We start from the raw sequence: 144,179 nt of genomic DNA on the forward strand, positions 1-144,179 counted from the left end.
CATATGCTGTTTCACATACTGACTAGTAAGCACTAGGTATGTAACATTACAATGGGCAGCAGCACCAATGAAGTTAACATGGACACTAGCTCACTGTTTAACAGCCATTCTTAGTAAATGTTCTGCAATCCACAGGCTCTTTCAGATTATCTTGAAAATTGCTGCTGTGCTTCACTGGGGTCTCGTTTAGGGCCGGGATAAAAATCTGAAGCCATTTGAAGCAAGGGCTTCCCCATCCCAAGTCACATGATTTCCAAATGTTGTGGCTCTGATACATTTTTAGTTACACCTGGGACATAAACTATCACTCTGATTCTCTCCAAACTATTATTAACTATAGAGGCCTCTTTCACCCCATACCTCTTTCCAGAAGCAATATACAAGTAGTTAATTGGAGTATAATGAGTGTGGTAATTGTTTGGTTCTTATAACTACTTGTGGTACAAATCTAAGGCTTTCATAGTCATTACAATTACAGTGAGGATCAGCTACTGTATGGTAGAAAGGACCAGTTTAAAAATATTTTAAAAGTTCTTCTACCCTAAAAGTGATAGCTCTATCCACAGGATCCGCACATGAGTGAAACATGTCACATTCTCCATCAATGGGTCTGAGAGTGATAAAAGAAAAAGGTAAGCTACTCTCAGGGTATGGTTGAGAGTGTAGGGTAATCTCTACACCGCAGAGTTTTTCTGGAAAAACAGCCATTTTTCTGGAAAAACTGCACTTACATCCACACTGCAATTGCATTATTTCAACAGAAAGTCAAAAGAGACTGTAGTCTAGACATAGCCTCAGTGTCAATATGATCAAAAAGGTTGATGAGCTTCAGAAAACAGACCCTTAGTAGAGAGGCTTATTCTATGGACTGGCATAAAGTTAACATTGACTAATGTGGCACCAGGATTCTGTTGTCACCCAGAACAGAAATGTACATTTAGCATAAAAATAAACACAGAAAAATCTCAACTTTCTAAAATAATCCATCTAATCTACACAAACGAAGACTTCTCATCTATCATTCCCACTCCACAAAGTGCTGTAGTTTTTATGAAAAAGAGTTGTGAAGAAAATGTCAAACATTAGAAAAATTAGTTATATGATCCTTTTAAAAGCAGTCTTCTTAATCCTTTAAATGATCTCACTCTCCCTCTGCAAACTTGCTATAGAAGAATCAACCAGTGCAAAACAATAAAATAAGTATTTAAAAATTATATTCTAACACAAAAGAATGGGTTGTGTAGACCTTTTTACCCCTTGCTAAAATGGAAATCCTGGCACAACTTTAATAGTGGTGGTATTATTGCCCCATCATAAAATGATTGCGCTACATTCAGGCCAAAGGTAGACTTAGTGGTACAATTTAGGGCATTTTGGTCAAGAAGTTCCTACAATGTAGCTTGCTCTCCAGTAAGACCTTCTCTTAGGCTGTGTCTACACTGGCATGAATTTCCGGAAATGCTTAAAACGGAATACTATTCTGTTTTCAGTTTTTCCGGAAAAGGAGCGTCTACATTGGCAGGCTGCTTTTCCGGAAAAGCCCTTTTTCCGGAAAAGCGTCCGTGGCCAATGTAGATGAGCTTTTCCGGAAAAGAGCCCCGATCGCCATTTTCGCGATCGGGGCTTTTTTCCGGAAAAGACTACTGGGCTGTCTACACTGGCCCTTTTCTGGAACAGTGTTCCGGAATAAGGACTTATGCCCGAGCGGGAGCAGAATAGTTTTTCTGGAATAGCGGCTGATTTTGTACAGTAGGGCATCGTTGCTATTCCAGAAATTAAAGGGCCAGTGTAGACATCTCGCAGCTTATTCCGGAAAAGCGGCTGATTTTCCGGAATAAGTGGCCCAGTGCAGACACAGCCTTAATGTTCCATGACTCTAAATCAACATGCACATTAAAGTTACCTTTAATACTGGTATTCAGAAAACAGAGACAAGATAATACCTTCTGGTGAATATTTGGAGTAATTTGATCAAGGATCCCCACAGATAAAGTTCCCCCATTGAGTAACTGATTCTAATAATAAGATTGGACTAAAATCCACATGCTTAGTGAGTCAGGATAGTGTGTATTTAAACACTGTATTTCCTGATTTTCACTGGTTAAAGAATGGGTGTATTTCATGCTCTACAAGAGCACAAGACACTGCTCATCCAGTTTAACTCTTAACTGTGTTAAAGACTTTGTCAGAGGTTACACATTGCATACATTCAAGAAAATTGAAAGTTGTCAGGCTTCCTTTCTCAAACTACTATTCCAGTCTAAATCTCTGCTCCAGTGTGGTAGATTTCTCACAGATTTCTCTCGCCCACTCTAAAATAAGCAATATCCTGTAAGTTTTCAATCAACAAGAATGCTTTTCATTGAGCAAAAACCTACAAACAAACCAAAAATTCTAATATTGTAATTGGAGAAGAGTCAAAACATAAATTCTGTGGGCAATATTCTCCTCAAAGGGTGCCATTTTGGGCATCTGAAAAAGTGGGGGAACAGCAGCCGTGTGCTCCGGGACACGGCTAGTTTTTCATCCCATTCCCGGGATGCTTAATAGAGTGAGGGAAAAGTGCTTGCATTCCTCACATTCTGCTCACACCTGGCTGGTGAACTCCCTTCACCAGGGAACAGGATGAAAAGCAAGTCACGTTCCAGAGCACGTCTGCTGCCCCCACCCCAGACACCCAAAATGGTGCCCTTGTTCTCCTCTCATACAGGCATCATGTATCTTGATTTAGGATTATTCCATTTCCAGAGACTGAGATAATCATTTGGATGTTTGCCCAATATTCCAATAAACGTTGACAGCCCCTTAATCTCCAGTACACAACAACACATAATTCTCCTCTTCGTGCTCTATAATAAATAACCTACCACAACATGATGAGTAGGGTCCTATCAAATTCATTGTCCATTTTGGTCAGTTTCACAAAGGATTTTTTAAACATGTACATTTTATTATTTAAACCTGAAATTTCACAGTGTTGTAATTCTAGGAAGGGGACTAACCCCAAAGTAGTTTTAGGGCAGTGTCTCAGTACTGCCTTCACAGCCAAGCAGTAGGAGAGGTGGCTGCTGGCTGGGCACCACACTCCGAAGGCAGACCTGCTACCAGCAGCAGCACAGAAGAAAGGCTGGCATGATATGATGTTGCCACCTTTATTTCTGCTCTGCTGCTTGCAGAACAGGGCCCTTAGTCAGCAGCCATCACTCTCCAGCTGCCTTGCTCTGGGTGCTTGGTCAACAGGAGCTGCTCTCTGGCTTCCCAGCTCTTCAAGCCAGTGAAGAATTAAGTTGTGATTCCCTCCTACTCCGGTTGGGACTCCCATGAAATCTTTACACTGTAGGGTAACAGCACACAAGACCAGATTTCATTGGGGTAGATTTTATGCTCTGTGATGCATTTTTCATGGCTGTGAATTTTGGGGTGCATTTACAATAAAACATACCGTGCCTTAGCACAGGGTTCCCCCAACAACACAGGGCCCCCAGGGCTGGGAAGTCCAGCACTGGGTCTGGCATTCCTGCCCATGCAGAGGCCAGCCTCTCTCTGGGGGGAGGGGAATCCCTCTGCAGAGAGGCTGTGTGGGGGAGAGAAGAGCAGGGAGGCTCATCTGCAGGCTGCAGGCTGCAGCCTCAGGACTGCTGGCAGGAGCCAGGAAGCAGTGCAAACATGGGCTAGAAGGTTCCAGAGGAGCCCGGGGCAGACACACAGCCAGCCAGAGAAAAGCAGCGCTTTGACGTAGGAAAGCGCCACTTTTCTCTGGCCATAGGCCAGGCGGCTGCCCAGTGCTCTTCTGAAGCCTTCCAGCCTGCGTTCATGCTGCTGGTCACCACCTGGGGAGTGGCAGCTGTGCATAGGATAGGGAGGGCAGCTGGCCGTAGCTGCCTATGGCAGGAATGGATGCAGCAGGGGATGGAGAGCGAACAAGCTGCACAGTGAGCAGGAAACAGCCATATTTTGAAGCAGGAATGCACCGCTTCTTTCTTGCAGCTGACTACATGGCTGCGCTGTACCCTCCTATTGAGTCCTCCAGCACTGCTAATGTTTAACTGCTGTTGGCTGTCACCAGCTGAGTGGCTGCTGCCCACGGGCAATAGGGAGAGCGGCTGGTAAATGGAAAGCCCGGGGCAAGGGGGCAGTCAGGTGGCTGATGGAACTGTATCCGCCTCACCTTCAAGTAGATAAGTGGAATAAGTTTCTTCAGAGCAAGTTAACTTATTTTTCCATTCACGTATCATCTAAACATTTTATTTTTGCATATTTTCCACATTTGCTTAATGCAAATACAAGCTTTCATCTGGACCAGAAGTTCTCAAAGTGTGCTCCAAGAGCTGCATTCTGGTGGACGAGGAAAGGTTTTGTTTTTAATAAGTTGCTCTTATCCAAAGCACTTTACAATAGTTAGCTAATGGTATGAACAATACTTGGAAAGATCAGTAAGTGGTCCACTGAGACCTTCAGCAATTTTCAAGTGGTCTGTGAAAAAAAGTTAGACTACAAAAACAATAAAGGTACCTCACGTTATTCTCATTTACTTCTTATTGCTTATAAGGGGAGGATGAAGAGAAAAAAAAGTGAAAAATGGAAGGGGTAGGAAGAGTGAACATTCTTTTTCTTTTCTGGGTCCCTGGGGGTCTCCCAAATATGAAGCTGAGCACAGGGCTCCACTAACTGTAAATTTGCCACTGTGTGAATATGGTAGGGCCCTGCTGATAGTGTATGTAGGGACAGAATAATGTCCGAGGTGAAACCCACAGTGCAGCTCTGATACCAATAATATATTTTACTATAATTGTATCACTCAGAATGAGAGGATATGTCCATCAGTGGCTATTAGCCCAGATGGCCAGGGGTGCAACCCCATGCTCTGGGTGTCCCTAACCTCTGATTACCAGAAGCTGGGTGTGCATGATGAGGGACAGACAGATTACTCAATGATTGCCTGTTCTGTTCATTCCCTCTAACACGCATGGTATTGGCCACTATCAGAAGATAGGATTCTGGGCACACCCATTCTGGCCATTCTTATAGGATGCCATTGTGCCCTATACATATGAATAGAGAGAGACGGTCCCTGCCCAGAAAAGCTTACAATATGAAGAGACAAAAAATAAAGAATGGAAGGGGAAACAAAGGCATAGAAAGGTGAGGTGACTTGCCTGCTATCACACTGAAGGGTCAGTGGCAGAGCCTGGGAGAAAAAAATACACATCTCTACAATTGACCAGATCACAATGTTGCACCTTCTATTTTGCCTCTTCATATTCACTGACCTTAGATAAACTGCATTCTAATATTTTTCAATGACAACCAGTTGTCTATTCTAAATAGGGAAATCGATGTTTTTCTTTGCATTGTATTTTTTTAAATCAGATGTATTGTGCACATAGATAAGATACATCAGGTATGTTCAAAGTGTACTTATCACTTTCCTAAAAAGAACAGCATCCCACCATATGTTTAAAATACACTAAATTAAAGGTTGTAAAAAGTTGTCAGTTTTGTAATACTGTCACACATTTAAAAAAAGGTGTGCAGACATACAACATATGTGATATATGGAAAACATACACTGTTTCCTTATGGGTACCTCTACCCTTGACTATCTTCAAAAAGCTAACTTAGATGACTTAAATGTAATAGATTGGGGTCAGGTAGCCTTTGGAACTGGAGCAGACAAACTGATTGTCCTTTAAAGTGGCTGAAATTACAACTGTTGGACGGGAGTTCAGGAAACTTGATGTCCTACTTATTCATCTAATGGTGAAACTGCACGATAGAAAAGAGGAGTCTAGTCTGCAGGGATCCCAGGCTTGTATAGGAAGAGGCAAAATTAGCATTAATGTATGTTTGAAGCTGCTTATGCTCCTTTAATTGCACACACAAACAAGGTAACAAAGATAAGATATGACTTTAACCACATTCATGATTATGCTAGACACACAAATAACTATGAGTTCCCTTTGTCAGCTCAGCTGCTGGTCTCTGACACAACGACTAGATCAGAGGTGAGCAATAAGCAGCCTACAGAACAGATGCGGTTCACCAGGGTTAGCCCATTATGGACCACCAGTGCTTTCTATACCTGCATGTCTATAGGTTTGGCTGCTTACAGCGCCCATTGGCTGAGGTTTGCTGTTCCCAGCCAAGGGAAGCTGCAACAAGCAGTAGCCTAGCTAGTGACACTTCCTGCAGCTCCCATTGGGTGGGAATGGTGAACTGCGGCCAATGGGATGTGCAAGTGGCCATGACCCTGGACACACAGATAAATAGAGCACTTTGAAGAAGGTGCAGACTCAGTAATAAACTTACACTAGTTAGACTTCTGACCAATGCAAGGTGGTCTAGTTCTGGGGTGTCTGCTGGGAGCTTGAGGGATTTGTTGGTGCCTTTTTCTGTGTGATTAGAGAGTGGCTAACTAGCTGGGTGTCCTGCTCCACATGCTGATTTACTCAGTGATAACCCTAGAGGGGTTTGCTGCTTGTCACTAGCAAAGCACTGAGAAAGATAGCACTGGTTGGAAAGTTAAGGGAGAACTCCAGTTCCTGATTGTACCTTAGAGATCCTACCATTCCCCCTTCAAATCCTCCTCTCTTCCCCCTCCCTGACACCTGGTACATGCTAATCCCTCTTCAAATGCTTCCTCTCTCTCACATCTGGCAATGTTTTCCCGGAATCTCATCCCCCTTCACCAGAATCTGCACCCTTCCTGCTAACCATATCATTCCTTCAGCCCTGTGAATTCTCAAATAATCATATTCTACAGTGTGAGATCACATGCTAGGATGGCCTCTTTATCCTTCTCTTGCTGATTCCACCCCTCCTTTCCTCTCTTTGTCAGGGCTCTAGCCAATTTGTTCAAGGGGAGTATCAATAAAAATCCAGGACAACCTTTCTTTATTCCATTTTCATATTCTGTTCTCCTCGCACCATCTCACGTTTCTCTTATCATTGACTCAGAGCTGTGTCTTACTCTGCTCCTCCAACTACTACACTTATCCTTTGACCATCTCAACAAACCCTTCACTCCACTCCCTCAACTGATAACTGTACCCATATAGTAAATCTTTCCCTCTCCTTTGGCTCCTTCCTATATAAATATGAATCAATTTCTCCCATCTTGTCCCTTCCCATATTTAATAACCATCCACTTTCCCTCCCAACTCCAAGTTCATCTATATGGCCATCCTCCTTCTCTGTATTAATCTCACTGCTTTAAACTCACTGCTAGGTCCCCTCCAGTCTCTCTCTATCCACAGAAATTATTATCAAATGAGGTTTTTGTATATATAAGTTTCAAGGCCCATATAGCATCCTCCTGTCCCTTTATGCTGTCTTTTATATAGCTGATCTCTCCCACATCCTTGCCCATATAACTTGTCTTTTCTTGACCATTGTGACCATCTTCATTGCTTCTCTTCTCACTCCTTTGACCATACTTTCATTTGTTTTCTTTGGTGACCCTTCTTCCACTGCATTCCCCTTCTTTGTTGGAGTTCTCCAGGGGAACATTTTTGGCCATCTCCTCTTTTTCCTTCATGATATCTTTGGGTGACCTATTCCACATGCAAGACTAATTATCAAATTGACCCCTGTAAGAGCTCTCAAAACTTGTGTTACCCCAAAACTGAGATAACCAAATCATTAGTCACTTTGAGAAACTTGGCCTGTGATTTCACTTGCTTTGTAAACACATTTCCATGTAGTCAATAATTAGGAAGCTTTAATTCTACTATATAAATTCTATAAGTTCACCATGAAAAGCTCTGTGCTCTCCTCCCATTTGGCTCAGGGATGTTGAGTGCATCACGATGATTTTTCATATTTATCTACCTGATTGAGTTCTACAATCAAATAGCAAGGCTAATCAGGGACAGGGGCCTCTGGGTCAAGGACAGATGGATCTTGGATTCCTTCATGGAGATACCTCTGGTTGAATTCAAGGTCTCAAATGCAGGTTTAATGTTGCAACAATGCTGAACACCCACCAGTCTCATTGAAGTCAGAGTTGTAGGTGATCAGTACATCTGAAAATAGGTCACAGGATGCTACTGATTGCAGAGAAATTTGTCTTCACTTTACCAACCTTGTTCTACATCATTCTCATAAAATTTATATTAAATATTTCATGCAGTTCAGTGTTTCCATGGCACCCTCCTTAACCTTGAAAAAAGTCTAAAACAAAAATCTAGGATTTAACTAAATTATGCAAGTAACCGTGAATGGGCACAAGTAATTTCCCAGACCCTTGCATCACTTTGATGACACTGCATTTTGGAAAAGACACAGTGGAATAATTTCTGCCTTTACTTACATAACTATAAAGGTGGAGTAACTCCACTAATTTTAACTTTTATTTCAATGGAGTTATTCTGGTTTTATAGCAGTATAAGTAAAAGCAGAATCTTTCCCAGTTATGTAAAGAGTAACGCTATATATGAGTAGAATAAGATTTTAAAACCTTTTCAGGCTAACCCATGAATAGATGTCCAAGAATTCCTTTATTTACTGCACACATTAAGTTTAGGAGCCTGCAGTTCTTCTCAGTTTTGGGGTGCATCACTTCAGAAATCTCTACGTTTATAAGATTTATATTTATTTTGCTTCCAACTCTGGTAGTGACGGGACTTTTTAATTATAATTAACTAGAAGACTTACCTGGCATTGATTGGGTCTTTCAGGACAGGGAGCTGGCAGAGTGGTGGGTGCTGGAGTCAGGGCAGGGGCTTGGGGATGTGGCCAGCTCAGGGCAGGGGCCTGGAGAGTTTGTGTGGGGAGTGAGAGAATCAGGTTGGGGAGTGAGGAGAGGCTCAGGGCAGGTGAAGGGGAATGAAGGGCAGCAAGTTGGTGGAGGCTTAGGGCAGGGCAAGTGGTGGCTGGCATCTCTCTGGGTCCCTCTCAGGGCACTGGCTTCTTCCCGGAGCTGATCTGGAGTGGCGGGGACCAGGTAGGCCCAGGCTGGCTGGGGGTGGGGAAGGCATGCAAGCCTCCTGTCAGCTTCTCCCCAGGACCAGGACAGTGGGGGCTGTGCAGCAGCCAGCAGCTGCTCCCCGACGCAGGCCGGAGAGGTAAAGGTTGTGCTATTGGCCAGCAGCTTCTTGCTGGGATGCTTTCTGCCCCCATGTGGTCATGAAGGAAGGTTACCACACCCCTCCCTTTGTTTTCTATGAAACAATCCCATGCCATGCACATTCCATTATCCATTATGAACAATCCAACTCTGACCTTGCTTTAAGTTATGATAAGAGGAATCTGCATATTGAATTTGATGGTCCTTACTCTTACCATATAGGAGGAGTTCTTGAACAGACTCACAGATGGATGGACAGATGCATTTTTCTAAAATATATAGTAAAATTTGTCATTGGGAATTTTCCATATCTATGGCAAAAATATTGACCTGTCAATTGACCTGTGTTAATGCCTATGATTAATTCAGGACAGGATTAATACGCTATTTTTAAACACATTAATAGCAGGCATTAATGCTGCACTGCCTCTTCGAAGTACCGCTCCAGCCCTTCAAAGGGGCAGCGCAAGTGGAGCCGGGGATCAGCTGGAGTCCCCAGCTAGTGCCTGGCTCCACTGTTACAAAGCCCCTTTGAAGTGCGGAGCAGCACTTCAAAGGGGCTTTGCAACATGGAGCCAGGGATCACCTGGGCACTCCAGCTGATCCTCGGCTCCGCTTGCGCTGCCCCTTTGAAGTGCCGTTTTGGTGCTTTAAAAGGGCAGCACATTAGGAGCCGGCAATCAGGTGGAGATTCCAGCTGATCCTGGGCTCCATGCAGTGCTGCCCTGTTGAAATGCCACAGCGGCGTTTCAAAGAGGAAGCACATGTGATTAATTGCAATTAAATTTTTAAATTGCTTGACAGCCCTAAAATATATATATATATATATATATTTGAAATCATTTTTGGAGGAAAGTTAGAAGATGCTTCCTATAGATTAAAGGAGGGGAATGGATATTTTGTAGGTGGCTAGCTGGCTTTTTGCTGAATTACTCATTTGACACTGCTAAGACTGAAATTATATAGTTAATGTTCATTAGGGTACCTACACACTTGGACAGGTGTCTTTTAGTTTATTTTTAAAAATCAAAATACATTAATTTGTCAATAATATTTTGAAAGCTTTACTTCAAACAAGAAGATTCATATTACCCATTACTCAATGATATCACCCCATAGTTATTATATAATAAGGGGAAATATAATCAAAGAGTTGTGTATGTGCTTTTTGAACGGAGCCTTGATTAAAACCCAATTGCTGAATGAACAGTACCAATTTACTTCACTGGGATAACTCACTGTCTAATTATATGCATGATTGTTTGTAGAATCTGCACCATATCATCACTGTTCTTACTGTCCATTTAATTGTATAGATAAAGAAAAAAAAACTTTCTAAAAATCCTTTCCTACTGAAGCTTTTGTGTCTATTCCTTTGCTTTTATTGATCATTAGGACTTAGATTTAAAGGATCGGGTAGGGAAGAAATGGATTCTCTTTTTTTCTAAAGGAGGAAGGATATCAAACATTTCTGAGAGCAATCTGGCTGCCTGAAAAGAATGTTTCAGTTTAAGAGATAATTAGAGTGCATTATAAACTAATTGGCTTGGCCTTGGCATTAAAATTAAATTAAATTAAACATACTCTGTCCTTGATAGAGTGAGATTTTGTTTGTGCATGTGCCTGCTTTGGAAAGTTTGGTGGTTTATGGATCTGGACGTAGTATATTATGATCATAAGGAGCAGAATTCCTCCTTATGATTTAAAGGAATGTGTTTAAGGACATTATTTGGACACTGTACTTTCTATAAAAGAATTAACTTACAATGCTTCTCTTTTTCCATTTCTTCTTTCACTCCAGTTTTTTCTTTTCCTCCTCTATTCAATTGTGTCCTTTTCTTAATAGATATTACTAGATACCATATGCCTCTTTTTTCCCTTTCATTTTCTTAACATCCATTTCTGTATCCTCTCCAATTCTCACTTTTCAGTTTCATTTTTTCATCTTTTCAATATTCCTTTCTTGTTCAATCAATCACCAGACTCTCCTTCTTCCTAGCCATGACCCTCAATCCTTCTCTTTCTCCCCATCTTTCAAATATCCTTTCTCCTCTATTCTAGTGTACATAGAATCTTATACCTCTTTCTTCATATTTGGTCATGTCTGTCCAACCAATCTCCTTCTTTGATCTTTTCCATTTTCTGCATGCAGGCTCCACCATGTTTCTTTCATTCTGTTTCCCACTCATGCCAGGCTTTCCTCTCTCCTCCTCCAGTCCTCTGGGCTGTGTCTAGACTGGCCAGTTTTTCCCGGAAAATCAGCCGCTTTTCCAGAAAAACTTGCCAGCTGTCTACACTGGCTGCTTGAATTTCCACAAAAGCACCGAATTCCTACTGTAAGAGATCAGTGCTTTTTGCGGAAATACTATGCTGCTCCAGTTCGGGCAAAAGTCCCTTTTGTGCAAAACATTCACGCAAAAGGGCCAGTGTAGACAGCTGAGATTTGTTTTGCGCAAAAAAGCCCCGATTGCAAAAATGGCGATCGGGGCTTTTTTGCACAAAAGCGTGTCTAGATTGGCCCCGGATGCTTTTCCACAAACAGTGCTTTTGAGGAAAAGCATCCGTGCCAATCTAGACGCTCTTTTCTGAAAATGCTTTTAACGGAAAACTTTTCTGTTAAAGGAATTTGCGAAAAATCATGCCAGTCTAGACGTAGCCCTGAGGTATATGTATGTCTAGACTGCATTGCTATTTCAGGATACCAGAAGAATCACGAAATAGCAACACCGCATCTTTACTTATGCCTGCTTTTTCCCAAAATAGCAGACACGCTATTCCGGGATCCCTGTAACCTTCATTCCATGGGAATTAAGGGATTTGTTGGAATAGTGCCATATTTTGAAATTTGGCACTGTCTACATAGCACCAAACTTCAAAATAAGCTCTTTCAATTTAGACTCTGAATAAGCTACGCAATTTGCGTAGTGCAAATTACATACCTTATTTCGACAGAAGGGTGCTGTATAGGGCTGTGTCCAGACTCAAGGGTTTTTCCGAAAAAAGTAGCCTTTTTTCGAAAAAACTTCACTTGTGTCTAGACTACAGCCGCGTTCTTTCGAAATTAAATCGAAAGAATGCGGCTTTTCTTTCGACGGCGGTAAACCTAATTTCACGAGGAAGAACGCCTTTTTTTGAAAGTGCTCTTTCGAAAAAAGGCGTTCTTGAATGCAAACAGGGCATTTTCGAAAGAGAGCATCCAGACTGCCCGGGTGCTTTCTTTCAAAAAAGCGGCTTGCTTTTTCGAAAGTACTGGTTGCAGTCTAGACGCTCTTTTTCGAAAGAGGCTTTTTCGAAAGATTCTTTCAAAAAAGCCTCTTTTGAAAGAGGCTTGCAGTCTAGACATAGCCCTAGATGTGCCCTTAGTCTCCCTGCAGTTCCTACTGTTCCATAGATCTGTTTCCATATTCTGATTTAGCAAGATATGCATCTATCTTTACTTAAGCTGGGACCATTCCTTCTTGTTGATTTAAGCAATCTCTTTAGATGGTAATCTCTAGGTATAATGTGATTTGTAGGACTCAGGAGCAGAAAAATATTCACTTGCTAGCAGGACAATTTATACATAGTTTAACAGAATATTATAATGGTCTGTTATGTTTGACCATCAATAAAATGTCTCTTCAATAGTCATTTACTTCTGTTTTGTCTTTGCTGGTCACTGTGGGATTCAGAGCAAAGATGAAAGAGGGGGAAATTCCAGAAAAACTCATAGCTGTTCTTAATTCAAAACTTATAGGCTGTGTCTACACTGGCATGAATTTCCGAGAATGCTTAAAACGGAATACTATTCCGTTTTCAGTTTTTCCGGAAAAGGAGCGTCTATATTGGCAGGCTGGTTTTCTGGAAAAGCCCTTTTTCCAGAAAAGCATCTGTGGCCAATGAAGACGCGCTTTTCCGGAAAAGAGCCCCGATTGCCATTTTTGCGATCGGGGCTTTTTTCCGGAAAAGACTACTGGGCTGTCTACACTGGCCCTTTTCCGGAACAGTGTTCCAGAATAAGGACTTTTACCCGAGCGGGAGCAGAATAGTTTTTCTGGAATAGCGGCTGATTTTGTACAGTAGAGCATCGTTGCTTTTCCGGAAATTCAAGGGCCAGTGTAGACAGCTCGCAGCTTATTCCGGAAAAGCGGCTGATTTTCCGGAATAAGTGGCCCAGTGTAGACACAGCCATATCGTGAACTATTTGGGCCAGGGATCATCTTTTTGTTCTATGTTTGTACCATACCTTAGACAATGTGTCCAACTACCACAGTACAAATAGTATCTAGGGCCAGGTCCATACTATATGGAAAGGTTGGCTTAAGATAATCAATTTCCAGCTACGTAAAAAATGTAGCTGAGTTGATATACCTTAAGCCAAGCTTTGGCGCTTTCCTCACAGTGGGAGGTTGGTGGGAGAAATATCCCTGTTAACTTCCCTTACTCCTCGTGACAATGAGTAATGGTGCCTATGGGGCCACTCTCAATGTTCGATTTAGTGGGTCTTTACTTGACTCATTTAAATCGAATGCTGGAAGATCGACTGCCTCAGCTTTGATCTTCCCACAAGTGGAGACGTGGCCCAGAAATGACAACATAAATAAAGAACAGAAGACGGTGAGATTCACAAAATGAGCCAAAAGGATGTAAGAAATAATATTGCTTTTATTAATAATATTAAGTAATTATAGACTTCATGCAAATGTCTCTCAGATGGTTACATCTATACTGCACCTCTCTTGCGCAAAAGCTTATGCAAATGAAGCACAGATTAGCATATTGCCATGCTTCATTTTCATAACTAATTAGAGGGCACTTTTGCGCAAGAGGCTTTTGCGTAAAAAGGAGCTGTGTAGAAAGCTCCTTTTCGTGCAAAAAATCCCTCTTGCACAAGAGCCGTTCTTCGTCATTTTTTCCAGACAGAATGGCTCTTGTACAACACGGTTTTTCTGCGCAAAACGGAGCCTGACCTCAATCTACATAGCTCCTTATTGTGCAGCAGCAGCCCCAATTCATTATGCAAATTAAGTGTGGCAATATGCTAATCCATGCTTCAATTGCATAAGCTTTTGCGCAAGAGAGGTGCAGTATAGACGTAGCCTGAGTGTGGAGGAAATGGATTCAAATCACAACTTGGGCCAGATAGAAACCAGCTGGAGTTCCCCGAAGAAGGATGAGCTATGTTCTTCAATTCAGTACATTTCTAGATGCAATGCTATTTCAGAAAGCTCTTTAATATTCAGCAGGATCTGGGAGGTGTGCAGGATACATAACTCCAAAAATGGGATAAATTGAGTACACTAATAAATAACGCATATAGTGCAAAATTGCATGCCCAAAATATCAAGTAGTTCTGCACATAAAAAGCAATTTACAAATAAAAAAATTCAGATTTATAAGGGTACATTGGAAAAGTTACTTTAAAAGGCAAAATTGTCCAGCATAATTTATTATGGAATTAATCCATTACATGTTTGCGTCAGGTCAGGCTGTTAACGGAAACCTGCATCTTATCGAAATCAGATTGAAAAGTACAAATCGAGAATCCCTAATGGCGCAGTAAGCACACTTCAAACAGCCAGCCATATGGACTGTGTTACAGCTTGGGGTTGGTTTCCCTTGAGCCATAAACTTAGGCAGGAGAGTGCAGAAGATTCTTTATTTGATAGTGTATCTTCAAGAAAAAAAGATGCATTAAATAAATAAATAACTTAGCTCATAAACCTAGGCTCCAGACCTCCTCCCAAGTACCCCTTTCCTTTCCGTCCTATAAAGTTTGCTTTAAAAGCAAGTTTAAGAGAGAACATACACATTTTCTGATTTTACAGTGTTTTAAAAGGAGAGTCTGTCCAATCAGATGTACAGCAGGTAATACCAGAGATGTTATATTATCAGTCAACACCTAACCATTATGCAGATGGGGCCAAATTGATTAGTTCTATAATTAATGGTCAGTAAAGCTTTATGGGCCATTCTATTTTTAACAATGTTTATGTAGCTTGTAAATCAAAATTTATACTTTATTTGGAACTCAATGTGCATAAACTACTGCACAAATAATTTCCATGCATAATTGTCTCTTAAGTATTATTTATTGTGTTTGAATTATGCTATCAACCAAAGACTGAGTGGGCTCATTCTTATGAGAGGAGGGGTGATTGTTTGAATAAAATATTGAGTTGAGACTCAAGAAATCTTAGTTTGGTTCCTGGCTCTGTCACAAACTTCCTGTGTGAATTTGGGCAAATCACTTAATCTGTACACACCTCCGAGTTCCATCTGTGAAATGAATATTCTACTTCCTTCCTCTAACTTTTTCTTTGACGTATCCATTTACATTGTGAGGTTTTCAGGGCACAGATTGTTTTTTAATGTGGAAACATAGCAAACAGGCCCACTACTATAGGGGTACAAATATCTCAATTGTCCCCAAATGATCTTCAATGGACCCCTCATTATTGTCAGAAAGGCCAGAATATGAATCATATGTATAATCTTGATCCTTTATATTAATTATAAATCACAGCAGCGTACTGATATTAAACTCTTAAAACTCAAGATTTTCCAATGATCTAACTAGCCACTGGCCTGCTGGAAGATTTTTTTTTTTAAAACAGCAACACTTAGGGACCTCAAAATACCCAGTTGCCCATCCTAATTTAAAAATCTCACTCCATAATTTTGCATGTCTGTGAAGAATTCTATGTTTGACTTCAGTACATATTTCCACACATTTTACACATAGATTACATATATTTACCTAAATGTAAGTATTTTTATTATGCACAGGGATTTACAAATGACTTGTTTTTGCACCAGCAATTTCCTCGCACAAATAACTGCAAGTATAACACTGTGCTCACAACCATTTGAGGATGTAGTTTAGGGCTTTTAGATGAAGATAAAAAACATTACAACAACAAAAACAAAATGGCAGATGCAAAAAGCTAAGGCTTTGGTAAGGTAATGCTGAAATCCAGTTGCAATAATATTTTTATCTTATTTTGTTTACTGCAGTCATAATTAGAAGCCCAGCTCAGAGGAGAGTATCATTGTGTCAGGAGCCGTTCAGACACATAGAAAAAGGAGAGTCCCCACCCCAAACACTCAGTATGAAGAGTGTTAGGGGAACAGAGAGGAAATGAGGGTATGTCTACACTAGCCCCCTAGTTCGATCTAGGGAGGCTAATGTGGGCATTCGAAGTTGCAAATGAAGCCTGGGATTTAAATATCCTGGGCTTCATTTGCATCTTCCCGGGTGCCACCATTTTTAAAAGTCCCTTAGTCCAAACTCCGTGCCCACGGCTACACGCAGCATGGAGTAGGTAGTTCGAATTAGGATCTCTAATTCTAACTACTGGTACACTTCGTTCCATTAGAGATCCTAATGCGAACTACCTATTCCGTGCCGCATGTAGCCATGGGCACAGAGTTCGGACTAAGGGACTTTTAAAAATGGCGGCGCCCGGGAAGATGCAAATGACGCCTGGGATATTTAAATCCCGGGCTTCATTTGCAACTTCGAATGCCTACATTAGCCTCCCTAGTTCGAACAAGGGGGCTAGTGTAGACATACCCTGATTTACCTAGGGTCACACAGGAGGTCACTGGCAGACCTAGCAATAGAACCTAGCCAGATTCCTACTCCAAAGCCCTATTCACTGGTGACACACTGTTTACTGATACAGGAATTGAATACATTTAATTATAGTCATACAGTATTGGACATGAATTGCTGATAACCACCTTATATTGCTAGTATTAACTTTTGCCACTTTTGCTACTTAGATGTGTCTTCCATCTCCAGGACCAAATACTGATCCAGTGTTTAATCCAAAATAAAAAAGGGTCTTACTTAATGAGGTACAAATCCGCAGTGGGCTGGCCTCCTGCTGTTCATCCTCATGCCTGTCTGCCCACAAACAGCTGCAGGAAAAACTCTTGTTCTGCTTGTTTGATTTGCATTGGTTGGAGCCTTGTCTCCCTCCATGGGAAAGCAGCCATCAGGTCATAGCTTGGTGCTTAGGAGCTCAGAACTGAAGGCAGGAAAACAGGGCAGAGCAAACAATGATTGAGTGCCTATATTACTCCAACATTTGCCAGTGAGCCAGGTTCACAGGTGTTCCAATTGAGCTGAACCAATCAGCTTAGCTCATCAGGAGAGCAATATCAATTTAAATTAAAAATTTACTTTGGTGACATAATGTATGAGTGAATGAGTAGAACCACAGATAGGTGTTGCCCAAAATCTCCCAACAGGGAAGCCAATCTTTCATTTCAGTAGACTCACATACTTACTCTTTTGCTGCATCAGGCTTATACCTTGGCAGCAGTTTTAACACAAACTTTTCATATTTGAATAAACTGACCTTGCTTTTCACTTTCACAGCTCCTTTCATCAGAGGAATTCAAAGCACATTCTGAGCTTCAGGTTGAACCTCTCTAATTCGGCACTCTCTGGTCAGGCATGAATTTAGTTAGTTAGATGTCCACTTATCATGGGTGTGGCCAAGTTTCCCACAGTCCCATAAGATTTGTTTACAGCCATCAGTCCTGGCTCTCAATGTTCTGTGCTGTTATTTAGCTCTAAATTTCCACGCAAATGTCTTCTAAGATCTTAGTAAGCAGTGGATGTGTTGGTAATGCTGTTATACAATATTGACCTCCCATTGTCTGACAAATTCTCTGGTTTGGCACCAGTCAGGTTCTGAAGATGCTGGACTAGAGAGGTTCAATTGGTAATTAAATTTGCCCAACACCAATGATAATCAGTTACAATCAATTACACCTATTTTACAGATGCACAAAGTGAGGAAGATAAATGATTGCCCAAGGTCACAGCATAGCAGGGACAGAGCTGAAAACAGAAACCACTGCTTCTAACTCCCCCTCCTGCATACTGTAGTAATATAGTCATGGAGCATCCATGCATCTGATGAAGTTATTTTTGCCCACAAAAGCTTATGCCCAAATAAATCTGTTAGGGTATGTCTACACTACCACCCTAGTTCGAACTAGGGTAGTAATGCAGGCAACTGGAGTTGCAAATGAAGCCCAGGATTTGAATTTCCCGGTCTTCATTTGCATAAAGCCGGGCACCGCCATTTTTAAATTTCCGCTAGTGCGGACTCCGTGCCACGCAGCTACACATGTAGCCACGTGGCACGGAGTCTGCACTAGCGGAAATTTAAAAATGGCGGCGCCCGGCTTTATGCAAATGAAGCCTGGGAAATTCAAATCCTGGGCTTCATTTGCAACTCCGGTTGCCTGCATTACCACCCTAGTTCGAATTAGGGTAGTAGTGTAGACATACCCTTAGTCTTTAAGGTGGCACAGGACTCCTCATTGCTTTTGCAGATACAGACTAACACAGCTACCCCTGAGACTTTATAAACTATACAAAACTTACAAAGCCTATATACATACATGCACAGTTACCATGGCAAATTTCTAAACTTGGAATAAAATCAGCACCAGTTAACGGTCACAACTATTGAAGGTTATTACTTATAGGATGCAGGAGTGGGGGTTAGAAGCAGTGGCTCTTCATTGTTTTTATAAACTCCATTATTTGGAACTTGCTCTGCCAGCGTGATTTCTTCATGTTTATTGTATATCTTGCTCTTTTTTCAACAGCTATCCATTTCATGATGCTGCCTTCACATATTCTCTCTGAGTGTAATACAGAACTCAAGGCTTGTCTACATTTACAGTGCTGCAGCAGCATAGCTACTCTGGTATAGCTGTGCTACTGAAGTCACCACCCATAGCGACAGGAGAGCTTCTTCCAGAAGCTAAGTACTGCATCTCCCTGAGAAGTGGTAGCTGTTTCAAAGGTAAAAGCCCTCCATCAACATAGCACTGTCTACACTAGAGGTTAGGTCAATATAGCTACATTGCTCACGGGTTTGGATTTTTCACATCCTTGACTGATGTAGTTATAGTGATATACATTTCTACTTAAAAAAAAGGGGGGGTCCAGTAGCACGTCAGGGTATGTCTACATTACCACTCTAGTTCGAACTAGGGTGGTTAATGTAGTCAATCGAAGTTGCAAATGAAGCCCGGGATTTAAATATCCTGGGCTTCATTTGCATCTTGCCGGGCGCCGCCATTTTTAAATCCCTGGTAGTTTGGACTCCGTGCCCGTGGCTATACGTGGCACGGAGTAGGTAGTTCATGGAATGAGATGTAATGGTAGTTAGAATTAGAAAGCCTAATTCGAACTGCCTACTCCGTGCCGCGTGTAGCCGCGGGCACGGAGTCCAAACTACCGGAGATTTAAAAATGGCGGTGCCCGGCAAGATGCAAATGAAGTCCGGGATATTTAAATCAATAAATAATATATAGATAGTATCAAGAGCTTTCGTAGTCACAACCCACTTCTTCAGAGCTCAGTGAAGTCAATGAAAGGACTCCCCATTGATATAAGTGGGCTTTTGAGTCCAATATTCTTAAAATGAAGTATTCAAATAGACATTTTAAATAATTTTGTTTTTAAAATATGAGACCTTTTGTTAAGGGAAGCCCGTTAATTGAACAGAAGAAAAGAGATGTTCCATTTAAAAATTGCAGGTATTTGAGGGGATGGAATGATGCTCCCAATTCCTTGATCTCCTGTTCCATAGCTGCAAACTGATGGGTCAAAAAGGTTCAGAAGGGAATATGATAAAAGGAAGATTGTTCCCAGCACAGTCGCTCTGTGGTTTGTAACCAAACTCTACATACATCCTACTAGATGTAGGAAAGTGATTACTTTTTTGCAAGCAAATAATTTTAGAAGAGAGATACCACCTGAGGCTTAGAGTTAGGACTGTTGATTAATTGCAGTTAATACATACGATTAACTAAAAAATTAATCACAATTAATCTCACTGTTAAATAGAATACCATTTGAAATTTCTTAAATATTTCAAATGTTTTTTCCAAATTTTCAATATGGATTTAAATTACAAGTCAGAATACATGGTATACAGTGTTCACTTGATATTTTACAAATATATACATTGTAAAAATAATAAAATAATATTTTTCAATTCATTTCATAAAAGTATTGTAGAGAAAACTCTTGTGAAAGTGTAATTTACAAATGTACCTTTTTTTTGGTTACTTAACTAGACTCAAAACCAAAACAATTTAAAACTTTAGAGCCAAGAAGTCCACTCAGTCCTACTTGCCTTAATGATTGAAAAAACAAGAGGTAAATTTGTTTACATTGACAGGAGTTACTGCTGCCTGCTTCTTATTTATATCACCAGAAAATGAAAATATGCATTCACATAGAACTTTTGTAGCTGGTGTTGCAAGGTATTTACTGCCAGATATGCTAAACAGCTGTATACTTCTTCATGCTTTGGTCACCATTCTAGAGAACATGCTTCTATGCTGGTTATGCTAATTAAAAATAATGCATTAATTAAATTTGTTGCTGAACTTCTTGGGGAAGAATTGTATGTCTTCTCTGTTTTACCCACATTCTACCATATATTTCAACTCTCGGATGATGATCCAGCACATGTTCTTTTTAAGAATGCTTTCACAGCTGATATGAAAAAATGCAAAGGTAATAATGTGGGATTTCTAAATATAGCTACCACACTTCATCCAAGGCTTAAGATATGAAATGTTGTCCAATATCTAAGATGGATGAGGTGTGGGCACATTTTCAGATGTCATAAAAGTGCAAAACTCTGACATGAAAACTACAGAACCCACACCATCAAAAAAGAAAAACCAACCTGCTGTTGGTGGCATCTGACTCAGAAGATGAAAATCAACGTGAATCAGTCTACACTACTTTGGATCATTATCAAGAAGAACCTACCATGCACATGGAAGCATGTCCTCTGGAATGGTAGTCGAAGCATGAAGGGACAAATGAATCTTTAGTGTATCTAGCACATAAATATCTTGATCCATCTGCTACAGTAGTACCATGTGAATGCCTGTTCTTATTTTTGGATGACATTTCAAAGAGGAAGCAGGTAGCTTAGAGAACTTACCACCATTCCTACCATAATTTTTAAATTTGTTAAATGGAATGGTAGTTTGTTATAAACATTTATCACCATTAACATGACAGGATCCTTTTGTAAACAGTTTACATATTTAGAGACCATATCATGGTAAATATAAATTCCATGCCAAAGACTTGAAAAAGCAGTACTTTAAAGTAAGTGGACTTTTTAAAGACTAACATTTTTTACATCCTATTATTATTTGTACTTCCAACTACAGGTCTCTCTTCCACTCCATTGAATTAAACCATCTTAATCCTCATTTATGCTATTGGCATTATGGAAGCATAGCTACGTCATTGTAGATATGCCATGAAACCACACAGTGTTCTGTTGGAACTCCATCTCCCAGAGTAACATGAAAAAAGTCAATAAAATGATTCTTCTGTTAACCTAGCTGGGTCTGCACTGGGTCTGAGATTAGTTTGGAATAATTAGAGTGCTCAGTAGTGTGGATTTTTCACACTTCTGAGCACCATAAGCTATGTCCATCTAAGTTTTAGTGTAAGGCCTTAGACACAATAGTCTAAATTCAGAGACAGTGTAAGGAGTCAACAGTTGCATGGACACAGTTTTCAAACATGAATGTCTAAAGTTCAGGCTATATTTAAGCACTAAGTAAGTTGCTTGATGTTTGGATGAGCTGATCCAAATGGTCCCTATCAGCTTCACTAGGGCTACATCTACACTGCTTCTTTTGCTGGCAGAGAGTATGCAAATGAAGCGCTCATTAGCAACTTGTCACGCTTCATTTGCAAGATGTTTTTGCACAAAAACAAGCAGTGTAGATGGGTTCGTTTTGCGCAAAAAAATCCCCTTTTGTACAAGATCCTTATATCTCCTTTTTTGAGGCATAAGAATCTTGCGCAAAATAGTATTTTTGTGCAAAAAAGACCCGTCTACGCTGCTTGTTTTTGCGCAAAAACCTGTTGCGCAAAAAGTCTCGGACGGAGAATATGCAAATGAAGTATGAGAAGTTGCTAATGAGCACTTCATTTGCATACTTTCTGCCTTCAAAAGAAGCAGTGTAGACGTAGCTTAGGAGTTTGACCACCTCTACATGGAATACCAAATAGTGATATCAAATGGAAATGATTTTTAGTCATTACTAGCCTGGATCAAATTCGGTCTAACCACCTGGAGCTTAATGACTTTTGTACCCCATTACCCATCCACAAACTTATCCAGTCTCTTCATGCTTTTGGCTTTATTGCTTTGGTTTTTCCATTCAAAATCATGTATCAGGCCTATTACTATAGCAGTGAGAGATTAGTGCCAAAGCTCTTCAACTCTATCAGCATGAATTCAAATATAATTAACAGTAAAGTGAAGTTAAAGTGTCACTGAGTTATAATGAGATGATGAGACATGAAATACCTACAGCATGGTAATGTATTTAAATTCCAAGAATCATTAGTAAATGAATGCACATGGAGTTTATAGAATCATTAACCCTGTATCTATGGATTTTTGGTCCCATTCCTTATTAGGTTGATTTAATACCTCAAGGACTTTTCAATAGTGCTATATTTATACAGTGATTTAGGATTTATCCTATTAAAACCCAGGAGATTATGTATCAAATTACTAGTATAGCAGTGACTTTGCTAATGAGATGATGTAGCGTTAATACCAGTGGGAGTATGCTACCAACAGTGTTAAATTTCTGAGTATGCTCAGTGTGAGTGAGGACATTTTCTGTACTATTTTGCCTACAGAAGAGACTGTGACTTTAGAGTTTTTAGGGGCTCATCTACATAGCAGGGCTAAAGCCTAAATTAGTTATGCAACTTGACCTATGTCAATTGATGTAGCTCAAGTCGAAATAGCTTATTTCAGTATTTGGTGCTGTCTACACAGCAGGAAGCCTGAGGAAGAACATTCTTCTTCTGACTTCCCTTACTGTCCAGGAAATGAGGGTTCCAGGAGTCGGAATAAGAAGTCCTCCAGCTTGACATTATTTTGACATTATGTCGAAATAACTGATTGTAGTATAGACATGTACTATGTTATTTAGGAATAACATTAGTTATTCCAAAATATCACTGCTGTGTAGATGCACCCTAAATGATGAGGGATTGAATACATGTACAGAAGCATGTAGAAATCTGAAGCAAACAGTGTGAGCTAAGCACCCAGGCAACTAGAAGAAAACTCTGTGTGTTCTTTCAAACCAGCCTGCATTCTTTGGGCTAAAGAGTTTGTTGAGGTCTATATCTTATCATGCTCGCTCAAACATCTTTCAGTATCTCAGGTATTAAAATATACATACTTATGTTTGGCGTTTTTAAAATTTTCTGACACACACAAAAACAGTTTGGAAACAAACACAAGAAGTTCCAATCTTTATTGTGTGCAAATCTCTATGGAAAAATGGTACTTGTATTATAAGCAAGAGTGCTAAGCTTTATTTTGGAAGCCAAAACCTTCAGAAGAATGATAGGTTTATTCTCCTCCCCCCTCTCACCTCCTAAGCCAAGCAAATGTATTTTCCAAAGACACCATCACAGCCTCTAGTTAGTGTCTTAGGAATGTTATGTTATTTCATTTCATTCCGGTGGGGATCAGGGATTTTCTCTCTTTATTTATGACTGTCATTTTTATGCATTAAGCTTGCAAACCCTCTCTGACTATCGAACCATTCATACAACCTGAAAGGGCTTCAGATAATTTACTGTTGCAAGACAGAATTTCTTCCACAATGATGTGAGAAATTACATGCTTGACTCCTCTTTTATGGCTTATGGGCCAAATCCTGCCCTCATTTACACCTATTTAGTAATAAATAACCTCCTCTGAGACCACTGATATGTTCTGATTTCTTAATGGATAAGAAAGCAGGGACTTTTTGCTATCACTTCCACCACTACTCTCCACTCCTCCCTGCTAGCGTAGGGGGGCTGAGAATCCAAGATCACCTCTAAGGTTGGTGTCAGATTAAATGCTACTGGTTTTCATGCTGCATTAGAAGCAGAAAAACAACATCCCTCCTCACCTTTCTGCCATTTTTATCAGGGAATTTGCTGGTGGAAACTCTGACCTGGGAGGTGCAGTTAGTTTTAGTAATAATGAAACGGGAAGAGTAATGTGTTGTGTGCAGTGTGTTCCAAAACTGTTGTCCAAACAAAGAATGTGATTTCTCTTTATTAACGTCTGCTAGCAAAATGCTCCCATCTCAGTTCTGCTCATCATTCCAGTACAGTTTAACACTCCTGATGCCCTGGAAGGCTTATCTCCCCAATAGAAAGAAAAGAAATAAGAATGGTGGGGGAATGGGACATGGAGGGAAAGTGGGAGAAGAGGGAGGAGAATGGGTAACAATGGTTATGGCAGAAAGGAATATGGGGGCCAAGCAGAACCCCCACCATATTGCTGAGAGAGAAAAGGGAGCACACAAGGCCCCTATCATGACTGGGAAAATGGGGAGAGGAAGGAGCACACAGTGCTGCTGGCAAAGGGGCAAGGGCCAGAGACATGGGGGCCTACAGAAATAAAGTGTGTGGCGCTCTAGTCACAGACTAGATCCCACCTTAACTGAGAAACTGTCTTGTGGATCATGCCCCACCCCAGTCACTATGTGGACACACCACCCATCCCATTCAACATCACCATCACCACCCCTGTGTTACTCTGTCAGCTACATAAATTGTTTTCACAGAAATTTAGTATTGCAAGTGTATATAATGCATGTTGAGTTCTCTCTAATGTAACAGGTGGAAAGCGAAAGGAGAGTTATTTATCTCTGCAGAGCCTTCCACGCAGAGAGGATAGCAGTTGGTCCACGCACTATAGATTTTAATAGCTGAAATACAAGACTGGATGGTAGTGAGGAAGACCTGGCTTTTATTCCCAAACAACCAGAAATCACTATGGCACCTCACTTCACTCTCTGAGTTAGATTAGATACCCTCTCCAGCAGGATCAGATTAACACAGGGGCTTTCGGGACTGCAGCCCCAGGGGGAGTTGCCGCAAAAATAAATCCTGGACAGGGTCACCAACCTGCTGATCACAATCAACAGGTCAATCTTCAGGGTGCTGAAAGTCCAAATATGCAGCAGTGCACTGGCAGATTGCCTGTGTGCCGTGGTAACAACTCTCTTGGGAGTAACCAGCTACTGGCACATCTCTGTGGCCCCTAGCAGGGGGGAAAGTGGTCTCCATGCACTGGCCTCACCCTCAATATCATCCCTACACCTCCCAGCCAATGGGAGTTGTGGAGGTGGCAGTTGGTGGCACAGGCAGTGCATGGAGAAATGCTGTCCTCCACCTCCATGGGTTCACAGAGATATGCCAGCAGCTGGCTGCTTGAGGAGTAGCATGGGACCATGGCATTCAGGCAGAGTGCTAGCGCCCTGCTGCCCTGCCAGTCAGGAGCATCCTATGGTATACAGCAGGGGTGGGCAATCATTTTTAAAAGGGGGCCACTTCAGAAATTTCTGAAATGGCCCCAGGCCACGCCAGAAAGGGAGGAGCCTCAGGCAGAAGGGCCTGATGGGTCTGACAAGTGCGCAAAGTCTCCTCGCTCTGCAAGAGCATGCAACGGCTGGAAACACGCACCAGCTGATTTGACTAGAGACACACACCAAGTGTTTTAGAACAGCTATCATGTCTCTCTAGCCCAGAGGAGGGCAAAGGGCCGGCCAAGCCGGTGGATCGGGCCCACGGTTGCCCCAAGCAAATCAGGGCCTGGGGCAGGGGAACATGCGAAGTCTCCTCACCCCCACGATGGCTAGAGAGAGACACGCCAGCTGTTTTAAAACAGCCAACATCTTTCTCTAGCTACTGCGTGCCAGGGAAAGGACGCAAGAGACATTGTGTGCTCCCTGCCCCAAAGACATGCGGTAGCTAGAGATAAAATCCATCTGTTTTAAATAGCCAGCATGTCTCTCTAGCTGTCGCATGCTCTTTCAAGGGCGAGGTGACTTTGCGTGCTCCCTCACCCTGAGGCCCTTATTGGCCTGGGGAGCAGCAGGACGGCCACAGGACAAATCTAACAGCTTGATGGGCCAGATCCGGCCTATGGAGGGCCCTTTACCCACCCCTGGTGTAAAAGGACCCACAAAATCTAATATCTCTGGGCCCACAGGAGAGTTAATCCAGGCCTGCTCTTCATTGTACAGTTATGGCTTCAAAGCCAGAAAGGGCACCTGTGATTATTTAATCTGACCTCATGTAGAACACCGGCCCTAGCATTCCCCTGAAATAATTCTCATTCTCACTAGAGCCTCTCTTTAAAAAGCCAGCTAATCTTCATTTAAAAATTGCTAGAGATGGAAAATCCAGTTGGATACTATTTATCTTCCTAGGTCACAGGAATGGTTTACAGATTAAAATTTCATTGCATTTCACTTCAACCTCTTAGGCACTAGATGACTGATAGGGGGTATTAATAATTAATATAATGTTTCATTTAAAAGACCAAAGTACACATAAAATGGTCCCTAAAGAAGGATACACTAAAAAAAAAAAAAAGTGATTGACAAGGAGAGATAACATTGATTTTTGGATTTTAGTACAGATACCATTTTGTCCTCTAGCTAAAGGAAACAAATGCAGACTCTGACAAATGGATCTCTATTAGAGACATAACCCTGTTTCTAGAGTTAATAATGCTTGTGAATTGTCTATATTGGAAACAGAGTTCCCACAAAACTGGAAAAAATTCTGATAATTACAACCACTAACTCAGTGACTTTACTCACTTTTGGAGTATTTCAGTCACCAAAGATGACCTCCAATGGTTAAAACCAAAAGTGAATAGTAGTCAGATGTATTTGGTTAGCTTTTCAACTCCGCTTTACCATATAGAGAGTTTGAATCCACAGTGAAAATGAAATAAAGCATCTGGGCAACATTCCTTCACAGCGCCAGCCTCTACTCAAACTTAATCCCTTAAGCACCATAGCTCACAGTGTTGAGATTTAAATATATTCACAAACTGTAATGGGAAGGCTTAATGCAGAGAGAATTTTAAAAAATCTATTAAACAAAACATTAGACTATCTTAACAAATATAACTTTCTGAAAAAATGCAATAAAATGTTTACTTGTTGCAAACAAACCATTTCTTGGTTTTTATTTTGTATTGAGAAGGTTCAGTGTACAAGATATACATTCGTCCCCATTTTAAATTAAACTGGACTAATGATTTGGCTTTCGTGTGAAGATGTGAAATCCAGGACTGAATATAATCGCATCAAGCCCCCAAGTCCTGCTGAGCAAGCGCATGTGTTTGAGAAGGACACTAAGCCTTGATTGAATGATGCCAAGACCGGGAGAGTCCATCACTTCCTCAAACAAGCTGTTCCAATGGTTGAGGACACAGCACCTATTCCAAAATAGCCATTTCGGAAGAGGCACTATTCCTCATAGAATGAGGTTTACAGAACTCGAAATAATCGCTCCGCCATTTCAAAATTATTTTGTAATAACTTTGTGAGCATCTACACAGCCAAACTGGTATTTCAAAATAGAGGCTATCATTCCAAAATAACTTTGCTGTGTGGACATACCCTTAGTGACTCAATATCGGGGTGTGCACAGCTCAGAAGCCAAACAACATGTAACCAGCTGAACTGGGCCTTTTATAAAAGAACAGGGACTGACTTCATTAGTTTTAGACAGCAGGCTTTTGACCTTCCTGTGAAGATTGGGGCAATTGGCAGTATCTCAGACAATCACATACAAGAGAGAAGCCTAATGTATTACTTATTATCTTTCACAGAAATTGGAAGAATTAAAATGCTGAGACCTCATTCCTGTTCTTGCTGCAGTCTTAGGAACAGGAAAGGGCAGGAATAGTTTCTTGAAGAACTCATGTGATCTCATTCTAATCGGGAGATCATCAGTTTGTGTCTTTTCACAGATTTCATTTAGCACAGGCCAAATATTTCCAAGAGAGTGACAACACCAGATACGCTACTAGACTTCAGAATACCATTATGAAGCCTATAATTAAGAGCCTGATATTTGTACAACACATAAAGGATGGAAAGCAAAGGTTCCATAGAGAACAAAAAAAGTCTAACTTTTTATCCATTTTTTTTCAGTTACTCCATTAAAGAAAAACAACAAAGATACGTATTATTAGACACAAGTTAGAAGTTTAAACGCAAAATACAAAATGCAACTTTATACAGGTTGCACAATGGGATGGCACAATTAAAAACTGAGATGTAAAGTAGTGTAAAGTACAGTGTAAAGTGGTGAGTTAGCTTACTCACTGTCCATGACAGTAAGTCTCTTGATGGAGTGAGGACAAAGAATCCAGGAAAATTATTGAGCTTCTGAATAATCCTCTACGTGATGGGAAGTGTGGCTGAAACCTTCTAAATAATAGATTTTAAGGAGCTGTGGGGAAGGCAATCCGCTATCCCGTGGATGCCAGGGCGTATGTTTGGAGGTCTCTTCTTGTCCCTCATACATCTTACAGCATGGCTCCTAAATTACTCATTTTCCCATTGGCTAACCACCCAATATCTGCATGCCTTCTCCTAATCCAAGTATGGTGCCAACACATTATTTGTATAGCAGTATGAGCTTTGCATACATGCCAGCCAGTCCTGGAAGGAAGCACAGCACATGATCTGTCTGCTTGTTGGTTCTCATCCTCTGTCTGTCTGCTTGTTGGTTCTCATCCTCTGTCTATACTAACACAGACTGCATATCTTAGTGCCTTCCATCTTTAAAACCCACCTGCAAAATCCAGCAAAGCCCTGTATCTAGAGAGTCACATATCAGGGGCACTTGTGGGTTCCATAGGGAATGGAAAGCATTTATCAACCCACATCTTTTCCATATCCCATATCAGGGCTCTACAGCTTATTGTTTCCCTGAGCACAGAGATGGCCAGACTTATTTCCTGAGTAAATTAACTGAAAATACTAGAAAAGGGGAAGGTCAGATTTAACAGGAGTTCCCTCAACAGCAAAGGCACTTACTGTGCTGGAGAAGCAGTTCTGCAGTTCAAGTATGTGGTTTTCAAATAAGAATGAAATAGGAACAGTAACAGTTATCAAAGCAGTTAAGTGCGAAAACAAAGGTTGCATTCTTTTTTCATTTCTTTTACTGTCTGACATATGATTTATGGCAACGTTTCATGTGTTTCATCTTGTAGAAACCAAAGTAATTTATTTTACTAGAAAGGGCTTTATCCAGTCAAAGCCCTGAATCCAACTCCAACAGCTCCTTTTGATTACAGTGTACCATTGCCCCCATAATGCATACCATATAACATGTTGAATGAAACGATCAGACTGTATCATCCAATATTTATTTTAAAACCACAAACATTTAGAATCAAAATGTGGATATGGATGTGAGAATTCATTCTTCACATATAGCTGATAGTAGCTGGCAAGTATATCTTACAGCAGCCAATCTCACACAACCTCTTGCATCTACACTGTAGCGCTAGTTAAAAATAAGATTTGCAATTTAACAGTGCCAAATTTCAAAATAGACCTCTATTGCAATAAGTCCCTTAATCCTAATGGGATGAGGTTTACTGGGACATCGGAATAAGATGTCCATTATTTCGACTGTATTTTGAAGTAATGGGTGTGCTGTGAAGACATAGAAAATGCTATTTCAGGATACTAGACATACCCTGAAATAGCGCCTGCTGTCTAGAAGTACCAGTATGGAATATCATTCCTTAAAAGGCGAAATGGAGAGATGTATTTTTGTAATAAATGATAGGGAAGTATGCATAACAGATCCACATGAAAAGAAAAAAAACTGCATCAGCTTCTAAATACCCACTGATCTAATGAAAAAAGTCTGTTCCTCAATGTTAATTTCTGAATTTATAAACTAGAACGCTGTCATTCGCTACTCTGGCAGAAAGATACATTGTGTGTGTGATTCTGTCAAGTGACTGAAGCTTTTAGTGAAGTGATCCATTACATTGGGCATCTCAAGAAGGCAAAGATTTTATAATCTTTAAAAGTGCTGAGTATCTTTGAAAATCAGGCCACTTATTTGGGTATCTAAAAGAATGTATTTAGAAATCCAGCATTAGGCTCTTACTTACAAAAAAAAATCTTTAGGTTTTAAATGAGAAATCTCTCAATAATCAGTTGTGGCTGAAAATATTACAATACTGGAAAACTTACCAAGCATTTGGGGGTGCACAGGCCTCCCACTGGAATTCCCTGGGCCCAGCCTGGGAGGGAGGAAAGGGGAGGCTTCTCAGGCTGGCTGGATGTGGAAGCAATGATGGGAAGGCTGTGCTGTTGTTTCTGTAGCCGATGTTGGGGCTGTGCTGTCCGGCCCTAGCTGTGTTCCTGGGGGAAAGGATGGGGTGGAGAGCAGTGGTGAGGTGCTGTGACGGAGGATTGAGGGGAGGAGTTAATATTCTTACACAACAATTTTGTTTCATGGAAATTAATACATTTATCAGGCATGATTATAACATGGTCCTTAAGTGGTATCAGTACATCTTTTAGACAGTTTTATATGCCAGGCTGAGTTGAAAATTCATTACTTTGGACAATTTGAAGTACAGGCATTTTGTCTGTATTCCTCCTCTCTTCCTTTTCTGATGTGAAAAACCAGGGTGCAAAGAAAACAAATAGTATTCGGATATCAATGCCGTGAAGGCTAGAACTTTAACAGGGTTCAAAAAAGAGCTAGATAGAATCATGGAGATTAGGACCATCAATGGCTATTAGCCAGGATGGGTAGGAAGGGGATCCCTAGCCTCTGTTTCGCTGGAGGTGGGTGAAAGGGGAGGGATCACATGAGGATTACGTGTTGTGATCTCTCCCTCTCGGGTATCTGATATTGGCCACTGTCAGCAGACAGGTTACTGAGCTAGATGGACCTTTGGTCTGACCCAGTATGGCTGTTCTTATGTTCTTAAGTATCAAGAAACACACCTTTCACCAGAATGAAAGCTTAGAAGCCAGTAGGGAAACATTTTTCTGGAAGACTTTTTGGAGCAATATTCCCATAAGAGATTTTGTTTGGTTATGCATCTGTGCCTTTAGTACAGGCAGTCCCTGGGTTACGTACAAGTTAGGGACTGTAGGTTTGTTCTTAAGTTGAATCTGTATGTAAGTCGGAACTGGCGTCAGTCGGAACTGGCGGAAATTGATCAGCTTCAATCGCGGCTGAATCTGGATGCCAGTTCTGACTTACATACAGATTCAACTTAAGAAACCCAGGCGTCCCCAAGTCAGCTGCTGCTGAAACTGATCAGCGGCTGATTCCAGGAAGCCTGGGGCAGGGCAACTCTGCCTCGGGCTTCCTGTAGTCAGCCGCTGGTCAGTTTCAGCAGCGGCTAACTTGGGGACGCCTGGGGCAGAGCAGCTGGGGTGCTGCTGGGTTGGTCCGGAGCGGCGCTGCGGGACCAACCTGGCAGCCCCCAGATGCTCTATCCCAGGAGTAGGCAAGAAAAGCCTGGTGTTCTGGGGGGGGGGGCACTAGCTGCACCCGCCCCAGCAGACCAGGGAGACAGGGGTGGCGGGACCACCCAAGTCCTCCACGGCTTTGCTCTGTCTCCCTGGTCTGCTGACCTGGGAGACCCGGAGCAAAGCCGCAGATCACGCGGGCAGCGGGACAGTCTAGGCGCCCGCAGCTGTCCCACTGCTGGCGTGCTCCGAGGCTTTGCTCCCTGTCTCCCTGCAGACCAGGGAGATGGAGAGCAAAGCCGCGGAGCACGCCCGCAGCGGGACAGCCCGGGCACGCTTGGGCTGTCCCACTGCGGGCGTGCTCCAAGGCTTTGCTCCTGTCCCCCTGGTCTGCTGGGGGGGTCCAGCAAAGCCGCTGGACCCCCCCAGCAGACCAGGGACACTCGAGCAAAGCCGCCGCCTGGGCGGCTTTGCTCCCGGGCAAACGAGCAAAGCCGCCCAGGCAGCGGCTTTGCTCGGGTGTCCCTGGTCTGCTGGGGGGGGGGGGGTCCAGCGGCTTTGCTGGACCCCCACAGCAGACCAGGGAGACCGGGAGAAGCTTTTCTCGCCCCGGAGGACACAGGTGGTGACCCGCCGCCTGTGAGCTCCGGGGCGAGAAAAGCCCCGTTCGTAAGTGCGGATCCGACATAATTCGGATCCGCATAAGTCGGGGACTGCCTGTATACCTAAAGGGCTGAAATCAACACATCACAGCAGGAATAGCACAAGTTAATGGTGCTGCTATGATATTGCTTCTTAACATGTGCAACCAACATATTTAGCCAACTTTTTTTTTAATTGCAAAGAATGATTGAATCCCTTCCACCTCAATCTAATAGCCATTTTCCTTAACAGTGAGCATTAATGACTTCCCTGCCTAATGAAAATTAATTGCTAGCCCGCCTTGACAATTACATTGTGATCGATCAAGTTTAGACGAGCTGCAGGGGTCATTTGCCGTAATTCTAATGCAATCCATTAAATCTGCAGCAGATGATAACCTTTAACTTGGTTGCATATTAGGGAATACTAATGGCAACTCTAGATGTCACTGTTTATACAAGAAGTGATACATCATATTGTCTCTTTCTCCTAACTCTCTTATGGTGTTGTTACTCTGCTGATACGGAGTTTCCTCTATACATTGGGCCACAATATCTTCATTGCCCTGCCACAGTGCTATTAAATCTCAATCATACAAAGCCTCCTGCTAAAGAGGTAAAAGTGTTCTGCCTATTGCAGAATTGGACCTTTAGTCTTTTAAGCAAATGGTGTCAAAGTGAGAGTCAAACATTCTCCAAGTTGATGCAAAGAGCAGCTTGATGAAACTATTTGTAAGACCAATAAAACTTGTGCCCTGCAAAACCCAGCAACTATGCTACATAATCTTGTGCACCATGAACTGACATTATATTTTATATATTAACAGATACACATATACTCATTACACTTCAGAAGAGTAATTTCAATTAATTACATAGTCAATTGATACAGCTAGGTCACTTCACATAGTTCAGGAGATTTCTGCTTTCTTTATTAAGTAGTCTGTCATCACCTTTGGCAATGCCGGAGGGTCACCAGTAGACAAACCCTTTTACTCTGACCTCATGTTGACAGTCAATGTAAACAGCAGACAGAGGAAGCAATTTATAGTGTGCAACAAGTTCTGTTTATCCTACAAACCCTAGCAACTCCAGTCCATTTATTGAGAACCACCAACAAGCACCTTAACTGTTCATGGACTATTTACATAGAGACAAATACAGTACATTTCTTTAATGAAATTCACCCCACAGGAAAAGGGGATGCAATGTGAACCGTGGGTTAATGGGGTTAGTGGCAAAAGAGAGGGGATGCACACAGAGAGGGGCAAATTCTGAATTAGTTAATGCTCCCTAGAAGCAACCCCAGTGGAAGTTACCCAGAAGAGCAGGGCTGATCTTACCATGAGGCAAACTGAGGTGTCCGCTTCAGGTGCCAGACCGGGGTGGGGTGGGGTGGGGAAGTGCCACTAGGACCCAGAGTGTAGAAAATTGTGTCTGTTGCTGGTGCATATGTATTCTCTCTGCTCTGATGCACAGTGATGGTGGAGTGCCATGAGAGGGGTAGAACTTGAAGGCAGAATTGAGACCTTTCAAAGTTTTGGCCTAAGTGAGGGGGTTTGGGGGTGTCATTTGAGCTCCCTGTCTCAGGTGCCAAAATGTTGTGGTCCGGCCCTGCAGAAGAGGTGCTGAATCAGGTTGGAATTCTCAAAGGACATAGGCACAGAAATGCTATTGGATTTCAGGAACTTGAAAATTCTAGCCTCAACTAGACTACCCTGCCAGCTACAGCAAAGAGTATAAATGTTGCCGATGTAGATGACAGGGGATTTCTACTGGGAAAGTGTGATTAGGAGTTAAGGTATTATTGGCCACATGGTCAAATGCTGTATAGGAGGAAGAGGGGCTGCTGCTTTGGTCAGATAATTTTCGTCTCTGTACTTGTCTCCAGAGCTTTGGATTAGTGCACTTCACTTGGAGTTTGTACAACATACAGGCAGTCTTACTCTAAATAAATATATTTAGTTTATATTACTAAGCCATCTGTGTATCTCCCCTACATATAGATATGATTTTCTACCTCCATCGTCAGAAACAATACCTTGATTATTTTGTTCTAATCAGGGGTTGTGTACTTGAGTGTGTGTGTGTGGTGTGTGTAACATTTATTGAGGGAGGAATTTAGTTTTGCCTTTAATTCTGAAAGCAGTGATTTACCATGATCATTCATCTGTCTTGTGAAAGGGAATTGCATAGTCTAAAAATGCATCTCCTGCTCTCACAAGTCACTTTGACTGGTCAATAGAATAATGATACTGTCGAAGCAGCTTCTACAATACCATAAGAACATCGCTGTCATAGAGCATCTTACACTGAGAAACCCCTTGTGGAACATTGGCAAGATGACCCAGCAGTAGCTGTGAGCATCTTACACTGCTAAGTCCCAGCTGAATCAGATGCAACCTTGCAAGGGTCCCACAATCTGAGCAGAGCCTCTTTTACAGTGAGGCAACTGTCAAGCCATCTGGAGTGCCGAATATCAGCTTCCAGCTCTTAAGAAGCATGGCACATACCCCACAGTGGTTGTGAGTTCTACATAAAGATTTCACTAAACACATATCAAGTGTGAACTCCTAACCATTGCATTACAACAGCCTAATCACACAGTCCCTTTGAGTACTGCAGTCTATCTTGCAACACAGGTCATCTTGCCTTTGTGATAGATGGTCTCCCTCTCCCTCCCCCACCCCAGATCAAATGCATCTTTGATTCAAGGAATGGAAAAATCAACCTTATGAGAAGACACTCAAAGAGCTTGGATTGTTTAGCACACCCAAAAGAAGCCTGAGCGGTGATATGATTGTTCTTTATAAATACAGGTAGAATACTTAAAATCTAGGACTTTCTGGTCTAGCAACATCTGTGGTGTTTGGAGTGGGGACTTCGGCAACAGCAGTGTTGGTGGGGACTCTGGCAGCAGCAGGGCATAGCTAACAGCCCAGCCGCAGAACAATGGGGCTGCAGGACAGCAGGGCCGGCAGCAACGGGATCCCAACTTCAGCTGCAGGGCCAGTGGCAGCCCCTCTGGAGATGTCAGTAGCTACGGGGACAGCAGCCAGAGCGGGCCAGTGGTTGGAAGTCCAGGTGGGGCAGCAGCTGTCAGTCAGTCTGAGAGTCTGGGGGGAGACGTCAACAACTGGGGCCATAAGCAGAGTCCAGTTGCGGGGGCCTGAATTGACCTCCCTGGGCCAGCAAAATTCCTTTGTTAAGGACCAGCTAGGTCCCAAGGTAGCCAGACTAGGGAGGTCCAAACTGTACATGAAAAAGATAAATACCAGGGAAGTTGAAGAAAGATTTGAGAACAAATGGATATAAATTGGCTACCAACAAATTGAGGCTTGAAATTAGATGAAGATTTCTAACCATGAGAGAAATGAAGTTCTGGAACACCTTCCAAAGGGAACTGTGGAGGCAAAAATAAATAAATCTGTCTTGAAGAATGAACTTGATATATTTAGACAGGGGATGTAATATTACCTACAATGGCATGGGGCCAATTTATGACTGCCAGAAGCAAATATCTCAAAACAGCTAATGATGGGACACTGGATGGGGAGGGCTCTGAATCACTAGAGAGAATTCTTCTATAGATACTTAGTTAGTAAGTCTTGCCCACATTCTCAGTATCTAGCTGACTGCCATATTTGGAGTTGGGTCAGGTTGGCAGAGACTAGAGAGATGTTTTGCCTTCCCCAGAAGCATAGGTCTCCTGCAGAATTAAACTTGTATAAACTGTGTATCCTTTTTAACTTGGAGCCTTTAAAATATAACTGTGAAGACTTCAGTAACTCAACCAGAGGTTGGGGTTGAAGTGGGTGATGTTCTGTGGCCTTCAACATTCAGTACATTAGAGTAGATGATTATGATGGCCCCTTCTGATGTTAAACTCTATCAATCCATGAGATCCTCTAACAGACAATACTTTATCCAATACTATACTAAATGATTCAAAGATATATTAACTAAGAATGAGAAGTATGCAGGCAGTTTTTTCCCCCTTCTCTCCTCTCCCCCATCCCATATTTATTCTTGGATCTAGACTTCCAACACTCCAGTCATCTGAAGAAGTGGGTGGTGCCCACAAAAGCTCATGATGCCTTCTACATGTTTTGTTAGTCTTTAAAGTGCTACTAGACTATTTGTTGTTGTTGAAGTTTTTGTTTGTTTTTAGAAATATTTACTAAATATACACTAAAGTACTTTTTTGGCATTTGTACTTAAGTAATTTATTTTTGTGATAAAAAACGTACTTGAGTAAAAGTTAAAGTAAGAAAATTGTGTACTTTTTATCTCCACTACCATTTCTGGAAGCACATAGTTATTCACTACTTTCATCTCCCCACTGACAGTTGGGCAAGACAGCATTCTGATTTGCTAAAGCACAGCCGCATGCGCAAAGCCTTTTAATTGCTCAATCGCTTTTTCATAGCCGCATCAACACCTTTTCATTCAAAAATAGCATCTATAGAGGGGTGGGGAACCCTGAGCCTGGCAGGCAAGAGCCAGCATGTGGGGGAAAAGCAGCATGGTGCTGCACACTGCCATTCATCCTCTTCCCACTGGCTGGGGGAAGGTAGTACTGGAAACTGCTCATGAGGGGTATTTGTTGTTTTTTTGGGTGGGGGGTGGCTGCCTCTCACTTGTGTGCCATCCCCCCCTCAATGATTTTTCTGTAGATCAGTAGCTCCCGACCCAAAAAAGATTCCTCCAATCTACAGTTTTCCAGGAGCATCTTCTTCATTAACAGCTTTTTGATACTTAAGATAGTGGAAAACAGTATGGTTCACCCCGGCGGTAATTTAAGGATCCTTTTGTACTGAAAGATGTTACAGGATCTTCAATGCGCCTTTGATATCTTCTTTGTTTACAACTTGCCATCAAATTTAAAGAAGTATGTAGAGATGTAAAATTCTTTTTTCTTGAGTTAAGCCTATAATGATAGCTTTATGTGGGCTGTTTAATGTACTTTGTTGGATCAAGTTTATTTAACTACATATGCAATGCCTCTTAGTTGCGGTGTTTCAACAGTCTGCTAACTCAGACTCGTTTGGTGCTTCATTTAAAAAATATTTATGTTTCATATTTAAATAGGTAGTTACACAGTTTGGAAAATGTTTTCTTTCTCTACTAGAAATCTGGAACAAAACAGGGCCAATATCGCAGATTTTAAAAGCTACAGCTTTTTGAAGCCCTTAGCATCATGTATCTTCCCCACTTACTGTTGTTAAATTAGCCATTAAATCTGTAAGGGTATGTCTACACTATGCTCCTAGTTCGAACTAGGAGGGTAATGTAGGCATACCGTACTTGCAAATGAAGCCCGGGATTTGAATTTCCCGGGCTTCATTTGCATAAACTGAGCGCCGCCATTTTTAAATCCCTGCTCGTTCGAACCCCGTGCCACGCGGCTACACGCGGCACGAACTAGGTAGTTCGGACTAGGCTTCCTAGTCCGAACTACCGTTACTCCTCGTGGAATGAGGAGTAACGGTAGTTCGGACTAGGAAGCCTAGTCCGAACTACCTAGTTCGTGTTGCGTGTAGCCGCGCGTCACGGGGTTCGAACGAGCAGGGATTTAAAAATGGCAGCGCCCAGTTTATGCAAATGAAGCCCGGGAAATTCAAATCCCGGGCTTCATTTGCAAGTGCGGTATGCCTACATTACCCCGCTAGTTCGAACTAGCGGGGTAGTGTAGACATACCCTCTGTACTTGGAAGATCCATGATTTCATCAACGTGAATAATCTCACCACTAATGTAGATCGTAATTTTTTCATGCCGTCCTGTTTTGTGCAGTTCTTTTCCATGTCCTTCCATGAATCTTCCATAAAGAATCCACACAATGTGCTGAAGGCCTTTCTCCTCTTGTTCTATATACATCTCGTGGATGCCAATAAAGTGTAAGTGCTGTCCATCTGTTGTCTCTCAGTCTTGCTACATGACCAGCCCATCTCTTTTTCTGATCATATGTAACTTGGATATCGTGGACACCGCTTCTTGTGCGCAAATCATCAATAGTAACGTGCCGTAGCACACTTATACCCACCATGTGTCTTTCCATTGCTCTTTGGGTGATCTGCAGCTATAATTCTTCTGTAAGCAAATCTGTGAATAGAAGTTATTAATTAAATTGTAACTGAAAATTGTATTGTATTTTCTTTGCAGAGAAAACACCCCAGTCAGCTGGAGAAATATGCAAGGTTTACTTCTACTGTGCAAAAGAGAAAGAGGGAGTCAGACCACACTTCTGATTCCACAAGCAAGCAGCTCAAGATTGAAACTGTGACAAGTCCCATTATGTGTATATCACAGGCCATAGTGGACAAGACAGTTCTGAAGTACATCATTTAAGGTCTTCAGCCATTTATTGTTGTACAGCTACCAGCATTTAAAGACCTCATTCACAATCTACAGCCTAACTCTACCAGCATATCAAGACCTACTCTTTCTACAAAGATCTTTGATGCTGCCAAAACCATGAAGAGAAATTTGATTGATGCCATGAGTGAAGTGCAATACTGCGGGATGGCCAGGCAACACAGCTTCATTGCTGTAACAGCTCACTGGATTGATTCCAAGAGTCTGGAGAGACGTTCTGCTGAACTAGCATGTAGACATCTAAAAAGTTCACACATCTTTGATGTTTTGGCTGGTGCCTTAAATGGCATTCATTCTGAATATCAAATGAGAGAAGATTGTTAGAACAACAACAAGACAATGGGTCAAATTTCCACAAAGCTTTTAAAATATCTGGCAGCAAAAACCACCAGACTACTGAAAGCAGCAGTCTGGAAACAGAGGAAAAAACTGATGATGATGGTGATGAAAACAAAGTTGAAGTTCACAAAATTGCAGACACCCTGAACACAGATAATGGCCTTGAGTACCACCTACCAAAACACTACCATTGTGCCTGCCACTTATCGAACCTGATTTCATCTTATATGTTGTACAGGCTGAATCAAATGACAGTTACGAAAACCTGGCCAGGTCCACTTTGGCCAAATGCCAGGCACTGCGGATTAAACTGGATGCTCAGGTATTGGAGCAGAAATGATGGAAGCAGAATGCAAGCTACAGTTCATTCAGCGAAACCAGACAAGATGGATCTATGTGGAGAGAAATCTGCACATACTGAATGAACAAGGAGATGGGTCTGTCAGAAATGTGTTTGCAGCACTCGAAATTAACATGTAAATAGCAGTTATTTGCTTTATACTTTGTTTAAAAAACCTGATCATGCCATATTTAACTCAATTAACAATGTTTATTAACTATTTTACAGTCTGAATCCAGCAGAGCTGGCCTTTTTGGCAGAAAACGCCATGGTCAAGGGCCCAGTGCAAAGGCACTAAATATTCTCCAAGTAGAGACCAGAGTGAAAACGGGATGGCTGCTACCTACACTATACCTAGGGGGAGAGGTAGATATTCTGGAGGGCAGGGAGAGGGTCCAAAGTGACCTAGACAGATTAGAGGATTGGGCCAAAAGAAATCTGATGAGATTCAACACGGACAAGTATAGAGTCCTGCACTTGGGATGGAAGAATCCCAAGCACTGCTACAGGCTGGGGACCAAATGGCTATGTAGCAGTTCTGCAGAAAAGGACCTGGGGATTACAGTGGATGAGAAGCTGAATATGAGTCAACAGTGTGTCCTTGTCGCCAAGGCGGCAAATGGCATATTAGGTTGCATTAGGAGGAGCACTGTCAGCAGATCTAGAGAAGTGATTATTCCCCTTTATTTGGCTCTGGTGAGGCCATATCTGGAGTATTGTGTACAGTTCTGGGCCCCCCACTATAGAAAGGATGTGGATGCATTGGAGAGGGTCCAGTGGAGGGCGACAAAAATGATTAGGGGGCTGGAGCACATGACCGATGAGGACAGACTAAGGGATTTGGGATTGTTTAGTCTGCAGAAGAGAAGAGTGAGGGGGGATTTGATAGCAGCTTTCAACTTTCTGAAGGGACGTTCCAAAGAGGATGGAGAGAGGCTGTTCACAGTAGTGACAGATGGTAGAACAAGGAGCAATGGGCTCAAGTTACAGTGGGGGAGGTCTAGGTAGGATATTGTTTTAGCTGCACCAGACTAACACGGCTACATTTCTACCACTATATTAGGAAAAACTATGACTAGGAGGGTGATAAAGTACTGGAATGGGTTACCTAGAAAGATGGTGGAATTTCCATCCCTAGAGCTTTTAAGTCTCGACTTGACAAGCCCTGGCTGGGTTGATTTAGTTGGGATTGTCCTGCCTTGGGCATGGGACTGGACTTGATGACCCCAGGTCTCTTCCATTTCTATGATTTTATGATACCAGATGGATTCAAAACTGCAAAGGCTCTAGATGTCCTCCAAATTCTGTAGGCCACTGATAGATGCACTTCAGCGTCGCATAGCAGTGTTTTGGTGAAATGTTTGAGGACCTGGAGTTGGTTGCAGCTGTAATCGTGCTGCCAAAGTTTAAGACTGCTTGGACCGAGGATGATACTGTTATTAGAAAATGTAACAGAATGTGTTAAAGTAATACAGCCTGTAAAAAAGGCTCTCCCATGCAGTATAGCTGCAATAGGCTGACTGAAAAAGCTTTGAGTTTGACTTGTTTTAGGTGAGAATGCTTTTTATCTACTAGCTATTTATGGAAAAAATAAAACATGTATGTTGAATTCATGTTTCATATGTTTAATTCTACACAGAAATGTTATGAGTGAAAGCAGGTTTATTCTTGGAGAGCCAACTAGATCTGAAAGCTCATTAGTTGGCAGCACTATTTTTCTGTAATTTAATTTATTTAGTTGCATAACTAACACCAGTTATGTTAGTTCTCATTAATTATTTTCTAGCACAGGTCTTGACTATGTAAGACAACAGATGGAGCCCCTACTATATCCACTTGAGTAGCAGAATGGCTCCTTCGATGAAGAAAACTTGTTTGCTTCAATCAAGTCCTCTTGCACAAATGAAACTGCAACGCAGCTTGATGGGTATTTAGCCTGCCTGGCAGATACCATGAATCTGCTGCAGTCCTTTCTTACAATCAGGGAGTTGTCCATCAGGGCCAAGGCACATCTCTTCACTGTTGCTGGACTCATATTTTGTCCCAGGAGAACAAGGCTTGACTTTGATAATTTTGAAAATTAAACTGCTTCTAAGGTTAAACAAATCATTTTGTAATTAATCATTTGGATGATAAAATGCATGCTGGTGAATTTGGCCAAATTACAGAAATTTATTTTGTCTCCTGTATTTAATTTGGTCACTCTTTAGCTTCATAAATGAAAGCTGAATTACATTTAAATTTTAGATTTGAAATTATATACAGAGAGAAAGAATGTATATAAATAAATAAAATGATTCTCTATGATAACTTGGGTGGTTAACCATAGATTTCCATAGGATGCCTACCTTTTACTTCTAGATACTTAAAAATAATTAAGAAATGATACTTTTGTACTTTTACTCAAATAGTTTTCCAGAAGGATACACTGACTTTTACTTATTTACATTTTTTTCCAAAGTAGCAGTACTTTTACTCTCACTGGAAATGAGAGTGATTTAATAGGTTAAAGCAGATACACACAAATGACTTGCAGTCTTAGGGCATGTCTATACTTCAATGGCATAGTTGCGCCAATGTAATATTTAAAGTACTTAAATGAAGGTACTCTAAGCTGATGGGAGAGAACGCTCCTCTTGGTGTAATTAATCCATGTCCCTGAGAAGCCTTAGCTATAATCAGCAGGAGACATCCTCCTACTGACAAAGTGCTGTCTACACAGGAGAGTATATCAGTATATATTTATATCACTATAGATCTGTAGTGTAGACAAGACCTTAGGTTTCAAAAGGAGGTAGAAACTTTTATAATAATAAGCAAGCTAATTAAGTCATTTAGGACTATCATGACCAAGCACTGCGAATCCCTTACTTATTCTCAGAAATCTTTCCTTCTCGGGCTACGTCTACACTGCGGCTTTTTTTCAGCAGAAGATAAGCAAATTAAGTGCTCATTAGCATATCTCACGCTCTAATTTGTGTGGGAAGGCAGAGCTGATCCCTGCACTCTTTGGGATTCCCCCTGTAGCTGTGAGCACTCTGTGCTGAGGAACATCAAGGCAGGGCAGCAATCTCTCCAGCCCTCCCCTAGAAGCAGCAGTCTGCCTGCTACTGTGTTCATAGTGGGGCAGAGCTGGAGCATTCCAATGATTTGTTCTCTTTGTTCCCCAAACAAAGCAGCTCACACAGCTGCCAGATACTTCCTAGAGCTTTGAAAGGGAAGGCGATCACAACACACTGAGCACAGCCATCAGGACAGGAACTATGGGATACTGGCAGAAGCCAGTTCCGTTGAGAAAACAAAGAGCAGACTCCACACTGGCTCTTTGTTGACAATAAAGGGAAGTCTGGAAGATTTGTGTCACTAAAACTGAATGTTTTTCCCTGACGTGTTGCATTGTAGTACAAATGCTCGCTGTTTTGTCACCAAAAAGCCATTTCTAGTGACATAAGGTGCCTGTGTAGACGAGTCCTCAGACATTTTGTGCATTTCTGCAGCTTCTGGTTCAGTGTGGAACACAATCTACCAAAATACCTTGAGGAACAACAATGCCATAGGATGTATGGCCTCACTAGATGCAGAAAGGATCAGAAATCCTACAGTAATAACAGCTCAAACTCAAGAGATTTTTCTTTTTCAGATAAATATATCCATTTTGATGTCTCTTTCACACTGGAGTGATTTCAATTACATTGTTTTTGTTTCAATGGAGTTACTCTAGTGTGTCAGAAGAGAATCAGACTCGGTGATTCTTGAGACTAGACTCTCAGCTGGGGTAAATCAGCACAGTTCCATTCTAGCTGCTGAATATTTTGGTTTACACCATTGGTCAGTTATTTTAACGCAAAATGAACCTCTAATTCTGACAGTGGGCCATCAGTTAAAAAGGATACACTGACAATCTAAAAAATAAGAAAATGATATTAGATCATTCAATGGTAAATGAAGAGCTGTATAACATACACACTACTTCTGCAGTATCTATTAAGGCAGCCGTGTTTTTTCAAGTGTTCCTTTTAGTTTCCTAATGCAGTGAAATATTTCAGCTCTTCCCAGACCTTTCCTAACAATAACAACTCTGCACAAATAAAAGGTCTTTCCACAGAATCTCTCAAAAATCTGCGCAACAGGTATTGTTTCCTTCATTTTACTAATGGAGAAATTGAAACTCAAAGGCCAGATTTTCAACTGGCATAAACCAACATAGCTCTATGGAACTCATTTACAGTAGTGGAGCGTCTGGTAATAGAGTTTAAGTGACTTACCTAATTACGCTCTAAAAGCCAGTGGTAAGTCAAGAACAGAATTCAGCTGCCCTGTCATAGGCTGTGTCTACACTGGGCCACTTATTCTGGAAAATCAGCTGCTTTTCCGGAATAAGCTGCAAGCTGTTTACATTGGCCCTTGAATTTCCGGAAAAGCAACAATGCTCTACTGTACAAAATCAGCCGCTATTCCGGAAAAACTATTCTGCTCCCGCTCGGGCATAAGTCCTTATTCCAGAACACTGTTCCGGAAAAGGGCCAATGTAGACAGCCCAGTAGTCTTTTCCGGAAAAAAGCCCCAATCGCGAAAATGGCGATCGGGGCTCTTTTCCGGAAAAGTGCATCTACATTGCCAACAGATGCTTTTCCGGAAAAAGGGCTTTTCTGGAAAAGCAGCCTGCCAATGTAGACGCTCCTTTTCCGGAAAAACTGAAAACGGAATAGTATTCCGTTTTAAGCATTTCCGGAAATTCATGCCAGTGTAGACACAGCCATACAGTTTAATGACCAAACAAACTGTACTTCTACCTTCCTTATTCATATTATGGATTTAAAAAAAAAATAGTTCATCACAGTTAAATAGATTGAGACCACAATCTAGCCGCTACAATGGGTCCAGTCACACCAGTATAAGTCTGCAATAACTCCATAGACCGTGAGCTTCAAGTCTGTGTGATGTTGATGTATTTCCACTCCATACGGCTGAATGCAGTGCCTTGCATGTTCAGGAGCTTCAGTGGTTAAGTTACTGTGAAGTTGCACCAGGGCCAGGCAATTCAAAGGGGACCAGGATCTGGGGTTCCCAGCTGCTGCCACTGTTAGGAAGGCAGCAGTGGGAGCCAGAGCCCCAGGCCCTTTCAATTACTACTGGAGCACTGCACCGTGCACTCCATGTGGCTCTGAGGGTTGGAAAGGAGAGCATGCCATGCTCTGGGGGGCACAGGACGTTGGTTACCTGCTCCTGCCCCTGATACCTGAAGCTCTGCCACTTCTATGAGTACAGAGCCACCTTCACACTTACACACACACACCTCACCCAGGGATCTGCAGAAGCTGTTGGCTCCCCTGACATCAAGGACAGAGAGAGAGGGATGAAGCAAACAGAGAGGATAATAAGGGGTTTTTTAAAAAAGAAAAATGTTAAGAATCTAAAGAATCCTTACAAGTATATTGGCCCTTCATTAGATTGAAACAGAATTATCAGTAATAATGCAGAGAAGACTGTATTGCACCATAAATTGTTCTGTTCCACATAGAGGAAAAAAATAAAACAGCGGAGGTACAAAGGTGCCAGGTTCCTCCTGGCTTTGGGAGGGATCAATTCCCGCTCTGTCCCAGGCCTCGCTGTCGCTCCACTCCTTTCCTCAAACTCCCCACCTTGCCATGCCTCTTCCCACTCAACTCTGCCCTCTCCCCCAAGCATGCCCTGTCCCGGGAAGGTGCTGGGAAGATGGGGGAGGAGTGAACTGACGGTGGGTGCTAATGATGACAGCCAGAGACAGGACATCAGATGAGGAGGGCTCTGAGGCTATGTCTATTCCTTTCAAGTCGGAATAAGGGATCTTCTGGAAAAGGGCTTATTTTCCGGAAAATCGCGTCTACACTGGCGCTTTTCTCCGGCAAAAACCCCGAGCTGGAAAAAAGCGGCAGCCCTGTAAAATGCAAATGCCACGGGGGATTATTTAAATCCCCTGCGGATTTGCAATTCCGAATTGTCTCATTAGCATCCCTTTTCCGGAAAGGGATGCCAATGTAGACACAGCCTATGTGTTTTGTCGGAAGAGGCAATGCAAATGAAGAGCCGATTAGCATTTTGTCAAGCTTCATTTGCATAATCTAGTCTGATCCGTTTTTGCTCAAGAGGGTTTTGCACAAAACCCATGCAGCGTGGATGTGTCCGTTTTGTGCCAAAACCCCTTTTTGCGCAAGATCATTATGCCTCTCTGGTAGAGGCCTCTTTGGGAGAGGCATAACGATCTTGCATTAAAAGGGGGTTTTGCACAAAATGGACACGTCCACACCATGTTTTTGCTCAAAACCCTCTTGCGCAAAAATAGATTGGAATAGATTATGCAAATGAAGCGTGACAAAATGCTAATCAGTAATTAATTTGCATTGTCTCTTTCAACAAAACACATATGCTACGTCTACATTGAGCTTTCTTGTACAAGAACATATGCAAATGAGGTGTGGTGATTAATATCGCTGTGCCTCATTTGCATACTTAATGAGCCACCATTTTTGCACAAGAAGGAGCAGTCTACACTTGTGCAAGAGCCATTCTGCCTGAAAATAAATGGAAGAATGGCTCTTGCACAAGAGGGGGGTTTTATACAAGAAGGAGCAGTGTAGACTGCTCCTTCTTGAGCAAAAGCCCCTTGCGCAAAATGGCGGGTCATTAAGTATGCAAATGAGATATGGTGATATTAATCACCACACCTCATTTGCATATGTTCTTGCACAAGAGAGCACAATGTAGACATAGCCAGTTACTACCATTAATTTTTTCACAGCTGTATGGCTGGAGGCTCTTGCACAGAAGCTCATGGTCTAGCTGATTACTGTATGTGGGTGCAGGAAGATATTTTTACTTGGGACAGAGTGTAAGAGACTCTGAGGGTTTTTTCATTGTCCTCTTTAGTGCAGGGACAGGACCACTTGCTAGTTTAAACTAGAGTAAAAGGCAGATTGAGCATAATTTGGTAACTTCAGTAACTCAGACAAAGTTTATGGTTCTAATTCAGGAAGAGTGTGTGAATTCTATGACTTGCAATATGCACAAGGTCAGACTAGATGTTCCCAATGTCCCTTCTGATCTTAAAGTCTGAATCACTCTTTCTATTCCACCAGTATCTCAATTGCTAAATAGAAGCTAAACAAGTTTTGACATTTTCAATTTAGCAAGTCCAAATAACTTTTAGCAAGAGTTTTAGAAGAGCTGGCAGATAATCTTGCTGGACCATTAATATTGATTTTCAAAATCTTGGCACCTGTGGAAGTACCAGAAAAACTAATACTGTGTAAATTTCTAAGATGATAAATTAGACGATCTGGTTAATTATAGGCCTCTTAGACTGGCATCTATACAAGAAAAAAACAAACAATGGAGCAACTGATACAGGACTAGGTTAAGAATTAAATGAGGGTAACAATTAACAAAAATCAACATGAGTTTATGGAAAATAGACCCGCTCAAAACTAATTTGATCTCTTTTGGTGAGTTTACAAATTTAGTTGATAAAGGGAAGAGTACAGACATAATGAATTTCTGTAAGACATTTGACTAGATAATCAAAATGTTGTACAGTAAGGCCTGTTTCAGAGTGGCATTTCATTCTAGCTTTTTAATCAAATATTTCAATTTAAGCCTCAACATATGTTCTGACATCTTAAACTAGAGGATACTTAAAATGAAACCTCTGAAATGTTATGGTTCTGAGGCATATTAGATGCTGTGGTATCTAATGTAAAGAGTCTAGTTCAATTCAATAAAGGTACAAAATAAATCACACCACTATCAAGTGTCACCCTGCTGATGTGGAAAAAAATTAAATATTGCAATAAGTTATTAAATTGTTAATGGCCACATTCTATTCTTGGGTTTGTGGTTTGGTGCATCCTGGGCACAATGTCAAACTGCATCAACAGTGACAGCCTCTGACAAGCTCAGGGGGTAAAAAGAAGGTTGAATGAATAAACTGTTCTGTAAATAGAGAGACACTGAAACCATTTAACAAGAACAGGGACAGGATTTCATTTAGAAAATTAACACCGATTTCGGAGATGGCAAAAAGCTGCAATTTTCTAAATCTCATCCTTGCCAGTCAGGAAAAGGTTATGTTCCTTGCTAATGAGAAACACGGAGTGCCCCCTCGCTGGAGGAAAGCTCAGGATATCAACTGCTTAAAAAGAGGGGGAGGGCAACATCAATATAGTTCTACACAGGGGTATTCCTTCATTTTTAATTCAGAAAATAAATTATATAAATTGCTGAGGTGGGAAACAAAAGAAAAAATAATGCTACACAGTGATCTTAACTTAGAAATAACCTTTGGTATGAGATTTGGGAAAAACAAACATTTTTAATTTTTTTTAACCTTTAAAAGAAAATCCATCATGAAACCTATTTGTTGAAGGCTTTAGTTGGAAAAAGAAAAAAAGTTTTTTTTTTTTAATTGAAAGAGACAACAAATGTTTCAACTTCAACTACTTTCAAGCCTTTTTTTTTTTTACTTTTCAATTCAAAACAGTGTTTCAAATTGGCGTTTGATAAATTAAAAAAAAAAAAACAGAGTGAAAAACCCTGAAATGGCTAATTCAAAGGAAAACTTGTTGGGAAAAGTCCTTGAGTTGACTGAAAAGAAGTCAAAAACTTGAAAAAAAGTTCTGAGTTGATGCAAAGTGACTTTGTGTGTGTTTGGGGGGGTGGGGATGTTAGTTTTCATTTCAACAAAAAAATGTAAAAAAAGATTGTGGTTCAGATCCAATAATTTAAGCTGTTGTTGTGGTTTTTTTTGGGAGGGGGGCAAACTGACAACAACAACAGAAAAATCCAGTGTTATGGGGTTGTTGTTTGGTGTAGGTTTTTTTTTTTTTCACCTAACCCTACAGGACAGGGGTGGGCAATATTTTTTTTTACAGTAGGGAGACTGGAGTCTGGGAGGGAGTTTGGGTGAAGGAGGCAGTTGTGACCTAGGGCAGGAGACTGGAGAGAAGGGATTTGGGATGTGACCTAGAGTAGGAGGGTATTGTCATCTGCTGTAGGAGACTAGGGTGCCAGATCTGGAAGGGGTATGGGTGTAAGATGGGGACAGAGGATTTGCGTATGTTGAGTCAGGGGGGCATAGGGTGGGGTGCCAGAATCAGGCTGTGGCCAGGAGACTTACCAGCCAGCATCCAAACTTGCCTGCCTACCTATAAAACTAAGGCTTGCAGAGCTTAAAACATTTCCCAGCCAGCCAGCCTGCCTAGACATATGCCTCACTGAATAACTGAGAGCAGAGGGAGCGTGATTCTTCTTGGCTGCCTGTTTCTCAAACTAGCAGCTCCCATTGGCTGGTTTCTGGCCAGAAACTGGCCAATGGGATTGTGCTGGGGGTGAGATGACTCCTGAAACTTCCTCTCCCTTCCAGTTTTAACACACAAATGGAGCCCTGCAGCAGCGTTTCTGCATGGGCTGCTGGGCAAGCAGGGGAGCGCCTGCCTGGGGCTCCCTGCTGCCTCCATAGGCCAGATCCAGTCCGCAGGCCGTATTTTGACCAGGCCTGCTATAGGATATATTTCATGTGTATCATCCTTTTTTCCCCCTATTCCTGCCTCCCAAAAATAGTCACTATTAAAACAATATATTAATTTCCCAATAGTTACCATGGTTATTTCCTAGTCTTTGTATAAGGAAAGGCTGTATGCTCTCATCTCACTAGGTGTTGTTAAATGCTGGGGTGAAGTTAATTGCAGCCAGTGCGCAGACTTCATTCTGCAGTTGTTTATCAGGCACAACTTTCTGTAACTATAGCTTCCAATATTTAAATCAATAAATGTTGCCAAGGACTAGGACTATATACTGGGCACCATGACGAACAGGTCCTATCTTTTTATAAATATAGACAGATAAGATGTGTTTTTTTGAAAGTGCTGCTTGTTTAACAGAAAGTGCCTTTTTTTCCATAAACAGTTAATATATTCCCATTGTTCGAAGGATTCTTCCTGTTATTCAACATCAATTTACAGCCTCCTAAAATATTCTTTTGTCCATACTGCAGACAAGGACTACAGTCAAATTAAAGAAAAAAAAATGCTGCCAAGGAGACAGAGAAGTTAGATTGATCCAAGCAAAACAATGGCGTTCAAAAGTTAGAATTATTTTTGTCATTCTAATTCATAAAAAAATAAAAAACTCTAAAATTGGACAGAATTATGGTAGTCACCTAGTCATGCGAAACGTACACAAACGACTGACTACATGGTACTTCCATTTTTGTACCAACACAATGTAGAAAGAAAGGCTCAGTCAGGTACACATTCTAGTCCAGTGAGTTCTTAGATGCATGTCACTGGTTTAGTAAATGCTCTTCTTTGGAAACAGCCATTATTTATAAACCACTAAGTGTATACAATTCTTTACAGCAAGCATTCCCACAAATACACAATAGCTACAAAGCCATACACTTATGCAGTCCTTTAAAAGCTCAGCCACAATATCTGACAATTGTTAATTATGGTGGTGCATTCCATACAGTAGTAATATGTGGGAAATGTGCACAGGCCTCGGCTCAGACATAAGGGACATGGAAGTCTGACAACATAAGCAGGCATGACCAATATTCAAGGGTATCAAAACGAATGCATTCAGAGAGGTGATATACCTGCTCTGAGGACAGATATACAGCCAATGGTGCAGTGACTCAGCCAACAGTCTCATTTAAACAAATATTCCCTCCCCATCTTAAGAAAAATTCAGAGATCCTGGCCCCCACTTACTTCTCCAGGTTTTGTCTATTAAGTTAACTGCCATTCAGGGATTTCCTAGTGTCTTTAAAATAAAACAAAAACAAACAATCACAAAAGATTATTATTTTAGGGGAGGCTCTCCTTCAAGGCTGCATCCACATGACAGTCATGTGGCACTTATCAAATTAAACACCCACTCAGATGTATATGTTCCAGAGCAATTAACTGGGGTGCTGGCTCCACCTCATGCTGATCAGCTTTCCATACTCGGATGAAAGACAGCTAGTGAGAAACCGCGCTAATCACCCAGTGAGCATGCTATCTGCCACCTACATCTCCATTTCACAGTGCCTGAATCTTGCATATGGCATCAGAGAAAATTCTCTGGTCTGTACTTTGTATTTCCAATCTCCAGTCTGAATAAGCAAAAAATCATTTCATCCTAAAATGGACACTGATAAACAGCCAAGAGAAAGAAAGAGAGAGAGTGTATGTAGGGGGCTCATTAGAATGAAAGATCTGAGGTAAATGACAAGAGTGAGCATGTGCAGTAACAGGTTATATAGAGCAGTGTTTCTCAGCCTTTTTTTTTTAAATAAAGTACCCCCAGTACCTACAGTTTTCAGACACACAACATTTTTTTCCTCTCATTACAATAAATTTGTTTAACCAACTTAATTGTAGCCGAGCAGGCGATGAAATTTTGGGGTGTAAAGTACAACAATAATAAATGCTGTAAAACTTAAAACAAAAATTCAGTTTTCTCCAAATGTCAGCTGTATTCATGTTCCCCCCAGACTTTTCTCAAGCACCCCTAAGGGTACTTGTACCACAGGTTGAGAAACACGGATATAGAGGTCATCCATGAAGCATCCGTTAAGCAGTTAGTCAGCCAGAATGTACTCCTACTGGTCACAACTTGTTTTAAAGGACAGAGTTGTCAATCAGAATTCCGAGGTAAGGATCAAAACTGAGCATGTGTGAGTGAGGTAACTGTTGCTACAAATAGAAAGGTATATAAAGAGCTATAATGTAGTTAAAAGACAAATGGACCTCCAGCAACAGTTTTGGTGTTCAGAGGCTGTGTCTGAGGTGAGGGAAGAGCTGGGGAGCAAGCAACAGAAGGTAAAGAAAAAGTGCTGCAAAGAGAGAAAAGAAAGCTGGAAAGGGAAGGACTGACTGACCAAGTAGTAGCAGTATTTTGATTTTTAAAGAGAAAGCAGCAACATATTTATACAACAAGCTTAATATCTTTAATGATAGTTTAAGATAGTATATAGTGTTTAATTATATTTTACTTGTGTGAACTTTAAAGGAATTTAAGATCTACTGTCAGCAATTTCCTGCAAACTGGCCACTAGCAACAAATTGCTTCACAGAGAATCATACACTTTTGTAGAAGGAGTCCTTTTTAAGGCTCAATAGCAAAGAGATGTTTGTCTCAAGGATTTTGTGCCTTAGAGTTTTTAGAACTGTGCCTCTTGCTCTACTCATCTGAAGAAGTAGGGTTTTTGTTAGTGTCTAAGGGCTTGTCTACACAGCAGGGCAAAAGTCAAATTAAGATACACAACTTCATCTACGTCAGTTGCTTAGCTGAATTTGAAATAGCTTAATTCAACTTTTGTCACTGTCTACACAGCAGGAAGTCGAAGGAAGAACACTTTTTCTTAGTCTTCTCTTACTCCTTGTGAAATGAAGGTTACAGGAGTCCAGAGTAAGAAGTCCTCCATCTTGATGTTATTTTCAAATAATGATTTGTTGTAGTAGAGATGTGCACTTTGTTATTTTAAAATAATGCTGCGGCGTAGACATACCCTGAGGTGCTTCAGGACTGCTCTTTTATCCCCCCCCCCTTTTTTTTAAATTTACAGACTAATGCACCTACCCCTCTGAGATCATATTGTAGTAGTAAGTATTATTAGTGATAGAAATGTAGCCGTGTTAGTCTGATGTAGTTGAAACAAAATGCAGGACTATGTAGCACTTTAAAGACTAACAAGATGACCATCTTGTTAGTCTTTAAAGTGCTACATAGTCCTGTATTTTGCTTAAGGATTATTAGTAACTTGAATAAAAAGTACTTTGTTTTGGAAAGAACACTGTCAATATCAATTGCTTTATTGGAATATTACATTCACGTCCTTTGGTGTTTCCTTCTCAACCCTGAGAACTTTTATCTTGGGAAGAACAGACTAAGGAGGCAATAGCCAGGGTATTGTAGACATGCTCCAAAATCTGTGTGTCCGGATAAGAATGACAGCCACCAGAGACTGCAGTCACAAGTCCCACCTACAGAGGGAATCACTTTGACTTTCAGTTAAGCTCTGTGCAACCACCTCGGGGAAGTAAATCCTCCCTCATGATAGGTGCAGGTCTTTGTGTTTATGAGGAAGACTTGGTCCTCATCAGGAAAAAGAAAATAGTTTGGCCCAGAGCAAAATAGTATTTTTTATTCCTGCTAAAACTAATGACAAGTGGATTTAGAATCTGTCCAATTGTTTTCTCATTATGAAGCTGAGTAAAAAAATAGAGGGCATACTGGAGTGTTTGTATTTACAACTGCATTGCTCATATAACACTAGCTGAGGCTGTTATGGTCAACATTTGAATGCCTTTATGTGCTAACTTCTTGAAGGTATATTGAACTTGAAGCCTTAATATAGACCATTTGTTAGCCTTATGTTCTGTCAGTCACTTTGCTGCATGCAGAGATAGACATTCGATAGAATTTTGTAACCTAGCAGGTTTGTCACAGCTTATTTATTTAGGAATTAATCCCGCAAGGTCCTGGTCATTTCCTGTAAGGTGCTGTGCAATCTTAACTCACTTTGATTGTGAGACCTCCCGCCTCCCCCCCTCAGTGCAGTCTGCAGGTCAGGTCTCAGATATGCAGCTGTGCTTTGAACTTTTGAAGGTTTTTGCACAGTCATATTTATGGCAGTTGTAAAATGCTGAGAGTCAGCTGAAGCCTGGGTCAGCATACTCTCCAAATGACCAGTCTCTCAACAGCACCCAAGACATTTGAGGACTGGAGATTTTCACTTCGTCACAAGTGTGGAGTTTATTTTTGGAGGGTTGATTTGACAGATAATTTAGGCATGTCATTTGTTTCTTGACATTCTAGAAGCAAAAAATATCCTTTTACTGGAAGCTCAAACAGTCTTTATGTTCAATTTGGCTACAAAATTTCTGGCAGAAGGAATACCAGTATTTGTTTGCACTCAATCCCTGTACTCATGATAAAAACTTCTCAACCCCATTGGCATCCATTCAGAAATGCCACCAAGCATATACAACTGAAAAAGAAATTAAAAAAGCCAATTATCCTTGAATTTAAACCTAAGGAAAATTGATGGAAGTGGAACTTTAAGCACGAGGTACAGTTTTAGTGTTTCTAATTATAGAGATATATTTCCATGATTTAGATATCTGTATCTGTCTATCTATAAAATTAAACTTATTTCTTTCTACCCAATCAGTGGTCTTGTCAATATGGGAACATTAAGATTAAAAGTCAGTGGAGAGAAGCATGCCTTGCAAGTATGAAATCAAGAGACATGTTCACGTGTTTTCAAGAAAATCTAGAACATATCACTTAATTACAGGCAGTGGTTTCCAGTTTCATTTTGATAGTGTGAGAGAGGAAAAAAAAAAAAAACTTTAGCATATTGTTAGCAAAAGCCAAATCCTAATATCAGTGCACAGTCTCAGTAGGCAGGCTGTGCATTGACAAACTACATGAAGACAGACCTAGAAGGACTCCTCTCTTTCTCTTAGCCCTGCTGTAGGGGTACATGCCTGCATGTGTTGGTACTGCACTTCCAGTCCTGAAGTAGCCCACACCATGGTACGTCAACATTTGAGTATCTGACAAGTGGAAGCAGATGTTAGAAATGTACAGTTTGTTTCTCATTGGAGGAGAAATCAGCAACTGGGCATTTTCTTTAGGGAAACTTGTTCATTTAAATACACCAGGTCTAGAACAGAAGTGGTCACTAAAAGAATGCAGACTATCCTCTCTTTTAACACAAACACTGATAGCAACTCTGCCTCTCTTTTTTAGTCTTTGTAACTGTATTTGGAAAATAAAAACACAACAACAACTACTCTGGTAGCACCTTAAAGACTAACAAAACATGTAGATAGTATCATGAGCCTTCGTGGCCACAACCCACTTCTTCAGATGACAGATGAAATGATTGGAAAGTGAGTAAACTCCCTTGCTGTTTGTCACAGCTCTCTCAAAGAGACCCTACCAGAAAAACAAACAAACAAACAAACAAACAACCTGACAAACTCTCCGATTCACAAGTATTTAAATTACCTTTAAAAAACTTAGGGGTGCCCCAGGCAAACCAGGAATAGTTTTCATAGATAACAAATATGGATCTTCACATCCCCCAGTCCCTTGTGTGAATCAACAACTTATTTTGCATAAAGGGAAAAAAGGAGAAGTTAGTGGGTTTCCTGGAAGTGTCATCTAACCCTGAACTGCAATATAAAAAAGGAAAGCTTTACATTAGCCCATCTTGGATTCTGAGGCTGAATACCCAAAACATGCTTCATCTCTTGTCGGATCTCATGAGACTCTTTCACTGCAATATTGTCCCCACACCAGGTTTAAGGTTCAGCTACACAGTCTGCTCATCAGAGATTGCAGCTCTAGTGGTAACTGAGCAGAAACAAATACTCTAAAAGGTATGACTTCATTTGTGGTGCCATGTAGAGGACAGACACTAGTACGGGTTTAAACAGCACTGCTGATGGTGATCCTTACATGAGATCCCTGTATGCATAAAATATGTGAGGTAAATGCCATAGCTCCATAAATGCCAATGCAGGAACTGAGTCTGATCCATTCTGTATTTAATCACTAAAGCAAGGTCATCATGTGGTATCTAGGATTCTTTAGAAAATCCACATCCCTAAGTGCCTGTCCTCTCCTGCTCTTTCACTTGGATTTGGCATCACTAGCCAGCTAGTGAAGTTACATTTTGGGTGACCCTGTCAGGTATGGTGTGTTAATTACAGGTCCGCTGCCCTTTTGTCACACAATAAGAAGGCTAACAACATTTCATTAACTAAACTAAACTCTAGTTAAAGTATAAAGTGAATTTTAATCCAAAATTGATCATTTTGGCAAAGTAGGCCCATCTGCTGATCACCTAGGTAAAAAAGGTGTGCCTATAAAAATACACTCCACTCTGGAGGTCTTTTCCCACAGGTCATGAATAAGCAGCAGGAGTCAACTGAATCATATTCTGAGTTACCTATGAAAGGTAGTCGGTAGCTGGGTTTTGATGCAGTCAAAATGCTGTTTGGAAGCTACTCCACAAAGTACTCTGCATTCTAACTAAATGTTATTTGGCTCCCACCCCAGGATCCACTCTTGTGAAATATGTTGAATTTTGTGCTGGTGCATGGGAAACCTGTCCCTTGGTTGCATACAAAAATGTTCCCTTAACTGTTCCTATACCAAGTAAAGCATGGTTAAAGCAGATAATTTGTATAAGAGTCAAAACCTATTTAAACAATTTACTCATCTCTGCAGGTAGGGGCAAAACAATACTGATGTGCAAGTTTTCCATGCACAACAACAATTAACAAATATATCAGATGTACAGGTACAGTAATATCTCACTCACTGTGATGAAATTTCAGCCCCAATTCTTGGATATACAACATTAGTCATGATGGCAACTTTTTTTGCTAAACAGCTAAGTAAAAGAAATAGTCAGAGGCAAAAAGGCATCATTTAAACAGTAGAAGTTAAATCCTAGTAAGGATAATGGAAAGGAACATTAACTCCAGGAACTGAAGTGCAAAAATATAATCAGGAAGTCCAAAAACAATTTGAGGAACAGCTAGCCAAAAAGTAACAACATGTTTTTTTGTTAAGGATATCAGAAGTGGAAGTCTGATGATCAACCAGTGGGGCCACTGGATGATCAAGATGCTAAAGGAGCACTCCTGGACAATAAGCCTTGTAGAGAAACTAAATGAATTGTTTTTCATTGCTGAGGATGTCAGAGAGAGATTCCCAAAACTGAGCTATTCTTTTTAGGTGACAAATCTGAGGAAGTGTCCTAGATTGAGGTGCCAGTAAAAGGGATTTTGGAACAAACTGATAAACTAAACAATAAGTCACCAGGACCAGAGGGTATTCACCCCAGAATTCTGAAGGAACTCAACTGTGAAACTGTAAAATGTAACCCACCATTTCAGTAAACTTCTGTACCAGAAGATAGGAGCAGAGCTAATGGGAAACCAATATTGAAAAGAGACTCCAGAAGTGATTCTGGCAATTACAGCAAATAAGCCTGGCTTCAAACCCAAACAAACAGGTTGAACCTATAGTAAAGAACAAAACAGAGACACAAATGAACCTGATTTGTTGGGGAACAAGTTTTTCCTTAAATATACAATTGGGTTCTCTTTTTCCATAAAATCCTAGGAGAGCAGTGATCCCCGACCAATGTGGTATGTAATTTTTCCACAAAAATTAGCCTCTGTACCAGATGGCTAGAAGGTAGCTAACATAACACCAATGTTTTAATATGTTTCCAGAAGTAATCGTGATTGCTATGGGCTGGAGAAAATAACTTCAGAACCAAGTAAATTGGTTGAAAATTGTAACATAGAACAAAATTATCAAAACAAATAGATATGGGACCAACCAGCTAAATAGTAGTTCTGTAGAAAAGGACCTGGGGGTTATAGTGGATGAGAAGCTGGATATGAGTCAACAGTGTGCCCTTGTAGCCAAGAAGGCTAATGGCATATTAGGTTGTATTAAGAGGAGCATTGCCAGCAGATCCAGAGAGGTCATTATTCCCCTTTATTCGGCTCTGGTGAGGTCACATCTGGAGAATTGTGTCCAGTTCTGGGCCCCCCACTACAAAAAGGATGTGGATGCACTGAAGAGGGTCCAGCATAGGGCAACGAAAATGATTGGGGGGGGGGGTTGGAGGATATGACCTATGAGGAGAGGCTGAGGGAGTTGGGTCTGTTTAGTTTGCAGAAGTGAAGAGTGAGGGGGGATGTGATAGCAGCCTTCAACTTCCTGGAGGGAGGTTCCAAAGAGGATGGAGAAGGGCTGTTCTCAGTAGTGACAGATGGCAGAACAAGGAGCAATGGTCTCAAGTTGAGGAGGGAGAGGTCCAGGTTGGATATCAGGAAAAACACTATTTCACTAGGAGGGTAGTGAAGCACTGGAATGGGTTACCTAGGGAAGTAGTGGAGTCTCCATCCCTAGAGGTGTTGATTTAGTTGGGATTGGTCATGCCTAGAGTAGGGGGCTGGACTTGATGACCTTCTGAGGTCTCTTCCAGCTCTATGGTTCTATGCTGAGAAAACTGCAGCTTCTGTAAAGAGAAATCATTCCTCACAAATGTACTAGCATTCTTTTAGGAGATCAACGACATGTTGACAAGGGGGCTCCAGAGACAATAGTGTATTTAGATTTTCAGAAAGCCTTTGTCAAGGTCCTCCTTATGGATCAGTAACTGGTTAAATGATGGAGGGGGGAAAGTGGGAATAAATGTCCTGTTTTCAGAAGGGAGAAAGGTAAATAGTAACATGCCTGAGGGACTGGGATCACTATGTTCAACATATTCCCAAATGATCTGGAAAAAAGGATTAAAGAGTGAGGAAGCAAAATGTAAGTCCCAAGCAGACTATGAAGGTTTAAAAAATTGGGGGATGAAGCAACAAAATGGCAGATGAAATTCAGTGTTGATCAATGCAAAGTAATAAACATATAAAATGATGGCATCTAAATTTGCAGTTACCACTCAAGAAAGTTTTTGGAATCGTTGTTAATACTTCTCTGAAAACATCCATTCAATGTGCAGTGGCAGTGAAAAAAGCCAACAGAATGTTAGGAATCATTAGAAAATGGATAGATAAGACAGAAAATACCATATTGCCTCCATATAAATCTATGTTATGCCCACATCTTGAATACTGCATGTAGATGCGGTCACTGCATCCCAAAAACAGATATATCGGAATTGGCAAAGATACAGAAAAGGACAACAAAAATGATTGGGCATATGAAACTGCTTCCATATGAGGAGTGATTAACAAGACAGGAACTTTTTGGCTTGAAAAAAAGAGACGCTTGGTGGGGGGAGGAGGGAGTATGCTAGAGATCTAAAGATTATGACAGGGGTGGAGAAAGTAAATAAAGGAAGTGCTATTTACAAATCCTCATAACACAGGGGTCGACAGCCTTTGGCTCTCAGCCCATCGTGATAATCCTCTAGTGGTCTGCGAGATACTTTGCTGATGTTGGCCATATGCATGGCCCCATTTCAGTGTTACTAGCCAATGGGAGCTGTGGGAAGCAGCATGGGCTACAGAGACGTGCTGGCTGCCACTTCCTATAGCTTCCATTGGCCAGGAATAGTAATCCATGGCCACTAGGAGCTGTGGTGAAGGGGCAGTGCCTGCAGATGTTAAACGTCAGCAAGATGTCTCATGGCCCACCAGTGGATTACCCAGATGGGCTAAGAGCCAAAAATTGTGGACTCAATAATAACACAGGAACTAGGAGTCACCAAATGATATTAATAGGTGTCAGATTTAAAGCAAACAAAAAGGAAGCATTTCTTCACATGGTGCAAAGTCAACCTGTGGAACCCTTTGCCAGAAGATATTGTGAAAGCCAAGACTAACAGGATACAAAACAAGAACTACATAAATTCATGGAGAGTAAATCCATCAATGGCTACTAGTGAAGATGGGCAGGAATAGTATCCCTAGTCACTGTTGGCTAGAAGCTGGGAATGGACAACAGAAGATGGACTGCTTAGTTTATTTCTTCTGAAACAGCTGACATTGGCTACCGTCAGAAGGACGGTTAGATGGATATTTGGTCTGACCTAGCATAGCCATTCTTAGGTTCTTAACTGCATCTGCCTGTGAGTGATTTAAGAATCATATCATAGCCCCAGCTCTTCAAAGCTGTAAGGTGGTCACCAAACCAAAATAGTTCTCAGACTATTTTGCTTCAAAGTGAAAATGAAACATATGATTTAGTAACTGTTCTTCATTACTGACCACATTATTTTGCTGACAAACCAATTAATCCTCATATTTCAATAAATCCCTCTGTGTGCATTGACATTTTTCAGTGCTCAAAAGAATGAGGGTCAGATACAGATTCCAATTACAGGCAGTCCTCCGGTTACGTACAAGATAGGGACAATAGGTTTGTTCTTAAGTTGAATTTGTATGTAAGTCAGAACTGGTTCCAGATTCAGCTGCTGCCACTGAAACTGACCAGGGGCTGACTACAGAAAGCCGGAGGCAGAGTTGCTCTGCCCCCAGCTTCCTGGAATCAGCCTGATCAGTTTCAACAGTTGCTGAATCTTGAGCCTGGGACTGAACAGCTGGGGCGCTGCCAGGTAGGTTCCCACAGGACCAACCCGTCAGCACCCCAGCTGCTCTACCCGAGGCATCCTGCAACAAAAGCCTGGTCTGCTGGGGTGGGGGGGCGCACTAGCTACGCCCCCTCCCCCCAGCACACCAGGGAGACCCGAGCAAAGCCGCACAGGCGGAGGGACCCCGCCGCCCGTGTGGCTTTGCTCCTGTCTCCCTGGTCTGCTGGGGAGGGGGGGTCAAACAAAGCCGCTGGACCCCCCCAGCAGACCAGGGGGACAGAAGCAAAGCCGCCCAGGCAACAGGGGTCCCGCTGCCTGGGCGGCTTTGCTCCCGGGCAAACGAGCAAAGCCGCCCAGGCGGCGGCTTTTCTCGGGTGTCCCTGGTCTGCTGGGGGGGTCCAGCGGCTTTGCTGGACCCCCCCCCCCAGCAGACCAGGGAGACCAGGAGAAGCTTTTCTCGCCCCGGAGGACATGGGCGGCGACCCGCCGCCCGTGAGCTCCGGGGCGAGAAAAGCCCCATTCGTAAGTTCGGTTCCGACGTAAGTCGGATCTGCGTAAGTCGGGGACTGCCTGTATATGATCATATATGAGGAGCAACTCCTCTGAAATCAGTTGAGTCACTTACACTGATGCAGGTAAGATCTGAATGAAACCTAAAAGAACATAAACCCATTTTGAACTCTAATGACCCATTAGACAGTTAGATCCATCTGTTTAGAATAATCTGCTATTTATGGCTAAAAGAAAGGTTCTGAAATCCATGAAATCAAGAGAACTTGTCAAATATTCAGAGGTCAGCAATCTACTGAGAAAACTATAAGGATGTCAGCTTCTGTAATAATCTTGAAGACCGTGGCATATTTGAAATGTGCTTTGCCAAATAAAAGGATGGCATTCTAAATCATGGCATCTATCAAGAAGAAAGTTGACTGCTTAAAGGGGCCCACTGACACATGAATCTGCAATTATGCAACCTTAATACATAAGAAATGGGAGAGTGGTAACCATCCCAGCTCAAAAAATTTCCCGGACATGCAATGATTTATTTGCCATAAATGCAATGAGTGAAAAGCAATGATAAAGGAGACACCCGAGAAAGGTCATAGGTAAGGGCCCTAATAGTGAAATACAGCTTTCACCACAGTTTAAAAATTAAAGGTATTATCAGAGCTTCAGATATGCTGTATTCCGAAATTTCACGCTGCCAATAAACATTTGCTCTGGTGCCTTGCTTGGAATTTTTTATCTATGGGACCATCTGAGTAATAGATCTACCCATAAATCAAATGGACAGTATCTGCTGAGAGGGATTTTAAAAGCCAAAAGACTGAGAGGCCAGTCTTCAGTTGGTTCATACTGAGTGGTGTAGAACTCTCCAAGTCTAAGAAGCTACTACAGTTTACATTTGCTGAAGACTTGGTCAGGAGTCTTCAGAAATGGAAAGCATCTAAAAGCTTCCTTGCCATAAACTATTTGAAAGACTCACAAAAGAAAGTCAGAAAAATAAATCTGAGTACGATCCTTTCTTGGATCATATATCAACAGCTGATTTCATCTTAATTAAACAAACTTTATTACTGCCGATGCAAGAACCAGAAAGAATGCGACTTCATTCACATGCCAGATAGTTGTTCTTATTTTAAGCTACCAGTGGAAAAATTCCCAGCCCACCCCTTTCCTTCTCATCGGAGATGGTTTGATTTGGAGCCATTGAGAAACAATAAACATGAAATGTTATGAGGTCACTGATAGAGGGCTAATTTTCCAGCCTGCTTTCTAGTCCTTTTGCACTTTCTGAGCAATGGAAAGGAAGCCGGTATTCACTTTAAATCTCCTGCTTAGAATATTACCTGTGAGGGGTTCCCAGCAGGTATAGAGGTAGTACACTGGAGCAGAGTAAAACCATCCCATAGTTGGGACCCTTCTTCCAGATGATGTTGTGGTATCCTCTTGCACTGAGAATACTTCTCTGGAGGAGGGAACTCCAGTCATTAGAAAAAAGGGAGGTGTTAGTAATGAGGAATTGATCATTAGAAATATTTACAGCTGTGTTTTTGATGACTGGGAGAACCATATGGTGATTTGCCTGATGCAAAGATTGCGGATCTCTCGAGACATCTAGATAAACTTCTGTGTAGTTCTGGGAAGGAGCTGCTGGTCCTGATGAATAAATAGAATAGAATACTAGGACTGGAAGGGACCTTGAGAGGTCATCGAGTCCAGTCACCTGCCCTCAATACAGGACCAAATACCATCTAGACCATCCCTGATAGACATTTATCTAATCTACTCTTAAATATCTCCAGAGATGGAGATTCCACAACTTCCCTGGGCAATTTATTCCAGTGTTTGACCACCCTGACAGTTAGGAACTTTTTCCTAACGTCTAACCTAAACCTCCCTTGCTGCAGTGTAAGCCCATTGCTTCTTGTTCTATCCTCAGAGGCCAAGATGAACAAGTTTTCTCCCTCCTCTTTATGACACCCTTTTAGATAGCAGTTTTCAGGTATCATGTCTCCCCTCAATCTTCTCTTTTCTAAATTAAAGAAACCCAATTCTTTCAGCCTTCCTTCATAGGTCATGTTCTCTAGACTTTTAATCATTCTTGTTGTTCTTCTCTGGACCCTCTCCTATTTCTCTACATCTTTCTTGAAATGTGGTGCCCAGAAATGGACACTGTACTCCAACTGAGGCCTAACCAGCGCAGAGTACAGCAAAAGAATGACTTCTCGTGTCTTGCTTACAATACAGCTGTTAATACATCCCATAATCATGTTTTCTTTCTTTTCAACAGCATCACACTGCTGACTCATATTTAACTTGTGGTCCACTATAACCCCTAGATCCCTTTCTGCCATACTCCTTCCCAGACCATCGCTTCCCATTCTGTATGTGTGAAACTGATTGTTCCTTCCTAAGTGGAGCACTTTGCATTTGTCTTTATTAAACTTCATCCTATTTATCTCAGACCATTTCTCCAATTTGTCCAGGTCATTTTGAATTATGACCCTATCCTCCAGATTAGTCACAATTCCTCCCAGCTTGGTATCATCTGCAAACTTAATAAGCGTACGTTCTATACCAATATCTAAATCGTTGATGAAGATATTGAACAGAGCCGGTCCCAAAACAGACCCCGGAGGAACCCCACTTGTTATGCCTTTCCAGCAGGATTGAACCATTAATAACTACTCTCTGAGTACGGTTATCCAGCCAGTTATGCATCCACCTTATAGTAGCCCAATCTAAGTTGTATTTACCTAGTTTATTGATAAGAATATCATGCGAGACCGTATCAAACGCTTTACTAAAGTCTAGGTACTGCATGTAGGTACCCATGTCATAGGGAGGAGTAGGAGAGAGGTTCTAGAGGAGTAGGAGAGAGGTTCTAGGGGCCAAATTTAGGCTGCTAGGAAAGAGATTGAAATCCAGGACCTCTATGGTAGCATTCTCTGAAATGCTTCCAGTTCCACATGCAGGGCCGGGTAGGCAGGCAGAACTTCAGACTCAATGCGCGCATGAGACATTAGTGTAGAGAGGGGTTTAGTTTTATTAGAAATTGGGGAAAAGTTTTGGGAAAGGGGGAGCCTATATAGGAATGATGATCTCTACCTAAGCCAAAATGGAACCAGATTGCTGGCACTTCACATTAAAAAGGTTGTAGAGCAGATTTTAAACTAAGGGCTGAGGGAAAGTGCACATATGTAAAGAAGCACATGGATCAGACAGTAAATAGGAGAGGATGGAAGATAAAGTATGAGTAAGATCAGATGAGAAACAATCAAATGAAAAAAGAGTAACATCAGGAAATGATATACAGATAAATAGTAACAAATATTTAAGTACTTATATATGAATGTTACAAGTCTAAATAATCAGATAGGTGAACTAGAGTGCCGCCTATAAAAGGAAGACACTGATATAATAGGCATCACAGAAACTTGGAGGAATGAGGACAATCAATGGGACACATTCATACCAGGGTATAAAATATATCATAAGGACAGAATACATCATGCTGATGGGGGAGTGGCATTATACATGAAAGAAAATGTGGAATCAAATGAAGTAAAAATCTTAAATGAACCAAAATGTTCCATGGAATCTCTATGGGTAGTCATTCCATGCTCTAATAAAAATATAGCAGTAAGGATATATTATCAACCAGCTGACCAGGAGAGTGATAGCGACTATGCAATACTAAGGGAGATTAGAGACGCTAACGAAACCCCCCTCCCCCAACCTCAGTAACAGTGGGGGATTTCAGCTATCCCCATATTGACTGGGTACACATCACCTCAGGACAGGATGCAGAGATACAATTTCTTGATACCTTAAATGACTGCTTTTTGGAGCAGCTGGTTCTGGGACCCACAAGAGGAGAGATAATTCTTGATTTAGTCCTAAATGGAATGCAGGGTCTGGTCCAAGGGGGTAAATATAACTGGAGCGCTTGGAAATAATGACCATAATGTAATACAATTTAACATCCCTGTGGTGGGAAAAATACCTCAGCAGCCCAACATTGTGGGATTTAATTTCAGAAAGGGGAACTATACGAATGAGATTAATTAAACAGAATTTTAAAAGATACAGTGACAAAAGTAAAATCCCTGCAAGCTGCATGGAAACTCTTCAAAGATAGTATCATAGAGGCACAACTTAAATGTATACATCAAATTAAAAAAAAAAAACACAGTAAGAGAACCAAAACCACATGCCGCTGTCGCTTAACCAACTAAAAGTAGTAATAAGGTAAAAAAGGGATTGTTTAAAAAGTGGATGTAAAATCCTAGTAAGGAAAATAGAAAGGAACAAACTGTCAAATTAAGTGTAAAAAGAAAAAGAAAAGCCAAAAAGGAGTTTGAGCGACAGCTAGCCAAAAAAAAAAAAAAAAAAAAAAGAGTAATAGCAAAATATTTTTGTAAGTTCATCAGTGGGACCCAGGGAGCACTCAAAGAGGATAAGGTCACTGTGGAGAAACTACATGAATTATTTGCTTTGGTCTTCACAGCTGAGGGTCTTAGGGATATTCCCAAACCTGAGCCATTCATTTTAGGTGACAAATCTAAGGAATTGTCCCAGACTGAGGTGTCATTAAAGGAGGTTTTAGAACAAATTGATACACTTAACAGCAATGAGTCACCAGGACCAGATGGCATTCACCCAAGAATTCTGAAAGAACTCAAATGTGAAATTGTGGAACTATTAACTGTAGCTTGTAACCTATCCTTTAAATCAGCTTCTGTACCTAGTGACTGGAAGATAGCTAATGTGGTGCCAATATTCAAAAAGGGCTCTAGAGGTGATCCTGGCAATTACAAACCAGTAAGTCTAATGCCAGTACGGGGCAAATTAGTTGAAACTATAGTAAAGAATAGAATAGTCACACATATAAATGAACATGCAGTAAAACTCCAATAGTCCGGCACTCTCGATAGTCCAGCATCAAAATGGCAAGTGCACCTGATGGAACCAGGATGGAACCTGGAACCGTTTAGGTCAGCTGCTCTCACGTGGGTTACAGCAGGGAGGGGAGGTGCTTGGCTCTGGGGAATGGGGGAGGGAAAAGAGGGGGGGAGAAAGTTGGGTTACACACAGCATCCCGGCCAGCTGATTGAAAAGCTGGCTGCTCAGCACACATACCCCAGTGCCTGGAGGGAGATGCGTGGCTGTACCAGTGGCTCTGGGGACCCGAACATAAGGTTGGGAGGAGGGGGGATTGGGTTGGGAGTATGCAGTACCTCCTGATACTCCGGCATATCCAATAATCCAGCACCGCCTAGGTCCCAAAGGTGCCCGATTATCAGAAGTCTACTGTAGTTTCTTGGGGAATAGTCAACATGGTTTCTGTAAAGGGAAATCATGCCTGGAATTCTACTAGAATTCTTTGAAGGGTCAACAAACATGTGGACTAGGGAGATCCAGTGGATATAGTATACTTAGATTTCCAGAAAGCCTTTGACAAGGTCCATCACCAAAGACTCTGAAGTAAAGTAAGTTGTCATGGGATAAGAGAAAAGGTCCTCTCATGGATTAAGAAATGGTTGAAAGACAGGAAACAAAGGGTAGGAATAAACAGTAAGTTTTCAGAATGCAGAGAGGTAACTAGCGGTGTTCTCCAAGGGTCCTTACTAAGACCAATCCTATTCAACCTATTTATAAATGATCTAGAGAAAGGGGTAAACCGCGAGGTAGCAAAATTTGCAGATGATACTAAACTGCTCAGGATAGTTAAGACCAAAGCAGACTGTGAAGAGCTTCAAAAAGATCTCACCAAACTAAGTGATTGGGCAACAAAATGGCAAATGCAATTTATAGTTGATAAATATAAATTAATGCACATTAGAAAAATAATCCCAACTGTACATACAATATAATGGGGAGTAGCTATAGCTAAATTAGTCAAGAGAGATTTTGGGGTCACTGTGGATATCTCTGAAAAGATCTACTCAATGTGCAGTGGCAGTCAAAAAAGCAAAAAGAAAGTTAAGAATCATTAGAAAAGGGATAGAGAATAAGACAGAGAATATTGTATTGCCTCAATATAAAACCATGGCACGCCCACATCTTGAATACTGTGTACAGATGTGGTTGCCAATATATCTGTTTTGAGATGAGGCATTGAAAAAGGTTCAGAAAAGGGCAACAAAAATGATTAGGTGTTTAGAATAAATCTCATATGAAGAGAGATTAAAAAGATTGGGACTTCTCATCTTAGAAAAGAGACGACTAAGAGGGGGATATGATACAGGTCTATGAAATCATGACTGGTGTGGAAAAAGTGAATAAGGAAAGGTTATTTACTTGTTCCCATAACATAAGAACTAGAGGTTACCAAATGAAATTAATAGGCAGCAGGTATAAAACAAACAAAGAAGTTTTTCTTCACACAGCACATGGTCGGCCTGTGGAACTGCTTGCCAGAGGAGGTTGTGAAGAACAGGACTTGAGCAGGATTCAAGAAAGAACTAGCTAAATTCATGGCGGTTAGGTCCATCTATGCATATTACGTAAGTAAGTTCAAACTGACATTCCAGTACCCAGATACTTGTTCCTAAATGGTATTAGACATGCTCTTAAAAGGCCTGTGTGGAAATTGAGCTTGCAATTTGCCAAGACAACGAAAAAGGCATTCATTTTGTATGGAATTAGCTTGTATCATTGGACACAGCTGGCTACAACTAGCCTACCACTCCACATGTGCAATTAGGGATGTAAAATACCGTTTAATTGATTAACCGGTTAAACATCTTGTTTAACCACTGAAAGGGCAAGGTAGGCAGGTTGCGGGTGAGGGAGGTCACTCCAGCCCAGCTGGAGCAGCCCCCCCTGCTTGCTGCTGGGCTAGAGCAGTCCCTCTCCCTGCCACAGGAAGGAGTGTTCCAGCCCTGCTGGACCAGCCCCTGACTCCAATAATCCAGGGCACCTCATAGGCAGGAGCTGCTCTGACATCCTGCTGAGAGCAGCCACTGCTTGGGGGATGCCCAGACCGGCTGTGGACAGAGGCTTCTCCAAAGCCAGCCTCCCCTTGGGGCTGGAGCAGTCCTCTGCCCATAGCAGGTGGGGAGCTGCTCCAGCTCCCACCGGTTAACTGGTTAAACATTAATATCCGTGTGTGTAGTACTGTGAACGCCTTCCATCTACGAGGTCTGCGCCGCATCCTGGGCATTACCTGGCAAGACAAAGTCTCCAACCTCGAAGTTCTGACTCGAGCCGGCCTCCCCAGCATGTACACCATGCTCCGACAACGTCGCCTGCGTTGGCTTGGCCATGTACGCCACATGGAGGATGGGAGGATCCCAAAGGACATCCTCTACGGGGAACTGGCATCTGGGAAGAGAACCACAGGGCGCCCGAACCTGCGATTTAAAGATGTCGTGAAGAGGGACATGAAAGCCATCGACATAAACACGCAGTCCTGGGAAGACCTCGCAGCAGACCGCCCGAAGTGGAGGGGCACCCTGACCACACAGCTCAAGTCAGGCGAAACGAACATGATGCGTGCATCAGAAGAAAAGCGAGCCCGCAGGAAGTTACGCAACAACAACAGCCAGGGAACCACCTACAGCTGCAACTTCTGCGGCAAAGAATGCCTGTCCCGGATTGGCCTTTTCAGTCACCAACGACGCTGTCCCCGACGCTGTCCCAGACAATCCGACACGAACCAAGACGAGAACTAGGATACGTCATCCATGGTCAACATGACCGACGGAGGCCAACAGTACTATTAATTTGGTCTCAGAGGGTAGCCGTGTTAGTCTGTACCTTTAAAAACAATGAGAAGTCCTGTGACACCTTAGAGACTAACAAATGTGTGTAATATCATGAGCTTTCATGGGTAAAACCATGAAAGTTCATGATACTCTACATATTTCTTTGTCTCTAAGGTGCCACAGGACTACTAACTATACATTTAGTTATGTTTTGAGTACTAGTGGAAATTAGGCTGTATAGATTAGTATAGTAATGAAAAGTAAACCAAATACTCCTATTGGCGTAATGCCTGTTGACTAATATTCAGTCCTATCTTGTCTCCATGCATTGGTATTTGGACACCACCACCTGTCAAGTGTCTGCTGCATATGCAAAACAGTCATTAATAGGAAAAGGAAAAGAGAATTGGTTATAAAACTGACATTATTAGGCCAGAATCATGGAAACACCTTTGATTTCAGGGTGAAGTAACACCAAACCTTCTAAACACAGAACACACCTAAGCAAGAGACAGCTGTGAATGATTTGCTCTACCCTGACCATAAAACTCAACATGATGTGCCAAGAATCTGAATTATGAAGCCAGGGGCAGAGGTGATAGGGGAAAGAAGCAGGCTTCAAGTTATGAAGTGTCACCCACAAAAGAGAGGGAAAATAACAGAAAAACTATGGTTCTCTCAACTCAGATAATTTTTAGTAACCTAGGATGACAATTAGGGCATGACCACAATACAAAACCATATGTTTTTTCTTGGTTCAGCATTTCAAAATGAAACCCATTTTCAAGTAGAAAGCATCCTTCTAAAACAAACAAAATAGTTTTTCTTCATTAAAAAAATTCTGTACTTTTTCATTTTATCTAAAACACATTCTCGCAAATGAAACAATATCTGCCACTTGATGAAAAATAGCCCAGTTATAAAGATGCTAGTTTCCCCTCCTGTTATTCCTAAAAACAGCCATAAAAGGTTCGGATTGCAATATTTAGGGAATGAGGAAAAACGTTGTGCATAATTTGTTAAGAATACAAATTGGTTTTTCAAAAAGAATTTTGTTTTGTCTTTGCATGTCGTACTGAAATCATGGATTTGGTAGTTTGACGATACTAAAATTAAAAAAAAAATCTTCATTTTGGCCCCCATGCTGGACTAACCAGGAGAATCATTTTAAGACCAACTGATTGTATTGTATCTATACAATTGCTTAGGCAATGAAGCAGAAGAGAGCTGCTGAGAAAGCATGGCAGGAATCTACCCACAAAGAAATTAAAGTGAATTGAATTCCGTCATGTTGGGATATGGGAGCTAACGAGGAGGAAAACAATGCTAGAGGACTAGGATGTAGTACACAACATCATGGAATTTCCTGTGTTCCATGTATTACTATAGTGAGAAGAGATGCCAGTCAAGATCAGGGCTTCATGGTCCCAGGAGATATAAAAGCAAATGGTAACAGATGGCCCAGGCCCTGAAGAATTTATAACCAGGTCAACCAACCAGGGGAAGGGAGCCAGGCAAAGGTGGCAGTTGCCCTTGGGCCCATTGATTCAAAAGAGTCTAGAGCCCTGGGCTATTTAAATTGCTGCCAGAGCACCCTGTGGCATGCTGGGGGGGGGGGGGGGGGCTGAGGGTGGGGCAGTGAGAGCACAGTGTAGCTTCCTGCAGGTCCCCTTGGCTGCAAAGGATGAAACAGAGCCAATGTGAGCTGCGAGGTTCTGTGACTACGGCACCAGTAAATAAACAAACCAGGGCCAGTTAATGTGTTTCTGAGGGTAGTCTACATTGCATTCCTCCTTCGAGAGAGGAATGCAAATGCAGACAAACAAAATTGCAAATGAAGCATGGATTTAAATGTCATGCTTCATTTGCATAATGGTATCCGGCCACTTTTCCGAAATACTGTATTTTGAGAAAAAAAAAAAAATCAGTCCACATGGGGTTATTTAGGAAAGAAACCTTTTGAAATAACCCTTAATCCTCATTTTTTAAGGAGTAAGGGTTATTTCGAAGGAAGGGTTTCTTTTCAAAATAACCCCATGATTTTTTCTAAATAGTGTTTTGGAAAAGCGGCCAGATGCCATTATGCAAATGAAGCACGGGAAATTCAAATTCACACTTCATTTGCAATTTCATTTGTCTGCATTTGCATTCCTCTCTCAAAGGAGAAATGCAATGTAGACATACCCTGAGAGTGATTCTACAGAACACTTTCAGAAACATTGGTGTAGTGGGCTCCAACAGCTCTGAGGGTTGGCAGTTCCAGGGAGCATGGACCTGGGCTCCTCCCCACACCTTGACCGGGGGCCCATAATCAGACAAGACTGACAAAGGAAAGGAGAAAGGAATTATTATTTAGAGCGGATTGGGAATTTTTCTACTTTTTTTGGGGGGGGAGGGTGTTTCTTCAATAAGTTTTCAGCAGCTGAAAATGGAAAAATTCCAGATTTCATGTTTTAAGATTTTTGATGAACACTTGATAGTTTTTTGGTCAAAATTGGTATTCCCCCCCCCCTTTTTTTTTTAAATGGAAAAAAAAATTGACCAGCTCTCTTGGAATACTCAAAAAATAGTATTACTAGTCCCATTTTTTAGATTGGAAACTGAGACACAGAGAAGCCCAGGCTATTTCCACACGTGAATAGCACAGGTATAGTGCTGCATCAATACTGCTCTAGTATTGTAGTGTAGATGATTCCTACACTAACAAAGGGGGGGGGGGGTTACAGTAGTTAATCCCCCTCTGAGAGGCAGTAGCTATACTGACTGAAGAATTTCTCCATCAACCTAGCCATGTCTAATCAGGGAGGATAGGTTAACCTAACTATGACACAAATTGCATGAAAATTTCATGGTCACAACCAACTTCTTCAATTGAGATTGTGCCCATGATAGCTCATGATACTATATACCTGTATTTGGGGGGGGGGGGGGGGGAGAATTAGTCTCTCAGATGCTACTGGACCACTTGTGGCTTTAAGTTTTTTTAAGTTACAGACTAACATGGCTTTCCCTCTGAGACTTTGTAACTTTAGGTTAAATTATCTGCATATGAGCTACAAAAATGAGGTTAGAGAGAACAAAAAAGAGCATATTCTCCACATGTATCTATGTGGAGCATATTCTTAGATCAATCATGGTTCCGTTATAAAACACACATCCCTTTAGGGCAGTGATTTCTCAACCTTTTTCCCCATGGAGGAACCCCTAAAATAATTTTTTCATATCCCAAGGAACCCTTATCTATGAAAACGTTTGCTTGGGCAGAAAAAGTTGACAGCGAGGAGCACAATTCAATTACTGCTAAATTGTCAAGAAAATTGATTTGTAAAGAGCTGTTATATATATATGCCAGTTTTCATTGTAAAAAAAAGAAATATATATTATTCCATGATTTCTCATGGAACCCCTGGCAATAGTCTGTGGAACCCCAGGGTTCCGCGGAACCCTGGCTGGGAAACACTGCGTTAGGGCCTGATTCTAAACACTGCTGATATCCTGGTTTCTCATTTAGGACCAACTGCCACTCACTGGATGCTTCAGAGGTCAGCAATAGCTCTGTATGAAGCAAAGCACTTTGCAACCAGGTGAAAGGATGGATGAATTTGTTCACAAATGTGGACATGAATGAACCCCAAAAGCGTCTTAACTTGTACTCAAGCTGTTATTTTTTTCCTTTCTGCACAATATATTGATGAAGAAAGTGTTTTTGTCAAATTTCCATAGAAAATGTTGACTTTTTGACAAAGTAGAAAAACAACTATTTTGGATAAAATCCAAGAACTGTCCATTCAGAAATATTTTGGTGCCTCTCAGGTGGGCTTCCTGGCTGGACTATGTACCCTATACATTAGTCTCCCTTTTTGCTCACCACTGTTCAACAGAAAGAGGCTACATTTCTCAAATTATTTGCTCAAGATAGATTCAGAGCTAGAATAATAAGGGTATTGCAGGTCAGTACTAAGAAGAATTGAAATTTCCGTGAAAGGCAGGTTGTGCAACACTTGTTTGGCTCAAGCTTTCAAATTAACAAGCATTAAATTCTTCAGTGATTAATTTCTCTCTAGCCAAACAAAAATGCTACAGTAATAAGAGGAAAATGTAATGTCCCAAAATGTTTCAAGCAGCTCCAATAATATCCCTAAAACTCAATTTTCTTGCTATATACTGCAAACAAAGTTCACAAATATATTTTACAAGATTTGCCTGGTGTTACTCATGTTCTTAACTAAATTAATTTTTGGTTTTGGAAAATAAAATTAAAGTATATGTGCTTCATCTAAATCATTGCTATAGGATGCTCCTGGAAAGGAGGGGTTCAGCAGCTTGGGGCCAGGAGAGAAGTGCCTTTCCATGGCCACTGCAGATCTGCTGGGTGCAGCCAGGAGAGGAGTGCATGTCCCCTGGCTGGGGCAAGTCTAGGTTAGTCTGACCCCTGCACTCCCCAGCCAGGGTGAGGAATGCAGCAAAATGTGCACTTTCCCCTTGATCCTTGATGAAGGGGAACTGCCAGCAATGTTCCCATATAAATGGGGGGGAAGCTTCAGCCCCTCCCCACCCTCTCTAAAGAGAACCTGGGGGTGGGAGACTCAGGGTTGGGGAGTCCTGGATAGGGGGAGAGGAGGTGGCAATGTCTCCAGCAAATCCCTTTCACCTGCCTGGTGATTCTGTCGGCTTCTCATGAAACCATGCAGAGAAGAATCTTGTTTCAGGCACATCCCATTTTCCTGCCACAACTAAACCTTACCTTGCTTTAAATTATGATAAAAGAGGAAGCTGTATACTGAATTTGGTGATGTAGCTCATACCATTTAGGAGTTCTTGGACACACAGGTTCACTCTCTCAAATATATAGTAGATCACTAAATTCAGTTTTCCTCTAACTCCCAACTAAATTGAGCTGGGACAACTGAATAATAATAAACTGTATACAGCATCTTTAAAAGAATTCCAATGGATTTATTTTATTACTCTAATGCTAAAGTAATTTATTTCCAAATTATAATTTCTTTATATTTTTCTTCATTTGATGCATACAGGAATGGAAGATTCAGCATGGTTTCTAGATAAGTTATATTGCTTTATAATTTTAAGATTTGAGAATGCTTATTTTCAGAAACGGCGTCGATGAAAAAAGGACCTTCTACCACCCTCTAGAACCACATTTCATTAAAAATGCAACCAAAAAAAAAAAAAGCATTCTTCTAGCTTACTGTGGTCTCAGCCTACAGTTTATTATCCAGTTTATAAGAAACATGTTATTCATATAAGTGGCATTATTGGAAACATAAATTAAGATATAAACAGAGATTTCCATTTGTAACTGTTGTGGATTTCATTAGCATGGTTGAAAAATACTTTCCGGCTAGTTGCCTTAGGAATGGTCTGTTTTAATTTGCTTAGTCCTTCCCCTCCCCCCCCCCCCCCCCTCTCCATTTTCTGGCAGTGAGAAGTCAAGTGTTGTAGGAAGGAAGAAATGGAAACACAGAATACAGTCTGTAAAGGAAAGTGATCTCCTTGTGTTCTCTTTGGAGTTCTAGTAGAGCTTTGGAATTTGTACACTAACATAAGAATTGTATTTTTTCCTCGTTTGTTTTAAATTCCATAGCTTATTTTCCTTTGTGTTTCTTATTGTTGTAATGTTATGCATTTGCACAAAGTGTCCAAAGGGTTCCCATGCATGGTTAAAATTGCTGGACTATATCTAGAGAAAGAGATACATTGTTGAGATCCAAAGACATTACTAGTCTGTATTTTGCACAGCAGCTGTGGAATGTTTTAGCTGTTTCTTAAATAAGATAACCATGCTAAAGTAAAATTTTCTACAGCATCTGAGAGACTGAGGTTCTCATATCCATTGAATTTCAAAGAGGAGTTGAGCAGCAATTACTTTAGGCTCTATTAAAAGAGCCAAGTTTAAAGCACAAGGGACAGATCTCAATGGGTTCAAGTATATGTAGATTTACTGATGTCAATAAATACAGTTCCATTGACAACAGGTGAGATTTTCTCCCCAGATGCTTCATTCAAATTCTATTTCTTTTTGTTTGAATCTCTTCCAGTTTTTGATGCTCATAAAATGTGTAATTTCCATTTCTAAGTGGTCTAGCATTGTGTATTGGAGGGAGATCATCAACTTGAAATCTAGTCAGTCTGAAAGAAACTGAGATTAAAGCAGCATTTAAAAGGATCATATGGACAGGCCTCATTCTCTCATCTGTCTACAGCATGCTGAACTTCAGTATATGAATCTCAAATAAGCCGGCAGCTACCACATTAAGCATTGCTTTAGGCCAGGGCAAGTAGTAAAGACCTCACAAAACAATTTTAAAAATCTGCTTATAAGAGGTTAGTACATATTCTATTTTTTAACAGCACAAATGGGTTTAACTTCCAGATCCTCTGCCCATTCTCTCTCTCTCTCAAACACACAATGAGCCATTGCTTATGGCTACATCATTCTGCACTAGCATGTGATTGACCCTACTCTAGGTTATGTTCTTAAATGTCTTTCCACAGATTCAGAAGAAGGCTTTTCATCAATACTTTCTTTTTGGTTTCCTAAATCCAGGCTTACTTATAGTCAACTCTTTCAGCATTGTGGGTTAGGTTTTCAAAGAGCTTAGCCACATCTCTTCCACTTACCTTAATGGGAGTGAAGTGGTTAAACCCCACACACAATGCTTTGAAAATGAAGGAGCATGGGTCAGCTCAAGGACTCAAGCTGGTTGGAAAGACGACAGGCAGTGATGTGTGCCTAGTTTAAGTAGAAGCTCCCAAGAAAAAAGAGCTTAGTGGGTGACTTCTATGTTTCTTATAATGTAGTTGGCAAGGCCACAGACTAGCACACACAAAATATGGTACAGCTGCTTTCAATGAAGGAGAGAGACAGAGAGAATCTTGTTTTTAAGGAGACCAGTGGATTAAGTTGTGATTAACACAGAATCCAGTCCAGGCAAAAAAAAAAAAAAAGAAACTTCTGCAAGGCTCAGATGTGCAGTAACCTTTTAAACATATTTATAGAACCCAGAAGCATATAAACTAGGTATATTAGAAAGGCCACCATTACTGAACTCTTGACAGCATGGACAGTTTGTAGGGTGAGGGTGTCCCTCCCTCTGCTGCGTGAAGTGGAAGAGAGAAAAACTGACTTTCTTTATGAATCACAATTCCTCTTTTACTTCCATCCCTGTAAAAGAGAATGACTCCATGAACTGCAGAGGCATTACTTCAGAGTCATACTGTTGGTACCAAAAGCTGAGTTCCATCCCAGCTCTAGGTCACTTTTCTCAACTGGTTGCCATGGTGAAGTTGATCCTTTATCATACCAGGTATAGGCCTATTCATGATTTTGAGGGCCAAAGATCAGGAGTAGCAATATGGTCACGTCTATGCTACTTACAGCCTCAATTAGCATCAAGGGTCTCTGGGCTATCAACTTCCAGGGGCCAACAGCCAGAACACTACACTACACTACACTGACACTGCTTCAGCCCTACTACATGAATCTAAGTGGTGTGCTGCGATGAAAGTAATTAGGTTGGTGGAGTGGGACTTTACATTGGTGGGAATAACATTGCAGTGTAGATAAGGGCTGTGATTTATTTTTCCTTTGGGGTGTTCTACCCTCACTCCACTCTCCCTAAGGCTTCACCCTTACTCCATCAGTTCCTGACCTCACCCCCAGAGTCCCCACCTGCCGGCCACTTGCTGCTTCCCACCCTTTCCCAAACCACTCCCCCAAGCTGCAGATCAGCTGATTGGAGGTGTTGGTGTTGATCATCTGTGGCTTGTAGGTGCTGAGCACCCACATTTTCCCCCAAGAGTGGCCCAGCACCAGGAATCAACACTGTGGGTGCTGTAGGAGTGTAGATGCTTATAGAGTTAGGTTGATGTAAGCTGCCTTCAGTCAACCTCACTCTGTAATTTAGACCAGTCTACGTAAGTTGGCACAGAACAGTGGTGGGCTTTTAATTGCAGTGTAGATACACCCCCAGAGGCACGCAGGGGTAGTAGTTAGCAGTGTCTGATGAGGGCTCAAGAATGTTCTGTTTCATAACATTAAGGCTCAATACTTAGAGCCCTGTGGTCTCTCTTATCTGGGATTGTACAGCGATGCTGGTGGTGGGAATGGAGGGTGATACAAATACATGGCTGGGAAGAGCTTCCAGCCGAAGGCACTGGCTTCCAGGAGTAATGGGACTATGCTCTGCTCCACTGGCTGCAATTGGGAGCGGAGCCCTGAGGATCAGAAGATACCAATGTCTATCCATACATATCCACATCTGTGGGTAGACTTTCGTTTCCGCGCTTGGCACTATGGATATTGAACCTGGCTGCTGTTGACACAGCTAAGCAGAAGGGTTACATTCATTTGAATGGTACACTATAAAAAATATTAGTAAGCCCCACTATCTCCATGGGCAGATGGGTTGAACCCCAGTTAGATCACTGCTGCAGGAAATATGCAACAAAAGTCATTTATCCTGCAAAAGCACCTCTGTGGCAGCTTTACAGAGGTCAGTCCTTGGACTGTGGTAGAGGGTAGAGCTAGTGAGTCAGCAATTCTCCATTCCAACCATCCCAACAAGTCCAAGGAATATAGTACATAAATTAAATGGACTCATTTGCCTACCCGCTCACATGTGGAACTGCCCTGGAAAGGGCTGGCAGGGAGATACTTGGAAGCAAACTCCTCCAGGAACCATGCTGCTGGAGAGTAGCAGGGATACAAGTTGGACTGGGAAGATACTGGGCCATATTTGACAGCTATTGAGGTCTAGGAAGGGATCTAATTCGCTTGATTATTCCATGGGGCAGGAGTAAACATCTCTCACCAAGGAAAGCCCGTATTGCAATGGTTCTCAACCAAGGATCCAGGACCTGCTGAGGGGATGTAAGCAGATTTAGTGATGTTGACCAAGCAGGGATGGCATTAGATTTCCTGAGGCCCAGAGCAGAAAGCTGAAGCTGTGCCACATGGGGCTGAAACCCAGGGCCCAACACCTGGAGCTGAAGCTGCAAGCTGAACAACATAGCTTCATAAGGGTCCCTGTGCCATGGAGCACAAGGCAATTGCTCAACTTGCTACCCTCAATGCTGGCTCTGGCATTTAGATGCAGAAAGCACAGCTGGACCATGGAGTTATTGCAACACGATTTGTGGGATTGAGGGGGGGGGGGTTATGGAAATTCAGATGATCAGAATTGTGACTCTCAACAGAAATAACCAATATGGGCCATGTTATGGCCCAAAAAATTATCTGCCAAAGTAGCAATTTTGTGTCACACTCAAGAAGCAGTGACTATAGCTGGAAGACCATTAAAAATGAGCAAGATACCATCATGATGCTATGAAATGGAACTGAATCACAATACAAGCATAGAATATACTGCTAGTTACAGTGTAAGGATATGTAGTATTTTCTTTAACAGAAACTTAAATAATAAATAGTCCCTGGTGTGATCTGATTTAAATGCCTTTCCATCCACAAGGAAGAATTGCATCTCTCAGCAGTAACTTGTATGTGCAGATTAATTTTCATACTAGCGAGTACAGCTCATATCTAAATCCATCAGGATCACTGCATTAAAATTCACATTGCCGAAAACTCACACAGAATTGGAGGGAAAAAGCCTCACTGCTGTTAAAGTAATATCAAGCAGAAATAGGAAATAGCATCAACAGGAAACAATAATCATTTTCTTACCTTGAAACTTTTAAAGAGAAGGGATGAGGCTCAGGAAACTATCACAGGAGTCTCAGTCATGTAGTACCAACCAGCATTCCAAAAGAGTGCCAAAGGCAGAGAGTACAACAATAGTGTAACTGTTATGCTAGGTTCTTCTCCTTGGCTGACCTCTGAACTCCACCCCCCCCTTCCACAAGTACTTCTCTGAGGCACATGAAACTTGGTAGCCCAAACCCACAGAGACCAAGTTCAACAGCCTGTATAGAGCTTTTCTCAGGAATTAAAGGGAGTAGCAGCAGTTCCCACACTGCCTGCGGGAAAGGCAGTGATATGCTAACGAGGCCATCTGATGGGGCTCAAGGAAAAGCATTTAACAAGGAGGAAAAGTGTGGGGACTGGAGGTTATTATCCACCAGTATCATATTAACAAATATAAAAATTGTTTAAAGGAAGACTTGTGTTTAAGACCAGCCATTATTTACCATAGCAATCTGTAGTAGTTAGCTACTGATTGCACTGCTACTGTGTTCACCTGGTAATGGCAAACCCCTAGCACAGTTTACAAGGGTTGTATTTCTAAGGGCACCTCAGCAGAAAAGGGGAGGGGGGAATAATCTTGTTCCCAGCTAATTATGGAGGTTAACATGAAAAATATGTTTGTAAGAGAATAGGCTTTTTCTATCTGATCCCAAGTTCACTGAAGTCATACTGTGCTACTCAGTGTTGTATCAGCTATAACAAATGTTACCAAAGATAGGGAAGGGATAATCTAAAGCCCACTGAAGTCCATGAATCTCTCACTGACTCCACAATGAGCTATAGATCCACAATAAATAGCACTAGCTAATATACTCAAAACCAACTCATGATGGTAATAGAGAATGATACGTCAAGAAAATTAACATTTTCTTCCATTGCTTTGTAAAGATATTTTATTATTTTGAAAATCATGCACTCATAAAACACCTAAATCCAGATTCTGCTCTCACTAGTGTTGGTTTAAAAATCTAGCATGACTCTCTTTGGGGTGAATGGTTCTTCTGTTTTATACCCAGCACTATATGAACACCCCATGAGCTAAGGTTCACCAAGTACCGGTATGTTCCAAACACAATTCACACGCAGAATTTCACTGCATTTATTGCTCCCTTTTGCATGATTTGCTTTTTTTTTTTTTTGAGCAGTGGTGCAGTTAGAAGAGGCAGACATAGAAACAAGTGTCCTTCTTAGGATGGCAGGCCTGAACACTATACACTTTAGCCACACATTCCCCTTATGTTTCTCCTCAATTGATCTGGGTAACTAAGCTTCACTTGCTGACAAGAGGAATTTATACTCAAGCCAATTACAAATGAGCTGTTTTACAATGCATTAATGCAGGAGATGAAATCAGAGAAACACAAAAACATGCCATGAAGAAACTTTTTCTTTAAAAAAAATTAATATACCCATTTTAATGTAATTATAACTTTTCAGCTGGCATAACTGAATTAATTCCTAGACAATAACAATCTCCAGACAAAAACATAATTGTTCAAATTAATATGCTAACAAGATACACACACACTTTCAATTTAGGTGATAAATATACTCTTAGAGGTTTGGGAAAACAGCACTGACTAATATAACTGCTTGTTTTCTAAACATTGCAAAATGAAAGACCTGATACTTATTTTGTGCTTCAATGTGATACACATTTTAGGTATTTTATTGAAAAAACACACCACAAAATGACAGTAGGCTCAGATGGTTCTCATCATGACCTTAAAACAACCACAGATAGTTCTCAGTATGGCCTCAGTGAAATTATATCTGATTAGGGCCTTGTCTATATGATAAAACTGTACATTTTCAATCATTTAAAGTCTATCTTGTTAAATCCCATATGAAGATTTTACTTAAACTAGTTTAACGTCATGTAAACCAGTTTAGTTTAATTTGGTAATTGACAGTTCTAAGTAGAACCAATTAAAGCAACAGCTTAAACTGAAAGAGCTGAAGTGCATCTCCATAGGGTGTTTACATCAGTGTTAAAATCAATTTAAAATTGAGTTAGTTTAAACTGGTAATGCTTTTTTTTAATATACCAAAATCTTACAAGAGTGAAAGAGAAATAAAAATTAGGCCCAGCACAGGTCATGTAAAAATATTCAAACCAAAAGGTCTTTGTTCGTAGGTACCAGATAACATCATTGTCCTTACATAGCTGTAGGAATGTTACCGATTAGAAATCATGTTGAACAAACACAAATAGCTATTTCAAACACACGTTGATAATTCTGGGGGAAAAAAACAATTATACCAAATAAACCCCACTTCACACAGTAAGTACTCTTTGCTTTCACATCACCCTGTAGTTTGTCATGGCAAGACAAAAGTCAACAGATTAGGAGAGAACCCTTTATCGTTAGCTGATTCTAGCCCCAGAACATGGGAAGAACTGTTTAGACTTTGCTTTTATTAAGCTAACTAGAGAAATGCATGTTTGTAACCTTATGTTGGCTTAGTAGGGCTTTCCCTCCTCCTCCTCATTTTATCTGAAGTGACACTTTGTTTAAGGGTTTAAGAACTAGAAGGCTCTTCAGAATGGCACAGAAACATGCTACAAAATGAAATGAAGTAAAAAGGTGGTTATGTCTTACTACAAAGGCCCAAACCTGGTATCTTATCCAGATTTTCCAATTCAGGTCATTGAGCTACCTTGTGATAAGTGAAACACCCTTTCCCCCATAACACAAGAACTAGGGAGTCACCAAAAGAAATTAATAAGCAACAGGTTTAAAACAAATAAACAAAAAAAGGATGCATTTTTCACACAGTGTACAGACAACCTAAGGAACTCTTTGCCATAAGTTATTGTGAAGGCCAAGAACGGGGTTCAGAAAAGAACTAGATAGATTCATGGAGGTTCACAGAAGTTAGGTCCATCAATGGCTATTTGCCAGGATGGTCAAGGTTGGTGTCCCTAGCCTCTCTCTGCCAGAAGCTGGAATTGGCAACATGACTGTATCACTTGGTGATTACCTATTCTCTTCTTACCCTTTGGGACACCTGGCGTTGGCACTGGCCACTGCCAGAAGACAGGATACTGGGCTAGATGGGCCTTGGATCTGACCCAGGATGGCCATTCTTATGTTTATAAATTCTCACCAAACTATGTGGGACCTGACACTTTTCTTTTTTATAAAATACTGCCAAAGTCAAAACAGGTTCTACTCCCATTTTATTTTGATATGTCAACAAACAAGGTTGGGCTTCCTGAGAGAAGGAAGAACCCTCCTCCTCTAATTGAGGGAGCAGGGACCTGTGGCTTTGGGCATAAGAAAGAACACTCAGCCTGAAGGATAACTTTAATTTTGTTTCATCTTGTTCTTAAGAAGGATGATTGCTACACAGCACATTTCAACCTCAGCTGTTTTTTAATGCTGTCCCTTTTATACACAGATATAGCCAGATTTTTTCTTTATGCGGAAGTTATAGCCCCAAAAGTGAAAAAGTGAGCATCAAAAAACACAAGGTCATTCTAATAGTTTTGTAACTTAACATTATAACTAATGTTACTTATTCCCATTATACTATATATTGTCTATAGAAAAACTATAAGGAATCCCGCAGCATCTTAAAGACTAACACATTTAATAGGGCATATGCCTTCATGGGCTACGGCTCACTTCATCATCTTTGAAGTGAAATAATCTGATTTATCTTATGCCCTAATTAATTTGTTATTCTTTAAGGTACCGCAGGACTTCTTTTTATTTTGCTGAAACAGACTAAAATGGCTACCTCTCTGAAAATTACATTTAGGCAGATACACACACATACTTTATACAGTCTGTAGTAGAAAACTCACTTTAGATATACACCATGTTCTGAATTTACAAGCTTTGTAGAAGATTCTGCACAAAATAACTCGACTTGAGCTGTCATTGACAATTTGGGATTAGGGTTTCACTACCTAGAGAAACCCAACAGAGATTTTTTATGCAGAACCAGAATGCAGATCAACAGTAATAAGGGAAGTTTCCAAAGCCTTTCTTTGTCGGGCACTAAACACAATCTATTAAAGCACAATTTTATGGCCAAGGCTTATTGCCTTAGTTATGTGAGTAGTCTCACTGAAATCAGTGAAAGCACTTATATGAGTAAAGTAAGCATAATTTGGTCCATAATAGCTCTTCACTCTGTTTTAATTCAAATAAAATATAACCATAAAGAGTTTAAACCATTTTGTTTTGATGAAACAAAAAGAAAACCTGGCACAATCAAAATAACCAAAGACTTTTACTCTAATCATTTAACTTAACAAAGATGGTCTGCGTTTTATCATTAAAATAGTTTTAATAAGAAGAACCCTCTTACCTATTAGCATATACAGGTTGGACTTCGCAGATCCAGCACTCTTGTGACCTGACTGGTCCCAGATGAGGGATTTAGCTGGACCAAGGGAGGCCTTTTGTGGCCCCTCCTGCTGCTGTCCCCACCCCCCCTTCTCTGCCACTCTTCCTGCCCACCCCTAAAGGTAGGCTCCCTACCCACTGTGCAGTTCCTAGCCCTCTGCCCTGCCAAGCTGCATGCAGGGCTGCAGAGCTTCATATCTCACATCATGCTGGGCTCCCCACACTGTATCACACTGGCCTGCTGTCCCCCTCCTGCCTCACTCCCAGTCTCCCCTGTCTCCCCTGTCTCCTGCCTCACTCCCAATCTCCCAGTCTCCTCACAGTATGGCAGGAGTCGGGACTCTCTGATCCTGGAATGTCTGTGCTCCTGCCGGAACACAGATGTTTCTGGACCAGAGAGTCCTGGTCTACAGAGGTACAACCTGTACTTCATAATATGCATGGACAGCTAAATCTCTGTAGACTTAGGTGATACCATCCCCCTAAATTTACCTCAAGGGACCTGACTCTTCTGCCCTTACTCTGAACTTGGTTTCAATGGCACTGCTTGCAGTGTAAGTTATTATTTAGATTACAGCAGTATGGCAGAAGTGGGGCCAAATGAATCCAGTGGCAATGTTACCTGAGTAAGGACCATGGTCTTGATTGTTCCCTAAGCTGGAAAAGCTTAAGTGAGAAGCCAGGAAACATCACCAGAGGAGAGTTCCAGAGCTCCTTTTAAATAGTCACATAGGAATGGCAAGGTTCGATCCTCCATGGAATGGGACATGGGATCTTGTCCTCTAAATGCATGACAGGCTAGAGTTTGGGAGATATTCAGCCAGGACTATCCATGAGGGGACTTTGTGGGCCACAAAGTTTCCTAATCCCCTGATTCCTTTGACACCACGATTAGTGCAGAAACCTTGCTCATGAATCATCCTTTACTGTAGCTACTCCTAAAACCCCCTTTTAGCAAGGTTCACTGTGCAAGTAGACATGGATTATGTGAATCTGCATAACCCCACGCAGAGGTGCCTCACCTCTAACCCATGCAGCAAAAATCTGCATGGTATGTGCACATAGAGGCTTTCACAGGGTCAAGAGAAGGGCAAGTAAGCTCAGACTCTGCTCTCTCTTCCCTCATCCCACATATCCAGCCTGGACCTGTTAGATTGCAGTTTACTTAACTCAAGGATGTGGAGGCAATGATCTAACCCTGAGTCCACGGCAACATTTGCCCCATAATTTGCCAGAATTAGAATAGTATTCAGTACTTACCAGTTTAATGAAGCAGCCTTTGTGGTTTTTTTGCTTGTCACCAAGCTCAGCCTTCTCTCAGGACAGGACACAGTGCTGAGTTTTATTGCAAAAAGCAGAGTAGACGTGGAAAATTATTGTAAATACCTTCAGAGGAAAAGAAATAGAAGAAGAGAGTGTTCTGGTTTTTGAACCAAAAAGGGCTATGGAGTTTGCCACTGTTTTTCCAATCAGACTAAATGGTCCCGCAGGGATAGCATTTCAGGCAAGACAGCTTATCTGAAAGAACAGTTCCTTGATTAAAGGAGCAATGATAAATCACAGTCACAGTATTCTCCAGTGCAGTGTACTGTTTAAGCCATACACGACAAATGAAAAGGATATGAGACATTAGACATTAAAGAGTCTATATGCTGAAAGGGAGTAGTCTACACAGAGTTATTCATGTGTGAAAATATTTTATTCCATTTTTTTCCCCAGGCTGCTTGTAGGTTTCTACCAGTAAGTTTTGATTTAGCTCCCAGAAATGAAAAACGACTCTAGAAGAAAATAGCTCTGAGTGTGATGAAGATTAAATCATGCTAAGAAGACAGTAACATATTTTCTAATCTATGTTTAATATATATAATATTTCCATACAAAAATCTACATCAGAAAACACTGAGGTTGCAAAGTCAAACAATCAAGTTAGGAAACAGTTAGATAGAGTTACTAGTAATACCTTAATTTGGTCTCCTTATCCAAATGCATATTTAATGACGTGATCGCATATGTTTTTTCCCCCACAGGACTCCTGTCTGAGTTAGTGCACAGGACTGTGGACAGTGCTCATGTAACAATCAGCTATTCAATATTTCATTTTATGCTTATTGTTCACTGTATGGCCCGAGATCTTATTTAATTCACAATATTCAGACTATGTCCTGAATACAGAAATATTAGTTTCCTTGTGGGCTTTTCTACAGAGTTAATCGCTAGCACTGAGTGCTTAACAAATGTGAATACCTTTATGTTCACATAAAAACATGGGAATGTCCATACTGAGTCAGAACATATGTCCAACTAGCCCAGTATCCTGTCTTCTGACAGTGGCCAATTTGCCTATTAACTCCATTTGCTGACTCCCTAGTTCTTGTATTATGAGAAGGAATAAATAATTCTTCCTTATTGACTTTCTCCACAGCTGTCATGATTTAATAGACCTCTCTCATATCCAATGTTGGTCATCTGTTTTCCAAGCTGAAAAGTCCCATACTTATTCTCTCCTCATACAGAAAGTCTGTTCCATACCTCTCATCATTTCACAATGCCACTGTGAAAACATGGTATTATCCCATTGTACAGGCAGGGAATTGAAGCACAAAGAAATTAATGGAAAAAGACACACTAATTTTGAATGTCTCATGTAAGATGCTAGGTCTGTTTCCCTCCCCTCTCCCCTGGAAAATTTTGTATTGCATTGAACTTAATGTGTTCAGAATACACCTCCCAGGTTCTGCAATAAAAGATGTAGGGGACCCAAGAACAACAGACTCTTTCACTACAGAACCATTATACATCAATTGACCAACGCACAGAACAAGGCAGGGATCCTGTGTAATAAATAGCCTGTGATCATGTCACTCTTCTGCTGAAGTTCAAACCCTTGTAACAAAGATTCTCAAGCAAATGATGTAATAATACATTAACATGAGCAAACAAAAGAATGCACTTATCCCAAATAGAGTTGATCAGAAAAACGGTGATGGGACCATTTTTTGTTAGAAAAAAAATTCCATCAGAATCAAGTCAATGTAGCTGAAATTTTGTTTTGCAAAATCCATCGTTCTCCCCAAAAAAGGAGACAATGTTGAAATATCCTGTTATGACATTTGCAGAAAAGAAGGTTTCATTTTTTATTTTGACATTCTATACATTATATTGTATGCTTCAGAATAAAAACAAGTAAGAGGTCAAAATCAAACAGACATAAAAATAGAATATGGAATTTTCCTTCATGGAAAATTTTGAAATCCTTCACAAAATGGAAATTCCACCCCCTGCACAGCTCTAATCCTTGAATATACTCTGAGAAAACACGGAACAAATTATTCTGACCAGGACTGCCAAAAAATTCCATGTGACTCAGACATCCAACATGGAAAGTTTCATAGACCTGTAGAATTTAACACCAGAAGGCACTGCTAGATTTGACCTACTATACATCACAGGCCATCAACACCACTGAACACCCCCACACTAAACCCAACAAAGCATAACAGTTCACTGGAAATGGTACTGTTATGTGCTACAGCCAGAGAACAGGAGGGTGAGTGAGATGCACTGTATCTGAGGGTATGTCTACACTACAGCGCTAGTTCGAACTAACTTAGTTCGAATTAGTTAATTCGAACTAAGCTAGTTCGAACTAACGCATCTAGAACTAAAAACTAGTTCGAATTAGCATTTTGCTAGTTCGAACTAGTAAGTCCACATTGAGTGGACTCTGAACAGGGCTTAAGGATGGCCGGAAGCAGTGCCGGCAGGGCATAAAAGGAGGACTTAGAGCATGGAGATGCTGTCTCAGGCTAGCCGAGGGCTGCGCTTAAAGGGTCCCGACCCCCACCCCGGACACACAGTTCTAAGGAGTGCCCCGCTTGCAAAGAAGTTCTGGCTTGGAGTGCCCTGAGTGCCCACACTGGGCACATCACACCACTCGGCCATCAGCCCGGCTGCACTTGCCGCAGGCTGCCATCTGGGGAGAGGGAGTAATTGGGGGGCTGCAGGAGAGCTTCCACCCCCAGAAGCCCGCAGAGCCAGCCCAGTCCTCCCCATCGGGGGCTCGTACCCCATTCCTCCCTCACCTCCTTCCACTTACCCTTCCTTAGCCCCCCTTCTTATTGATGTACAAAATAAAGATAACGTTCCTTCCAACATTGACTCTGTCTTTATTGAAAAAAACTGGGGGAGACTGGGAAAAGGAGGTGGGAGAGGGGAAGAGAAAGGCTGGGAGAGGGGAGGGCAACTAACATGATCAGGGGTTGGGAACAGGTCCCAGATGAAGAAAGGCTACAGAGACTGGGACTGTTCAGCTTAGAAAAGAGGAGACGGAGGGGGGACAGGATAGAGGTCTCTAAAAGCAGGGGTTGGGTGGAGAGGGTGCATTCAGAAAAGTTCTTCCTGAGTTCCCATCAAGAAGGACTAGAGGACACCAAAGGAAAGGAATGGGTAGCAGGCTTGAAACTAGTAAGAGAAAGTTGTTCTTCTTGACAAAGCAAATAGTTAACCTGTGGAACTCCTTGCTGCAGGAGGCTGTGAAGGCTACAACTAGAACAGAGTTTAAAGGGAAGTGAGATAAAGTGATGGAGGTTGGGTCCATGGAGTCCTATTAGCCAGAGGGTAGGAGTGGTGTCCCTGCCCAAAGTTTGTGGAAGGCTGGAGAGGGATGGCACGAGACAAATGGCTTGGTCATTGTCTTCGGTCCATCCCCTCCAGGGTCCCTAGGGTTGGCCGCTGTTGGCAGACAGGCTACTGGGCTAGATGGACCTTTGGTCTGACCCAGTACGGCCATTGTAAGCTCAGGGCTCAGTGTCGGGGGTCTCAGTGGACCCCCTTGATTTTCATGCACACCTGGTCCTGGGTGGCCAGGCTGGCAGCTCTCCTGCCCTAGACGGCCACTTTCCTGTGCCTAGTGCGGAGATCGTGGACGAGGTATACGATGTCCGCACTAGCCCAGGAAGGTGCCCGCCTCTTGCGGTCCAGGGCAAGCTCCCGGGAGCCGCCAGCCTGGTCCCGGCAAGAGGGGGTGGGCTGGGGGGCATCGGGTGGGTGGCTCTGTGCCGTGCCAGGTGCAGGGTCTGCTAGCTGGGTGCTGGCAGGCTTGCACCTGGCACGGGCACCGTAGCCAGCCCGTGCCCCTTTAAGGGGTCCGGGGCCGGGAGGGGGGCATAGAGTTTCCCTGGTGTTGGCCAGAGTGGCCACCAGGGAAACCTGGGGAGGGCTAGCCTCCCACTAGTTCGAACTAAAGGGCTACACAGCCCTTAGTTCGAACTAGCTAGTTCGAACTAGGCGTTAGTCCTCGTAAAATGAGGTTTACCTAGTTCGAACTAAGCGCTCCGCTAGTTCGATTCAAATTCGAACTAGCGGAGCGCTAGTGTAGCACCTATTAAAGTTAGTTCGAACTAACGTCCTTTAGTTCGAACTAACTTTGTAGTGTAGACATACCCTGAGATCCCTGAAGTGGCAGGGAAATGAATAGGTGACATATACCTAAATAATTCTAGTGAGTGACCCTCACCCACATGCCACAGAAGAAGGCTATCCCTGCTTCATTCCCCAGCAGACGGCACATATGGTCTTACAACCTCTGCTTATGATATGAGGACCTCGTCCTGCTTCTTTCTGAATAAAGAAGAGAAATATTTATGAATACTTCTGCCTTTTCGAAATCAAATCCCTCTGCATCTAATAATGATCTAATGCTATTGCTAGGATTGATTTTGTTCCTAATGTATTAAAACATAAAAATCCTTTGTTACTTTATTAGAGTTATTTTGGAGCCCATAGACATGGAACAAGGCACCTCCAGTGTTTACACTCTAAATAGTCAATACAAGTAAAAACAACATAAAAGTAAGATGTCAACAGGCACAGATACAACTTCAGGGACTTATTTACACTATATGGAGTGGTTCCAGGAGCTGGTGAAGAAAGAGGAGGAAGACACCTTTTCTGATTTGTCCTTCCATCCCCATAAAGATATGTGGACCCCTATTCAGGTACATATTGAATCTCTAGCACACAATGCATGCAGAATGGTTTCCATGTACTACAGTTTATTTTCTAAACAGTACAGTGTAAGCTGGAGCATATGCTATTTTATGGATGGCATGGCTCCCACACCATTGAAGTTTAGCAGGGTCTTAGCCCTATACTTAGCACACATTCCAAGCCTTTTACTCTTTTCCACAACAGTCACTGAAAGTAACTGCAGATCTTGGAAGGGCTAGTGGAGAAATGGGAACCAAATATGTATTATATTTGTTTAGACTCAGTTGTGATGGATGTCTATTATGACATTTATCTGGGGTTCCCATGAGATGTCAAGATTTCAGGCAAGCAGTTTGTAGTCAATATAAAATATAAACAAATATTCCCATTTTTGTTACTCCATTTCTCAAGGCCATTCTCTGTAAAAGAGAAATACTCTTTACCCACTGTCGTTGTCCTGCCTTCTGCTATACTGACTCTATAACTGAGTTGCCTCCCTCCACTTATATACAATGCATCAAGTCTCTTTATTCATGTGCTTCCTTAAAAGGTCCTATGGGAATCAAGACTGAAGGGAAAAACAACTGAGGAGAGTTGGCAGTTTTTCAAAGGGACATTGTTAAGAGCCCAAAAGCAAGCTATTCCACTGCGTAGGAAAGAGAGAAATATGGCAAAAGACCGCCTTGGCTTAACCATGAGATCTTGCATGATCTAAAAATAAAAAAGAAGTCATATAAAAAATGGAAACTTGGACAAATTACAAAGGATGAATATAGTCAAACAACACAGGAATGCAGGGGAAAGATTAGAAAGGCAAAGGTACAAAATGAGCTTAAACTAGTGACAGGAATAAAGGGAAACAAGAAGACTTTTTATAAATACATTAGAAGCAAAAGGAAGACCAAGGACAGGGTAGGCCCACTGGTCAGTGAGGAGGGAGAAAAAGTAAAGGAAACTTGGAAATGGCAGAGATGCTTAATGACTTCTTTGTTTTGGTCTTCACTGAGAAGTTGAAAGGAATGTCTAACATAGTGAATGCTAATGGGAAGGGGGTAGGTCTAGAAGATAAAATAAAAGAAGAACAAGTTAAAAATCACTTAGAAAAGTTAGATGCCTGCAAGTCACCAGGGCCTGATGAAATGCATCCTAGAATACTCAAGAAGCTGATAGAAGAGGTATCTGAGCCTCTAGCTATCAGCTTTGGAAAATCATGAGAGACAGGAGAGATTCCAGAGGACTGGAAAAGGGCAAATATAGTGCCCATTTATAAAAAGGGAAATAAGAACAATCCAGGAAAACCACAGACCAGTTACTTTAGCTTCTGTGCCAGAGAAGATAATGGAGCAAATAATTAAGGAAATCATCTGCAAACACTTGAACGGTGGTAAGGTGATAGGGAACAGCAAGCATGGATTTGTAAAGAACAAATCATGTAAAACCATTCTGATAGCTTACTTTGTTAGGATAACGAGTCTTGTGGATAAGGGAGAAGTGATGGATGTGGTATACCTAGACTTTAGTAAGGCATTTGATACGGTCTCGCATGATATTCTTATCAATAAACTAGGCAAATACTACTTAGATGGGGTTACTATAAAGTGGGTGCATAACTGGTTGGATAACAGTACTCAGAGAGTAAATATTAATGGTTTTCAATCCTGCTGGAAAGGTATAACAAGTGGGGTTCCACAGAGGTCTGTTTTGGGACTGGCTTTGTTCAATATCATCATCAATGATTTAGATATTGGCATAAAAGTACACTTATTGGCTACGTCTACACTGGCCCCATAAAACGGAATAGTCATGCAAAGCAGGTAAGTCAGAATAGGGAAATCCACGGGGGATTTAAATATTCCCCACGGATTTAAATAAACACGTCCGCCGCTTTTTTCCGGCTTGGGGAAAAGCCGGAAAAAAGCGTCTAGACTGGCGCGATCCTCCGGAATAAAGCCCTTTCAAGTAGGAATAAGAGATCCTCAGGAAAAGAGCTTTATTCCGGAGGATCGCGCCAGTCTAGACGCTTTTTTCCGGCTTTTCCCCAATGATTCTGGGTGTGTTGTGAGCAAGACACGAGAAGTCATTCTTCCGCTCTACTCTGCACTGGTTAGGCCTCAGTTGGAGTACTGTATCCAGTTCTGGGCACCACATTTCAAGAAAGATATGGAGAAATTGGAGAGGGTCCAGAGAAGAACAACAAGAATGATTAAAAGTCTAGAGAACATGGCCTATGAAGGAAGGCTGAAAGAAGTGGGTTTCTTTAATTTAGAAAAGAGAAGATTGAGGAGGGACATGATAGCAGTTTTCAGGTATCTAAAAAGGTGTCATAAGGAGGAGGGAAAAAACTTGTTCATCTTGGCCTCTGAGGAAAGAACAAGAAGCAATGGGCTTACACTGCAGCAAGAGAGGTTTAGGTTGGACATTAGGAAAAAGTTCCTAACTGTCAGGGTGGTCAAACACTGGAATAAATTGCCCAGGGAGGTTGTGGAATCTCCATCTCTGGAGATATTTAAGAGTAGGTTAGATAAATGTCTATCAGGGATGGTCTAGACAGTATTTGGTCCTGCCATGAGGGCAGGGGACTGGACTCGATGACCTCTTGACGTCCCTTCCTGTCCTAGTATTCTATGATTCTATGAAAACTCATCTCTTTGGTATGGCTCATGACCATTTGTCTATTAAAATGCTGTCAAGATCATATCATTTAAAAAAAACTACATGAAAACTTGAAAGACCCAAACACCCTTTTTCAACATCCATGACAGTGAATGAATGAAATTCACCCACAGTGAAGAGAATTGGTGTATAAGGTCTTCCTATTTATGCTCCCCTCAGGACCTGAGGGGATGTCTCCTATTGGCTATACTGGGCACCTGCACAACACCTATGTTCCTCTGAAATGGTATCTTTGGCAGCAATACATAACCACACTGTGGAAAGTAACAAGAGACACTGATCTTCTTATGCATGTATTTCAGTCCCCTTCCAATTGGTGCAAAGAGACCAGTGTATGGAAGGAAAGAGATAGTGTCCCCAATGGCAAAAACAAACAAACAAAAAATCTTTAGGCTTTAATCCAGCAAATATCGTGGGTGAAATCCTAGTTGCACTGAAGTCAGTGGCAAAACTCTGATGCACTTTAATGTGAACAAGAATTTACCCTGTGGGCTTAATGTTACTCTTGTGATTAAGTGAAGCAAATTTGCAGGCTTGGGCCTTTTTCTTTGCACTTAGTGCATATGTAGAATTGACATTTAAACCCTTCAGTGCTAAATTCATAGCTACCACATGAAACATGAATGCAAGTCTCACATGTGGAACAATTATATTCTCCCCTTAAGGTGAAATCTTAGCTTCACTGGAGCCAATGTTACAAAAAAATAAAATAAAAATAAAATAAATAAATAAAAAAAACCGCCATTGACTGGGAGCTAGGACTTTGCCTTCAGTGTTTATCCAAGACTTCTAGGTAATGCCAAGATTTTCATGTCAAAGTAGTAAATACCGGGTATAATCTTAATAGAGATGTAGCCGTGTTAGTCTGATCTTGCTGAAACAAAAGACAGGACTATGCAGCACTTTAAAGACTAACAAGATGGTTTATTAGGTGATGAGCTTTCGTGGGCCAGACCCACTTTCTCATATCAAATTCTGGAAGAGAATTGGCATGACCATATATACCAAAGGAATACAATGAAAAAAATGAAAAAAGTGAACACATTATAAAACTGACAAATTTTCAGTACTGAGCCCCTTGCATGTCAGGAAGAGAATTCACACGCTTCCCCTGACCCAAAGCCCTGATTGGCCTGGGGATGGGGGAAGTAACAGGGCCTCCGTGGGCTGGATCAACTCACTTGGTGGGCCAGATCATGCCCACGGAAGCCCTTTTGCCCACTCCTGGGTTAGTGTAAAACTGAGTATCATTGCCCTTGCCACAGGAGAAAGTGAAGAGTTTTCAGACATGATCTGAAGTGATAATCAAGTGCATCAGGAAATAAACTATCTGCTGTCTATTGTATAAAATACTTCAGAGACGATGTCAAATAGCCCCAATAAAATATACAAATCAATTAAAATGTAAAGGGCAAGTCCCCGTACAAAAAAGTCCAGTGGAGTTACACAGGATTTAGTACCAGTGTGAATGAGAGTGGAATTCAGTGTCCTGTTGGAGACAGCACCACCCAAAACTTTATAAAATCAAAAAGGGTAAGTTGTACTATTAAAATGAAGCTACTGTTTTCCATTATGGTGGTGGGAAGAAACAAAAAATGCATTGTACATAGAATCCAACCTATGTGGATATTATGGTAAATATTTCTACATGCATAGACCACCAGCATATGTCTGCTTTCTTCCTGGGCTTGGGTCAACAGAGTAACGTACAATAAATCCTTCAGGCCTAAAGTATGATGGGTTAATCCATGACTATACTGTATGTCACCATAGACCATGAGTTTGCTAAAATATTATGGGCCCCTTCTGAGGTTTAGAAAAATTGGATTCCTTTAAACTGTCATCCAAAGGCAGATTTATTCCTGACGTTTCTCTGCAGTAACTTACATATAACTGGGCTTTTTGTTCTACTCATGAACATTCAAGGCTTAACTGTTATCATTTTGTGTTTTCAGAGCTAAAAAAAAACTTTAATGGTAAGCTGAGAAAGATCATTTCTCTTTCTATCCTGCCTTATTCATTTTTTTTTAAAATAGCTTTTTCTGCTTCCACAGTAACCTAGTCAAGCTTAACATCCCATTTCAAAGCATATAAATAACTAAAAGCAGTTAATGATCTTGGGAGTCACTCACGCATGCCCCTATCTCCTGTAAGTAATCCAATAAGGATTACTCATGTGAGTAAAGGCTATTAGCATTAATAAGGTTTTGCAGCACTATCTGAATTATATTTTAATAATAAAGAACCTGTTCCATCAGTGAATTAGAATTGAAAACGTCCATGTCACTTCTGTAGGAGGAAACATTTATTTATTTCTTCTTGTCCCTTTTCAATGCATTTAGGGGGTCTCTATATATTTTTTGACTTTGACTAATATTAAAGCTCAAATCTTGTTTTCTTTGCTTGTACCAATATCCCTACTGAAGTCATAATAATGGTTCAAATGGGCACAATTAATTTGGAGTCAAAGGAGTTGTCGCATTTACATCAGAGAATTTAGACCACTGGGTCTACCTACGCTAGTAACATGAGCAAGATTAAGCACTTTTGACCAAATCCTGAAAATTCTTACCCTCAAGAGGAGTCCAAATGAAATTGGTGGGACTACATATGGAGGAGTTTAGGGGACTGAGGTCCATAAGTGCCAGTGTTAAAACAGAAAAAAATGCCTCATAATGAGCTTCAGATATGTTTCATGTTTTTGTACCTGTGTCAAGTCAACCTGAAAGATGCCCACAGAGATGCACATGGAAACCCCCAAAACCATAAGCCTAAAGGTATTCCCTGACAAAGACAGCCAACTGCTCCAAAATAGCTCCTTACATGGTGACAAAGGTCATAACAGGGATAGACCTAAACAAGGGTGGGGGGATTTAGTAGGGAAATTAGAGAACTATTATTGAGTCAAGACTGAGACCAGAAGTATGTACCTGGGGAGGGGGAGAATTGACACAATAAAGTGGAAATGAAGAAAACCTAAGGACTCCCTTCTTCGATTGTGGGGGAGGAGAACAAGTGATAGAACTTTGCTTCTACAAGGAGTATTTGAGCTTCTGCTACAATAAACACACAACTGTAACTGAAGACTCCCATCTCCATGTGCTCCTGTGTGCTCATTGTTTGTGTCTGAATACATAGGATACCAAATTGTGTGTCCATCTGTTATGTCCAAAGTCATGTCCCAACAATAATAAAACATATTGAAGGGTATTATCAACCACTGAGACTAATTTAAATTGTATAAAATAAACTGTTGTCATGAAAGAGATGGAAGGGTCTATTTGGGGGGATGAAATTTACAAAACCGGCTCTGAATATAAATGCAAAGGCAGTCAATGAAAGCAATTTTATGTTGCTTATTTTAAACATATGCAATGAATTTTTCTGAGCTGAGGATGTATGCTAACAGGCTTTTATATGTCTACAAAGAGAAAGAAATATATCTGACCCATAATGTACATATTATAAATAGCATGATACAGACATAAGGATTACAAACACAGTGCTGCTGTTAAAAGCCAGATTTTCACTGAGATGATTTTATTGCATCAATAAATTCATTCCACTTTGTCCTTTTATATTGGACCACACAGATCCTAATTCTTTAGCTATAATTTAATTATTATTTGTCTAAACCTCATCTAAGCTGACACTGTGTTCTCTACATTTCAATAACAGCATTTGAATTTTAGATGCACAAAGTTTGGGATGGGGCAGTAGTACATAGTGTACACATTGGAGTTGTTTATCACTTGGAACAATGTACAGTAAACATTTATTTAAATGTAAACATTACAGTTAGTTACTAGAATAGTGTTACTGGTCCACCAGAACATATTATGGGATTTGGAGCTGATCACATCTATGCAGCCAGTTCTTCAAGGTGAGAAGCCTTCAGATCTCGTTTACATAAAATGGACAGTTGTGGACATTCAACACATTGCAGCAGGGGCTCAACAACTAGTAGCAAGAAGCTTTTGGGGAAGATTAGGCAACCAAGCGCCATTGAAAAGCAACAGCAGCTGGATGCTTTTGAAAATATCTCTGTATATCAGCAGACTCTGTTCAATTCAGGTCAACATTAACTGGCCCACTGAGAGATGCTACATCACATTCACTAGAACCTCAAACCCTACAATTTAACCCCTATTTGCCTACATTTTGGGAGGCTGAGCTCAGGGCTCTGGCATCAGTGTCTCTCCTCTCCCCATTATCCATACAATGTCATTACTGTCACAAAGCTGCTCAACAGCCATAAGAACAGCCATAATGGGTCAGCCATAATGGGTCAGACTTCCATCTTGCCCGGTGTCCTGTCTTCTGACAGTGCCCAAGGCCATAACACCCAGAGGGAATGACCAGAACAGGACATCAAGTGATCCTGCCCCTATCACCCAGCTTCTGGCAAACAGAGGCCCGAGACATCATCCCTTAAAGAAATGAGCTGTTGTTCTCATTTCTCTTTCTAGTGTACATTTGTCCACAGTACAATAACCCTCCCTGACAGCCTTTGCAAAGATGCAAAGGCTTGGACAAGTTTGTAGACTGAATGATCCCCTCACCCTTAAAAAGCTCGGTGCTGTGAGAAAGTAGGCTCTGCGCATGATCAAGTGGAACCAGTTCAGTGGAAATATAGAGAAGCTAACTCCTTAAGACTGTCATGCTTTTGCATCTCATGTTCATGGTACATGGGCTGTACAGTACAAGGGAAGCCACAAGTCCTGTTGTTGCTAAACTGTGTAAGACAGCCTTGTCAACATCTAGTCTTTCATGAACACAAACCCAATCCAACTCCTATTAACAAGAAGGGAAAGACTCCCAAGAACTTTAATGGGAACCAAATTGACCCTTAAACTGACAAAAGAAAAAGTAACGAGAATTGAGCGTTTGGAACCAACATCCTGAGATATTGCAGACAGGGCATAGCATGCAAACGTAAACAGACCAATATAGAAATAGCCACATAAGTGTTGAAATTCTTGAAGGAGGGAAAACTGCCAGGATTCACATTTTGTCCAATCAATGCTCATCAACCTAAACGGCTTGCCAGTACGAATTTTCTCAACGCTTTCTTCAATCTTTCTCATTGAGAGACCTACACCTACCTTTGGGGCAGGTCAGCATATGAATAAGACTCACACAGACTTTTGAAAACAAGATAAATAGAAGACTGATAGAGTGAAAGACATTCCCACAAGCAATGTGGTACTGCCTTTCCTCAGACAAAGGGTTCTGCTAGACAGTGACATCTATTCAAACCACAGAATCATTACACATCCCTGTTTGTCATGCTTTTCTGAATTATGTTTATAGTAGTCTTCTTTTTCGTGTCTCTGATCACATTCTTTAATTAAGCACTGATGTTCCATTCCAAATATCAGAGAGGGCATAAAAGAACTGAACTAAAGGGGTTACACATGGCTGAAATCACCACTTCATATATTTTAAAGTATATTCATAATACATGATACAAATATGTCAACTATTTTCATAATAGTACAATAATTTAACTCTTTAAATAATACAGACTATGGCCCATGTCAGCCTTATCATGGTCTAATGATTAGGGCACTAGAATGGGAGTCAGGAGTTCATGAGCTTTTTTCTGACTCTGCTACTGACCTACTTTGTGACCTAGGGCAGGTCACTTCACCTTTCTGTGCCTTTGTTTTCTCTCCCATCCTTTGGCTCTCTGGTCAATTTAGATTCCACACTCTTCAGGGTAGGGAGTGTCTTTCAATATGCATTTGTAGAGCATCCAGAACAATGGGTATCAGCATGTCCTCTGGGTGCTACTGAATCACAAATATTAAAATAAATATAATAAAAATTTGGTGCATCAGGGATGCGACAGAACATGTCTATGCAGATCTGATTGTGGGAGTGTAGTTAAATTCTATAAACAGGGCCAGATCCTAAGAGGACTAGAAGAGCCTCAGCTCACATTGAAGTCAATGGACTTTGAATGGACTTGGTTTCTTGTGAAGCTGGTCCTTTAATTCTGCAAAGAATAGCTAAAAAACGCACCCCAGTTTATGTTCTTGGAGAGGCTCTGTGATAATTTGGGACCTTCTCAGGAAATCCAATATTTTGTTTAAAACATGCTATGAGTGGTAATACTTGAATTGCTTTAAACACCTTTAAATTCCATTTTCTGCTTCCCCTTCATAACTACATCACTAGAGATATTTGAATCTGCACTTCCTTTCAAATGTACATGACCTTGCTGCTTAATTAGTCCCAGTTTCATATCTACACATTTGCATAATTTATTTTGCTCACATCAATCTTACTGTCACAAAAAAATATGTAGCTTTTATGGTAAGATTAAATCTCCATTCTCCAGGATCAGTGTTTTTGTAACCTTGTATGTAATTATGCCTTCTACTTATATGTGATATCCATCAGGAGATTATCCTGATCTCCTTGAAAAAGGAGTTTGAAATGCTCTCCTTTATTTTTATATGTGAAAAATGGTGACACCTTTTTCGAGGGGTGAGAGAGAAAGCTTGTGTGTATAAGATAAAGCCCCTAATATCAGGATGATTCCAATAATATTGGTACATCACCCTATGTTCAATATAAGCTCTATAAACTAGTCAAGTGTTGTGTTAATAAAAAAAAATGTCACGGTGAAAGGCGATGGGAGAATATGAAACACTCAAAAGGACAGGGTCAAAGAAACACCCTCCTGTATTAAAACCTTCATATGAAACCTGTGTTATAATAATTTAGAACTGTGTGGCCTTGATATGGATAAAAGAATTGATTCCAGTAAATCTAAAGAACCCACTGGTCTTGCTAGTTCTGTCAACACATGTGGAATTTGCTCCCTAGCTTGGGGCTACTCAACTTTGGAGACCCCGGGGGCCACAATGATACAGCACATGCTGAGGACCGCAACTTAAGTGTGGTTGTATATACATGCAAATATATATGCAAATAGCTGCTTTCAAACTGAGGCAATGTGATGGCTCTATAATGGCAACTTTTGTATTGGTGCTTTCTATCTTACATCACAAGTAAAACACTCATGATTTTAACACAGTGGTTTTCAAATGGTGAGGTGTACCGTCTCAGACGGCATGGAGGAAAATACAGGGAAGCATGATGCTCAAGGCATTTTTTACATTTTAAAATTATTGTAACATAACAGGAACACAGTCTTAACAATTATACACATTGAAATAGTATGCATAAACGTTTTGCAACTGATTTAACCAGAAAGGATTTTTTTGGCCAATACAAGGCTGTATATGCAGTAAACAGTAGTGTGTTAAATGTATTTAATTATAAAGCAGTGATCATTTCTATAGCAACAACTAACATGCTTGACACCCAGTTTAGTATAGGATATCCTGCTATTACAACAAGGAATTATATAGTACTTAATCTGCTAGTGAGTTTGATATTTTTTCATGTCATTACATGGTGGAAAATGGATTGGTGCCTTTTGTCAAAAGATGGTAATTTTTTTAAAAAAAGGGCAGGAGCTGAAATGGCAAAACAGAGACAAATATCTGCAAATGTAAGAAAATATGATGACATATATTTGGATTTTGGTTTCTCTTTCATTACAGTTAACAGCGAAATTAGACCTTGAAGTGTAATGTATACACTTTACTAAATGATTGCCTGAAGCCAACGAAATGAATATGCCCTTTAGAAATGAAACATGGCGATCTGACAAGAAAGAACAGAGATTTTTTTTAATGAAAGCTACAAGAAATTAACAAACACATTGAAAAATATGTCATCCAATCCTGCATGCCTTTAAATCATCATATCAAGTTACAAACCACAATGCCTAAAATAAAAAGCCTTAGACAACTAGGAAAAAAATGTTTATCCCAACTGCAGCTGATATTTGCAGGACAATGGCTGGTGACAGCGCAGCAGAGAAATGAAAAACCACATCGCTATCAGACAACATGGTCAGCTGCCAAATCCCTGACATGTCAGAAAACTATCAATGCACAGCTGATCTCTCAGTTGTCATCCAGTTAAATGGAATCTAGTTGGATGAAGCAACAAATATATCAAAAGCTCTTTTAATTACTTATGTTGGGTACTCTTAGAAAATATCAGTATTGGAAGATTTTATGTTCTGCAAGACAGTTGAAATGCCTGCAACCAGATCTGAACTGGTTAATATTTTCAACAAATTCCTAACTTCTTGTGAGTTCAAGTGGGAAGCCTGTGTTGGACTCTTCACTGGTGGAGGCTCTTCTGTGTCTAGAGGGTTTCAAATTGCTTGGTGCCAATACAGCACAAAGACCTTGCAACTTGTCACATGGATCAGGAAATTACTGATGTTCAGAATTCTGCTATAAAAAAAGTACTTTATCAAGATGCAGCCCACAAGGGCGCAACTCTTTGCAATGTTGTGTGCAGAAATGGGTGTGGAGCACAGTACTTTGTTGCTTCATGTGGAAGTCATGTGGCTATTGAGGGAAAGTGTTGCAATATGTTTATGAACTGAGAAACAAAATTTGACTTTCTCTAGTGGATTATAGTATCAGCAAAGCAGCCAGTATGTGATCCCCAACGGGCGTGCTTTTGGCTTACTTTGCTGATATTTTTGATAAACTGACTTTTCTAAATGTCTCACTGAGGGGAGCAGCAAGATTTTTTTTTCTTTTTGTCCTGTACAACAAGATATTTTCATTCAGGAGACAGTTAAATCTCTGGAAAACAAAGAATGAAACTGGTGTAGGCATTCCATTCCTGTGGTTAACTGATACTACTCATGAAACAGAATATGAATTACTGAGTATTCGTGGAGCCAGTGTGAACTTAAGAGGCAGAAGGTGAATAAAAAGCATACCAAATCTATTATTTTTAAATAATGTCATGAGTTTAAAGCGAAAGTCATGATTTTTGGTGAGCCTGACATGATTTTTGAACAGTTGGGGTTGGCAATATTGCTCTATTGTTTTGAAGGAAATACACCCCTAAGTGCCTGAATTATCCAACCTTGTGTAGCTAATGTAGTGACCTTGTTCTGTCTCTCAAATGACATTTGGGAGAAACTAATTGAATGTCAGAGTGATAGGACACTGGGCATTCAATTAAAAAAATCACTCTTCCGGGAATTTTTGAGTGAAACAGGTGGAATTTCTAGTTGAAAGATGGTTTAGAATATCCACCTTTGTTAAAGTGTGTGATCAAAACTCTTTTACTAGATGGTTCAACTTATATGTTTGAGATTAGATTCTCTGCACTGTTTCTTGCCTTTCAACCAGACTGGGAATTGTCTCAACGACCTCACTACATGCATCCTGCTTCAAAGAGACTTTAACACAAGACTACAAAGGGAAGCCTCTGAACTGTCATTCATGCTTACATTTGACACTTTACAAATGGGCCTCAACAAAGATGCTAATTATCTTACCCATTACAAAGATAACTTCCCCGATTATCACCCGTAATATCATCTCATAGACACTAACCTCCCCCCTTCATTCCCCCTCTGTTCTAAAATCCAATTTGTCCATTTTATATGTGTTCACTTTTTTTGATTGTATTCCTTTGGTATATATGGTCGTGCCAGTTTTCTTCCACAATTTGATCTGAGGAAGTGGGTCTGGCCCATGAAAGCTCATCACCTAATAAACCATTTTGTTAGTCTTTAAAGTGCTGCACAGTCCTGTCTTTTGTTTCTTCGTAAACTGTAAGAGCAAGAACCATCAAATTTATAATACAGCGTCCTCTTATCATAACTTGAAGCAAGGTAAGGGTTTGGTTGTGCCAGGAAAATGGGATGTATCTGGAATGGGATGGTTTCTCCTTAAAGCAAACAGAAAAGATCTAGAATCACCAGACGTGAAAGTGGCTGGCTCAGGGCACTCTCTCCCATCTGGGACTGCCCTATCCCCAAGCTTCCCACACCTCAGGTGCTCCTTAGGGAGGGTGGGAGGGCTGGAGTCGTCGTCCCCCCCCCAATTGGTACAGGAACATTGCCTGCTGTTCTTCTTCTGCAGGGAATAAGGTGGAAGTGCACCATTTGTTGCATTCCTCACTGTGGCTGGGGATCACAGAGGGCAGATGAACCTGGACCTGCCCCAGCCAGGGGACATGCGCTTTTTCCCCAAGGGTATGTCTACACTACTCTCCTAGTTCGAACTAGGAGGGTAATGTAGGCATACCGCACTTGCAAATGAAGCCCGGGATTTGAATTTCCCGGGCTTCATTTGCATAAGCCAGGTGCCGCCATTTTTAAATCCCGGCTGGTTCAAACCCCATGCCGCAGGGCTACACGCAGCACGAACTAGGTAGTTCGAACTAGGAAGCCTAGTTCAAACTACCTAGTTCGTGCCACGTGTAGCCGCACAGCACGGGGTTCGAACCAGCCGGGATTTAAAAATGGCGGCGCCCGGCTTATGCAAATGAAGCCCGGGAAATTCAAATCCCAGGCTTCATTTGCAAGTGCGGTATGCCTACATTACCCCGCTAGTTCGAACTAGCGGGGTAGTGTAGACATACCCCAACTGTGCCTACTAGCGCTGCAGTGGCCATGGAGAGGTGCTTCTCTCCTGGCTCCAAGTTGCTTTGATGAGAGAGGGCTGGAGTAGGCCAATGTTGGAAACTAGCAACAACTTTCAGCTTTGTCTAGTGCTTCTACAAATTGTAGACGGGAAAACTCAAGCCATAACCTATAAATACTTTGATGTTTCTTCTGGATTAACACAAAGTTGTTTATGCTACGTGTGATTAAAGAATGGTATAGTACTCTGTGATATAAATAGCTCTACAGTAATATTTTATCTCTACATTTTCAGAAGTTTACAAACCTGTGCTAATTGTGGAATGAACCTACTGAGTGAAATACTAAGACAATACTTGACAATATTTGCATCTTTTTTTTTTCTTATTAGTTTTGGGATTATTTTGGTATGATTTTGTTTCCTAAGAGAGAAATAAAGTGATCAGTTCACCCCTGAAATAGTCCATCTAAGGATAGTTTAAATGTCAAATGTCTTTTTCTATTGTTAGGCCAATTTATAACTATTTGTCTTTAGAGCCAAGGTTTAGTTAGCACAGAAATGTCAAACTAAAGCTTTCATTCCTTAAGTGCTTTCCTTTATCTGCGAAAGACTGAAAAATAGCTTTTCAGCTGGCACCAGTGGCTTTGGGAAGTGCTACACAGCACATTTTTGTAAACTGCTTATACAGTGTGTATTGGCCTCGCAGCAGGAATTAAAGAAGACCACACAAATGGGTTGATCATTTTTCTTCACTTTAACAGACTAAGTTCAGAATGGCAGCAGCTAACCTTAAGGGAACCCAAGCTAATGAATGATTTTTCATGGAAAACTTTTCAACATTAAAGAGGAGTCTTGCTTATGGAGGGAACTTTAGAAGGTGAAGACCTCAAGTCCCATTGAAAGTCAATGGAATTTGTGCTCTTAAATCCATGAGATGTTTTTCAAAAATCTGCCCTATAGCCTCAAAGTCTTTCCTTAAGACACATCCAGTATCAACAAGCTATATACTTGGATGTTCCATGGGGAGAGAATTCTCAATCCCACTGGTGATGAAGAGGCCATAACAGAAAGCATCTCATAGCCTCTGTACATGTTTGTGCAGTAGTTGCAGATCAGTTTCCCCACCCCTCTTGTAGAAGAGTTAGGGAGATATGCATGTTAAAATGAGTAACTGTGGAGTACTGCTCTGCTGCCCAATAAGAAGTGTAGATTTTCACAGGCACTTGTAGAACTTCAGAGACTTCTGTAGCCTACACATGTGAGAGAGGATTTAGCCTACTTATGTATATATGTGAAGTCGTTTTATTCCTTCTTTTTTATTCTCTGAGGGAACATCTATGCTGCACGGCTATTTCGAAATAAACTATTCTGGAATAGTTATTCCAAAATAGCTTATTTCAAAATAGCACATCTACACTGCAGGGATGCCTCAAAATCAGTCCGAGGTAGGCTTCCCTAATGTAGATGTGATATCTCATTTTAGAGCCCCAGGAGGCACTGGGGAGGAATAACTTAGAATGGCCCTGGTGAGGGTTTATTTCAAAACAGCATTGGAGCATTGACACATGCCTTATTTCAAAATAAGTATTCTGGAATAGACTTTATTCTTCATAGAATAAGCTGGCCATTACAGGTAGTCCCCGGGTTACATGGATCCGACTTACATTGGATCTCTACTTAAAAACGGGGTGAGGCAACCCCGCACTAGCTGCTTCCCCCCCAGCAGACCAGGGAGACGTGGAGTGGCTTTTCTCAGCAGACACCTCAGCTTGAGAATAAAGGACTGAGGGAAGTGAGCTGTGGGAGAATAAAACTGAGCTCTGGAGAAATGTTTGGCTAGAGTTTCCCCTACAATATGTACCAGTTCCGACTTACATACAAATTCAACTTAAGAACAAACCTACAGTCCCGATCTTGTATGTAACCCGGGGACTGCCTGTATTTTGAAATTATTTCAAAAGAATGAAATGGCTGTGTAGACGCTCGCTTTGTTATTTCAAAATAATGCTAGTTATATCGAAATAACAGTGCAGTGTAGATACATCCTCAGATACTTTGAAAAAGCTGATCTTTGTTTTGTTCTCTTTCTTTTGTTCTCTGTTTACACAGATATCACAGCATCATACCCTAATATCCTGGTGGAAAAGGCCCATTGTTCCATCTGCAAATGGTGGGGTTGGATAGATTTAATCTTAGACTATGAAGAACTAAAAGGTAGCACTGTCAAAAAAGTAAGTGGGACAGGTTTCCTTTGGAAAATTGTGTTTGGACAAAATCAAAATGTTTTACAGGAATGTATCAAATTTGACATAGTTTCAAACAAAAAAGTTGTAAAATTGTTCAAAATGAGAATAGAGTATTTTGTTTTGTTCTGTTTTTTTCATTTCTGGTTTTTATAATATGTATACTTATAATATTAAATTTATTATGTATATATTCAATACCATTCTGAAGAAAAATGGTTTGCTATGGATGCTTTGATGTTTCAAAATACAAAATTTCAGAATTTCCATTTGGCTAGATATTTAGAGATTTCTACTTTTATGTAAATCCAGGACAAAAAGCTAAATTTCAGAAGCCTGGAATATTTAACAATATGGAAATTCTGTATTCTGACTAACTCTAATTTCAAATACTCTGGTGCTACCACATGTATGGCAAGCTAGATTACTTAACTAGGCAATTATAATTTTTGGTTTGTTACAGTGGCTGTTTGTATTTATGCCCACTGCTTCTTACTTTAATTTTTGTTTTTCTGAGAACTGGATGTTATGTTACACATTAACTTCTGGAGACCATTTCTGTGATAAATTTCAATGCAGCTTAGCTTTTTCCACATGTTTATTGCTCCATATTCATGAAGTTGTGTTCATTTGCCAAGACTGAATAAGAGGGAAATCCCTTACTACTAGTGCCCTATTCTACCCTCTTGTAAGAAGGTACATCCCAGATCATGCTTTTGCAGGCATTACACCCTCAGCACCTTGGATTCAGAAATACACCACTTGCATCCAGAATCTTCCAACACTGTTCCCTTTATCTAGGGTTCTAACATGATTTAACCAGCTAAAATCTATGTCACCTCTTTTTTCTCCATAATTTTATCACTGAGTTTAGAGAGTTAAACAGGCTGTAGATTCTTCTGAAACAACACAGAGCTCTTGTCCTCAAGAGCTCAGTCCTGATAACATTTGATCAGGGCCAGATGTTTGATAGGCAATCAAATGCCTACATAGGCTCTTTCCTTTTAAATTACTTTTCCATTTGTTGCCTAGAGGCATGACAGAAATAGTTTAGGCACCACTGCCTTAAAGGGACTGTCAACCCCATGACAGCCCTGCACTGACTTTCGTTAGTCTGCATGCAATATGGGAGCTATTTATTTATGATTCTTATTTTGTGCCCATCATTGTAGTATCTGTGGGACAAGCATCTGAGTGTCATATTTTCCCTCTTGAAAATAGTCTGACTTTGTGTGTGTGTATGTGTGTTAAGTGATTATAAAGGTGTGGGAGTGTTGGTACGGGCTTGTTTATGTTAGAAAATTGTACTACTTGAGATCTATTAATATAGACAAAGCTAAACAAGCCCTCTACTATGGACAGTCATAGAAACATAAAGATGCTTTATGCCAGAATAGCTATTTCAGTCTAGAAAGGGGACTAAGGGCGCATCTACACTGCACCATTTTTCTGGAATAACAGTCGTTATTCTGGGAAAAAAAATACTAGCATCCACACTGCAATTGTGTTATTTCGAAAGAAAATCAAAATAACGGAGGGCTTTTTCTGATGTTGGTAAACCTCATTCCACAAGGCATAATGCCTCTTCCAAAAAAGCTTTTTCAGAAGAGGGGATGTGTGGATGTTCCACTGCTGCTATGTCAAAATAACTTTTCACCAGGGCCATTCTAAGTTGTGCCTCCTCAGCGCCTCCTAGGGCTCTAAATCGAGATAGCACATCCACATTCGGGGGGCCTGCCTAGGAGTAATTTTGAGGCTTCCCTGTAGTGTAGACGGTCTATTTTGAAATAAGTTATTCTGGAAGATATCTGCCAGAATTGCTTTCTCCGAAATAAACTTGCAGTGTAGACGTACCCTAGAGGTGTGTCTAGACTACATGGCTCCGTCGACAGTGCCATGTAGGTGAGGCAGGATGACAAAGGGAAATGAAGCGACGATTTAAACAATCGCCGCTTTATTTAAATCAAAATGGCCGCTGCACTGTGCCAATTAGCTGTTTGTCAGCACAGCACGGCAGTCTAGACGGGAATCTGCCCTCCCCAGAACTCTTCGTCGGCAGAGCCTTTATGCTGAGGATTACAGGATCTGCCAATGAAGGGTTCTGGGGTCATCAGATCCCTGTCTAGACTGCCGTGCTGTGCCGACAAACAGCTGATCAGCACAGCGCGGTGGCCATTTTGATTTAAATGAGCGGCGATTATTTAAATTGCCGCTTCATTTCCCTTTTTCGAGTAAACTAATCTACATGGCTCTGTCGATGGAGCCATGTAGTTTAGACGTAGCCTAAGTGTAAGGCACTTTTGCAAAGATATAACTGTATCCACAATAGAAATTGTGCCAGGGCAACTATTTATGTAAAAATAGATAAATAAATGTATTCCTACCCAAAATAGTTACAAAAGTAGAAAGAAAGTATAGATGCTCAAGTATGGCCCTGGGCTCAATTCTCTTCCCCTCACCTCATCAATGTCTTCCAAATTACAATGAAAGTGGTAGCGTCACCATCATTAAATGTCTTCAAATGAAACTAGATGTCTTTCTTGGTCCAAAGCTCACTACTGTGTTCTACAAGAGGCCTGTGATATGTAGGGAAGTCATATTTAATGATTTGACAATCTCTTTTGGCCTCAGTATCTACAAATCTATGAAAAACTGAGTGTAGAACATTGAGCAGCTGCTGATATTGTTATGTGTATCCTGCATGTTCTCCAGAACTAACACTGATTAGTACAATAGGAGGAGCTCAAACAAACAAAGGGGATAGGCCAGGGCAGGATATTAGGCCTACAGGGCAGGGGGTGGGTGGGTCAGTGATGAAGTCTCAAGGGCCTTTTGCAGGATCTCAGCTTATTGGTCAAAGGAGGTCAGGGAGGCAGAGACCTCAGAGAAAGACCCTGACAACAGCCGGTCAGGAAGGGCAAAGGCAATCTCAGAGATGTCCATGATTATGCTGCAGAGAATTTCCCCAAGGTCTCTCGTTGAGGACTGAGAGAGTATTCAGGTTCACTTATGTGAGCACAAGGGGGAGCCTCTTTGGAGTTTATCCTTTCCCACCAATTTTATTATAAAGCAGATGTTCCTGCTGAGAAGGAGGCTGGGGTGCCAGGTACAAGGAAGAAGTCTGGGACATGTGTGGAGGCTCTGGGCACGGGGGCTCAGAGCAGAGGGCGTGGAGGCTTGGGAAGCTCAGGGCAGGGGGGTGGGAGTGTGGGGGACTCAGTTCAGGGGATGAGGGACTGCAGGGGTTAGGGCAGGGGGGAATAAGGACAGGGGGCTTTGAGGTGGGGGAGACTCACTGGGGTCACAGCTACCCATGGAGGCAAAGGTAGCTGTCTGGGAGGTGGTAGGTCCCTGGTGCTGCCCACAGTGGTGAGGGTGGCAATGTCTGGACATCAGCATCTCTCCAGGGTGCCTGGGGCCACATGGTTCTCCTGGTGGCAGCTCCTGGAGGCTGCTTGAGATTGCATGCCTGGGCTGTGTGGCCAGCAGTACTTCCCCTGGGGCCACCCTTGGTGGCATGGACTGTGCTGCCCACTTAGCAGTGTCTCTCTGGGGCTGCCCATGGTGGTGGGGACCATGTTGGCCAGTTGGCAGATTCTCCCTGGGGCCAGCAGGGGTGATGGCAACTGTGTGCCCACCTGGGTTCCCTCTTTGCTGTATAGTGCCAGAGCTGAGGGCTCTGCAGGGAGTGGATTGGACTGCAACTGTGGCAGAGCCGTTTCTATGCATATGCAAAAGACACGGCTGCATAGGGCACCTGAATATTTGGGGCACAAATGTTTGGGTGTCTCTACACAGCCGTGTGCACTTGTATGCCCATGGCTGTGCAGGGCTTCTCCCTGCCCCCTCCCTGATGTGTTCCTATCAGCCAGAGGGATCCCTACTGCCAGACTTGGAGCAGTGTGGACCCCCAGCCTCTGCAGCACCAGGGAAGCCCTCAGGCCTGAGTAAGCTGCAGGGAGTGGCAGTGAGGGAAGCAATACGTGGGGGCTGGTGGGAAAGGAGTAAATCTCTTAGAAGGAGCACCATGGGGTGGGGTGGAGGGCAGGGGGAAAGCCCCAAGGCCCCAGCAGGAGGGAATCCTTGGAGGGAAAGGGAAGGAAGGCCCAGACCTCTGGGTGGATCTGCATGAGAGGAGAGGAAGAGAAGACCCAGGTCCCTGGCTAGAGCCATACAGAGCAGGAAGAGAAGGAAGCTCTAGGCCCCTGGCATAAGATGTGCAGGAAGGGGAGGGAGAGCAGCACCAGGCCCCTGGGAGGAGCTGAGGGTGGGACGAGAAGAGAGGGAAGCCCCATACCCCAGCAGAAGCTGCACAGAGTGGGAGAGAAGAAAGCCCCAGACCTTGGCAGGAGCTTCACAAACAGGGAGGGTGGGAAGCACCTGGACCCTGAAAGAAGCTGGGAGGGGCCTTAGTTGTGTAGGACCCATAATTTGTGAGGACAGCCCTGCACTGTAGATATGGGGGCCAGCACAGGAGTAGGGCATCCATGATCAACACCAGCATGGGAACCTTTTCCGTGGATTCTGAACAGCAACATTCCGAACCCCTCCTCCTGACAGACACTGTCTTACAAGGTGCGGCCCACCCACCATGGGCACACTCTGCAGTATAACTGTCCCTCCTTGCAGCCCCCTCCCTCTCCATATTATGGAAAACAATCCCTTTCCAGGCACTTCCCAGTTTTGTGGCACAACCAAACCCTGACATTGCTTTAAGTTAGGATAAGAGGAAACTGCTTTAAGTTAGGATAAGAGGAAATACCAAATATTGTGGTCCTAGCTCTTACTGTTTAGGAGTTCTTGAACAAACGGACTCATGGACAGATACACAGATGACATACAAACTCTCTCAAATATATAAGGGTATGTCTACACTACCACCCTAGTTTGAACTGGTTAATGTAGTCATACGGAGTTGCAAATGAAGCCCGGGATTTGAATTTCCCGGGCTTCATTTGCATAAAGCCAGGCGCCGCCATTTTTAAATGTCCGCTAGTGCGGACTCCGTGCCGTGCGGCTACATGCAGCATGGACTAGGTAGTTCGGACTAGGCTTCCTAGTCCGAACTACCATTACTCCTCGTGATAATTTGACCACCCCTGTGATAATGCCAACTAGACCACAGGGATCCATGTATCTCAAACGAAAGCAGAAGAGACCACCTATTGAAAAGAAAAGATATCTTAATCTCCAGATCAATTCAGTCCTTGTCCTCTCTCCTGAGGTTGGCTAGACGATACCAATTAGTTCCCCTTTCTTTTGTGGGAGGGGAAATACACTTGGAACAGATTTTTGAGCAGTGAAAAAATATGAAATGATAACTTTTGAAATCTAGAGACATGGAGTAGATATTAAACAGAAATCTAGGACTTAAAAATAAATGTGTCTTATTACTAATCCTCAGCACCATGCATTCCCTGCTAATCTTTAGAGACATTTTAAAACCACACTAAAGCACTGCAGAGAAAATAATACCCTTATGATCCTGAAAATACTCAATTTTCAATCTTATCTAGCAAATGAATTAAACATATAACATTATCACACAATGACACTTCCTTACACGTCTTAAAAATTAAGAATTTGTAAATTCTTTTGCTAGAATTGTGACACTAAGCAAATGTTTATAGAATATATAAAATACTATTTGATTACACAAACATCCAACACGAAAAAAAAGTCATTACATAGTCTTCAAACCATGCTGAAAGATGGGAAAAAAAGAATCATATCTAGATTGTGATGACATTTCTCAGGGCATGCTCAGCATTACTCAAGGCTGTTAATATTATGTATGGTTCATTTGACTGGCAAGAGTCCAGATAGCGAAACCAGAATTTGCAAACATTTTTGTTCTCAATGTAATGTGGAACCTGCACCACATTTTGACAGAGAAATGTGGCTGAACTAATGACCGAACTAATGACTGGCATGAGTCCACTGATGTTAGGGGAGATAATTCAACAATGAATTTGGTCCACTTAGTAGAACAATATAAATCAGAATGATCAACTTGGAAAAATGTTCTTTCCTTTTATTTTAGGAAGTGGGAATTTATTTAATATATGAATGCATGTGAATTCCTTTTAGTCCCTAACACATAGAACCAACATGCCTTCTATTTATACCCAAAAAGAGCAATACAACTTTCCATGTTTCTCTTAAAAATAGAAAATCTCTCTGTTACTAAAAAACATGTTTTTTTGTAATGCTGAAATATATAGGCATGACACAACTCTGAATTCTATACCCTTCTCTGCTTTAGCTGCTAGAATTATATCCGGCTCTCTTTCCTAATGCAACATATTAACCTTCACCAAGTACATTATACAGTAATTAAAAACAGGTCTAGATCCTTTATCAATCAAGATTTCAAAGACATTATAGTGGGCAGATGCTATTTCAAGCTGAGATGAAAGCCTCACATTATCATGATCACAATTTATGTACTATATATGGTTCTATAACCACAGTTAAAGTAAGGGAAGATTTAAAAATTGTGGCTTTGCTTGAAAAAGGAGAACTAGTTCCCTGCTTGCAATTAGTAGGTGAAAAGCCAGTAGAAGAATTTCACTGATACATGCCTCTTTGAAAAGGGATCTTACATGTGCACTTGATAGGCTGAAAGTGAACCAAAAAGTCTCCAGAGAAAATGAATGAATAGTGATTGGAACTGAAAAATGATCATTATACCTCAAGGGAATGAATCATTCCAAAATACAATTTCAGAGCAGAATGACCAATAGTCTACCACAGACAAGAATACAGATAAAAAAAAAAACCTGGGACTGTCTGAACTTTTTAATTTAAACCACAAATAAGAAGAAGATGAAGAGTGTCCTTGAACACTGGAAAGCAACATTTTAAAAACCTATAGTGAGCGCAAGTTATATGAAATTATTTGAAGTGCATACATTTCTGATGATTGTACTTATAAGTAATGCATCCAAATGCTAGCATTACAGCCAAAGCTAACCCAGCCATTATGTTCATTTAATTATCAAATCTTCTGATAATTTGATTTTAAATACAATCTTTATTTCCCTGCAGGTGCACGGGTGATTCTTTATGCTCTTAGACACTTGTTAAACAATACCTGTCAGGAAAAAAAAAATTACAAAATGGCGGCATAGGCTTATAAAACAATCATGAAAATTCACCACACTAGATGCAAAACTAGCTTCTTTATTTTTCCTATAGAAGTGATAATAACAATATTTTATTTATCTGTCAGATCCTTTAGTTTAGATGAGAGGGTGAGTAGAACTTTACAAACTTTTGGCACAGAATAGATATTGTTGAATGAATCTTTGTTGTACAAGTTATAAATGTTGTTCTGAAATCTTACTCTAATGACATCCAAGACAAAATTATTTTATATATTGTCACTTCATTTCTCTTCCAGTTGTATTTGTTTCATTTTCAAAATCCATTGCACCTATCATTACCATTCCATTGTTCTTTCATCTTTTCTTGCCCAATGAATAATTAGTTTTACAAAATGAAACAACTCCAGAGAAACAGTAAACACCTTACTCCACAATAAACTTTGGTTCAGTTGTTAACTTACTTACAATATGGGAGGCCAAGCCTCAAGTCTGTGTTTGATTCCTCATTAGCTGTGCTTACATTTTACCTTGGGAGTCTGTCATTCCAGAAGGGATATCTAATTGTTCAATAGGATTTATTTTAGAATAGATTTAAAAAAATATTGAAGCCAATGTTTAAAAAATGTACATAGTACACAGATGGGGGGGGGGGGGGGGGAGAATTTCGGTATGTCTGGGTGTCATGCTTGGATTATCTATAAACAACAGTTTTGTTTAAGAGTTACACCGTACATATAATATGTAATCAGCAATATTAGGGGTGCAAGTTCAATCATACTGTTTGGATATTCACAAATATTTGGGAACATCTCTCATAGAAAGTTGTATAGAGAGTTGGAAGCTGAAAGCAAATATATCAATGAGTGGAGATTGTCCTTCTGTAAATCAGAATTTGGGGTAGGCTATCCACTGAAAAGTACAATCCACTAGGGAAGTATTTGAGTTACTTAAACTGTGTATTTGACCTTTTCCATCAGTGATTTTTCCCACTGGGGCCACAGTATACTTTGAAGTATTTACACACCACAAGAAATCTTCTTCCTCCCTATATGTCACTGTAATTCTCAATGAACATCAATGACTTTACACATATGCATGTTGCCCCACTTAAAGATATATGCTGATATTATTAATTCAAATAGGATAGTCTGTTTATGGGAACTTAGATACTGTAGTTTCAAGGTTTCTTTGATTTGCTATGCATTCCATTTCTGCTGGATAAACACACCACCAACTTGTTGTCACAAGGCATGGGACAGCCTGAAACAAAGCCCTGGTCCCACAAGCTTCTCCAAAATGTTCAACTCTCAACACATAACAAATTTCAGTCACACAGTTTGGGCTTTGGCGAAGTAATATGGTGGTGGGGGGGATAGAGTAGAGTCAGGTGTCAAATGGAGAGTTAATTACACCAATTACAGGTTATTTAGGCACCTTATTAAGTATTATTTGTCCACAATATACATTTCTAACCCCCTACAGCATTCTGAATTTAACATGACATTAAAATGTTTAATGTATTTGCTGTTTTAAAACTGAGGAAGTTCAGACTTACTAAAATTATAGCCTCATGGTCTTTTTTCCTCCAGGTATTACCATGTTTTCCATGAACCTGTTACTCAACAGAGACCCAGAGGAGCCACCCCTCCAGAAACTATATGGCCAAACAAGGAAATGCTGAGTTAAATCCTGACTGGGGTCTTTCACCCCTACTGTGTATCTGACATTTCCATCAAGAAACCGGCTTGAGTGACAAGTGATTTAATGTTTTGTAATGATAGGCTAATTTCTCAAAAATTATACTGAGGGCAAGGGTTCTATGTAACAGGGCTGTGTGAATGAAAATGCCACAATAGTGATATCACATCCAGGTCACTAAGATTACCACCTACAGACCTCCCAAAGGTGGAGACTAAAGAATGAACTTCATAGATCTTGCTATGAGTTCATGTTACAGAATGCAACCATATGTTGGCACTCAGGCTGTGTAAGTGGAATCCCTGGAAATGTCAGAGAAAAAGACAGACAGGCGATCAGACAAATACCCATTTAAACATCCATTTTATGTTTTGAAAGAATAGCAAATAAATACCTTGCCTTCATAAAGCAAAATAGTTGTCTACTCTCTTATATTCTAGTGTGTGTAAGTTTTTACTTTGTTTCACTCAAACACATTTTGAGATAGGCGAGTGGAGACTCAAAAGGAAATTGTAATTCCCTTTAATTGCTTTAGCATTAGTATCAAGCTTGCTTGTTTACCTGAAAACCATAGAAGAAATATTGGTGGTTGCTGATGTAAAATTAAATGCTTGCATATTCCAATTGCTTAAGGGTAAAAATAATTACTCTGTTCTCACACACAAAAATATTTGACCCTGGGATTATATTTTAAAAATGGGGTCAAATGTGCACCAGCTGACTGAATTTATAGAGGCCTGGTTTATCAGAAGAAAAAGTCTGACAAATAAAAAAGTCCTGGAAAAATCCCAGATTTTTACAATAGCTTCAGGTGAAAACAATAGCTGCAAGAGCAAGATAAAACAATAGAACCAAGGAACACAGCTGAGACTAGGAGTATTTCAGATCGTTTTCAAGTTCACTTGAACACTCCAGTGTGCAATTTCATAAACCAAACCTTTATGAGTTTTGCTTCCAACTAATGGTGCCACAGAAGCTTTCTTACAATGTTTCATTCACTCCATCATGCAGTCCTCCACTCACACCAAAAATAGCCAGAACCTGTTAATGACAGTTAACTAATGGAATGATGGTGGCAGCAGAATGGTGAATGCACTCAACCCAGAGGGGAAAAAAATGCAATGTATAGAACAAGGTGCTGCATAAAGGCAAGACAGAGAAGAACAGTCCAGGGGAAGGAATTTGAGATTGCCTCCTAATGAAGATGTAGAAATGATTACCTAGTGCAGTGATTTTCAATCTTCTCAGGTTAGTGACTGCTTATTCTAACTCCCTCAGTCAATCTCCCACAACTTCCTTACATTTACTCTAAAAGATGTAAAAAGGTATCAATGAAAAGTCTGTATTATTTATTTGTGTGTGTGTGTGTTGAGAGAGGTTAAGAGAAAATACTTGACATGTAAAGGCAAGACCGTGCAAGGGATGAGAGGAGCAATGTTTTCTTTGCTTTAAATTGTAATTAAATTCACAGTGCCTCAGAACCCCAAGTTGCTAGTTGCACTTTAGAATCACTGGCCTAGTAGAAGGAAATTGGATTAGGGTTTCAACAGACCTGGACCTGGGTGTGTGAAAAAAACCACAAGGTCCTCCCCCACCCTCTTGAGCAATGTAATTTACAGCAACCTAACATGGTATGTACATGGTGATAAATGCACAGGAGACATTCTTCTGTCAAGCTAACTTCCACCTCTCATTGTGGTGGATGAACTGAGTCAACAGGAGAGCTCTCTCATATCGACTTCTTGTGTCTTCATTTGATGCCACGGCATTGATCACAGTGGTGATAATTTAATGCCAAATCCTGGGAGGGAGTAATAGAGATAATACTTCCCTACCTCACCAGATTGTGAATAGAGCTAGATGAGAAAAGGATTTGAGAGTCTGTAACGGGGTTTATTGGCCCTGCACTGGAGTGGAAGGGGTTAAGGCAGCACTCTTAGCAGCAAAAACCATGCCCCTCAACCCTACCGGGCATGCTCCAGCAGCTGCTCTAGTGTAAAAGGGAGCAGCCTAGCTCAGTCTGGGTGGAGTGCCAAGGAGGAAGGATGCATGCACCTTCAAAACCTATCAATGATCACAAGGTGCTTTGGCAATGATGGCCGTGGAAATACTTAGATACATCCTCACAACCGCTAACTTGTAAACAGGATAGTCTTGTAACGTTCATTTTGCCCGGTTCAGGCTGCACAGCATAGCCAGAACAAACTATCCTCCAATAATGCCCCCTGATTGCCACTGCCCCCTACTGTGGCAGCTTTTAAGGAGCCAAGATAGAACTGCAATACTGGCTCAAAGATAGATGGTAAATCCCCATGTGAAGGAGAGTTTCTGCCTGCCTACTATCACTGAACCATGGAACAGAGACTGGACCTTTATCATTCATCATAATCAGCTCTAGCTCGCATTCAATCTCTGACCTTCAATGGGGATAAATTGCTCCCATCTCTGAATTCTGAAGATGCCTTTTCTTTCTTCCTCTATTTACAATGGAAAATAGCCACACACACACACACACACACAAAAGCCCAACAAAATAAAATGCATTCCTCATTACAGGTGGTCAGTGATATGTCTGTGGTACACTAGTTAAAGATAATATAATGGAGAGCATGGTTTTACAGATGCAGTTGTGCTGTTACTCATCTGTGCCCCAGGCTTTTCACTCTTTGTCCTGATATTTGTGATTTACGTGTGCAATAATTACCTGTCAAATTGTATTTCCCTTGATCCATCAAGACTGTAAGTATAAATTCAGTTCATGAGTTCCATACCAAATATCCAGGGAGAGGTGGGATAAGAGGATGACAGGGCTAGGGTATTTTATTAGTTGTATGGAAGCATGTAAAAATGTTGACTTTGAACTCTTTTCTTCCTTTTCCACCTTGAGCATCAATTACAAGCTACTGATCTTATTTGGCTGTGTAGCAGAGATGGCTGGAATGTACTATGGTCAAGAGAGATCAACATGTCTGTGTTAAGCCTCTGCCGTACCAAAAATCAGTGTAATTGACAGCAGAAATACACATATTCTGGACTTTGGAGTCAATACACAGGATACCGCACAAATAGTAACAAGACTCTGATTTGCAAGGTTCAGAGAACTAAAGAGTGAAGCAATGATTACATCTGTATTGCTTTCAGAATTTATGTGCAGAGCATATTTCTTTCTTGAACACCCAAACAGAATTGAAATATTTGTGGTGTATGCTTCATTGAAGATCTATGGATGAAAATCCTGGTTTATGGAATAATGGGGATAAGCCAACACAATGCAAAAAATACTCCAAAAGCTCTAGACACCAACACATAAGTTGTTAAAAAGTGTTAAAAGTGGGATATTAATGCTGTACAGGTAGTTTTAAGTGTCCTTTAATCTGGGATGAATTTCATTTTATGGAATAAGACAAGTTTACAAAAGTGACTAGTCATTTTGCGCACCCAACTATTTGAATGCCCAATGTGACATTCAACAAGAGCCTGACTTGTAGAAAATGCTAAGCATCCGCCATATGAAAATAAGATCCATATTGGGCACTCAAAATTTAAGACACCCAAAAGTCACTAAGTATTTGTGAAAATATTTTTCTTGAGTATGCACATATTCTATATGTATTATCGGTTAGATCATTGCTTAGACATCTTAAAGGTAGTGATAGAAATGTAGCCGTGTTAGTCTGGTGTAGCTGAAACAAAATACAGGACTATGTAGCACTTTAAAGACTAACAAGATGGTTTATTAGATGATGAGCTTTCGTGGGCCAGACCCACTTCCTCAGATCAAATAGTGGAAGAAAATAGTCACAACCATATATACCAAAGGATACAATTAAAAAAAATGAACACATATGAGAAGGACTGTGACTATTTTCTTCCACTATTTGATCTGAGGAAGTGGGTCTGGCCCACGAAAGCTCATCATCTAATAAACCATCTTGTTAGTCTTTAAAGTGCTACATAGTCCTGTATTATGTTTCATCTTAAAGGTAGATTGACTTGAACCAATAAGACTTGAAACAGACAATGGACTTGAAACAGGCAATGACCCTGTTTTTTTCAAGGTTTTTACCTTGTTACGCATTATTTTGGTGGATTATATAGAGGTTTAAAATATACTGAGACAAGACAAAGTATCAACATCTGATTTGAAGTTATATTTGTTGCAATGACAATTTTACTGTAAAACAGAAAAAGCAATAAAAAAGAAATGACAAAAAGGAATTTAGTTTTACATACATTTGAATGAAAAGTGAAGTGAGGGTGGAGCTAAGAGCTAATTTTGAATTGGTTTTAAAACAACAGCTAATGGGAAATAGAAGACTTATTTTCTTTTCTCCTGTAGCAATAGGGACATTTATACTTCTGATACTACCACTAAGTGTTTAGCTCTGTGTGTCTGTAATTTGTTCTTCACTGATTGACACAGAAAATTTATTCACCACTACAGCTGCAAGGCCTGGTTGGTGATGAAAAGCTATGAACCCTATAGAAGACATGTAATCTACTCCCAGTTAGACAGAGATTCAAATTGCTGTTGACTAACCCCTTTGAGGCTATTATTGATTATACTAGAAAAATGGTGGTAGATTCAAGATGTTATGATCCAGCTTATATTTAACCAAGCTGACCCTCCTCTATGAATGCCTCCTGTTTTCTATTAGGAACCTGTACAAGCAGAGATTTCTGTGAAATACACCCCACCCTCTTCACCTCCAGGATGAATGAGAAGCAGAACATCACAAAGAATGTTACGACTTTGCTTCCCAAATGATAAAACAGCATGTTGGAATCAGGGAGCAGCCAGAAAAGTCAGTTTTGCCATTGAGTTAATTGTCACCAGAATTTCAGATGAGGTCCTTTATAGATTTTCTAATTTACTATTGCAAGACAAACAAGGAAGAAGAAAATAATTGCATTGTGTACAATGTTCTTCAAAGCTGAAATGTACCCTGTGTAAAGTGCTAATGAAAAGCTCTAAATGCACCATTTAAGCCCCTCCCAATCCTTCAAACCTGGGCTTTTGCTGGCCTTCTGTAGAAGTGAGTTTCATTCAATGACATCTGAAAACTCACCTACTTGAGTTTCCTCACAAGTTTTAAAAAAGAGCACATAACTAGCAGTCAAGTATCAAAACCCCTTGGACTGACCCTGCGGCCAATTTCATGCACATCTATAATGATTTCATGCTCTGCAACAACACAGTGGAAGGATCATGGATTTAATACAAAGTCTGTCAGAGCTCTACAGATTTTGTCTAAGTTCAGCTTTGAGATTTTTGAGTCCAAATGGTGAAAGTCAAAATAGAAACACAGGGTTCCAAACCTGCGAGAGAAAAACCAAAGAAAATGTTTGTACAATCCACTGTGAAGCAAGATCATCAATTTTATACATATTTATAACCAAACAGCCTATTTTAATATACCTGTAGTACTCTGTACAGTTTAATTTACCTTTCATGGTACATCAAGAAATTAAAGGTTTGGAGAACCTGTGAAAGACCATTTGCAGATGTCACATACCCAAACACACAATGTGTATATATAGATACAAATTGGTATTATTGCCTTAAAATACCACAATATAGGGCCGAAACACAGCACTTTGAGAAAGAGCTGTACGGGCCTTTCCAAAGGTTCATTCCATTCAAGAGTTCATGATTGGAACATGATTTCTCAGTGCTTCTAATTTTGTTGTGACTTGGGCAATATCTATACTGCACTCTTTTTGCGCAAGAAGCTTTTATTAGAAGAGATCTTCCACAAAAACTTCATGTTCAAGAGCATGTCCACACTGCAAAAGTGCATTGAAAAAGCAATGTGCTTTTGCGAAAGAGAGCATTCAGATTGCATGGATACTCTCTTGAAAGTAAACTCTGATTGCTATGCACAGAATGGCCACCAGGGCACATGTGGTTTTTCCTCTTTTCTCTTTTTGTGCAAAAAAACCCCCTCTTCCCTTTCCACACATACCTTTTTGCAAAAGAGCTCTTTCACAAAAAGGCATTCTTCCCTATAGAATGAGGAATAACTACACCGGAAAAACCTCTCTTTTCTTTTGATTTTTTTCTCAAAAATGTGCTTGAGGTGTGAACGCTCCACAAGTTTTTTTGGAAAAATGTCTGTTTTTCCAAAAACTCTGTAGTGTAGACAGAGCCTCATTGATGAACTGTGTGTTTGTGAATAATCATATGGGTACGTTGGGAATTAGCTAATTCCTTGGAACTTCTTCAGAAGTGAAACTTCTGATCCTTAAGGAAGAATCTCTGTGAATTTTCCCAGAGATGTTTCAAACTTGAAATTGAGCATCAAAAGAGTAGCTGCATAAAGTTATTGGATAGTCAAGCAGAAAAAAAAGTAAGCAAAAAGCATGGAAGAATTAGCAGATATAAGATTTCCAACAAACCACTGGTTGGTTTTTAATGCCAGTACACAGCTAATTTAATTCAAACATTTAAACTGAATTTTACTGTAAACATTAGTTTTTTGGTACATTATTTTGGAAAACCACCATATTGTGACTGCAAGTGCTGTAACTATTTCAGCCACAGGCGGTTCCTTGGTGGAATTTGAAGACAATGTTTGGGCTTTTGTAACACATAATAAACTTTCCAACTCCTCTATTAGAACTTTTATCATGCTTATAAAGTTTGTCCGAAAAAATTCTGTAAAGGATGAAATATCTCAAAATTGAGAGAAAAATGTGTTCTTTTTAGCATATGTTCATCCTGTGATATGAAAAAAGGCTAAACATACATTAAAGTTGGTCAAACATTTTTTTACTCAACTTTTTATGGCAAAAAATGCTGCTTCATCTGAACCAAAATATTTTGTGTATATCTGCCAACAAAAACTTTGTTAGGAAGTTCACAGCCAGCATAGCATTTCCAATCAGAAAGAATTATATTCAATCCCAGATGCATTCATGATTCACACAGATTCTAATCCCTACACTCATTCACAGCAGGCACATGAAACCTGGGTGTCCCACAACTGACATCAGCATTCTAGGCAATAAACCTAACTTCTGTCTCATTATCTTTCATGCCAGAATTTCAAAGGTTTCCTTTCAATTTTGATTCAGAAATAAACACATTTTGAAATCTTGTTATTTTCACTAAATACAATTATTCTTTTCTGGCCACCCCTACTATACATCTCAGTTAAACTCAGGCTATGTCTAGGCTGCATCTCTCTTTCAACAGAGGGATGCAAATCAAGCACATCAAAATTGCTAATGATGCAGGAATTTAAATATCCCACGCTTTATTAGCATAAACATGGTCGCCGCTTTTTTTCAAAACAGAACTTTTTTGAAAAAAACGGCAGTCTAGACGCGGATCTGTTGAAAATAAACCCTTTTTCAATAGATTCTGTATTCGTCAAAAAATGAGGTTTACAGCATCTGTCAAAAAAGGATTTATTTAAATCCCTTCTTCATTAGCAATTTCAATGTGCCAAATCTACATCTCTGTGTTGACAGAGAGGTGTAGTCTAGACACTCAGTGAAACAGTAAGCAGCACTAATTGAACCGATATTTGTTGTACTAGAGCAGTGTTTCTTAATCTTTTTAAGAACAAGGAACACCAAACAATATTTTTTTTATGAGGAAAACCAAGGAAATTTTGTTGAGCAAAAAAAGGTTGAGGGAGAGGAGCTATTGAGCAAAAATAAAGGTCACCTGCCTCTGTTGTTCTCTATGGCACACCTCCAACTGCCCCGGAACACAGTTTAAGAAACACTGTACTAGAGTGCTCTGTCTCTCTCTCTCTCTCTCTGTCTCCTCACCACTTTTCCAGAGGTATTTCTGTTTCTTCTGTTCCATGTAAAGTCAAGCAATAAGGCTGAAGATGTACAAAGGAAAAGCAAAATCTTGCACCAAAATGAGTGTTCCCCTATGGTATTGTTAGACTTAGAATCTCAGCTGTCTGCAGGAAGAGTATACAAGGAGTCATTGTTATTTAATGGGATTGATCTTATAATACAAGAAATGGGCATCAGAAGGAATTTCAAAGCTACAGGGTGGAATGATAAACCCCTGTATACTGATGTCTGCAAAGGAATTTATATCCATAGCATATCTTCCATGTCCATCATTAAAACGATGTGACCATAGCTGTCAATGCAGTGGCTTATGTTTTGATTAACAGCAGTTTCAACCTCACTAGAAACTGAGTGCACTCAGCAACTACTGGAATCAGGCCCTTAATGTGCAAATTATATCAGGCTTCTTGTTGAAAGAGAAGATGAAACTCCACGCTCTCTATCTACTTTCTAAAAAGCTGCAGAAAAAAAAGTGTCAGTAATGGCAAGAACACGGGACCAACTCATTTTTCACAGAAACAAGATGGGTGAGGTAATATCCTTCATTTGACCAATGTCTGAAACAAGTACATAACATGAGTAGACTTGGCAGATCAGTGCTGTAACAAACTTACGCCCTTGGGACCATAGACCAAACTGCTATAATATTAATAATCTCTTGACAGACATTGGATTTTAACCTCTCATCAGTATATTAATTGTACTGACAAGCTCCTCTCCATTAGCAATAATTGGAATAACCTATGGAAATCACAGAGCAGAAATAGGAGAAAAGACTATAGAAATGGGGTCTCTGCATGCTTTGTGGGAGGTATGGATGATGGACAGAGTTCAGCATCAAATGAGGAGCAAATTAAGTTGAGGCCTCTCATTCTTGTGAAATGATACTACAGTATGTCCCTCAATTGGAATGAAACAAATTGATTTCCAAATGCTGCAAAGTGGTCCTACATGAATGCACACTCTGTACTACAGTGCTGCACATTTGCCAGCTAATCAGAAGTAGGCTTTTGATCTTGACATTCTCTCTCTCGAATGCAGAAAATAATGATTCTGTTATATGAACTCTAGGAGATTGGTTAAGCCACAGGCTTGTTCCATATGTTTGTAGCATACACCAGAGGGAATTGTGATAAATGGTTTTACAGTCTTATGAGAGCCAGATTTTATTTCACCAATCCTAGATTTCTTTTGTGTTAAAAAGAGTAAGTCCTTATATTATTGCCCCAGTTATCTCTAATTTTATCAAAATCTATTTTACTCCTGAAGTTGCTTTTCACTCATTGCTCACAAAGGCTAAATGAGTATAAATACTATGAGAGTAAAGTTCCTTAGCTGGTGCCTAACAAAGTCTACAATTATCCAATGACTTGATATGGCAAGTTAATCATACAGAATTGCTGTGGTATCCTTTCAGTTGGATTCCCTAGGCCTAAATAATCAAGATCACAGAGATATAATTTTGCTGTTTTAATTCTTCTCTCTGCATGCTTACCCAGAGATCTATACCATTCTCTCACTGCAATATTTAACGTAGCTGAATATCTTTGAAACTTTTTCTATTTATAATCATGATAATTTTAAAGGGATTTTAAATGCCTCTGAAACAATAATAAATTCCCTTCTGTTCACACTTCAGTTGTAAGCTCCTTAACCTATACTGTAATGGTTCTTCTGGCCAGTAAAATGCCAGGTATGTTTGACAACTAAGGCCAGGTCAACACTACACAAGAAAGTTGACCTAAGATATGCAACTCATGGTACATGAATAGCATAGTGGAGTTGACGTACCTTAAGTTGAATTTCTGCAATATCCCTACTGTGGGAGATTGACAAGAGAAACTCTCCCATTGATCTCCCTTATTCCTCACGACCTTAATTAAGGACCCACTAAATCGAATAACGGAAAACTGATTTCCAGAACACCAATCTTTGGGTAAATGTAGACCTGGCCTAAATCATAAAACAGAAATAAGTGCAAAGGAGAAACAAGTTTCACTTTCAAGATATACAGTTCTAATTATCGCCTATCCATCTCTAAGCAAAATTTAAGAGGTAACTTGCTTACAGTCTGTAAGCATCTACATCAGAAAGACATATTTAATAATGGGCTTTTCAATCTAGCAGCGAAAGATGTTATAGCATCCAATGTCTGGAAGATGAAGCTAATCAAATTTCAATTGGAAATAAGGAGTAGATTTATAAAAGGGAAATGAAGTAGCCATGGGAACAACTCACAAAAGATTGTAGTTATTCTTCAACGGCTGACAGTTCTGAAATCAAGATTGTTTTTTCTGAAAGATTTGTTCTGGAAAATATTTGAAGGAAGTTCTGTGGCCTGTGATATACCAGTCAGACTACATGGTCACATAGGTCCCTTCTAGCTTTAGGATCTTATCTATCTACACTTTCATTAGGGCTACGTCTAGACTGGCATGATTTTCCGGAAATGCTTTTAACAGAAAAGTTTTCCATTAAAAACATTTTCAGAACTGAGCGTCTAGATTGGCACGGACGCTTTTCCGCAAAAGCACTTTTTCTGGAAAAGTGTCCGTGGCCAATCTAGATGCGCTTTTCCGCAAAAAAGCCCCAATCTCCATTTTCGCGATCGGGGCTTTTTTGCGGAAAACAAATCTCAGCTGTCTACACTGGCCCTTTTGCGCAAAAGTTTTGTGCAAAAGGGAGTTTTGCCCGAATGGGAGCAGCATAGTATTTCCGCAAAAAGCACTGATTTTCTACAGTAGGAAGTCAGTGCTTTTGCGGAAATTCAAGCGGCCAGTGTAGACAGCTGGCAAGTTTTTCCGGAAAAGTGGCTGATTTTCCGGAAAAAGTGGCCAGTCTAGACACAGCCTATGTGTATAGCTTCAGAGACAATGATCCTCCATCCTGATGGATGCCAATGGGTGCTACTACAGTATTTAATAATAATCTACTGCCTATAGAATGTTTCCTATCCCTTTTTTGTGCCTCATCAAAACTACCTTTCTAGCTGAGAAAACTTAGTGTGGCTCTTTTTATCATTTATCTGACTGTGGAAATGAGATCAGGGAAAACCTCACACCTGTATTCTGGAATTGAGCTGTCTTTGAAAAAAAGGGGGAGGACAGATAGCAGCCATAAACCTGGGAACCTTCCCTTTAATTATGCAATTATAAATAAAAGGAAATGCCAGTGGGATGGCAGGCAACACAATGTAGCAGGAGCAAATGAGATAAGAAAATTCAGGAATAAAGACATTAGGTGATTACCTAGGCAGAGGTATGTTAACACCTTGGGAGTGGGAAGGAAGTATTAAGAGTGATTCCACCCACCAATATTCTCTTGAAATTACAGGTTTGGTGGTAAAGGAATGTAGAACAGCCATTAGCCATGTCCCAAAAGAATTGTTCTTGTTTTAAAAGGGCCGAGGAAGCAACTACATGAATGTCAGGAATGGTGCATTTTTTCAAGCTAATTTAATGTTCTATACTACAGTTAGTTTTGGAAGAATTAGAAGTTTAATAAATAAAAATCAGGAAATGTTGATTTCACTCTACAAGAACAAGTCAAGAAAAATATACGCATCAATAATAATTCAAACTTTCAGATGGTCAAAGTAACACAGATATATTTAAGGATATTTACTTCATATTTGTATATGTGATGTTGATAATTTGCATTTTAATAGTTATGAAGTTTATTTTTTATCACAACATATATTCTCATTAAATAGTAATGATCAGACCTCTGTCCCATGATCTGAATGTCCTACAATCTCCTGCTACTGTGAAAATTTTAAATTGATAAAAAAGGAGTAAATGACATAATTTTATGCTACTTTGTGAAAATTAAAATAAATACAAATAAAAAATACTTCAGTATAAACTAATATGACATGTTGAAATTATTAAAAAATTAAAATCAAACTCTGCTAAGATTAATTGTAGTGGAGCATGAAATATTGTCTTCTGTTATGATAAAGCAAAGAATATGAACCAGTTCTGCCCCTTCTGCCCCTTACTCATTCTGAATAATGTCTTTAGGTTATTATCATTTAAATCAATCCTGCTACTTGAGCAATGAGCCACTATTCCTTTTCATTATAGATCTCAGAATCAGATCCACAGAGGTGCTGTACCCTTTTAATTAAATTGTAGCATTTCAGCTCTGAGGTGGGTGCATTTCTGTGGTGAGAAAAGTGATCCCTAATACACAGTTTACACTGTAAGAAAACCAAAACATTTAGAAAAGATTTTACTAGAAACTGATGAAAACACCTGATCAAAATAATGTTTTAAAGTTATTTGTCCTTTAGAAAAATACACCTCTTCTTTACTTGCTCCTTGTAATGTGCAAAACCCCAACATATTACAATAAATATTATATCAAATGGTCTCGCTCATACTGGGACTGTATAGCCTGCTTTATTGGGGTAACAGTATTACCACTGAAAGGATATGGTTGGTTAGTTCATGTAACATAATTTGGTGCTTCATTTTCCTTCCTGTTATGTCTTTTGGCTTGGGTATCTCAGCTCTCCATTCACTAAAAGTGAAATCAGTCCCTCAAAAGAAGGTCAATATAACCCACTGGGCCATATATATGATTCAGAGAAGAGACCTCTTGTATGAAAGTTAAGGGTAGGGGTTCTGGAAAAAATAGTGTGGGTTCTGAGAGTCACTGAAACAGCTGTAAATCCTGTGTATAATGGAAATCACTTCAAGCCAGGGGTCCGGCAGCACCCCCAGTACTCCTAGTTCTAGCCCTTTTGGTTAAAGGGATTTATGAAGCATGAGGGTTTAATGTGCCATCACCAGTGAGTAGTTATCAGTTGTTGACAGTCAAGGTGAAGGGGCATATCCTGAGGGATTCTGCAGGGATTAGTTATGGGCCTGGTGCTGTTCAGAATTTTAATCAAAGATTAAGATAATGGCATAAAGAATGCACTTATGAAGTTTGCAGATGATACAAAGTTGAGAGGAGTTGTAAGTGTCTTGTAGGATAGGATTGAAATTAAAAATGATTTGGACAAACATGAGAACTGGTCTGAAATAAATAAAATTCAATAAGGACAAATGCAAAGTACTCTATTTAGGATGGAGCAATCAGTTATACATATACAAAATGGGAAATGGCTGGCCAGGAAGAAGTACTGCAGAAAAGGGTCTGGGGTCATAGAGGACATCATCCTGGGAGATACTAGTAGGTGATGTAAACAAGCCATGAGAAGTAATTCTTCCACTTTACTCTGTGCTGACTAGCTAGGATATATCTACACTGCAGAGTTTTTCTGGAAAATCTATACTTGCATCCACACTGCTATTGCGTTCTTTTGACAGAAAGTCAAAAGAATTGAAGGGGTTTTTGGACAGCGGTAAACCTCTCTCTACGAGGAAAAAGCCTTTTTCGGAAAAAGCTTTTTTGGAAAAAGGCACGTGTGGACACAGAAGAGTGTTTTTTTCGAAAGAAGAGGACTCCAGGAAAAAGTACAGGTGATCTGGTGGTCACTTCGTCCACATTAATCACAACTTAAATGTGAGATAGCATCCAATCAATGTGGATGCTATCTTTCAAAAAAGCAGATCGCTTTTTTGTTGCGCTTTTGCTGTGTGGATGCTCTCTTTCGAAAGAAATTTTTCCGGAAGATATCTTCAGGAAAAGCTTCTTCTGAAAGAAGCCTGCTGTCTAGACATAGCCTGGGCCTCAGCTATAGAGTTTTGTGCCCAGTTCCAGGTGCCACATTTCAGGAAAGATGTGGACAAACTGGAGAGGGTCCAGAAAAGAGCAACAAAAATTATTAAAGGTCTAGAAAACAATGTATAAGGGAAGCCTGGAAAATACAAGACTGAGAGGGGACTTGGTAACAGTTTTCAAGCACATAAAACACTGTTACAAAGAGGGAAGATAAAAAAATTGTACTCCGTAACTTCCAAGGTTGGAAGAAGAATCAATAGTCTTAAATTGCAGCAAGGGTGATTTAGGGTGGTATTAGGAAACATTTCCTATCAGGGCAGGTAAGCACTGAAATAAATTGCCTAGGGATGTTGTGGAATCTCCACCACTGGAGGTTTTTAAGAGCAGGTTAGACAAACAGCTGTTGGGGTGGTCTAAATCAGTGTTTCTCAAACTTTTTTTATAAAGCACCCCCTTTTCCAAAAAAATTGTAAGTACCCCCTTTTACAAAAAAAAAATATAAGTACTCCCAGTATCTTCAGTTTTCAGACACATATATATTTTTTTCTACCATTGCAACACATTTGTTTAAGCAACTTAATTGTAGCTGGGCAGACGACGAAATTTTTTGGGTGTAAAAAGTATACAAAAATAATGAAGTGCTGTAAAACAAAAACAAAAATTCAGTTTTCTCCAAATTTCAATTGTGTTGACATACCCCCAGACTTCTCTCGAGTACCTCTGAGGGCCATCATACCACTGGTTGAGAAACACTGGTCTAAATAATACTTAGTCCTTCCATGAATACAGGGAACTAGACTAGATGACCTCATGAGGACCACAATCCTGACACAGGACCTCCAGTCCTGTGATTCTGTGATCATTTATGGTACAATCTAAACTGATGTATCTTTGTGTCTCTCACTCCCACCCTGGGGTGACTTTTACCTTGGTTCACTGTAAGAGCAACCACTCCTGCTCTGCTCCAACATAGCCTCCTGCATGTAGGTCACTTTAGCTATATTGTCTGAATACTCTAGCCAGCCAATCATGGGACATATTACAGGACAATATTGGCAAACTCCCAATTCCAAACTTTCCCCCAGAAATGTGCATGTTGTACTGCCCAACACCCTCCTAGACAACACAAGCTCATACAAAATGAGTCATTTATTAATAGGAAATGATACGCACAAATTTGTTATCCAAGATAGACTTTCCCAAACACTTCAATCCAAACACACTGGTTTAGATAAAACAACAAAACAAATTTATTAACTACATTAAGAGATTTTATATGTCTACAAGTAATGAGAAACATAAGTCAGAATGTAAAATGCAACCAACACCCAACTAAACAAACTATGACTATGTCTAGACAGTGATGCTATTTCAGGATACTGGAAGTATCCCGAAATAGTTGTTTCGCATCTTTAAATACGTTTCAAAATAATGGGTGTGCTATTCCTGCATCCCTGTAACCCACATACCAAAAAGGTTAAGAGAAGTTTCGGAATAGTGCTTTATTCCAAAATTAGAACCAAATAAGATATGCAATTTATGTAGATCAAATTGCGTATCTTATTTCGACCTACAGGTGCAGTGTAGATACACCCTAAGGGTATGTCTAGATTACAGAGCTTTTTCGAAAAAATGACCTTTTTTCAAAAAAACTTCACCTGCGTCTAGACTGCCAACACGGTCTTTCAACATTAAATTGAAAGAATGCAGAGGTTTTTTCAACAGCGGTAAACCTGCTTTTATGAGGAAGAACGCCTTTTTTCGAAAGAGCTCTTTCAAAAAAAGGCATTCTTGAACACAATCAGGGCTTTTTTGAAAGAGAACATCCAGATTGCCTGGGTGCTCTCTTTCAAAAAAGAGGATTGCTTTTGGCTGTCTAGGGGTATGTCTACACTACAGCACTAATTGGAACTAACTTAATTCGAATTAGTTAATTCGAAATAAGCTAATTCGAATTAGTGCATCTAGACCTAAAAACTAATTTGAATTAGCGTTTTGCTAATTCGAAATAGCATGTCCACATTGAGCGGACCCTGAACCGAAGTTAAGGCTGGCCAGAACCAGTGCCGGCAGAACATCAGATTAGGACTTAGAGGGTGGAGTTGCTGCATCAGGCTAGCCGAGGGCTGTGCTTAAAGGGACCCGACCCCCACCCCGGACAGACAGTTCTCAGGGTTCCTCGCTTGCTTGTCTAACTCGATGAGGGACAGCAAAGCAGTCCTGTCTTGGCGTGCCCTGAGAGCCCACACTCGGCACATCACAGCACTCGGCCATCAGCCTGGCTGCATTTGCCACAGGCCGCCATCCGGGGGGGGGGTCAATCGGGGGCCTGTCAGGATCCAGGAGGCCCTGCAAGAGAGCTTCCACCCCGAGGAGCCTGCAGAACCACCCCAGTCCTCCCCATAGGGGGCTCGTGCCCCATTCCTCCCTCACCTCCTTCCACTTACCCCTCCATAGCCTCCCTTCCTGATGTAAAAAATAAAGGACACGTGTGTTCAAAAATAGAAACTCTCTTTATTTAACAAAACTGGGGGGAGGGATTAACCTCTGGGGAGACTGGGAAAAGGAGGTGGGAGAGGGGAAGAGAGAGGATGGAAGAGGGGAGGAGGAAACCTGGGAGGAGGGAGCTGGAAGGGGGAAGCCAGGGGAAGAAGGAGGAGGGGAAATATAAAACTATGGTACGCCATATCTTCAGTACTGTGTACAGTTATGGTTTCCTCACCTCAGAAAAGATATTTTGGCCTTGGAAAGTGTTCAGAAAAGGGTAACTAAAATGATCAGGGGTTGGAACAGGTCCCGTATGAAGAGAGGCTAAAGAGACTGGGACTTTTCACCTTAGAAAAGAGGAGACTGAGGGGGGATATGATAGAGGTCTATAAAAGCATGAGTGCTGTGGAGAGGGTGGATAAAGAAAAGTTCTTCATTAGTTACCATAATAGAAGGACTAGAGGACATCAAATGAAATGAATGGGTAGCAGGCTTAAAACTAATAAAAGAAAGTTCTTCTTCACACAGCGCATAGTCAACCTGTGGAACTTCTTGCCACAGGAGGCTGTGACGGCTAGAACTATAACAGAGTTTAAAGAGAAGTTAGATAAATTCATGGAGGTTGGGTCCATGCAGTGCTATTAGCCGGGAACAGTGTCCCTGGCCTCTGTTTGTGGAAGGCTGGAGATGGATGGCACAAGACAAATCGCTTGGTCATTGTCTTCGGTCCATCCTCTCCAGGGTACCTGGTGTTGGCTGCTGTCGGCAGACAGGCTACTGGGCTAGATGGACCTTTGGTCTGACCCAGTATGGCCATTCTTATGTTCTAAGCTCAGGGTTGGGGGTCTCACTGGATCAACTTGATTTTCATGCAAACCTGCTCTTGGGTTTGCATGTGGCCTTTGGTGGCCATGCTGGCAGCTATCCTGCCCTAGATGGCTGCTTTCCTGTGCCTAGTGCGGAGACTGTGGATGTTGGAGGCCTCCCCCCAAACCTTGATGAGGTCCACGATCTCCGCACTAGACCAGGCAGGCGGTCACCTCTTGCGGCCCCAGGCAGGCTCCTGTGAGCCGACCAACCATGTCCTGGGAAGAGGCGGAGGGCTGGGTGGCAGTGGGTGTCTGGCTCATGCTGTGCCAGGTGCAGGGCCTGCTGACTGTGTGCTGGCTGGCTTGTAACTGGCACAAGCACTGTAGCCAGAATATGCCCCTTTAAGGGCTCCGGGGCCAGGAGGGGGGCAGAAGAGTTTCCCTGGTTTGGCCCAGAGTGCCCACCAGGGCAACCTGGGAAGGGCTAGCCTCCAACTAGTTTGAATTAAGTGGCTACACAGTCCTTAATTTGAACTACTTAATTTGAACTAGGCGTTACTCCTCGTAGAATGAGGTTTACCTAGTTCGAATTAAGCGCTCCACTAGTTCGATTTAAATTCGAACTAGCTGTTTGTATGTGTAGCCCCTATTAAAGTTCATTCTAACTAATGGCTGTTAGTTCAAATTAACTTTGTAGTGTAGACATATCCTAGACGATCTCTTTCGATAAAGGCTTTTTCGAAAGAGGTCTTTTGAAAAAGCCTCTTTCGAAAGAGGCTTTTAGTTTAGACGTACCCTAAGTGAATAAAAAGCATCTTTTACCATGTGTTCCAGCAGACCCACTGGCTGAACTACTTTCAATTAGGATTCTCCACCACCACTCCCAGTCTAATTCTTCTTCCTTAGTTGTACATGTGTTTATGATTCCATAGATAGAGATCAAGGGGGTGAAGACAAGGGATGGGGCACCTGTCCTCTCTTCTTAAAACCCTTTATTTTGTGCAAGAATCTTCTCCAGCTGATTTTCAAGATACAAAAAGATTGTGTGGCCAGGAACTGCTATCTGCTTCTTTGTCAAAATGTAGATCTTTTGCTCATACTCTCTCTCCTGTCAAAGAGGGGGCACCCTAATCAGATGGTGGTCACCTTGATCTCGTTGACACTTCACTGAGGCATTGGCTAGCTTTTTGTCTTTAAGGATCTTGTTTTATCATGACAATGATGATTAGCAAATCATGAGTTTTCAAAAGATAACTTACACCGTATGCTTTATACAAAATGTAAGTCTTGTAAAAATGGTTACAAGAGGGGGTACAGCCTATCACAGTTAACTCCTGCCATACCAGTCATGAGATACCTGAATACCAATTATTTCTGCTCCTTTAAAGAACACTGCCTTTAAATCCTTTACCAATCCATTTTATCTGATTTATCTGTCACTTCCCTACACAGTACCTACACTGAGCATCTGCTCCCCACTTACCTTATGCATTGCAATATCATAGCCTAACCCCCATTTCTTGTTCACCCTAACGAAGCCCCAATCCACTGTGGAGAAGGTGAAAAAAAAACCACACGTTGTCTTGGCTAATCTGGTTGTGAGGGAACAAATTCCTTCCCAGATCCCTGAAAAGGAGTGACAACAGTAATGCCACAGGAGATCATGATGAACCTGGTATTTAACTACTTCAATGGACAGAAGGCTGCTTTGTTGGATCCAAGTAAGAGAGCTTTTCCTATATCAGAGCACACATAAAAGTCTTCTCTCTCTTTTGGTCACCTTGTAGGGAAGTGGGTCAGCAACCCCCCACTGACCTGGTATGAAGATGCTGCAGCAACTCACTCTCTGGGTATGTAGCCAGTAAAGGGGCCACACACTTTTTTTGTAGAAGCCAAGATACAGCCCCCAACATTTAACCTTCAACAATGTCACTTAAGTGTCCCAAACTGGTTAAAGCACTTTGGCTGGATGTTTAATGATAATTATCTCAACAGTTAATGATTAATGTTGAAATTTAAAATTGTTCGGCTTCAAAGTTAACATCCTACTGAGATGAATGGAGTTAGGGCACATCAATCTGGGCTATACCTCATTTTGCCTTCCTGAAAACTCAAGAAAACTACACTGAACTGATTCACATTAAGATCTTCTATCAGGAAGGCTAAACCTATATGCTTCTAAGTGAAACCATACATTCTACAGTAAATGATTATATTCAAGGTGATGCCTCAGAAGGGTGCTCACTATTTCTACCCTAAAGCATGTATTATCAGCAGTCTCATGACATGGGTTGTCAAAACTTGTTTCCTCATGAACTGGAGATTTGGGGGATCTTTTTAAGCAATGATCATTTGTGTGACCATCAAGAATCTTTTCCTTCTTTCCCCTTATGATTTTAGAAAAGAAAACTCCCAACATGTGCTATCAGGTCTGGAAGAATCTATGCCTCACTAGAGGGAGGAAAGCCCACAGAGGATCAGTAGAGTCAGGTCCTTCTTTTCCAGCTTGCTAAAATAATTAAAAGAAAGTATCATTCATTTTCCTCCATGCTCAGTCCTGATGGTTCACATGGTGAGAAGCAATATAAACAATTATCCACAGTGTATTTGACAAGTACATTTTACTGGCTAAAACTGGCTTCATTTCTACCACCCACATCACAGAGATCCAACATCAGAGCTTGTAAACCATTTTCCATTCTCTTCGAATGATGGTTTAACAACCACAAGGACTTTTCTGTTTAAATATGAAATATTTCTGTTTAAACATTTAAACATCTCCAAAGTTTCAGAGACTTTTGGCAGTTTACAGTGTCTCATCCGAAAGGCAGACATTCCTTGCTATGTGAACTTTTAGAGTTCTACGCTGAGTAGAGCTGGCTTAGCTACAGTTTGGAACCTAGTTGATTAACTGATTTATTTGTTAATACTTTTAATTGCAATTATCAGCTTCATTGATATAGTACATATGTTGACAAGAAGAGTCTATGGCAATGCCTGGGTTCCCACCAATAGAAGATCCAGCTTTAATTTGCCTAGTGATCTACTCCCATGGGCCCTAGACACTCTAGGGACAAATTCAGTAAAGATCAATATGATCATTGATGCAGAAGACACATAATGGCACAAAACAAAGTATTAAGGATCATAGTGAGAGATCCCCAGTAACTTAAGCCACTCTGTTTTATAAACTACATTGCTACTTCTGAGAGTTGGTCTTTATCCCCTGTTAATACTCAGTCTACATATGATAATGAGCTTGCACCAAATGCCCTTTAATGAACTGCAGGTTGAAACTCTCTGGTTCAGGATTCTCTGGTCTGGCAACGTTCAACCAGAGATGTTCATAGAATCATAGAATCATAGAACAATAGAGCTGGAAGAGACCTCAGAAGGTCATCAAGTCCAGCCCCCTGCTCTAGGCAGGACCAATCCGAACTAAATCAACCCGGCCAGGGCTTTGTCAAGCCGAGACTTAAACACCTCTAGGGATGGAGACTCCACTACTTCCCTAGGTAACCCATTCCTGTGCTTCACCACCCTCCTAGTAAAATAGTTTTTCCTAATATCCAACCTGGACCTCTCCCACCACAACTTGAGACCATTGCTCCTTGTTCTGCCATCTGTCACTACTGTTGCTGTACAAGATAGCCCCTGGACCTCAGAGCCCCTGGACATTGGGGACAGGGAATGGAGCCAGGAGCCCAGCAGCCAGGGCTTGTCATGGGGCCAAGTGCCCAGCAGCCTGGGCACCAGGGAGTCCTGTGGAGTGCTCCAGAACCTAGGGGCAATGGAGCCCTGACAGCTCAAGGGCATTGGGTTTCTGGACACCATGGGTCTGTCTGCAGAGCCTGGCGGTCCCACTATAACAGAGCCCTGGTAGCCACAGGGTAGCAGTGCCCTGGTGGCCCTGGGGTAGTAGATCACCAGAGGCCACAGAGTATAACTGAGTCTCAGTGTCTCTGGGTAGCAGAGCCCTAGAATCCATGGAGCCACAGAGCCCCAGCAGACTTGGAGCAGAGGAGCCACAGCAGCCCCGGGATAGCCACAGAGCCCCTGAGGCACAAGGGCAGTGGAGCCTCAGCAGCTGGGGCTGGCTACAGAGCTGGGAGCCCAATGGCCCAGGGAGCAGTTAAGACTGGTGGCTGGGCAAGGAGCCTAGCTGGGTCTGCCGACAGACCCCAGGAGAGCCTGGACTCCAGAGTCCATCAGGAAAAATGCCAGAATTCATCTCCCCTGGCCTGGAAAACTCCATCTGAAGATCCAACCTAAACTCAAGGGCTGTGTCTAGACTGGCCAGTTTTTCTGGAAAATCAGCCGCTTTTCCGGAAAAACTTGCCAGCTGTCTACACTGGTCACTTGAATTTCCGCAAAAGCACTGACTTCCTACTGTAAGAAATCAGTGCTTCTTGCGGAAATACTATGCTGCTCCCATTCAGGCAAAACTCCCTTTTGCGGAAACTTTTGCGCAAAAGGGCCAGTGTAGACAGCTCAGATTAGTTTTCCGCAAAAAAGTCCCGATCGCGAAAATGGCTATCGGGGCTTTTTTGTGGAAAAGCGCGTCTAGATTGTCACGGACTCTTTTCCGCAAAAAGTGCTTTTTCGCTCTGTTCCGAAAATGCTTTTAACGGAAAACATTTCTGTTAAAAGCATTTCCGGAAAATCATGCCAATCTAGACTCAGCCAAGCTGTATACTGTTATGTTTTAAGTACAAGAGATCCCAGGTTCAGTTCCCTACTGACAGCTTAGAGTTGTGGGTTGTCAAAACTTGAACCCTATTACATGTGCACAGGCTTACTGTATCAGAACAATATGACCTCAAGGTTATACAGACAATCTCAATACACAAGCAGGATTGCTCACATGTGAGTGAGAAAGAAAGAAAGAAAGAAAGAAAGAAAGAAAGAAAGAAAGAAAGAAAGAAAGAAAGAAAGAAAGAAAGAAAGAAAGAAAGAAAGAAAGAAAGAAAGAAAGAAAGAAAGAAAGAAAGAAAGAAAGAAAGAGGACTGGATTTGATAGCCTCTCGAGGTCCCTTCCAGTTCTAGTGTTCTATGATTCTATGAAAGAAACTCAATTACAGTTTATCTTTTTTATAGTAAATAGTGTTTTTCAAGATATATCATAACACCAAGTCATGATTTACCAAACCATTACTGCAGACAACTGTGAATTTTCATTGCCAAAGTTACTTCCTTCACCATCAGTTGATAAAAGCAGCTTTTAAAATCACACTTATTTATCTCAAGGTACAAAATACCTGTAACACAAGGCAAGGCTTTAAATGGCTGATTTTGTTATAAGTATACAATTCATAGTAAGTATTTTATTAATATAAAAAATTGAAGTGTCTTCCGCTGACAATTCTTTATAATTCTACGGTATATATTAACTTCCCAGAATTGGGTTTGCATCTGTAGAATTTGTCAGATAAACAATTTTGACTTTAACATCTTGCAAGAGAAAAAATAACTTCTGATTATGCTGTTGCATTGGACTGGTCTTAGAATATACTTCAACTGTGAGACTATTACTATACTAATATACCCAGTGGAATTGGTTTCTATCCTATTCAGACAGTTACCAATAATGGCACTCCAGAGGCCTACAATTCTCTTTACTGATAATGAGACTGAGGTGTGACTTATCTCAATTTATTTTTCAAGCTCAAAGACAGTGTGGAGTTCAATTTAGGAGTGTTATGTGATGATTCATGTAAAACCAACTGTCCCATCCCTAATTCTGAAGCAAAATTACTATAAGCTTTTTTAGCTTCTAAGCCTCACCTTGTACAGCACTGAATGCATTGTCAGGACTTAAGTGATGATAAAATAATAATTAGACATACTGTACCAGTGATATGTTCCTCAGTTTACAGTACTGTATATTTTTACAATATGTTTTATTATATGAACATAGTTTACCTCCCCCATAAAAATGAACCAGAAAAGTTATGACACAATTCATCATTATGGCCTATCACAAGGGTACATAACTAGAGAGAACATTTGCACATTGTGTCACTAATTTATACAATATAGATTGCACTACCACTAGTCACATGTAGAGAGGGCTTATGTCAAATCTCCTCAAAGAACAAAAGAACCAAGTACACAACTAGCTAAATATGCTTCTTTCATGTGCTTTACTTACTTTCTTTGAAGTTTTTCAAATTCTTATCTCTTCATTAAATAAGTTAGCAAATTTATTGTTGATGGAAGGTGTGGGACTGGAGGCTGAAGTGGTTTGTTGCTTCATACAGTATATTCAACATGGATTATAATTGTGCAGGCTTCCATATGCTCCTCAGGCCTGGCTCAAAATGACCTAGTGGTAATAAGAGTAGTTTAACATCCACGTGCAGACAGCCCTTGAATCCTTTTTAAGACAGTCAATAACAGTGCCAATTATTGCAATTGTTCCTGGTTTATTTTTGTTTTATTATACAGACATCTGCTCATGAGGAACTAGACTGAGAATATCAATGTATTCACATGGGCCAATAACTAATCATTATTCCTGGCCTGGTCTGAACGCAAACCACAGACAGAAATGTAAAACACTGATGATGCATTACCAGCTTTCTTATCTAAGGTTTTACAACCTTTCTCAACCTTTTCTTTAACCTATCACCTCACATTAATCTACTTACACCTAGTTCTCTGCAGATATATCCAAAATTACACCCCGTTCTTTGGGGATGTATCCAGAACTCTGACCAAATTTGACCTAACTCCACTATTCAAAGTGCTACTCAGATGATTTTTTCCCCTAGCGTCAGGCAAAAACAGTGTTAGATGACAAAGGGTATGTCTTGCCTGCCCTATAGTTCAGACTATAGAGATAAAACTGGCAGTGTGCACCGAAGTGTAGCCGTGTAACTCCACTAGGTGGATGCCACTGGTGTGAACTAAAAGGTTCCTTGTTCACATTAATACAGTCTTCTAGCATTAATTACTTTAGTATAAACTAGGGACCTTTTTGTCTGCACCCATAGCATCCACCCTAGAGTAGAATGAACCCTGGGGAAGTGTAGACAAGCCCTTTCTTTCACATTGTTTCTGTGTAAAACTATTAACGGCCGTTCTTAAAACTTGATCTGATTGCTCTAAGCACAGTCAAGTTTCACAAAATCATCATTCCAAAATTGCTAGAATATTGGTTGACAGTGCCTGAATTTTTTATTTAGAACAATCCCACACAACAGAGGTGATGGAGCAGGTTCACTCTTCTGAGCCCATTGGTTAAGAAATGGTGTTAATTACCATGGAGGTCTCCAAAGTTGAAGTTCTCTTCAGATGTTATTCTTGTTTTTAAAATATATGCATTACATTTATTTGTTCAGTGTGTGTTCTTGGCTTAAATATGCGTATATGTTGTGCACATTTAAACACAGAGTAAGGATAATATGCTTTAAAAGCCTACAAATAAAAAACCCCACCAAACAGAAGCTATTTAAAACTTGGTAGGAAAACACAGAGCTAGCTTTCAACCTCATAGGCTCCTATGCTCCAGCCAAGCTCTTTGCCAACTGGTCACAGGTGAAGACATTTTAGACTGTGATTTTGAAGGGTGGTGACAGGTCTGTGTCTATAATGTATGTTCATCACTTGTACATCTGGTTTATATCTGTGTTCAGTTGTAACTTCTTCGGGTCTTGAAATGTTTTTCTTTTTTCTTATTATATGTTAGTGTAGTGTATTGTAACTGGAAAGACATCCCAGCCGTTAACTGATATAACAACAAAAAAGTGTCTCAAACATTAGCAGAAAACAAAATATAATGTATAAATGAATCCAAGGGATGTATTTAAAGGCTGTTAACAAAGTCTGCTGAAATCAAGGGTGATTGTACTAATAGATGTTTAACACTGTAAGCCAGGTACAATTTATGGTATGGTATATCAGTTGTATGCAGTAGCTGTATAAAGATTGCAACTGGGCCCCATAGACTGGAAATAATGCACCCATGTATTCATGTGAATTCCCAAGAAGGTGGCCAGGTTTCATTTTCTCTCTCTTCCATTATATATATGGCATTAGAATGAGATTCAGGACTTTGTCACTCTACAAGTCTCAGATGGATAGCCGTGTTAGTCTATAACTTTAAAAATAAGTTGTCTTGTGGTGCCTTAGGGCACGTCTACACTACAGCATTATTTTGAAATAACTCAGGTTATTTCAAAATGACAAGGTGAGCGTCTACACAGCAAACCTGTTATTTTGAAATAATTTTGAAATAACAGGTTTCTAATTACAGAATAATAAACCTTAATTTCACAAGGAGTAACGCCTATTTCAAAATAGTTATTTCAAAATAGGGCATGTACAGAAAGTGCAGCTGTGTTTATTTTGAAATAAATAGCCTCCAGGGTGTCTCTCAGCTGCCCTGGTGGCCACCCTGTCCACACTCATCACAACTCTATAGTTCCCCTTCCCCTACAGGCTTTAAAGCTGTAGCCACAGGGAAAGAAGTTTATGGCATGACACATGGTCACACAGCAGCACCCTGCTCTGTCTTCCCTGCTGCCATGGCAGACCCCAGCACTCCCACGGAGACCTCCACATCTGCAAGCAAGCCAGCAGCCAGCTCCCAAGCTCCTGCTCGGGGGTGGAAAAAGACAGCCCCATCCTGGTCTGATGTGGAGACCCTGGATCTCACTGAGATCTAGGGAGAGGAGGCAAATGTCCAGGATCTCCAGACAGGAGTGTGGACCTCTACAGCCAGATGGCTGATAGTCTGGGCCAGAAGGGCCACATGATCACCTGGGAGCAGGCGTGCATTAAAGTGGAAGGATTGAGGCAGGTCTACATGAAGGCCAGGCCACAACACTCCTGCTCTGGAGTGGTAGCCCAGTCATGCCAGTATTATGAACAGCGCCATCACATCCTGGGAGGGGGGGTCAGTTCCTGCCCCCCACCCCTTTTTGAGGACTCTGGGCTGGAGATGCCCATCATCAGCCTCCCGGAGGGTGAGCCTGTGGGTGAAGAAGAGGAGGAGAAGGAGGAGCAGGCCAACACTGACACTTTCCACCAGCCAGAACATCAGCCTGTCCCTGAAGCTGGTACCCCCCTCCCGGGATGTCACCCAGAGCTCAGATGAGGCTGAGGAAGGCCCATCAGGTGAGTTCCATTACTTTCCTTCGACACACACGGGGGAAGGTGGTGGATGGCAAGGGGCTGTGCACTCATGACCCAGCCGCCTCAGCCTGGGGATCACACAGCAGCCTATGTACATGGGTGCACATGGAGCTCCAGTCCACAGCACACAGCTGCAGTGAGGCTGCTACAAAGGAACCTTGCGCTCCTGCTCACAGGGTTCCTGCACAGGACTGCCTTACTCCTGACTCTGTGGTGGGACAGCTTCCCACCACAAAACACCACTAAGGAGGATGGGGTCAGGGACACACACAGCATGCACACACGCACCCGTGCACGCACTCCTGGGGCATCATCTGCTCTCGTGTGAGTGCAGCAAGGGGGAGGATACTGAGCTCTCGCCAGGGGAGCCTGCCGGGAAGGAAGAAATGGAGGGGACCCCCCAGTACCACCCTCCCTGGCAAGTGGTATCTGCCACTCACCCACCTCCCCCAACACCATCTTCCCCTTTCCTCCAGAGGGCAGGGATAGAAGTGATCTCCCTGTGGGACGCCGCCACTGCCAAACCTGCCATGTGTGCAGCACAGTGGGAAGCCAATTCGCCTCATCTCCCCCTCTCCTGTCCGCAGGCTCCTGGCCTGGATGGCACCTTCTTACACCTGCTTGTCCCTGGGACATGGGGGTAGCAAGGCTCCTCTGGGACATCTGTTCCCTTACAGGACGGTGCCTACTGTCTAGGCCACAGATGGCCTCACTCGAGGCACATTGCCATCATCTGAACCAAGACCTTTTAGTTTTAGCACACATTAGGGCTAAGCTTCAGGCACTCTGTCTCCTGGGATAACTGCCCTTCTCTCTGTTCTTCACAGCTGGACCAGCTGTGAGTGAGGCGTGTTCACCACCTCCTGCACCATCCTTATGACCCTGCAAGAGCTGCCATCGCAAATGTCTCCAGGAAGACCTGCAGTACCCTGCAGTGGTCTCTGGAGCTGCAGGACTGGAGGTTGGATGCCGACCTAGAGGAGTGCCATGCTGACAGGGAGCTGTGATGAACCCAGAAGACTCAGAGCATGTGTGTGACATATACTGCTGCTGGCTGCCTGGTGGCTGCCATTGGGTGGTCCAGCAGCTGCCCTCCCTCCCACTTCTGCTTCCGCTCCCACTCCTGCTCCTGCTTGCACCCGTCTGGCTTCTCCTTCTAGCCCCTCCCCCCCACTTGGCCACTGAGGGCCCTGTATAGAAGGCGCTGGACCACCTGGGGTAGGCGCCAGTCCTTGCCCCATCCCTAAGCCTCTCCTCCCCACTTCTTCCCCTTCATTTCTCTCCTTCTCCATCACAGATTTTTTCCCCAGCCCCTCCCCTATTATATTTACCCCAAATAAAAAAAAACTTATTCTTTCAAAACAAAAAGTCTGGTTTATTGTATCTGCAGAAGAGCGAGAGAAGGGAGCACAGGGGAAGGGAGTGGTGGGGGAGGAAAGGCACAGAGTGGCAATGCAGAGGCCCCTTGTGGGGATGCCCAGGGGAGAGTGTCACTGCGGTCCTTGTCTGAAACTCTCCCTCAGATTTGCACACAGCCCCCTGATGGGCCTGATGGGTGGCAGTGGTGTGTGGCTGTTCAAAGGCTCTTGCAAGCTGTCTGGCCTCTGCCCCCACTCTGGCAGAAATGTCCCTCCCAACCCGCAGTTCTCACATATATTGTTCAGGACACAGCCTGCGAGGACAACACCGCCTGGGGGATGTTCAGTTTGCTGAGGTCCAGGAGGGTGAGGAGACAGTGGAACCTCCCCTTCAAATGCCCGAAGTTGCTATCCACACAATGTGGGCCCTGCTGAGCCTGCCATTGAAATGATCCTTGGTGAGGTCCAGGTATCCAGTATACGGCTTCGTCATTCAGGGGAGCAAAGGATAGGCTGCATCCCTCATGATGCACATGGGCATGTCCACTTCCCCAACCCTGATGGTATAGTCGGGGAAAAAATGTGCCAGCCTACATCCTCTGGAACAGGCTGGAGTTCCTGAAGACACGGGCGTTGTGTACCTTCCCTGACCACCAGATATTGATGTCAGTGAAGCAGCCTCAATGGATCACGAGGTTCTGCAGCACCATTGAAAAGTACCCCTTCTGGTTGATGTAATCAGAGTCCTGGTGGTTGGGGGCCCAGGTGAGGCCATAGGTGCCATCAATGCCCCCCCCCCACACACACACAGTTGTTGAAGTCCATGGTGGAAAAGCCAGTTATGATGGGATCCATATCACTCAAGATGATGAATCTATGCAGCAGGATGGTGTTGATGACACTCACCATCTGTGAGAGGATACAGACTGAGAATCACTTGGTTGCTAGAGCCCTTGGAAGTTCCCCGAGCCCACCCCCCTTTCCACAGCAGGAGCAACCCCAAGTTACCCCACTCCTGGCAGGGCTTTGTGAAAGCGGGACTGTAAAACCACTAGGGAGGGAGAGTCTGCCCCCCTCTTCCCTAGATTCCCGTGGTTCATCACCCTTTTGGGACAATAGCATGAGAGCATCAAACCTGCATGAGAATGGCCCCGATGGTCAATCTTCCCACACTGAGCTGGTTTTCAATGGAGCAGTAGCTGTCTGGCATGGTGAACTGCCAAAAAGCAATGGAAACACACTTCTGAAGGTGGATGGCGGGTCTTATGTGGGTGTCCTGTCACCTGAGGGCAGGGGCAAGCCACAAACAGAGCTCCAGGAAAGTGTCCTTCCACATGCAAAGGTTCTGGAGCCACTGCTGGTTGTCCCACTGCTCCATGATAATCTGGTCCCACCAGTTGGAACGGGTGTCCTGTCTCCAGAAGCAGTGATACATGGTGAACAGGGGAGGGTGGTAGGGGCTGTGCTGCATGAGCAGCATGTGGAGAGAGGTGAGGAGGTGCCCCACAGTGAGCTGCAGGCCCTGTTCCTGCAGAGCCACATGGGCAGCCTGCAGTAACTGCACCAGAAAGTGTGGCATGAGATCTAAGAGCCGGTGAGTGCTTTGCAGCAGGTCTGGCTCCATGGCAGAAGTGCTGTGGTGGCAATCAGGGCATGCAGTGAGACGAGTTTGCTGTCCCTTGAGGAGGTAGGCAAAAGTGAAGAGTCTGAGACACAGCCATAAAGGGTACCCCCTTAGTAGCATGAGCCTCAGATAGAGCAGGCAGTAGCTATAGGAACTGACTGTTGTCTTGATCCCCTGCCTGGAGTGCTTCCTGGGGGCTTTAAATGTGATTCAGCCTCCAATCACTGTGGACGTGCTGTTTTGATATAGCTCTGTGCCATTGGTCTCCAACCTTTTTACATCCAAGATCACTTTTTAAATGACAGAACAAGCCAAGCTCTACAGACCTGCCCCTTCCTTGAAACCCCACCCCTTCCTCAAAGCCCCGCCCCTTCCTCTCTATTCTCCTCCTCTCCATCACTTGCTATCCCCAACCCTTATACTGCTGCTTTTTTCCCCAATTCTTCTGTAGGAAGAGATTTTTCCAACATTTGGCCTGTCTAGACTGGACCAAATGTCAGAAAAAACCCTTCTTTTGGAAAAAAAAACCCCCTTCTTTGTGGAAAGAGGAATATAGAGGGTACCGAAAGAGCATGTTTGCTCTTCCACTAAGAAAAGCGGAAGAACAAACGCATCCCTGGATGCAGAAGAGTTTTTCTGGGATATCTCTGGAATCCTGAAAAACTCCTGCAGTCTAGCCTTACCCTCGCTGGGTTGAGGCAGGATGTGTAAGCTCTGGGATGGGAATGAGGGATTTGGGTGTGGGAAGGAGTGAGAGATGGGAGGAAATCTGGGATGGAAATCTGGGAGGAAATCTGGATGCAGGAGGAGGTGGAGAAGGGGACGCTGGGTTGGGGAGGGGGCTTCAGGCCGGGCAGCGTTGGGATCAGATGTAGGGTAGGATACTAAGCAAGCCACAGGCTTATGCTTATGAGGGTGTAGGAATTTGGGTTAGGGTATGTGAGGGGCTCAGAGCGGGGGGTTCCAGTGTATGATAGGTTCAGATCCAGGGACTGGAGGAAGGGGGAGTGCAGGAGTATTATGATGCTATGGGCAGATGGGGGCTTGGCCCCAATTGGGGGTTTATTGGCCAGGCTTCATTTTTAAATAACATACTATTTCAAACACAAAAAGTTTCTGCATTGTCTTTATTTATGAGAAGGGCAGGGAACCTGCCTTCAGTCAGGGATCACTGACTCACAGAAAAGTCAGCTGGGGCCACACAAGTGAGATGAAAAATAAAAACTCCTCCAAACCCCCCACAAGCCTCACTAATGTGGCCCCAACTGTGCTGGTGGGAGCAGGGAACATAGTATTGGGGCAGGGTGCCAATGGGTGCTGGGGCAAGGGACAGAGGGCCAGTGGGTTCCGGGGCAAGGGCCCAGGGCAGAGGACAGGTTGTCAGTGCAAGCAAGGGACAGGGTTCTGGGGCGGGGGCAGAGTGCCAGTGGGAACAGGGTGCAAAGTGTTGGGTGGGGCAGGGAATCCTTGGCACGTGCCTTACCCACAACCCCAGAGGAAGGAAGCTCTGGCAAGAGCCTCCTCCTCCCTCCCCCTCAAAGAAGGAAAGCCCCAGCACGCGTCATTCCCCCCACCCCGGACTCCTCCCCCGTCCCTGGCATGCACTTCCCCCTGGGACTCCTACCTCCTCCCCCACAGAGGAAGGGAGCCCCAGTGCGCACCTCCCCTCGCCTCTCTTGGCCCCCCCTCACCCCGAAGCCCCAGCACGTGCCTTCCTCCAGGACTCCTACCTTCTCCCGGCACGCCACAGACCTGGAGGAGGGGAGCAGGCAGTGCACTTCCGGAAATCCCGGAAGTGGCACGCAGCTGCCGGACTTCCTGCCACCCCCCGGGAAGCCGGCACTACCTCCATTTGCGGAGGTAGGTAGTGGGGCTTCTTGGGGGTGTGGGGAATTGGGGGAGGGGTCTCGAACGCCTCACGATCAACTGGTTGAGCCCTCCTGATCAACCAGTCGATCACGATCGATGGGTTGGTGACCACAGCTCTGTGCTATTTCAATGGGCATTTGTAGTGTGGACATGCTATTTCAAAATAGCTGTTTCAGGAGTTTTAATTCCAAAGCAGCTTATTTCTAAACTAGCCAATTAGCCCATCATAAAACGGGATTTTCAGGTCTTCTCTCCTGAGCTCTCTCACTCTGTCTCTCTCTCTTCCTACTGCCTCCCCCACCCCGTCTCAGCTCTCCTCCGCTTCCTGCCTCTCTCGCCGTCCCTTTCTTTCTCTTCTCCAGCTCCTGCCTTTCACTCTCCCTTTCTCGTCTCCTCCTCCTCCTGCCTCTCTCTCCCCTCCGTCTCTCCCTGCCCCCCTTCTACTTCCCCTTCCCCTTCCCCTTCGCCATGGTGCTTGGCTGAGTGCTGCCTGCTCAGCCGGACTGCTGCGAGAGAGGGGGGCGGGGTGGTGATGTACATGGCCAGGGGGTGGGGCCATGTACGTCACCGCCCTCCTTTCCCCTCCCACCCCAGGGGAGCCCAAACAGCCCCTTGAACTGCTGGCTCCCCTGGCAGCCTGACTGAGGGGTGCAGCACTCAGCTGAGTGCCACAGCAGGAGGGGAAGGGGGACGGTGATGTACACAGCCCCGCCCCCTGGCCATGTGAATCACTGCCCCGCCCCCTTCCCCTCCCTCCATGGCGGCTCAGCTGAGTGTTGTGAGCTCAGCCGGGCTGCTGTGGGGGAGGAGGGGCAGGGCGGTGATGTACACGGCTGGGGGGGGCTGTCTACGTCACCTCCTCCCTTCCGCAGTGGCCCTGCTGAGGGGCGCACCACTCAGTGCCACGGTGGGAGGAAGAAGGGCGGCGGTGACGTACACAAGGACTCCGGCTGCGGCCAGTGGCTGCACCCCTCCCCCGCCAGAGTTGCTTCCCTTCCCCCTTCCTCTGGGCCCCCCATCCTCTGCTCCAGCTCCACAGCCCCCAATCCCCCCCAGCTCTGCTTCCCACCCCCTTCTGACCAGCCCCCTCATCCCCTTCCCCTCCCTGAGTGGTGCCCTGCCCCCCTTCCCCTCCCTCTGTGGTGTGCTGAGGCGTTCAGCTTGAGCTCGGTGGGGGAGCAAGCAGCGGCAAGCGGCAAGCGGCCGTTTGGGGTCCGCGCTCCCATGCGTGGGGAGTGCAGACCCCAAATGGCTACTTGCCGCCCTGGGCCCAGCTCAGTGGCGCTCCCACCGGGGTCCAGCTGAGCGGCACAGTGCCCAGCCAAACCACCAGGGAGGGAGGGGAAGGGGGGCGGGGCACTAACATACATGGCCAGTGGCGTGGCCGTGTATGTCAGCGTTACAGACTCACAGACAATGGGCTACTATATTTCTAAATAAGTGTGTAGTGTAGACATACCCTCTGAGATTAACAAATACATAAGTAGAATCATGAGCTTTTGTGAGTAAAATCCACTTCATCAGATGAGTTGGAGACTCTACAAAGTCTCCCACTTACCTGCTATATGATCTTAGGCAAATCACTTTACCTCACTGTGTCTGCTTTTCCCCTTTCAGTCTTGTCTAAACAGATAGTAAGTTCTTTTGCAACACAGTGTTTTACTGTGTGTATGTACCAGCTAG

The 144,179-nt window shown here is 41.7% G+C and overlaps 2 long non-coding RNA genes across 3 annotated transcripts; one reads left to right on the top strand and one right to left on the bottom strand.

The window, feature by feature from the left end:
• Window positions 1-13,760: 13,760 nt before the first annotated feature.
• LOC142829060 (uncharacterized) lies at window positions 13,761-77,643 on the bottom strand. Of its 2 annotated transcripts, XR_012903266.1 has the most exons (4): window positions 77,141-77,643; window positions 30,182-30,352; window positions 16,902-17,082; window positions 13,761-14,720 (listed from the first exon to the last, which is right to left on the bottom strand). It is a non-coding gene; the product is annotated as an uncharacterized LOC142829060 (long non-coding RNA). The 2 variants fall into 2 exon arrangements; XR_012903265.1 differs by lacking the exon at window positions 13,761-14,720 and having other exon boundaries at window positions 16,581-17,082; window positions 77,141-77,583.
• On the top strand, window positions 50,818-112,112 carry LOC112544806 (uncharacterized). Its single transcript, XR_003088139.2, has 3 exons — window positions 50,818-50,957; window positions 102,780-102,901; window positions 111,612-112,112. It is a non-coding gene; the product is annotated as an uncharacterized LOC112544806 (long non-coding RNA).
• Window positions 112,113-144,179: the final 32,067 nt, after the last annotated feature.

Source organism: Pelodiscus sinensis, chromosome 1, assembly GCF_049634645.1.
Source record: "Pelodiscus sinensis isolate JC-2024 chromosome 1, ASM4963464v1, whole genome shotgun sequence".
Classification (NCBI taxonomy): domain Eukaryota; kingdom Metazoa; phylum Chordata; order Testudines; family Trionychidae; genus Pelodiscus; species Pelodiscus sinensis.